The sequence below is a fragment of the Vipera berus genome, assembly GCF_964194415.1.
Source record: "Vipera berus genome assembly, chromosome: 6".
In the NCBI taxonomy this organism is placed as follows: domain Eukaryota; kingdom Metazoa; phylum Chordata; class Lepidosauria; order Squamata; family Viperidae; genus Vipera; species Vipera berus.
Window position 1 is genome coordinate 83,674,497 of NC_138208.1, and position 122,999 is coordinate 83,797,495.

General features: G+C 41.7%; 1 protein-coding gene across 11 annotated transcripts; it reads left to right on the forward strand.

Moving 5' to 3' along the window:
• The first annotated feature begins 26,442 nt into the window (after positions 1 to 26,442).
• On the forward strand, positions 26,443 to 118,714 carry C2CD5 (C2 calcium dependent domain containing 5). 11 transcript variants are annotated; one of them, XM_081330564.1, is made up of 28 exons: positions 26,443 to 26,971; positions 34,561 to 34,647; positions 37,233 to 37,404; positions 39,716 to 39,811; positions 40,699 to 40,854; positions 43,284 to 43,482; positions 45,722 to 45,925; positions 46,852 to 47,003; positions 48,530 to 48,721; positions 52,091 to 52,176; positions 61,680 to 61,788; positions 80,550 to 80,664; positions 82,453 to 82,641; positions 85,803 to 85,994; positions 88,237 to 88,423; positions 89,719 to 89,883; positions 90,810 to 90,950; positions 93,278 to 93,341; positions 93,874 to 93,935; positions 95,297 to 95,395; positions 99,085 to 99,174; positions 101,043 to 101,127; positions 101,249 to 101,335; positions 109,919 to 109,969; positions 112,430 to 112,531; positions 113,479 to 113,669; positions 116,014 to 116,160; positions 118,330 to 118,714. In XM_081330564.1, the coding sequence occupies exons 1-28, from the start codon at positions 26,882 to 26,884 to the stop codon at positions 118,441 to 118,443; spliced, it is 3,624 nt and encodes a 1,207-aa protein (XP_081186690.1). In that variant the 5' UTR covers positions 26,443 to 26,881; the 3' UTR covers positions 118,444 to 118,714. The 11 variants fall into 11 exon arrangements, with proteins under 11 accessions (XP_081186690.1, XP_081186691.1, XP_081186682.1 ...); XM_081330565.1 differs by lacking the exon at positions 45,722 to 45,925; XM_081330556.1 differs by lacking the exon at positions 45,722 to 45,925 and having other exon boundaries at positions 82,453 to 82,548.
• The last annotated feature ends 4,285 nt before the right edge of the window (positions 118,715 to 122,999 follow it).

Consider the following 122,999-nt stretch of genomic DNA (forward strand, 5'->3'; position numbering starts at 1 on the left):
CCTGGACCGGGAGGGGGAGGGGGAGGAGAAAAGGGGAGGGGAGGGTGTCTCCGATATTGGTTCCCGTGCTAAAATGAAGAGGTTTATTTTTTTTCCTCCTGGCATTGGGAATGCGGAGCGAAACGTGCAATTCCGCTGACGGGCAGTGTTTCCCAGCCTTGGCTTCCCAGAATTCTCTAGCCAGCCGTGAATTGTTAAAGCAGCCTGGGAGAGAAGCTGTGGGTGGGTCCGAGTGATGATATAGCGCAGGGGTCTTCAAGCTTGTCCCTTTTATGACTTGTGGACTTCAACTCCCAGAATTCCTCAGCCAGGCACACGTGCCTGGCTGAGGAATTCTGGGAGTTGAAGTCCACAAGTCATAAAAGGGACAAGCTTGAAGACCCGTGATATAGCGCTTTTTTGAGAGAAGGAAAGAGTCCCCCCAAGCCTCAAAGCGGGCGGTGATAGAACTCAATTCTCAATTGTTATCCAGTTTCCTTTCTCAGCTCCTGCAATGCCAGCAAGTTATGGAGCTGCTCAGAAAATAGCTGAAGATGCCCAACTGTCTAGTGATGAGATGAAAATCGGAGCACGTCATAGTATGTCCAAAGAAAGGCAGTGGTTGGAATGGGTTTCTGACCAAAATAGCATTCAAGGCATTATTTTTTTGAACTCCCTTTTGATTGATGAAAGTTTACCTGCTTCTCTGGTTTAAATGTCAGTCAGTATTCATCAAGCAGTGACAAAGTTTTAGGATTTCCAGCATCTTAGTCAGGGGTCTTCAAAGTTGGCCCTTTTATGACTTGTGGACTGGCTGAGGAATTCTGGGAATTGAAGTCCACAAGTCATAAAAGGGCCAAGTTTGAAGACCCCTGAACTTAGGGTTTCAGCTTTTGAGCATTTTAGCCACAGGTGAACAGGTGTATGCTTTCGGAGAGGGCAGGAGAAACCAAATACAGTTGCAAGAAAAAGTATGTGAACCCTTTGGGATTACGTGGAGTTTTGCATGAATTGGCCATAAAATGCGCTCTAAACGTCATGTAAGTCACAACAATAGAAAAACACAGTGCTTAAAATAATACTACACAAACATTAGCTGTTATGTTTTAATTGAACATAAGATGGAAACATTCACAGTGCAGGGTGGAAAAAGTATGTGAACCTTTGGCCTTAATAACTCCCTCCTTTGGCAGCAATAACCTCAACCAAATGTTTCCTGTAGTTGGAGATCAGACCTGCACAACGATCTGGAGTAATTTTGGACCACTCCTCTGCACAAAACTGTTTCAGTGTAGCAATATTCTTGGGATGTCTGGTGTGAATCGCTCTCTTAAGGTCATGCCACAGCATTTCAATCGGGTTGAGGTCAGGACTGACTGGGCCACTCCAGAAGGTGTATTCTGCTCTGTTGAAGCCATTGTTTTGTTGAATTACTTGTATGCTTTGGGTCATTGTCCTGTTGCATCACCCATCCACTGCGGAGCTTCAGTTGGCGGACAGATGGTCGTATGTTTTCCTGCAAAATGTCCTGATAAACTCTGGAATTCATTTTCCCATCAATGACAACAATCCGTCCAGGCCCTGAGGCAGCAAAGCAGCCCCAAACCATGATGCTCCCTCTGCCATGTTTTACAGTGGGGATGAGGTTTTGATGTTGGTGTGCTGTGCCTTTTTTTCTCCACACATAGTGTTGTGTGTTTTTCCCAAACAACTCAATTTTGGTTTCATCTGTCCACAGTATATTTTGCCAGTAGTGCTGTGGAACATCCAGGTGCTCTTTTGCAAACTTCAAACGTACTGCAATATTTTTTTTGGACAGCAATGGATTCCTCCGTGGTGTCCTCCCATGTACTCCATTCTTGTTTAATGTTTTCCTTATTGTAGATGTGTCAACAAAAATGTTAGCATGTGCCAGAGATTTCTGTAGGTCTTTAGCTGACACTCTAGGATTCTTCTTTACCTCATTAAGCATTATGCGCTGTGCTCTTGCAGTCATTTTTACAGGACGACCACGCCTAGGGAGAGTAGCAACAGTGCTAAACTTTCTCCATTTGTAGACAGTCTGTCTTACCATGGACACATGAACATCAAGGCTTTTGGAGATACTTTTGTAACCCTTTCCAGCTTCATGCAAGTCAACAATTCTTGATCGTAGGTCTTCTGAGAGCTCTTTTCTGCGAGGCATGGTTCACATCAGACAGTGCTTCTTGAGACCAGTAAACCCAAAACAGGTGTGTGTTTTTAAAGGGCAGGACAGCTGTCAGCAACACATCCAATATCATCAAACTGATTGGAGTCAAGGTTGGCTCACTCCTGGCTCCAATTAGCTCTTGGAGAAGTCATTAGGCTAGGGGTTCACATACTTTTTCCACCCTGCACTGTGAATGTTTACAGACTACTGCAACGCTCTCTACATGGGGCTTCCCTTGAGGACCACCCAGAGGCTCCAACTGGTACAGAATGCAGCCGCGAGAGTTGTGTTGGGAGTCTCCCGATACTCCCATGTCACACCTCTGCTCCGTGAGCTGCATTGGTTACCAGTTGTCTTCCGGGTGAGATTCAAGGTGCTATTAATGGTGTTTAAAGCCCTACATGGCAGGGGTCCGGAGTACCTTAGGGAACACCTGCTGCCGGCGTCTACTTCCCTCCGCCCTGTGCGTTCCCACAGAGAGGGCCTCCTCAGGGTGCCACCGGTCAGAGAATGTCGACTGGTGCCCCCAGGGGGAGATCCTTCTCTGTGGGCGCCCCGGAGCTATGGAACCAGTTACCGGTTGAGCTCCGGACGGCGCCCGATCTTCGCTCCTTTCGCCGCGATCTGAAAACATACTTGTTCGAGCAAGCCGGCCTGGCCTGAGGGGGGATTGGTGGGGTTTTTTACTATTTGTATTGGGATTTTTTAGTATGTATTAACTGTATTTTTAATTGGGCATGTATTTAATTATCTTTTATCTTTTGTAAATCTCTGTGTTTTATTCTTGCCCTGTACACCGCCCTGAGTCCTTCGGGAGAAGGGCGGTATAGAAATATTAATAAATTAAATTAAATTAAATTACATGTTATGTTCAATTAAAACATGACAACAGCTAATGTTTGTGTAGTATTATTTTAAGCAGACTGTGTTTTTCTATTGTTGTGACTTACATGGCGTTTAGAGCGCATTTTATGGCCAATTCATGCAAAACTCCACGTAATCCCAAAGGGTTCACATACTTTTTCTTGCAAGTGTACACCAGTACTTCAAGATCAGATCTATCTATTTTGGTAGAACTGATACTCTGGCTATTCATTCATTTGAACAATAAAAATGTTAGGAATTGCATGTTCATTAAATGTGCAGCCAGACACAAAATACGTGATTTATTTGTTTATTAAGCAAAATTAGCTGTCTAATTGTCATGACTTGCATAAATGCAGCGGATTGCTGCGCTTTGACCCAAATGGAGCTTCCAGATGCTCCAGTAGTTGCATGTTTGTCTCAGTAACTACTGGAGCATCTGGAAGCTCCATTTGGGGGGGTGGAGAGAGGAGAACCCCACATTCATTCCGCCTAAGCAAAAGTGATGTCCGATATTTGCCCATATCCATTTGCCCCATCCTGATTACAAAATTCAATCCCTACCCTCAGAGTCGGTTGCTATTCTAAAACGAGACTAGAATAAACTTGGTTGTAACCAAAGCCATGACTTAACGGAGGAGGATGGGAGAGAGAGTGCAGCACATCACAAAATGGGTCCAGTTGGGTTTTAGGAAGAAAGGGCGGGGGTCCGAGTTCAGGGATCTGTATATTTTAGCATTTGCACTACAATGTTCATCTTCCCCACTTCAGAATGGTATGAAACCACCTCAGTTTTCAGCAGTTACGGCCAGAGGAATCACCCAGAACTACAAGTTGCTCACAGTTGCTCTACAGAATGCACACTGCGGCCTGAAGTTGAAGGACAGGCTCAGGCTAAAAGCTCCTAAGATATAGTCCTGGCCTCCTAAGGGGCTGAGAAAGGTTGCATATTAAAGTCCCAAAAAGCTGTTGCTTAATAGAGTCAGGACGCAGATAGATTAATGAACAGTCTGGCTGGGTAAAAAAAGTTTCCCACATTTCCATTCTAAAACACTTTTCAGCTAACAAATCATGAGGAATAATCAACTGTATGAAAAAGGTGATATTGTAAGAAAATTTTTAGAATGCTGTGTGATGTTTTCTGTTGTGGGATACGGCATGGAACTATAAACACACACAGAGATACTGGTCTCTACGCTTCACCTGGTAGTAAAAACACCAGTTTTGTGACATGGCAAAAAAAATAAAAGCTTAAGCCAGGAGTCTTCAAACTTGGCCTGTTTATGACTTGTGGACTTCAACTCCCAGAATTCCTCAGCAATTCTGGGAGTTGAAGTCCACAAGCCATAAAAGGGCCAGGTTTGAAGACACCTGTTCTAGGATAACTTAAAGCAAGCTGGAGCAAATGACGAAGGAAAAATATACTAAGAAGCCTTGAGTATTATAGAGTATTCAGACATGGTCTGAACAAACCAGCGTGCCTGGCTGAGGAATTCTGAGAGTTGAAGTCCACAAGTCACAAGTCATAAAAGGGCCAAGCTTGAAGACCCCTGGTTTAAGCCATAACGAACATTTTAGCCGTCTTAAACCACTAGATGTTGCATCTATCTCTGTAACAGGCATTCCTTAATTAATTTAACCTAACTTGAATACATTTTTCTGGGTTAACATGTTAATTAATCAACCTTAGGTTGTTGTTGTTAGCTGCGAAGTCATGTCCGACCCATCGCGACCCCATGGACAACGTTCCTCTAGGCCTTCCTGTCCTCTGGAGTCCATTTAAGCTCACACCTACTGCTTCAGTGACTCCATCCAGCCACCTCATTCTCTGTCATCCCCTTCTTCTATTGCCCTCAATCTTTCCCAGCATTAGGCTCTTCTCCAGTAAGTCCTTCCTTCTCATTAGGTGGCCAAAGTATTTGAGTTTTAGTTTCAGGATCTGGCCTTCTAAAGAGCAGTCAGGGTTGATCTCCTCTAGGACTGACCAGTTTGATCACCTTGCGGTCCAAGGGACTCGCAGGAGTCTTCTCTAGCACCATAGTTCAAAGGCCTCAATTCTTTGGCGCTCGGCCTTTCTTATGGTCCAGCTTTCACTGCCATACATTGCAACTGGGAAGACCACAGCCTTGACTATACGCACTTTTGTTGACAGGGTGACGTCTCTGCTTTTTAGAGTGCTGTCTAGATTTGCCATGGCTTTCCTCCCGAGGAGCAAGCGTCTTTTAATTTCTTGACTACAGTCCCCATCTGCAGTGATCTTGGGTTACAGTATAGCTAGGTTCTGGTTCTTGAGTACCAATGGGTCAAAGTAGATGACTGGGAAGGCCGTTGCCCCCATCTGCTGCCTTGCAGAGAGAGTGATTGCCAGTGGAGGTGGGACACAGGTGTCCCTGAAAGAGCCAATGGGAAACTCCTCACAGGATCTTACCCTTTGGTGACAGAGTTGGCTAATCCTGTTTGGTTAATCGCTATCATTTAGAAACCTCTCCATTTCTGGATTAACATGAAAGCTGCTTCTTTGAAAACAGCTATTGAATAGTTATCTCCTTGTGTACATATAAAAGACCGGCATACATGTTATAAAGTTCCAAAACAACTTTAAAGAATTCAAAACTCTGGGAGTTGCCAAGATTGAGAAACACCACTCTATTCTCTTTTTCAAAGACTTGTGAAAACTTGGCTCTTCAAAGAATTATTCGGGGCTGTTTGAAGATTCGGTCGCCCTTAGCATATTCCACAAATCCTGCACGCATTTTTCACATAATTTTCAAACTACGTAGATGGACTGGCAAAAATGTGAACAACTCATTACTGCTATGAAAATTATTTATCCATTAGTTCAGCAGACATGCTTGCTCCATTTCTGAAGACTCTGAGCAACTTAGAAATAACAACATACAGCAGACATGTCAAACACAAGGCCCGGGGGCCGGATCTGCCCCACAAAGTGGTTTCATGTGGCCCGCGAAGCCATCCTGGAAACAGTGAGGGAACGGCCCCCACTGCCTTGGCCCTGGCCCAGAGACCCTCCTTCTGCCAGAGACCTCCAGATCTGTCCCACTCCTGCCCAGGCCCTCATAGGCACCCTTGATGCGAACAATGTAGAGCTTGCCATGCCCACCCAGTAGACCATACACACTCTAGCCACGCCCACCAAGTAGGCCACGCCCACCCTGGCCATACCCACCCGGCCCCCTGAGGGCAACTGCAATGCTGATGCGGCCCTCAATGAAATTGAGTTTGACACCCCTGAAATACAGTATAAAAAAAAACAGAAATATAAACTACAAAATTCTGATGGTCACCATTTGGGCGAAGGGATTCTGGGAGTTGAAGACTACAGATCTCAGAATAGCTAAAGTAGATAGGTAGATAGATAGATACTTGGATAGAAACCACCCCAAAGTAGGAATTAGACTGGGAACTTGAAAACCACCCTGCAGAAAAAAGCATTTTATATTGCTACCAGCAAAATAAAGTGCCTGTCTATGGAACATGTGACGTTGAGGTTCCTTTATGTTATAGTGAAAATCAGAAAATTTCCTTCTGACTCCTTAGCTTCTTCTAAAGAAGTATTTCTCTCCACTCCCCACCTTCTTCTCAACAGCTACTTTGCCAAAATGATCTCAAATTGTGATTTTGGCTTTTGATATATCATCTCTAGGGACGCGGTGGCTCAGTGGGTTAGGATGCTGAGCTTGTCGATCAGAAGGTCAGCAGTTTGGCGGGTCGAATCCCGAGTGCCACATAACAGAGTGAGCGCCTGTTACTTGTCCCAGCTTCTGCCAACCTAGCAGTTCGAAAGCACGTAAAAAGGCAAGTAGAAAAATAGGGACCACTACGGTGGGAAGGTAACAGCGTTCTGTGTGCCTTTGGCGTCTAGTCATGCCGGCCACATGACCACGGAGACGTCCTTGGACAAGTGCTGGCTCTTCGGCTTTGAAACGGAGATGAGCACCAGCCCCTAGAGTCGGAAACGACTAGCACGCATGTGCGGGGGAACCTATATCATCTCTGACCGTGGGAACAACAGTGACAAATATGACATGGCATGTAATAAGGACTGAAATAGATCATCTTTCCCTATTCAGTTGAGATTCATCATTAGATAGATAGATAGATAGATAGATAGATAGATAGATAGATAGATAGATAGATAGATAGATAACCTTTATTGCCAATTTTTACTGTGAGCACAATGGCACACATTAAAAATGAAATTTAGTTACTTCCTCTAAAAGTGTGCACATACACAACACATATTTAAACATACTGTATACAACATATGTATAGACCTACACCCTTACATATAAGTAACATATAAATATTAATCACTGTCCAACTTGAATACATAACGGAAGGAGGAAGCTAAGCCTAACACTGTAATAAAGAATTGCACAGACCAGCCAGCTTTCCTTTTTCCTAAAAAGGGTACGTAGATTAATCTTAAGCAAATTTATTCTAAACCAGAAGCTAGCACTAATTAAGACAAACATCAAGCAAAGGAGGAAGGTGTGATATGATTGAATGTTTACATTTGACAGACGGATGTTCCACATTGTTTTATTTTGTGTAATTTTGATACTACATATATTTTATTGGGCAGCTATTATTTCTGAGGAGTGTTTTGCTTGGCAATGTTTTGGATGGTTATCTACTCACAGCCTTTAGGAATGGGTGGCATACCAGATAAATAAATATTTTAGTAAAACTTATTTCCAAAGCTTAGAATTTACTTTTCTGCACTGATCATAATATAGAAATCAAATTCAGTTCCTCATATAACAGTATTTTCTACTCTGCAGCTGAACTCAAGCAGTTAAAAATATCATTGGGGTTAGGGAAATGATTAATGAAAGTTGATCATTATCTGGTGGAAAAATATGTGCATTTACATAGAAAAAATTAACCCTAAAGGAATAATTCAAGCAAGCTAGCATCAACTCCTGTTCAGTTATTACTGGTTTCAGAGTAATTTACAACCAACTGACACGTCTTAAGTTATTGGCAGAAGCCATGCACAGTTGTATAATAGTTAGCGCCTTTCATTTTTATTTTAATATGATTATAGATTTTTGAAACCTCTTCCAGTTTAAAGTTCTTTTCTTTTGTTGTGCTGATAAGATTCTTGCAACTGTTCCTGTTGTTATGTATGCAGGCACCTGCATAGCAACAGCCACCAGGGGGCGTTGGCCTGAATGGTTTTGGCAGGAAACCCAGTTTCGGCGGGAAACCTAGGGCCAACCCCATTGGCTGTTCACTTACCTGGCCAGGTATTTAAGGAGGCCAGGTAACCCTCATCCCCCAGTACGCTACCCCCCTTCCAATAAAGAGCTGAACACGTACTCCGGCTGGCGTCTCTTCCTTGCGTCGGACCCACTACACAATAGTGTCAACGAAGGTGGGATCGCTGCCGACAAGGAGCTGAAGTCACTGGGGGAGCGCTCCACGAGCTGAAGGGAAAGGCATTTTCCTTCCTTCGTTCCCCCCCACGACCGCCAGCCGACCAGACCACGCCAGTCATCACATCCGCGACCGAGACCGCACCAGCACCGCGATGGCAAGAGCCGGACAACCCCACGAATTCGACACCCGCCACCCCGAGACATGGGCCAGTTACCTGGCTCACGCCGAACTGTACATGCGGTTCAATCAGATCTCGGAGGATGGCGCAAAGGTGGCCGCTCTGCTCTGCATTGGGGGACCAGCGCTCCTGGAGATCGCCGCGAACCTGTTTGCCCAGGAGGCCATCAACACCGTCGCCTACCGGGACCTCGTGGCCAGGCTCAACACCCACTTCAAGCCCCGACGCTCTAAGGTGGCCGCGTGGTCACAGTTTGAAAAGAGGGACCAGCGCCCCGACGAGTCCGGCGCCGAATTCCTCGCTGCCCTACGTGAAGCCACCGTCGCCTGCAGGTTTTCGAACTTGGAGGAGCGGCTACAGGACTGGCTGATTTGCGGCCTACGAGACAGGCGGCTGCAAGAGCGCCTGTTAGAGAGAGAGGAGGTTTCGCTCCAGGAAGCCGAGGACGCCATCCTGGCCCACGAAGCGGCCTGCGGGACCATCCAAGCAGTCCAGGAAACCCGGACCGGCAGCCAGGCGGCCAGCATCCACCAGCAAATCGCTACAGCCGAGGACGACCAGAGCATCGACCTCCTCCAGCGGAAGTCGACCCCGACCAGCGAGCCAGATGCCCAGACAAGCCCAGGCCTCCCAGCAATGCCACCAACCCTCAGAAGTGCGCAGGGTGTGGTGGGAACCACGTGCGCAGCCTCTGTAAGTTCCGGTCAGCCACGTGTCGGGCCTGCAAGAAAACAGGCCACATAGCCGCGGTCTGCCGTAGCCGCTGTCCCCGAGAGGAGATCCATGAGCTGCAACCGGAGGAAGCGCCGTTCGAAGGTACTGGGGCCCCAACCAAAACGCGAATTGGCTATGTTGAGAGCCGGCTGGCCATTAACCACACGGGTAGCCACCGGCTGCTCAAACCCAAAATTAGACTAACAATCCGCTTGCAAGGTGTCCCTTGCAGCAGGGAGCTTGACTCAGGATCAGCGGTCTCGATCATTTTGGACGAGACCCTTAACTACATAAATAGCCAGAGCAAGCAGCGGATTAAATTATGGCCTACAAATTTAACCCTGACCGATTTCCAGAATTTGCTGGTCAAGGTAAAGGGGGAGGCTACCGTCTCGGTGGGGTTTAAGGGTCGCGAAGAGCACCTGGTGGTTGTAGTGGTAGAGGGCCGGAGAGCCAGCCTGGTCGTCCTAGACTGGTTTGAGGCCCTGGGAATCGCAGTCACCGGGATCCACCGGATCCAGGGGGACTCCGTCGAGGCCGTCTGCAAGGAGTTCGCAGACATCTTTGACGGGACGCTGGGCAGGTACACAGGGCCCCCCATATCGTTCAAGCTTAACTCGAACGTTCCCCCCGTTAGGGTCTGGCCGCGGCGAGTCCCCTTCGCGCTCAAACAAAAAATAGAGCGCGAATTAGATAAGGTGGTGGCCCAGGGAATCTTAGAGCCCGTAGATGGGGTGGAGTGGGAAACCCCCATCGTCACCCCCCTCAAATCCAACGGGGAAATAAGGATCTGCACCGACTACAAGTGCTCGGTGAACCGCGCCCTGAACCCGCATGCTTACCCGGTCCCCACAGTCAGCTACGTTCTCGCTTCCCTCCAAGGTGGCGCCATCTTTGCAAAGCTCGATCTTACGCAGGTGTACCAGCAACTCACGGTTACTAGGGCAACAGCTGACATTCAAACCATAGTAACACACAGGGGAGCGTTCCGGGTGAACAGGCTGCAGTTTGGGGTCAGCGTTGCTCCTGGCATTTTCCAGGAAGTTATGGAGAAGACACTCAAGGGCATCCCAGGAGTCTGCCCCTATTTTGATGACATCCTGATTGCAGGAGCATCAGCAGAAGAACTGGCAGGTAGGCTCAGGGAGGTACTGTCCAGGCTGCGCACAGCTGGCCTCAAATTCAAGAGGGAGAAATGCAGCATAGGTGTTCCCTCCACAGAGTTCTTGAGGTTCAGAGTAGATGCCAGGGGAATCCACCCCACAGAGTCCAAGGTGAGGGCCATCAAACTAGCACCCACACCCAAGAACAAGGCAGAGCTACAGGCATTCCTGGGCCTGTTGAATTTCTACCATGTATTCCTCCCACACAAGGCAGCCATTGCAGAGCCACTCCACAGGCTACTAGACAAGCAGGCAGCATGGGTCTGGACTGCTGCCCACGACCAAAGCTTCAGGGCCTTGAAAGCACTACTGTCGGATAAGTCCACAGTAACCCATTTCATCGAGTCCAAGCCCATTTGCATCGCATGCGATGCATCCCCTTACGGTGTGGGCACAGTACACAGTCACCTGGAGCCCAATGGGGTGCAAATTCCCATAGCCTACTATTCTAGGACGCTGTCTGGAGCAGAAAGAAACTACGCCCAAATCGACAGAGAAGCCCTGGCAATCGTGGCAGGAATCAAAAAATTCCACGATTATCTGTATGGCAGGGAGTTCACTGTCTACACGGACCACAAACCACTCCTGGGCCTGTTCACAACGGACAGGCAGACTCCCCAAATTCTGTCCCCCAGAATGCTCCGGTGGTCCATCTTCCTTGCAGCCTACAATTGCAAGCTGGTGCACAAGCCAGGGAAGGAGATGGGCCACGCAGACGGTCTAAGTAGGCTACCCATAGACACCCCTGATCCAGACCCGGCCCCAGCAACACAGATCCTAGCACTGCAGGAGCTACCAGAGTGCCCAGTTCACACCAAGGACATTGCCAGCCACACAGCCACAGACAACATCATGAGCAGGGTACACTCATGGGTTTGCACAGGGTGGCAGGACAAGTCCCCGGGGCCGGAGTTCCAGGCCTATTTCACCAAGCGCCATGAGATCTCCACGCACAGGGGCTGCCTCCTCTGGGGAAGCAGGGTCATCATTCCCACCGCAGTACAGGGCAGGGTATTGGACACCTTAAACGAGGGACACCTGGGGGTGGTTAGGATGAAGGCCCTGGCCAGAAGCTACCTCTGATGGCCAGGGCTGGTCAAGGACATTGAGGAATGGGTCAAGGCCTGTTACACGTGCCAGAGATCCAGGCCAGAAATGCCACACGCACCCGTGCACAGGTGGGAGGCCACACACACACCCTGGTCCCGCATCCACATTGACTATGCTGGGCCATTTCAGGGCCAACTGTTCTTAGTAGTAGTGGACAGCCACTCCAAGTGGTTGGAGGTAGTCCCTGTTCCTCACATGACCTCGGGGAGGACAATCCAGGTACTCAGAGCTCTCTTTGCCACACACGGCCTCCCTGACGTAATTGTGTCTGATAACGGGCCTCAGTTTACCGCTAATGATTTCCAGGCGTTCTTGAAGGCGAACTGGATTAGGCACACCACCTCTGCGCCCTTCCATCCATCGACCAACGGGCAGGCTGAACGGATGGTAAAGACGACCAAAGACGCACTCCGGCGCATCATTAGCGGGTACTGGCATCACAGACTGGCAAAATTCCTACTCGCCCAACACACCACACCATGCGTTGCTACAGGGAAGAGCCCAGCAGAACTTCGATGGGGACAGCGTCTCATCACCAAGCTGGACCGCTTACACCCAGACCGAGTAGCAGCTGAGACGGTTAGACCAGCATCATCATCATCATCATCACCATCACATTCATCACCATCATCACCAGCACACAGGGTCCTCAACGTGGGGGACCTGGTCTGGGCAAGTAACTATGGGGCTGGGCATCCAGGGGTTCTGGGGACAGTGGTCGACAGAACAGGACCCCTATTGTACATCGTGGGGGTGGAGGGGGACAGACACATAAGGCGACACATCGACCAGCTCAGAGGAAGGGTCCCTGAGCGCACCACACACACCCAACAGGGAAGCCACACCCCAGAAGAGATCAGCCCAAACAGTAATGACACAGAACAGGAACCAGAGGAGGAAGGCCTCCTGAACCCAGCTCTGCTCAACCCAGCACAGGGGCCGCAAGAACCAGCTGTCCAAGCCCAGGGCCAAGCCACACCCAGACGGTCCACCCGGCCCCACAGGACACCTGCCTACCTGGCGGACTATGTGTGCAAGTGACCACCACGCAGTTGCATTGTTTTTGTTGACACACAGTGTATATAGTTATGTAGTTAGTTGCAAGTTGTTATTGTTGTTATGTGGTTCTTCTCTAAGGGGGGAGGGGTGTTATGTATGCAGGCACCTGCATAGCAACAGCCACCAGGGGGCGTTGGCCTGAACGGTTTTGGCGGGAAACCCAGTTTCGGCAGGAAACCTAGGGCCAACCCCATTGGCTGTCCGCTTACCTGGCCAGGTATTTAAGGAGGCCAGGTAACCCTCATCCCCCAGTATGCTACCCCCCTTCCAATAAAGAGCTGAACACGTACTCCGGCTGGCGTCTCTTCCTTGCGTCGGACCCACTACACAATACCTGTCATATTTCTTCTGGTTTCTGTTGGCTTTCTTTCTATGCTATTTAAGGATTTGGCTTGTCTTTTTAAGTTGATGAACTTTTTTTGAGTGAGTCAACTTATATCAAAGTATTATGTTGTTATGCCCAAATCATTATAGCCAAACTCAGGCTTAGGATGAATCTGTCTACTTTCTTTTCTTTCTACTCACACTTAGTGAGTCTGTACCGTGAATTTGTAGGCCACCGTGTATTTTGCAATGCCATTACAAACCAGATTTTTTTTACAAGTTCCACTGGACATCACTTCGAATTCTCTTCAGAGAGACCTTGCTACTCGCTGAGATTGTTTTCTTGCAGACATTTCATTACCAAACTATGTATCAAAATCAATGCTAGAAGCACTGATATTGTCACCAAATCAGACATCTTCAAGAAAACAATTAAGCTCAGAGAGCACAAAGGACCCCACAGTTCAATCCTGAGCTACAAATATTCTCTGGCATGGGATGGAATAGAATACTGTAAATAGACAGAGATCAAATCCCACTCCCTTTTAGCACTGATAATGTTACCTACTTTGGTAATGAAATATCTGCAAGAAAATGTCCAAGCTCAGAGAGCACCAAGGACCCCCCCCCAGTTCAACCCTGAACTGCAGATATTCTGTTCTATCAAAATACTCCTTGTGGGTCTGTACTGAGGCTCTTTAAAGTTCTATTCAATACATTATAGGTGAAGGTAAAGGTTCCCCCGCACATGCGTGCTAGTCGTTTCGAACTCTAGGGGCCGGTGCTCATCTCCGTTTCAAAGCCGAAGAGCCAGCGCTTGTCCGAGGACGTCTCCGTGGTCATGTGGCCGGCATGACTGGACGCCAAAGGTGCACAGAACACTGTTACCTTCCCACCGTAGTGGTCCCTATTTTTCTACTTGCCTTTTTACGTGCTTTCGAACTGCTAGGTTGGCAGAAGCTAGGACGAGTAACAGGCGCTCACTCTGCTACGCGGCACTCGGGATTCGACCTGCCAAACTGCCAACCTTCTGATCGACAAGCTCAGCGTCCTAACCCACTGAGCCACCGTGTCCCTTGTATTCAATACATTAGGACTCTGAATTAAGAGTTTCACTCAATATCTTCTTGGCTTTCCACATTAGCAACCTGAGGCTCTACGTCACCCTACCTCCTCAGGCAACTTTTACAAAATCAGGGATACCTTCACTAACTCTCCTGAATTTCTTTGTTCTGCCTTCCACACTGGGTCAGTGCTTATTTCAGCACGGCTATATCCCATTTATTCATCCAAATCATCCGTCCAAACAATGAATCTTTTTTGTTTTGTTTTGTTTTACAAAGAACGCATACAGAGATTTAAGAAACAAAGCAGCTTTCTTTCAAAATGCTGAAAAAGGCTTATCCAAAGAAAAGCCAGTACTATTTCTGGTTGAAGTTCGACGAATGGTTATGTCTTGGGGTAGCCTAACCTGTAGAAAGGAAGGCAAGAGGCCATAGGGAAGGATGATGAGGGAAAGTGGTAAAAAAAACAATAAGTACTGTATTCTTGAAAAAGTCTCCGGAAGCTCCAGTTGGCTCGAAATGCAACAGCCCCATGGTTTTGTTCAAGTCTAGGTTTGCACATATGTCACCTCTCTTTAGAGGTGCCGATTTGTTTCCGGTTCCAATTCAGGGTGTTTGTTGACACCTTTAAAACTCTACGCGGCTTGAGGCCAGGTTATTTGAAGGACCGTCTTCTCTCAGTTACATTTACCTGATCCATCAGAGCAGGAACTCAGGCATCGTTATGGGTCTATTCTCTTAAGGAGGTCCATCTAGCAGGACCAAGGAGGGCCTTCTTTGTGGTGGGTCCTTTCCTGTGGAACATTATCCCTGCAGAAATGAGATTGGCCCTGACTTTGACACTCTTTCTCAAGACCTGGGGCTTCCACGGCATTATAGAGCCCATCAAGGTCCCTTTCAACTCTATTGCCTCCAGAAGCTGTGAATGCCCCAACACTGGAAGTTTTTAAAAGGTAACTGGACAGCCATTTGTCTGAAATGTTATAGGGTTTCCTGCCTGAGAAGGGGGTTGGACTACATGACCTCCAAGGTCCCTTTCAACTTTTTATTATTATAAAACTTTTATTCATAAAACATGAAACTCAGTCAACTGAACACTCAAATTGACAGGCACTAATGGTTGACACGGCTTGCTGCCAGCATCCTAGGTATCAACCAGGTATCTCCGTAAAATGTAAGATGTTCCGAGTAGCGCAGTTTTTTATAGCTTTGCTGGAGTTATTGCAGGAAGCTGCAATTTCTTGATGTATTTTGCAAAGTTTTTGGACATAGTTCCTAGTGCCCCGATGACAATGGGTATCACTGTTGCACATTTCATCCATAATTGCACAGTTTCGATGGCCAGGTTGCGGTATTTCGTAATTTTTTCCAGTTCTTTTTCTTCGACTCTGGCATCTCCCGGTACAGCGATATCAATCAACTGTACGCTTCGGTTCTCTGCGACTGCGATATCTGGCGTGTTGTGTTCCAAATGGCGATCTGTCTGTATTCGGAAGTCCCACAAGATCTTCACCCTCTCATTCTCGACAACTTTTTCCACCCTATGTTCCCACGGCTTTTCGGACACAGGCAAGTGTGTATTTTTTACACAATGCCCAGTGGATTAGTTTAGTAACTTGGTCATGTCTAGCTTTGTAATCAGTTTGCGCCATTTTGCTGCACTCACATATTAAATGTGAAACAGTTTCAACTTTGTCATGATGATGATGATGATGATGGTTGGTTGGATTGTTGTTGCCGGGGTGTGTGTGTGTGAGTGAGGGGTTATTGGTTTTGCATTGGGGTTTCATTTCTGTAAGCTGCCGAATCAGTACAGCTGGAAAGAAATGTCTCTTGCAGTCTGCAATTCATCTATTCAGATATGGGATTGGATGAGGCAGGAAATAGATTGAAAAGAGAAAAATAGACACCCCCCCCCCTTGGGAGGTGAACTGCCTGGACCTTCTCCTTCTTCCTCTTCACTGCAGCATCTCTCTTTTTAAACCTGACCTTTAATTTCTTGCTTTTCTGACATCTATATGAACCCATAACAAGTCACATTCTCCAAGTCCCTTAACAGATTATTTATCAGTGCTGTTCCAACTTGTTTCTGCTTGATTCTCTCTGATTAGCCATGACCTCTGTAGTTGGGGGTTCAAGCTGCATTGGTTGGGGGGGTGGTAGAAGGAGGAGGAGGGGAGTCTGAGAAAAGGGGTCTTTGAGTTCTTGAAACATTACACTGAAAATAAGCAAAGATTCAAACTCAAGCATGGGTTCGATATGCTTTAACCTTGGCGTTTCTAGCAGATTTCTAGCCTTGCCAAACTTAAAACATTCATGTATTCTTAATATATATATATATATATATATATATATATATATATATATATATATATATATATATATATATATATATATATATATATATATATATATATATATATATATATTGCCCATATTTAGGTGGCGTTATTACTATTGGACTGGTCAACTCTGGGCAGTGAACGTATGCTGAACATACGAGGAGGTTAATGCTTTCCATCTCCTATTTACCCCCACAACAACAACCTTGTGAGGTGGGTTGGGCTGAGAGAAAGTGACTGGCCCAAGGTCACCCAGCTGGCTTTTGTGCCTGTAGGAGGAATGGAACTTACACTTTTGTTGCAAATATGGGTAGAAAAGGATTTGCAAGAAGACGTTAAGATGGAAGAAGTCACAAGAATGTGAGCAAAGAGAAAAAGCTTTTGTCCTTGTCTAATATTAATTGAATTTGGGACTAAATTGAATCTTCATTAGCCCTGCTAGGTAGACCTGTTAAGAAAATTAATTTCATAGGAACACGAGAACTTCATTTCACTGAGAGACGCTACAAAAACAGAATCTGGCAGATCCTTTATTCCTTTCCTTCTAATATCCCAGGCAGGGAATCAGGAAGGCCTGTGGGTAAGCCTCTTCTGAATATTATCTTGCTTCTCACGGCTTAAAGAACATTTTGGCTTTCTTCGCCTAGGTCGGTCTTTCTCAATCTTGACAACTCAGGACATGAACGCCTAGATTTCCCCAGCCAGCATGGGGAATATTGCATATTTCTGTCAAGGTCATCTTCTTTACTCTGTACAATCAATCTTCTGGAGGAAGGCATTCTGGAAATCAAGCCTCACTGCGATACTGTAAGAGCCTCACTGGTTATTGTTGCTCAAATCTTTAATATATCTTAGTTTTGGACCTCCCTCCCTTCTCTATTTCTTTCCTTCCCCCTTTCTCCCTATTTCTCTCCTTCCTTCCTTCCTCCTTCCTTCCTCCTTCCTTCCTTCCTTCCTCCTTCCTTCCTTCCTCCTTCCCTTTCTTTCCTTCCCCCTCCCTGCCCATTTCTCTCCTTCCTTCCTCCCTCCCTCCTTTCTTTCCTTCCCCCTCTCTCCATTTCCCTTACTTCTTCCCTTCTTCCCTCCCTTCTCTATTTCTTTCCTTCTCCCTCCCCATTTCCCTTCTTCCTTCCTTCTTCCCTCCCTTCTTTCTTTCCTTCCCCCTCTCTCCATTTCCCTTACTTCTTCCCTTCTTCCCTCCCTTCTCTATTTCTTTCCTTCTCCCTCCCCATTTCCCTCCTTCCTTCCTTCCTCCCTCCCTTCTTTCTTTCCTTCCCCCCTATTTCCCTTCCTTCCTTCTTCCCTTCCTCCCTCCCTTCTCTATTTCTTTCCTTCTCCCTCCCTCCCTCCCCATTTCCCTCCTTCCTTCCTTTCTCCCTTCTCTTATTTCTTTCCTTCCCCCTCTCTCCATTTCCCTTCCTTCCTTCCTTTCACCCTCCCTCCCTTCTCTATTTCTTTCCTTCCCCCTCTCTCCATTTCCCTTCCTTCCTCCCTCCCTCCCTTCTCTATTTCTTTCCTTTCCCCTCCCTCCCCATTTCTCTCCTTCCTCTCTCCTTCCCTCCCCACCTCCCCACCAATTTTTCTTTCCCTTATAACTCACTTCTGAAATCCCAAAGCATGGTGGGCAATATACAATATCAAAGAGCAAATAAAACAGCTTTAAGTCACTTGCGGAAAAGCGATAAAGTGGAGGTTTGCACAGAGGAGAATTCCACCAGGTGAGGGCTGCTACATGTCAATCCCACACCCTGTGTACCTCATGGAGAGAGGTAATCCTCTGGATGCCCCCCCCCTCAATTAGCTCTATCATTGAAATAACGTTGGATTATATTTTGATCTGAGCATAAAGATCCCAAAGGGATCGTAAATAGGTTAAGTATTTACAGCTTATCTGTCCAGTCAGTCTAGAAACATGGTCTGAATCTAGTCTTCCTGTGCAACATGCTTGTGTGTGCGTGCTGTCAGGGATGATTGAATACGTTCCTTCGAAAATCTAGCAGATCAGCAAGGATTGCTCTGAACTTTATTGCCTTGTGCAAACAAGGATAATCTTCAAAGTGGTCATCTACTACCTCCTGATGACTAGGACAGTGTCCTAAATGTGCCTTAGAAAAGTCAAATGTTTCTCACATTTCTGTTCTCTACAACAGCTGCCCCATCTGTCACCTCTCAAAAGGAGTTAAATGTTTCTCCACCCACCCACCGTATCCAGCAAAAAACAAACACACACAAAAAAACTTGCTGTGTTCTTAAGCACAAAAGTATTATATTATTGAGGTGATTACAAGGCATTTTACTTGAGGAAAGGAAAGAAGTGACCTATATTTAAATGGAAAAACTCTCAGTGATATAATGAACGACGGAGATTTAAAATAGACAAAAGGCCGTACAGTAAATATCTTGACCTGGGCACAGACTTTGGGATTCTTATCCAGATTCTTCCAGAAGAAACAGGATAAAGCCATCACTACAGTAAGCACGAGGTAACCAACAACATGAGTAGTTTTGAAAAGGGGAATAAATTAATTCAAAAAAGGAAGAATTCACCACCGGCTACCTGCCATGTAACTTTTAAGTCCAGCTCCAGGATCATGGACAAAAGATTTCTGCATGCTAGCAAAGAGGATAAGGCCAGTGCCTCTGTTGCATGTTTTACTTCTCTATAGGCTTCTGGCTAGCCCGAATAGGAAACAAGATACAGCTCTAAGAAAATAAAGAGGTGGTACATTATCTAATAATAATAATAAGTTGGAAGGGACCTTGGAGGTCATCTAGTCCAACCCCCTGCTCAGGCAGGAAACCCTATACCAGGGGTCTTCAAACTTGGCTCTTTTCTGACTTGTGGACTTCAACTCCCAGAATTCCTCAGCCAGGCACGCTGGCTGAGGAATTCTGGGAGTTGAAGTCCACAAGTCAGAAAAGAGCCAAGTTTGAAGATCCCTGCCCTATACTATTTCAGGCAAATGGCTGTCCAGTCTCTTCTTAAAAACTTCCAATGTTGGAGCATACACCACCTCTGGAGGCAGGTTGTTCCACTGGTTAATTGTTCTCACTGTCAGGAGGTTTCTCCTTAGTTCTAGGTTGCTTCTCTCCTTGACTAGTTTCCATCCGTTGCTTCTTGTCCTGCTTTTCAGGTGCTTTGGAGAATAGCTTGACTCCCTCTTCTTTGGGGCGGCCCCTGAGATATTTGGGATGCAAACAGTACGAGCAACAGGATTAGGACAATCTCCTTACCTTGTAAGCCACCTGGCAAGATTTGTAAGGTAAAATCAACACGATCATAAATAGATGCACTGAGGCAAGGGAGGGTTTTTCCAGGGCTTTCGACATCCAGGAAAGATGAGCTAAGAGTGGCAGAGGTGAACTCTGTGACTTCTTCAGGGTTGTGCATATGAATAGCTGCTCATAAGGCAGATCGCTTGGCACTTACGTGTGGCTCATTCATGGGAATTTTTTTACTCTGCATTTTACCGGTAGGCCTTTAAGTGGGTCACCACATTCTAGATGGTTCACCGAGATATCATTTGTCATTCCGGCCTGTAGTACTTAACGACCTGTCAAACCCTAACCTGGGACATCAGGAGCTTCCAAAACATCTTGGATTTGGTATCTGCTCAGAGCAGCAAAAACTGGATGTTGATCAAGCACCTGTCAGGGCACAGCACATGCTTACTACACAGCTGCTCTCGGCTCACACTTTACACTTCTATTTGAACTTGTGCTGCGACAGCAAATGGCTGCAAGTTGACTTTTGCTAGCAAATACAGGTAGTCCTTAACTTACAGCAGTTCGTTTTAGAGACCGTTCGAAGTTACACTGGAAAAAAAGGGGACTGATGACCGTTTTTCAGACTGATGACCGTTGCAGCATCTCCATGGTCACGTGATCGAAATTCAGATGCTTGGCAACTGGCATGTCCTTATGGCCATTGCCGTATCCTGGGGTCACGTGATCCCCTTTTGCGACCTTCTGACAAGCAAAGTCAATGGGGGGGGGAAGGAGCCAAATTCACTTAACAGCCGTGTTACTAATTTAACAGCAACTGTATTTTACTTAATATGAGTTTGCTCAGCTTGCTTGTTTCAAATATATTTAGAACATAAGGACTGGAACTGTAAGAAATAGGGAACTGAAAGTAACTGATGGATGCGTGTTCCAATGTACACGAGTACGTGGAAAGTTACATTCAGCAAAGGGCCAGCAGAAAGTGTAAGATTGCTGACCATCTGCCTACGGCAGGGGTCTTCAAACTTGGCCCTTTGACGACTTGTGGACTTCAACTCCCAGAATTCCTCAGCCAGGCACGCTGGCTGAGGAATTCTGGGAGTTGAAGTCTGCAAGTCGTAAAAGGGCCAAGTTTGAAGACCCTTGGTCAACGGTCTAAGGATGAGAAAAGGTATAAAAAGTTGGGACTGGACCTCTCCTTGCTGGACCTGCTCTGTCACTGGACCTCATTGCAATGGGTTTTTAATGTAAGTGATGTTTATGTGTGTGTTCTAAATCAGGGCTTTTCAACCAGTGGTACGGGTACCACCTGTGGTACATTAGCACCTGGCAGGTGGTACGCGACCATCCTAGAAAAGTGGTAGCAGGGGAGGGGAATGAGCTGAACCGGTGGCAGCACCGCACAAGCTTAAGTGAGAGATGGCTGGAGCTGCAGGGCTGTCAGGGCTGAGTGGAAACACCAGGATCGGCTGTGGCTTGGGGGGCACTTTTTTCAGTGCCACTGTAACTTCGAACAATCACTAAGTGAACTGTTGTAAGTCGAGGACTACCTGTACTTCATCACTTTTTTCCTTTTTTTTTTGGTCATCAAGTTTTTGACACCTTGCTAGGCGACTGGTGGTACTCAGATGTTGCTATATACCTAAAACTGGTACAATGGGTGAAAAAGTTGAAAAGCCCTGTTCTAAATTATTGCTGAAATAACTCTGAATCTTAAAAAGTAAGAAGTATTGCTTTGTGTTGCTGTCTCGTTTTTTTTTCTTCTCATTGCTTTTTTCCATCACGGTTACTAGGAGAAGGGCAAAACACAGGTAAAGTATGGGTTTCCACATTTAAACCTGTCCTGCACCGTAGACTAGTTAAAAGATTCTGTGTTTCATGAGCTTGGAGAAGGATTAACATGAGAAGTTTTGTCCTGCTGAAAGACAATCAAGGATGGAATTTAGGTTGCTGAAGAAGGCGGCCTGCACTAGGAAATTCAGCAGAGAGTGGGGGGGGGGGAGACTGGGGAAAAGCTGCTAAAGAATCTTGCTTTTATCCCTTCCAGCAAAAGAACACTTCCAACTTTCTCTTGCCCTTGGGATTGTACTTGGAAAGAAAGTATGTGCTGGCGTGGGGCCAAAGTGAGGCCCAAGAAAAGGTTATTCCCCCCCCCCAAAGAAGGAAGTGGGAGTCTAACTGGTTCTATCAGCCAGAGAAAGGAGCTGCCTTTTTTTCACTGCCTCTTTCTTATCCCCCCGGTTCGTTTCGCATTTTGTTGTGTGAACTCACAGGCAAGGGCTGCTTTATCTTTACACAGTACTTTGAAAACATCAACCACATTATCAGTTGAATTAGCAACAACAATAACTAATGGGGGGGGAAAGCTTTGAGAGAAATTTTACCTACTTAAGAGTAGGAAGCGTCCTACCCAAACTAAATCCAATCGCCAAAAAAAACATCAGGCACGGGTAGAAAGCACGTTGAGATCAACTGGGTGACTTGCAGGTGATCTGCTAGTAACCTGCAGCAATAAAATAACTCTTTTGTGCCCTAAGGTATACTACTGAAATAAAGAACTCTTTAAGATTTGTGTGTGTGTGTGTGTGTGTGTGTGTGAGGAATTCCATTTCTGCAGAAAAGCGGGCTTAGGGAACTTTTGAGTTCAACTCTTCGAATATCTAGGATAGGGTTTTAAGTAGGTTTGATGACTTAAATTTAGCAGTGGTGTGCCACTGCTGCTGTCTTGAGTTGGTCATGTGTTACAACAGCAGTGCATTTCTAATGCTTCCTTTGCACCATGCTGAATCACAAGAAAAGACAAGTCTTTTGTTTCCATCCACTGAATGGGAGGGGCCAATTCTGTGCTTTTCTCTACACTACCACGTGTTTTATTTCTTCTATTTGCTCCCCCCAATCCCAGCCTAGAAATATTGGGAGGAAAACATTTTGCCTCTTATATTTCCCTGCTTCCCCCAATTTATCTTCAAAATAATCCTTTGAATAATATGGTTGTTAGACTACGAGTACCAGAAGAATGTTAGGCTGACTATCAATGTGAAACTATGTCTTAAAGCAGGGGTCTTCAAACTTGGCCCTTTTATGACTTGTGGACTTCAACTCCCAGAATTCCTCAGCCAGCAAAGCTGGCTGAGGAATTCTGGGAGTTGAAGTCCACAAGTCATAAAAGGGCCAAGTTTGAAGACCCCTGTCTTAAAGAGTACAAGGCCTGGTTATTCAACACACATTAGAATTAGCACATTTACATGGTGTGTGTGTGTGTGTGTCTAGGGAGAAAAAGAGGAGAGGGAAAGAGAGAGAGAAACCCATACTGCACAGTACGCACGTTTTAATTCATTCCCCAAAACAGTTACAGTTCTTTAGGCAGTTTTGCAATCTCACAAGCCAGTTACAATATTTAATCTCTGTACTAATAGAATCTTTTTGGCTTCTGCTGTTCCCTTTGGTTATTAAGTTCTGTATTATATTTAATTATTGAAATGGACTATTTATACCAGAATCTAGTCAACTAAAGTTCAATACTAAATTGGCACTAGGAATTCAAGAGGGTTGGATTTAAGACTGTTTGTGGGAATCTTAATAATTCTAGGTCAGACATGTCAAACTTGTGACGTCACGTGACGTTGCGCGACATATCTGACTTTGTCCCTATTGCCGGCAATGGGGTGGGCGCAGTTTCCTCATGACGCGTCCGGCCCGTGGGCCGGCAGTTTGACAACCCTGCTCTAGGTTCTGCCCACCCACCCCCAGCCCATCTCTGCCTGCTCTTCTCCTACATCTTTTTATGGATTTTATAAGCCACCCAGAGTCTATATTAAATAGAATATATTAGAGAATTTGTATAGGTTAAAGCTAAGGCTTTAAGAAACCATGAATGCCCCTGATTGACCTTGCAAGTGTTGAATTAAACAACAAAGCGTATTAACCCCAAACAATTTGACTAATTTGGCAATAGGCAGCATAAGGTGTTACCATATAAAAGTGGCAATTGTTTTATGTTTTCAAACTTGTTATTGTTCTGTCTGTTAGCTAACTCTTTCAGCACACCAAGAAAATACCTTACAGAGTTCTAATAGGTCATTATTTCCTGTCCCTCTACTGCAGATTGTTTCCTGACTTTTTTTAAAAAAAATATGCTACGGATGTGAATGAAAATATTATATTCGCTTGAGAATTTGAGGGCTATTAATCCAAAACTGAAATCCTGCATAATCTTACTTGGAATTAAATCTCACTGAATTTAGTACAACCTATTTTTGAATACACATAAATAGGATTTGGTTGAAAATATTATAGATAATCCAATATACAACTAACAGTGACTAAACACATTGGGCAAAATGGATTTAAATCGGCATAGGCTTGTAATTATGAAGTAATTTTTCATTTTTTAAAATATTTAATAATCCAATTGCTAAACTGCTAAAATAACAGATACACAAACGCACATTAAAATAACTGTAATAAATTAACATTTTCACAAAAAAAGAGTTGATTTTTAAAACCTCTTTATGATAAAAATTTCCAGACCTACATCTTTCTACTCAAATAATTTTCGATTATGTCTTGCCAAAACCTCTATGAACCACTCAACAAAATTCACATGCTGTTATTTATATAATCTGTTTTTTTTTAAAAAAAGTTGCTTAAACCTTTAATTACCCTTTAGTATATACATAAACTGGATGTTGAAATATCAGGATTATAGTCCAAGATGACTGTGTAAACATTAAAGAACGCTTTTATATTATTCTTCTAATTTTGGTTAATTGCTAAATTGTTAGTAGAAAAGAGATATATAACTCAATAGTTAAACAGCAACAAATTTTGGAGACCAGAAAGATCAAAGTACTGAACTGCTGAGAAGCAAGAAAAAACAATTTTGTGATATGCTTCTGTAAGCATCAGCTTTCATGTTGAAGAACCAGTATGCAGTCCACAGATTAGGTACATCTGTAGATCCAGAATGCTTGTAAATGAGGACTATGGATTAATTACCCTGTTTTAAAATCAAAATCTTGTCCTCCTTCATTTGTAGTCTCTTGCTTTTCTACTTCCAAAAAAAATATGTTATGGAAGAAGAGGAACTGAAGAATATTTTAAAGAGTTCTTCATCTGAAACACATACATGGATCAGGGTTATTAGGTATCTAAAGAGTCAAGGAGGAAATGACAGCAACAGACAATTAGAAATGAGGACAAATGGCAAGGAAAGAAGAAAATACTGTTTAACTTTCTTGGCTCCTGCAAAAAAAAAAACTGCAAAAAATATACTTAGGTCTTCATGTATGTGAAATTACTTTTTCTACCCTCCGAAAGACTGGTTTTTCAATTGTAGTGCTTATCCAATAAACCTTTCAAGAACATATGCTAGCTATAATGTAGAATTGACCAGTGCATACTTTGCAAATTTCCCCAAAGCAGCATATAAGTCATGTGATCTGTAGATTAGTGTTCATAGATTTGAGGGGGCTGGGCTACATACAAGGAAAAGAAACAATTTACAAAAGTTTGATATGATTACTGTTGTGAAAACAACCCAAAATAGTAATAATATAAAAACTGGGACAATCAAAAAGGAAGACAATATTTAAGGTTACACCTGCCAGATGAAGGACATGAAAACAAAGGGGAGCACACGTCCTCCTTTTGTCAGTCATCATGTAACCTTAACCACAACTCTTGATATTTTATTTGGAACTATAGGATGTGTAGTTCAATAAAAAATAATAAAGGTGGGGAAAAGTCTCATAAAAAAGTAAAATACACTAGTCTTAACTCATTTATTTTTTTATTTATTTTATTTTTATTACATTTATATCCCGCCCTTCTCCGAAGACTCAGGGCGGCTTACAAGCTTAGCAGTAGCCTTCATTCTATGTATATGTCTGCTTGTTAGGGCTTTCACACACACACCAAGCGGCATTATTACAAAGTCAATTTACTCCTTTGTCTTCAATTATTTACCCTGTCTGATTTTTTTTCCAGTCTTGGACCCAGCCAGCCAACGTGGGTTTGACTGGCTCCTTCCCTGTTAAATTTTACTGAAGTCCCTCAAAACCTGGTTCTGTCTTTGGGACCCCAAGGGATCTGTGAGTTGCTGAGGTGGCTCCATTACTGTTAAGATCTGCCCGTTTAACCTTTTAATTTTTTAAAAAATAATTTTAATTAATAAAAATTAAAAATATAATAAAGGCCTTTTATTAATACGATTTTATTTAACTAAAAAATAATTTTAACCCTTTCAATCCCAATTTTTAATCTGCTGAATCTGTCGTTTATGACTCTTTAGATTTTATAGTATGCCGCCCAGAATCACGCTTTTCCATTTAAATAGAATAGAATCAAATAATAACTTTATTGTCACTTTAAATGTTCGTTAATCAGCATACATTAAAGTGAGATTTCCTTGCATCCAGCTCTCAAAGGGTAACCACCTCCAAATATACACTGCATAAACATAACCATAATAATAATGCACATCATCATAATAATGGCAACAAAAGCATGAGCGAATAAACAAACTTTATCTGGTGGTCGGACCCAAATTGGCAGCGCAAGGCTGAAAACCTCACAATATTTCCGGACTATTTCCCGCAGGAGCCCCGAAATAACAAGGCCCTTGACGTCTGCAGCATGATAATCCGAGACATCGATCATTCTGGGTCTCCTTCCACGCAGCCTGGTAACCTAGGCAACCACAAACAGGTGCCCATCGAGAACCCGGCATTCGATTACCAGGCCTTTCGCTAATCCCTCTCCCCGTTCCCTCTCTTGGTTTGGATAACGGTTTGAGTGGATTAATTCAGTAGATTCTGAACCGTCGCCCGAAGACTATTGACACGGAAGCGAACGTGAAACGCCCGTTAAAATAAATAAATAAATAAATAAATAAATAAATAAATAAATAAATAAATAAATAAATAAATAAATAAATAAATCAGTCAGTCAGCGGAACCTGAGGCCACCGCGCACGCGCACAGGGGGACTCGTCGGGCCGCGAGTCGAGGGGAGAGGGAAAAAAAAAGACGTCATCCTGGAACTGCGCACGCGCAGTCTCGGGGCGAAAGCGCGGAGGAAGCCCCGGCGGGCCGTCGCCGTCCCCTGCCTTCCCCCCTCTCCGCCCCCGCGCGCATGCGCCCCGCACGGCCCTTGACCCGGGTGCCTTTTTTTCTCCTGCCCGCTTCTATGGAAGAAGCGCGTCGCCCGTTTGCTCCGCTGCCGCCGTCGGGGAAGGAGGCGAGAGGCGGAGCGCCAGGAAAATGCCGGGAAAGCTGAAGGTCAAGATCGTGGCGGGGCGGCACCTGCCTGTCATGGACCGAGCCAGTGACCTGACGGACGCCTTCGTGGAGGTCTGGCGGGAAGGGGCTTTTTCTGCACGACGCGCCGCAGCAGCGGGGAGGGGAGGGGGGATCACGTCGTCACTCCTCCTCCTCCCCCCCCCGTGTATTTGCATATTTTTGCATAACGCCCGCGAAACTCGTAGCAAAAGATGCCGCCCGGTCCTGCTTGCCTCCCTGCCGCCTACTTCAAGGCAGGGCTTCGCCGGCAGCAGTTTTCCCCCTCTTTTTTTAGATGCCTCGAAGGAGGCTCGATCCCGAGCAGGGGGGGGGTCTTTCCGGGTGGGGTCCCATCCCTGAAGCTGAGATCCTCAGTTGGTAAATTGTTGCTGGGTTTTTCCCCTCCAGCACGACTTGGTTCTTAGGGCAGGGGTAGGCAACCTCGGCTCTTTTATGACTCATGGACTTCAACTCCCAGAATTCCTGAGCCAGCGTAGCTGACTCAGGAATTCTGGGAGTTGAAGTCCAGGAGTCATAAAAGAGCCGAGGTTGCCTACCCCTGTCTTAGGATGATGATGATGATAGTGATGAGGTAGCATATATTGGAGGTGGTTAACCTTGGAGAGCTGAATGCAAAGGGATTTCATTTTAATGTATGCTGATTAGTGTACGTTTAAAGCAGGGGTCTTCAAACTTGGCCCTTTTATGACTCATGGACTTCAACTCCCAGAATTCCTCAGCCAGGCATGCTGGGTGAGGAATTCTGGGAGTTGAAGTCCATGAGTCATAAAAGAGCCGAGGTTGCCTACCCCTGTCTTAGGAGGATGATGATGATAGTGATGAGGTAGCATATATTGGAGGTGGTTAACCTTGGAGAGCTGAATGCAAAGGGATTTCATTTTAATGTATGCTGATTAGTGTACGTTTAAAGCAGGGGTCTTCAAACTTGGCCCTTTTATGACTCATGGACTTCAACTCCCAGAATTCCTCAGCCAGGCATGCTGGGTGAGGAATTCTGGGAGTTGAAGTCCATGAGTCATAAAAGAGCCGAGGTTGCCTACCCCTGTCTTAGGATGATGATGATGATAGTGATGAGGTAGCATATATTGGAGGTGGTTAACCTTGGAGAGCTGAATGCAAAGGGATTTCATTTTAATGTATGCTGATTAGTGTACGTTTAAAGCAGGGGTCTTCAAACTTGGCCCTTTTATGACTCATGGACTTCAACTCCCAGAATTCCTCAGCCAGGCATGCTGGGTGAGGAATTCTGGGAGTTGAAGTCCATGAGTCATAAAAGAGCCGAGGTTGCCTACCCCTGTCTTAGGAGGATGATGATGATAGTGATGAGGTAGCATATATTGGAGGTGGTTAACCTTGGAGAGCTGAATGCAAAGGGATTTCATTTTAATGTATGCTGATTAGTGTACGTTTAAAGCAGGGGTCTTCAAACTTGGCCCTTTTATGACTCATGGACTTCAACTCCCAGAATTCCTCAGCCAGGCATGCTGGGTGAGGAATTCTGGGAGTTGAAGTCCATGAGTCATAAAAGGGCCGAGTTTGAAGACCCCAGGTTTAAAGTGACAATAAAGTTCTTCCCTTCCCTTCCCTATATATTCTATGCCAGTGATGGCGAACCTTTTAGAGACCGAGTGCCCAAACTGCAACCCAAAATCCACTTATGTATCATCATGTGCCGGGTGGGCATGGCCCATTGGGTGGGCGAGGCTGCGGTGGTAACAGAAGACTGGGGGGGGGGGACTAAAAAGTTCAGTCAGTCAATTCCAACTTTGTGAGATCTGTTTTTTCCCCATGAGAAGTTGAAATTGATTGATTGAACCTTTTTTTTTTATTTTGCACACGGCGGTGGAGGCCTAAAGCAAAAAGGTTTTATAAAACCCAGCTGAAGGCCCAGGACTGGGGCAACGGCCCGTGTGCCCACCGAGTGGGCTCTGCGTGCCACTTGCTGCACGCGTGCCATAGGTTCGCCACCACGGTTTGGTTCTATGCTATGCTATGCTGTTCTATATTCCATTCCATATTCTATTCTATTCTATTCTATTCTATTCTATTCTATTCTATTCTATTCTATTCTATTCTATTCTATTCTATTCTATTATTCTATTCTATTCTATTCTATTCTACTCTATTCTGTTCCATATTTTCTATTCTATTCTATTCTATTCTATTTATTCTATTCTATTCTATTCTATTCTATTCTATTCTATTCTATTCTATTCTATTCTATTCTATTCTATTCTATTCTATTCTATATTCCATTCCATATTCCATTTTATTCCATTCTATTCCATTCTATTCTATTCTATTCTATTCTATTCTATTCTATTCTATTCTATTCTATATTCTATATTCCATTCCGTATTCCATTCCGTATTCCATTCCATATTCCATTCCATTCCATTCCATTCTATTCTATTCCATTCCATTCCATTCCATTCCATTCTATTCTACTCTACTCTACTCTACTCTACTCTACTCTACTCTACTCTACTCTACTCTATTCTGTTCCATATTTTCTATTCTATTCTATTCTATTCTATTCTATTCTATTCTATTCTATTTAATTTATTCTATTCTATTCTATTCTATTCTATTCTATTCCATTCCATTCTATTCTATTCTATTCTATTCTATTCTATTCTATTCTATTCTATTCTATTCTATTCTATTCTATTCTATTCTATTCTATTCTATTCTATTCTATTCTATTCTATTCTATTCTATATTCCATTCCATATTCCATTCCGTATTCCATTCCACATTCCATTCCATTCCATTCCATTCCATTCCATTCCATTCCATTCCATTCCATTCCATTCCATTCTATTCTATTCTATTCTATTCTATTCTATTCTATTCTATTCTATTCTATTCTATTCTATTCTATTCTATTCTATTCTATTCTATTCTATTCTATTCTATTCTATTCTATTCTATTCTATTCTATTATGATGTGATCCATTCAGTCATGTCCGACTTGACAATTCTATGGGTCAGCTCTGTCTACATCTTCTGATCTTGCACTGCTTCTTTGATTTCCCCCCCCCCCCCCATGCTCTGGCTGGTGTCAGCTTTGATGGAGTCCAGCCATCATATTTTTTGGAAGCCTGGTTTCCTTCTACCGCTAACTCTTCCCAACATAATTGCTTTCTTCAGTGAAATCCCCTGCAGGACATGGCCAAAATGTAAGAAGCAGTTTTGTGATTTTGCCTTCCGGTGACATGTCTGGTGTTAAGAGCTTCAGGATTTGTTTGCTAGTCACTTTTGCTGTCCGAGGAAAACGCTGGAGCCTTCCCCAGCACCACACCTCAAACAAGTCGATTTTCTTCCTTCTTGCTTTTTTAAGGTCCAACTTTCACAATCATAGGTATCTACGGGGAATACAACAGAGCAGACTAACCTACATTTGGTTGGCAGGCTCCTCTCTTTGCTTTTCCATATTCATTTCTTATGGAAGATGGCACTATGTCTCTTACACACTATCCTTTTTTTTGGTACCTTATTTCTGCAAATTACATTGTGTACAAGTTGTAAGAGGTAGAAGCTGGAGTGACAAATATTTACAAAGTTGAGATAGATCATGTTATAGATCAGGAGTCCCCAAACCTGTGGTCCACGGCCCAGTGGGCTGCGGAACAGGCTGACTAGGGCGTGCACGTGTGTGCACGTGCTTACACCTAGCGCTGTTGCCATGGTGAAAACGGGGCACTGTGCAGCGAAAACGGGATGCCACATGGCGAAAACAGGGTGGTGCTAGCACCCGCATGGCAAAAACAGGGTGGTGCTAGTGTGTGTCACGCAGACGCTAGCACCGCCCCGTTTGTGCCACGCGTGCTCACGGCCCCATTTGTGTGTGCACACGCACCCATGCATAAAATGCTTTCCCCTCCCTTTCCCTTCCGTCCACTAACGGAGAAAGTTTGGAGACCTCTGTTATATAGATGACTATTCTCAGCCAGGTGGAGATAGACAGGTATTCCTTGATTTACGACCACAGTTGGGACCAGAATTTCCATTGCTAAGCAAGGTGGTTGTTAAATGAGTCATGCCTGATTTTTTTTTATCATTTTGCCAAGGTTTGTTAAGTGAATCATTAACTTTTCAAGCATTGCAAGGCTGCTGCTTCCGTTTCAAATGGTTGAGGTGTTAATGAAAAGGGAAGGAGTCATGCAGGGATTTCACTGATGCTTCTTATATGGAAGTTATTTTGATGCACGTGTTACATAAGAAGCAGGAATTTTGGGAGGAATTAGTGTCTACTGTGCTGCCTTGTAAAATAAAAATGCAAACTCGGTGCTATTACTTGGGGTAGCCAAGAAGCTGTAAGTGGCTGTACTCAGATGTCTGCGTAGGTCTGGCTCAGGAATTCTGGGAGTTGAAGTCCGCAAGTCATAAAAGGGCCAAATTTGAAGACCCCTGGCCTAGGCCCTAGGTTATAACTGTAATTCCCTTCACTGGCTAGGAATCCTGGGAATTGTAGCAGCAATACTTATGAAAAAGTAAAGGTTTTGGCAGGCTGATTTAAATTTATTTGTTTTGGTTTTGGGGATTATGATACCTTGAGATAATGACCTGTGCTGATAATAGAAATATCTATTAGGAATTCACAGATAGAGATAAATCAGAAAGAAATTAGAAAGATTAAAGAGTTTGTGACCGATTGCTAAAGAAGTATTCAGTAGAGATTAAAGAATCGAGTTTTAGTAGGGACAACATTTCTGGCATCAAGAATGTCACTGTTGGGATGGAATGAAGTGAAGCAACTAACTTGGAGAATATTTAAAATATGTTGGGCTGTAGGGTTGAGTTTGGTTTAATTTTCCACACACCCTAGAGATTGGAGGTGCCTTGTGGGCAAGGTAAGGAAAAGGAAAGGTAGAAAAATGTAATTAGAAGCCTCTTTATCCAGCAGTAATTTTTCCTCATTATTGTTTGCGCATGGAAACAAACTCAAAGGTTGCATTTACATGACATGTTGATCTTACTCCTGGAAGGAAGGCTTAATTCATGGATGGCTCATACTTAATTCATGCACATGAATGAAGACAGCAGAGAAATAAGAGCCTTATAAAATGGAGCTGTTCCACTTGAACTGCCTGTAGATTTTTCTGTTATTACTATTTTCACAAATGCATCCACCCACAGGTTGGTGGGAGTGGGGAAGTCGCTGGCAGAAACAGGCTGAGGGAGTGTGCACCCCCATCTCTGGTGCTTTGACTCATTTAGGATGATACCATAACATTTTTCGGGACTGTGTTCAGAATGACTGGATTAGGGTCATATTAGGACAGTGCTGGTATTTCAGCTGACCTATTTGCTCTTTATCTGAGATAACCAAACTGTGCCCTCGCTTTGTCAGTTTTTTGTCACTTTTTTTTTGAGCAAAGACATTTCATAACAGTGTATTTGGGAGAGCCTTTAAGCCAGGAGGAGGGCCCGACCTTGGCGACTTTAGGACTTGTGGACTTCAACTCCCAGAATTCAACCATGTTGGCTAGGGGATTCTGGGAGTTGAAGTCCACAGGTCTTAAAGTGGCCAAGGTTGGACACCTCTGCCTTAAAAAGCCCAACCTCATTAACAAGTTCCTGTGTGTTGTCCATTCCTTATTGCTCTTTAACCAAGTTCAGTTATTCCTATAGTACCATGCATGTCATCTGAGCCAGATCAGCTACCATTTCCAGAATTGGAAATCTTACTTTTGAATGTTGCTTAGCAGACATTCAGAACTGACCGTTATTCTAAAACCAGCCTGCTTAGTTTGATGGAAAATGGTGGTGGTGCTTAGTAAGCTGTGCAAGGACAGGGTTCAAAGGAAGATTTAAGAGAGCCATCTGTTGTGATCGGAGGGTGTCATCTATGTGAACTCAGAGCCCTCTTGGGTCAGTGTGATGTGACCCTCTTAAAAGCTTCCAAATTAAACCTAGTCCAAAATCAGCCAGTGAGCTGCCTCTGAACCCTTCATCCTGCCTGCCTGCCTTTGAACGCTGAAAACCCTCTGACAAATATGTTGATCAGGCTGTAAAAAAACAAAATAAAAGCAAAACAGAAATCATTCACACCTATGATGATCAAGCAGTAATAGGAAATTGTAGGAGCTTGGTGAGACACCGTGTGTTTTCACATAGAAAATAATCGTCTGACTTCAATTTTCCCCGTATTCCACTCTGTAGTATGTATGCAATTACGGGTAGTCCTCGAGTTAAGACCATAACTGAGCCCAACATTTCTGTTGCTAAGTGAGATATTTGTTAAGTCACACACAGCGACTTCAGTTGGAGGTGTTCTCACTACTAGCCTAAGTTAAATCTGAATGGCCCCAAGTTTGCTTGTGATCTTTCTTGCCTCCTCTCTCTTTAGCTTGTCACCTGCTGGTGTCTCTGGGACTTGGGAATGCTCCAATGGAAAACATTATTTGCAGCCTTCTGACTTCCCCTCTTCTGAATATCCCAAAATGTTGCATTTCTTGTTTTGTGAGGCTAAAGATGGCTTAGTGATTTTCCATCTGAACTCTTATAGTAATTTTTGAGATGGCTAAAAGGAGTTGTCTCAGGCCTTAGTGATTTTCCATTTGAACTCTTAACAGTAATTTGTTGACAAGCTCTTTTTTTTAAAACCTTTGTCCTGTGATTTGTGTGGTTCTGAACTTTTCCTGATTTGCTTATTTATATTTGACTAGATCTTAGGAAGGGTTGCTAGTGTGCACAGTTAGCCCTCGACTTATGACCACAATTGAGCCCAACATTTCTGTTGCTAAGCGAGACAGTTGTGAAGTGAGTTTTGCCCCATTTTATGAGCTTTCTTGTCACAGTTGTTAAGTGAACCATTGCAGTTGTTAAGTTGGTAACAAAGCTGTAAAGTGAATTTGGCTTCCCCATTGCTCGTTAGAAAAATCACAAAAAGTGATCACATGACCTTGGGACCCGGCAACTGTCATAAATACGAGCCAGTTGCCAAGCGTCTGAATTTCGATCATGTGACAAGGGGACGCCGCAACAGTCATTACTGTGAAAAACGGTCATAAGTCACTTTTTTCAGTGTTGTTGCAAGTTCGAATGGTCACTAAATGAACTGTTGTAAGGCGAGGACTACCTGTATAGGAATGGCCAATTACTTGAATCAATTGATTGCAGTTCATTTGCTTGAATATTCCCTTTAATTATGTAATCAGGGTCATTTCTCCTTCCCTCAGGTCAGAAAGCTCATAACCACATTTAGAGGGTTCTGCTGTCTAGCTTGAATTATATGGGATTAATTCCCTCTTGAATTACATTTGGAATCTATTTTCCTAAGATGTTCCAAAGGCTTTTTGAAGATATCTTTTTATGGACATTTTAGGAATCAGAAGAAGATTAGCTTTCAATGGCAGTATTTGATTTATTGATTACCTTACAGTTGTGGTAAGATTAGATAATATTTGATACATTTATTATTATGTTGTCTTGTTTTCTATATTGTTCATGCAGAGTTGTGATTTCTAATAATTTGTCCTGAGCTTCAGTATAAGCACAGACCAAATAACAATATTATGGTAGTACTAAATACAACTGAAGTGTTTTAAAATAATGGGTTGATGCCAGCAAGGGTTCTAATAAAACACCAAAAATGATATGAATAATTTTTCATATGTTTTTATATTTTTCAGGTAAAGTTCGGAAATACCACATTTAAGACAGATGTCTATCCCAAATCTCTCAATCCTCAGTGGAACTCAGAGTGGTTTAAATTTGAGGTAAATAGACAAGTGTACGTACACACAAACACAGATACACACACACACACACATGCACACACATCTAATAAATAGAATTTATTGATAGGCTCAAAGGCAGAATTATTATGAGGCTGGCACTCCATTTCTGGTGCTCTTTTCCTGGACCAAAAATGCACATTGCGAAGAGAAGTGTTTTGAGGAATGGGGGAAAATGAGAAAACGGGAGGGACATCTGTCAAAGTGGCTAAGAAAAAATACGAAAAGACAAGACTGGGAAGACTGGGCAGGTAGGCTGGTTGAATAATGTCCTTGACTTCCAAAAAGCCCTGTCTCCCAGTCTCCTCCTATCTGCCTAGGCCAGGGGTAGGCAACCTTGGTTCTTTTATGACTCGTGGACTTCAACTCCCAGAATTCCTGAGCCAGCATGGCTCAGCTTGGAAACCTCTCCCTTTCCCCTCAGCATGGCTGGCTCAGGAATTCTGGGAGTTGAAGTCCACCAGTCATAAAGCGGCCTAGGCCTAGGCCAGGAGTAGGCAACCTTGGCTCTTTTATGACTCCTGGACTTCAACTCCCAGAATCCCTGAGTCAGCATGGCTCAGCATGGAAACCTTTCCCTTTCTCCTCAGCATGGCTGGCTCAGGAATTCTGGGAGTTGAAGTCCACGAGTCATAAAAGAGCCAAGGTTGCCTACCCCTGGCCTAGGCCCTTCTTACTCCCTCTTATCCTGCACTTGAAGTCAAGTGAGGATGAGCATTTGACAGTGGCTATGTGTCTATGACGATTCTCTGTCATCCAGGTCATGGTTGTCCCAAAGGTGCTTTTTCAAAAGGCAACTGGACTTTCTTAGATTTTCCTTGAAGACATTTCGCTTCTCATCTCATCCAAGAAGCTGCTTCAGTTCTGACTGACAGTTCAATTTTGACAGTTCTGAACTGAAGGAGCTTCTTGGATGAGAAACAAAACATCTTTTTTTTAAAAAAAAGCTCTTTTGGGACAGAGGCTAAAGTGAAGTAGGGAGACCCTGGGAAGATTGTGGGGAAAAGTCAATTGCAAACCTGCTGCCTGTCAACAACTCTGTGACAAACTGAACTGAAGCCATTTTTTTTTTCATTTTGTCTTTGTTGCCACATTTTAGGTTAGAGATTTTAGATGAAGGAGGGGGAGGGGGGGATGTTAAGTTTCTCAGACAAAACAATACTTCTGTGTGAGAATCAAGGTCAGTCCTGATAAGAGTCCTGGCGGGCTGAAATGCTGGGAGGAGAGCCCACGTTTTTGAGATAATTGGTGAATGTGATTTATGACAGCAATTTGGGGTGGGAATTGCAACTGGTTACTTTATAACCTGAGGGAGGGGATTTTAGTCTTGGGTTCCCCTTTGTATGTGCCGATATCTTGTTTCCTTTTAAGGAAGAAATCCTTCGGCTACTAGGCCTTGCTTTTCCCTCCTTCCCTCCCCTTAGCTAGCACCATAATGAGAGGTAGAGAGAATGAAAAGCATTGAAAATTCAGAGGACAGGATACCACACAGAGATCATATAGAGACGGGGAGGGGGGAAGAGAGGAGTGAAGTGATGCCACCCTTGGCCTACTCATCTTCTCCACAGGGCTCCTTCAGATGTTGCCTCTGCCAAAATCTGGAAGGACCAGATGTTGTGTGGTTTGGTTTTACCAATTGCCCTGAATTTTTTTATACTTTAATTTGCCTGCCGTGTTGGGAAATATCACAGGCTTTGGTAAAGAAAAACCTTTAGGAAATGTAAGGAAGGTTAAAGAAAAAATACATTTGTGAAGGAAAAAGAAACAGGATGTGGAGGGAATATAAACGAGAGGAAATTTGTACTTCTAGAAGGTTAACTTTTTATCTTTGAAAATCCTACCCAGATGCTTTTTTTTGGTAGAAATTGTTGTCTGAAAGAAAAACAGGCATGAGATAAAGTAGTTTGCAGTGATTTAGTTCATCACTGAGCCTGCCCATTGGGGAGGACTAGTGTTGCTCCCATACCTCAAAGATTGTGACAACATTAATGTAGAGTTTTGTGAAGAAACCTCAGGGTTAATCATATCCTTCCCCTAAACCTCCAGGTTTTCTGACATGATTGTAAGAAGTGATCAGATGCCTTTACTTCTGTTTTCAGCTCGCCAGTAGCTTTTAGAGCTTGGAACAATCTTCTTTAAAAGCGCCTGTTGTGTATACAGCAGTTAGGCTGTGCAACATCAATTAGTGTAGAATGAGCAGGGATTTCAAGACTATTCCAGTTTTATATTTCAGCTGCTTCTAATAGAAGGATCCTGTTTGAACCGAACATCAACCCACCGTTGGAGCTCTGTGCTCAAGTCAAAAGCTATGTCTTTTAAGTGCAAGAAAATAGTTTGCATTAGAATTTACGCATGACCTTGTGACGCAGCCCCATTCAAACATGACTAATGACCAACAAAACTAATCACACTGTGGGTTTTGTGCAGTTCAACTGTGCACTTTATGAAGAAAGCAGAGCTGGATGTTACTAGTTTAGACAAATTATATATTGAACTCAGCACCATTTTCCTTCACAATGGCTCTGTTTGATAAAACGCTGAAGCTTCCTTATTGTTCTGCTTTCTAGGTGGATGACGAAGATCTACAGGATGAGCCTCTGCAAATAACTGTCCTTGATCATGACACTTACAGTGCTAATGATGCTATTGGAAAAGTTTACATTGATATCGATCCCCTTCTCTACAGCGAAGCAGCTACGGTTATTTCTGGCTGGTTTCCAATTTATGACACAATACACGGTGAGACTTTTCAGTGGTTATAAAATACAAGCGGTCCTCCATTTACAACCGTAATGGAGTCTGCCCACTCAGGTCATAAGGTGGGAAGGTTGTAAAGGAGGCCGTCACGCAACCAACGTGATATGATGATTTTTTTGCGGTGTTTATAAGTGAATCACCCTGGGTTGTTAAGCAGATTGGCTGTCATTAAGCAAATGCCACAGCCATTAAGTGAAACGATTGTTTACTATGAGGTGTTTTTGCCAAAAAAAAGAGAAGCAAATGCTGGTTTTCTGCAAAAACATGGTAAATTGCGGTCACATGACTGAGACACTGGAAACAGGCATAAATGCAAGCCAGTTGCCAAGGACCCAAAATGTAATCATGTAACCATGGAGGGGGACAACAGTCTGAATTCAGTACCAGGTTGTAGCATAAATGCAAGCCAGTTGCCAAGGACCCAAAATGTAATCATGTAACCATGGAGGGGGACAACAGTCTGAATTCAGTACCAGGTTGTAAATACCATTTGGGGCTCCATCATAACTTCAAACAGTTGTTAAATGACTGATCATCAATCAAGAACTACCTGTATTTTTATCAGACAAAACCTGCATGAGCGTTGTGGGGAAAATTAGAAATGGGAGTAGGGTAGGGAGAGAAATATTCGCATAGTTCTTTTGTATATAAAAAAACTTTTAGTTCTTTTTTCTACGTGCTGCAGGAATTGTTCTTCTTAAATCTTGATCTTTTTTTAAAAAGATTTTTATTTAATCCTGCATGTTTCTTTTGTAAAGACATCAATAATTTTAGCAGGAAAAAAAAAGTCTGGGTAGCGGGAATGAGAATTCAGACCAAAAATTGACTTCTCTTCATTCTTGGATTCTTAACGTGATCATTCAGACTGTGTTCTTTAAAAAGGCCTCTTTCTTTTTTCCAAAGACTTGCTTTTAAAAATGTATTTATGGCAGCATTGTGTGTCAATTTCTCCATGTAGTATCAGATTTAAGTTACGGTATGAGCTCAAATCCTTTCCAGAATTTGCAGGACAGAACATAAGGTCATTAAAGATGTTGTCTGTCCCCCAGCTGGCTTCCTGATGGATTTATTGATTCCTTCTTATGTTTCATGAGTCTGGAGTTTAAGTTTAAGTTTAAGTGGTGAGCAAACACAATAAAAGAAGAAGGTTTAAATGACATTAGGCTTGCAGTTAGGTCGCATGTTGGAGGGTTCTCCTGTAGCTATAATAAATTTCCTGCTGCACTCCCAGTTCTTCACTTAAGAGTGCCTTATATTTCTGGGATAATTTGTTTCCAAGAAGCTTTAATCCACCAAATGTTGGGTGTTTGTTTGTCTGTTTATTAAATTTATAGGCCACTCATCTCACTATCAAGCACCTCTCGGCAGCTTACAGTGTCATAAAATAACAGCATAAAACAATTGGAACATTGAAAACATGAAGCATTAAAAGTTAAAACGGTAAAATTAATAACAAACTGGAGAAAAAAGACCAAAACGTAAACACAGTGGAGGTGGGATCTTCTCCTAATCTACTAACCTTCAGAATGGGACGTCCCCATCGGTGTCACAAGCCCAGCAGCAAGTTTCCAGGTCCTTTTGGTAGGCCAAGAGGATGGGCAGGACCCCACCACAAGGGACATGATATTCCAGACAGTGGGAGCCATGGACTCTTCTCCTGGACTCTGCCAGGCAAAATTCTTTGACAGGGTCCCGTTTTTGGCAAAAGTGCTGCATAGCAAACAATAGCACTAGCCCTTAGACTTTACAGCCCTCTCTAAGTGGTTTACTGAGTCAGCATATTTCCTCAAACAATCTGGGTTCCTCATTTTACCAACCACGGAAGGATGGAAGGTTGAGTCAACCTTGAGCCGGTCAGAATCGAACTCCAGGCTGTGGGCAGAATTAGCCTGCAATGCTGCGTTCTAGCCACTGCGCCACCATGGCAATAGGTTTGCTTAATGACTGCCACATTCTCTTTAACAACCACCACAAAAAGGATCGTAAAAATCAGTTTAGTTACATAAGTGACCTGCTTTACAACTCTCATGATGGTCACACTCCATTATGGTCGTAAGCCGAGAACTGGCCCCGAGTCCTACGGGAGAAGGGCGGTATATAAATCTAATAAAATAAATAAATAAACTACCTGTCTTATATTTTTAGAAGCTTATTTTCTGTTTGAAACTGTATGAATTGTGTGAGAGTTTTGAATGATAAGGCTTCAAACAGGTAACTTGGGTAAGCCAGGAACTTCAATTTTTTTGTGTTCTGACTTAAATTCTCACCCTGTTGCTTTTATTTTCACATCCAGGTATACGTGGGGAGATCAATGTGATGGTGAAGGTAGACCTTTTTAATGACTTAAACCGTTTTAGACAATCGTCATGTGGAGTAAAATTTTTCTGCAGTAAGTCGAAAACACATTTTTTTTGTATATTTAATTTAATTTAATTTATTAATATTTCTATACCGCCCTTCTCCCGGAGGACTCAGGGCGGTGTACAGGGCAAGAATAAAACACAGAGATTTACAAAAAATAAAAGATAATTAAATACATGCCCGATTAAAGAATAATATATGAAATATATGAAAAACGAAAGAACCGGTGAACCAATTCAGATCATTTAAGATTAAGAGTTGTGGGTGCTCCAACACTGGAAGTTTTTAAGAAGAGACTGGACAGCCATTTGTCTGAAATGGTATAGGGTTTCCTGCCTGAGCAAGGGGTTGGACTAGATGACCTCTAAGGTCCCTTCCAACTCTATTACTACTACTACAACTATTGCTGCTGCTACTGCTATTATCATCATCATCATCATCTTTAGGTTTCTTTAGGCATTCCCCACCAGATTCCTCTGTTGCAGCACCTAATGCATTCTTTGATCATTCTTATTAGTGCTCAATAACTTCCAGAATTGACTGGTTAGTGCAGAGTTTCACAATGTTGGCAATTTTAAAATGTGTGGACAGAATTCTCTAGCTGGCTTTAGGTTACTGGGTCCTCTCATTTGTTACAACTGTCTTTGATGGTAGTGAGATTACTTTTGATTTCTACTTTTGTTCTCTGAAATCATCTTCGGATACTTTGCCTCAACTGCCTTCTGTTCCAAGCATCCTGTTTGGCAGAAGTACACAACTTTGCAACAATGTAACAAAAGTTTTCTGTTTAATATATTTATTCATCATTATTAATATGTACTTATTGGGAACAGGGGGCTCCCTTGAATCAAAATTGCAGCATCTCCATAAGTTATTTTCACTGATTAAATATAAGTCATACCATATCTTCAACAGCTACGTCTATTCCGAAGTGCTATAAAGCCGTAATTATTCATGGATTTGTAGAAGAACTTGTAGTTAATGAAGATCCAGAATATCAGTGGATAGACCGAATCCGTACACCAAGAGCATCAAATGAAGCCAGGCAAAGACTTATTTCATTAATGTCAGGTAATTTTGTTTTTTAAAAAAACAATTGGGCTGCAAGTAATAACCAATTTGCATTATTCTGCATTTTAATGATTTGTTTGTATTATTTAATTTATACCTTGTAAACTAACTTGGCAAGTTATAGCTACTATATCCTAAAAAGAAAGAGACAATATTTTGTTTGCATGCTATATATTGTAGTGGGTATAATGGATGTTGTAAAGGCAATGAAATTGCTTTTACATTTGTAGCTAAGAATCTACCCAAACAGTAATTGGTAAGCATTTTACCTGTTAACATATAACTTAATCCAACAATAATTTACAAACAGATGGTGGTGATTTTGAGCCTGATCTGAAACTGTAGTTAAGGTTATAAAGCAGCCACGTAGTCTCTGGCATGTTGGAATTTCAAAGGTCCCTTTGTATTGTTGAACTATGTAAATGTACATTTCAGGATGATAAATTTAGGCACTGAATGTGTGAACTCAGCCATTAATTTTATGGATTCTTTTTCATCCAGTTGGAAGCTAATCCAGCCCATTGTTCTAAGATAGGAATCATTGAGTTGATCTACTAGTTTATTTTAAAAATTTGTCCCAGAATTTTAGATGGCTAACCGTGAGCTCAAATTTTAGCAATTTTTTTAAAAAATTATGAATAAAAAAAAAATGCATGTATCTGACTACCTACAACTTTTGTATCTTGGTTTTTTAATCACCCTGTAAACCGCCCTGAGTCCTTCGGGAAAGGGCGGTATATAAATGTAATAAAATAAATAAATAAAATAAACTAGTGGCACAAGTAAAAAATATATATATGAAAATACCACAAAGTAAATTACATTGGGTTAAAGCAGTGGATACAAAAACATGTACATAAAGGGGGGAAAATAGTGTTTCCACAGAGAAGACCTGGGTGAACTTAAGATGACAAATAGGTACTTTTAAAAAAATGTAACAGTAAATGCCTCTGAAAAGTAGTGACAACATTCCTGAAAGTAGGTGCTTTCCGCCTGGAAAAACCCCTTGTGTGAGTATCTTGGAGGGGACCTGGTCAAGGCAAAGGGGGAAAAAATTGCCAGTATTCCTAGCCTGAAGTTACCTTGAACCATCTATGACACGGGTCTTCAAACTTGGCCCTTTTGTGACTTGTAGACTTCAACTCCCAGAATTCCTCTGGGAGAATTCAATTCTGGGAGTTGAAGTCCACAAGTCATAAAAGGGCCAAGTTTGAAGACCCCTGTTTTATGACAAAAGTAGAAGCTTGAATCTGGCTAAATAATTACCAGCCATGCCGTGGCTTCATCACTGGTAAAATATGTAAATGGCTGCTGCCCCATTTTGCGGCTTGGCCAGTGCATTCTGCAGCTGCTGCAGTTTCCAAGCTAAAGGAACCTTTGACCTTTGGAAAAAGGAAATGTAGCAAGCTGACAGGCTGAGTAATCCCTATTTTTATCATTCCTTAGAAAAGTGTGAAGAAACTGTTTTTAATTTCCTAGAATCCTAGAGTTGGGAGGGTCCATACCGTAGAGTTAATCTAGACCAGGGGTAGGCAACCTGGGCTCTTTTATGACTTGTGGACTTCAACTCCCAGAATTCCTGAGCCATGCCTACCCCTGATCTAGACCAATCTCCTGCCCAGTGCAGGATTTGTGAAGCATTTTGGCTTCCAAGTGAATAGTAAACATCACTTCACTGGTTGAGACTCCTTATATTCAGGGATTTTTCTTTTTTTGGTATCTTAATTTTTATTTTATTTTATTAGGTTTTTATCCTGCCTTCATTGCTTATAACTAACTCGAGGCATTGGACATACTTAATCCTCTTTTCTGCTCCTATTCTCCCCATAACAACCCTGTGAGATGGGTTGGACTGAGAGAAAAGAACTGGCCCAAAGTCACCCAGCCAGCTTTCATGCCTAAGGCTGGACTAGAACTCCCAGTCTACTGGTGATTGGCTCAAAGTCACCTAGCCAGCTTTCATGCCTAAGGCGGGACTAGAACTCCCAGTCTCCTGGTGTTTGGCCCAAAGTCACCCAGCCAGCTTTCGTGCCTAAGGTGGGACTAGAACTCCCAGTCTACTGGTGATTGGCTCAAAGTCATCTAGCCAGCTTTCATGCCTAAGGCGGGACTAGAACTCCCAGTCTCCTGGTGTTTGGCCCAAAGTCACCCAGCCAGCTTTCATGCCTAAGCCGGGACTAGAACTCCCAGGCTTCTGGGCTTTAGGCTTTAACCACTGCACCAGGGGTAGGCAACCTTGGCTGTTTTATGACTTGGGGAAGTCCACGAGTCATAAAAGAGCCAAGGTTGCCTACCCCTGCACTACACTATACTTGCCTAACTTCTAGCACAATTTAGTACAATACTGCGGAAAATTGAAGTTCGTTTTATCAGTGTTCAAAATTATTTTACATTAATTCTTCATTAAACGATGTGTATTTTTTTGACAGGGGAACTGCAAAGGAAGATTGGCCTGAAGGTCCTTGAAATGAGAGGAAATGCAGTGGTTGGCTACTTGCAGTGTTTTGATCTGGAGGGAGAATCTGGCCTAGTAGTGCGAGCCATTGGGACAGCCTGTACTTTGGACAAATTAAGTAACACACCTGTGTTCTTACCTGCATGCAATTCCCCATCCAAGGAGATAAAGGAGTAAGTATGAATTAAATGTTCCCTGGAAAGTTTCTTTTGTGTATTTGTTTCAAACTCATTGCTTATTTTTGTTGGTCTGCTTTGATTGAATATACACACACCTGTTTCCCTTTTATGTTGACAACCTGTTTTGTGTTGAGAAACCTGAGTAATTAAAGCAAACCCTTTGACCAGAAGTTGTAGGAATAGTGTGTTTTGTCAGATGCCTCAGCTACATGCAATTCCTGTAGTTTTGCACAGCATGATGGAAGATGACATTAACCTGTTCTGCATTCCAGAGTGCTTTCTCTTCTTGGTGAGCAACTGAAATTAAATTGCGTCAGGGGGATGTTCGCATTTTCCCATGTATTTTGCAAAATAAAATCCCACAGGACCTCTGTTTTGAGCTATTTTTATTCTGAATGCCATTGCTTTACGTGGACTCAAGAGGAAGAAGTCTTCCGTGTAATTCTAAGCCAGTATGTCATCACTGAGTGCTATTAGGTTTTTACAACTGTCTGCAATACATCCCTCCCTCTTATTTAGAACAAATTAAGTTTTGCTGCCCTTTCACTTAGTCAGTAGGCAATTGGCTAACTCTTGCGTCCTGCAGAAGTTGATGGAGATCAACTTTTAGAATGAGCCAGAGAAATAGAAATAGCAGTGTGTCAATCTGAAACTACTTTGTTTGGGAAAGCTAAGTGCCAATGAGAATATATTACTTTATGTCTTGCAATTATATGGCCCTTTTTATTGAAATCTAAACAGGAAAAAAATGGCTACAAAGCAAAGTGAGATTATCTCAGTCATGCTTACTGAAATGTTCAAATTATGTAATTTAACGTATTGGCAGATGCCTCTCTTTTATTTATTTTTTTCTTTTGGTCCAAGTGGGCACCCAGATAAGTGTGAGACTTATTTTAAGTTTTATTTAAAGTATACCATGACCTTGTTGCTTTTTATAATAGCACTTTTCACTTTGCATACTTAGACATTTTACACTGATCAGAAATAAAATTAAGTTGGTCCAGTTCATTTCTTTGAATTCAGATTTCAAAATTATTGGGGGCTTATTTTTTAGCTTTCCAGCTAAACATTTAGCAGAATTATAATTATATGTTAACCAAGTAGTGCTTAGCTGTTTTTCTTTGTCTCAATTCTTTAGAGCAGGGGTGTAAAACTCAAAATGAATCAACAAGGGCACTGTATTCCTCTGTGTAGATTCTGGAAAACTTTGTATATCTTCTATTTTAAAAAAAATTCAATTACGTTTCACTTTGTTAAATATCAATCTCCCCAATTCCTCTTCTTGATATAAAGCATTGAGGAGGAAAAGGAAGGTCATGTGTGATTATCTAATAATGTCTTTCTTCATCTTCTCCAAAGGATGATAATTAACTAATTGCATGCTTAAGTGTTAAGCCAGGGGTCTTCAGACTTGGCCCTTTTTTGACTTGTGGACTTCAACTCCCAAAATTCCTCAGCCAGCATGCCTGGCTGAGGAATTCTGGGAGTTGAAGTCCACAAGTCATAAAAGGGCCAGGTTTGAAGATCCCTGTGTTAAGCTAACTAAATTGGCAAGCTGGAGCCATTGCATCAGTGGATTGAATTTTTAGAAAGCTTCCCAATTTCCCATTCAGCCCTTGATTAAAATTGGTGGAATTTGTTTGAAGCCTGGTGGCGCAGTGGTTAGAATGCAGTATTGCGGGCTAACTCTGCTCACAGCCTGGAGTTTGATCTTGATGGGACTCAAGGTTGACTCAGCCTTCCATCCTTCCGAGGTCAGTAAAATGAAGACCCAGATTGTTGGGGGCGATAGGCTGACTCTGTAAACCACTTAGAGAGGGCTACAAAGCACTGTGAAGCGGTATATAAGTCTAAGTGCTCTTGCTCTCGCTAGTAAATCCATGGGCCCCGCAGACCTTACATTTGACAACCCTGCTTTAGAGTTTGCTCCTCAGCCACGAGCAAACCGCAACTGCAACCTTCCAGTAACTAGAACAGGGGTCCCTCCCAACCATGGCAACTTGAAGACCTGTGGACTTCAACTTTCAGCATTTCCCAGCCAGCATGGCTGGCTGGGGGATGCTCAGAGTTGAAGCCCACAGGTCTTCAGGTTGCCAAGGTTGGGAGGGACCCCTGAACTAGAGCACCCTAGAATAATTTTTTTTTTAAAAAAAAAATGTAACTTTGCCGTTTTTTTTTTGTATGTATTTTTTTCCTCCCCCTTTCCTTGGATCTCGGCTGCAAATTCTCTCAGGTCTCTGCTGACTCATCCTCCCAACCATGGATGTCGTTCGACTCACAACAGTCCAATTCACACTGCTACTGGCTCTCGGCTTACTCAGAACTTCTCTGTGTCTGTTCCCACTCTCATCTACACTGGTACGCAGCTGCTCAGATTCAGAAGCTGGGGAGAGACAGGCGGCAGGCCCAATGACAGGCAGGCAGGCAGGCAGGCAGTGTAGGCAGGTACCTACATCCCTCAGCGTTCTTCTCCTCCAGATAAGTCCTTTGTATTCACCTGCTAAGTCAGAGGAAACAGGAGACCTCGAGGATAATCTTCTGATCTCTCTCTCTCTCTGTCTTTTTTTTGGTGCTTTATTGTGCATACCTGTTTTCTTTTTTCCTTTTCCCTCCCCCCCCCCCATTTCCAATAATGACATTTGCATCTCAGGTGTCTCTCTCTGGTAGTAGGGGGAGAAATGTACATTTTGATCAGGCTTCAGGCTTGATCGTGATGTTCTCAAAAGGGGTTCTGTGCGAGATGTCTTAAAACTGGACCGACAGGTAAGGCCTTGCCACAGGTAGCAGCGCTTGTGAGTACCAACGTCTGGCTATGATTCTTCTCTTTCCGCTTTGTTTTTAGCTGTGGTAACCTGCAAATGCTAACGGATAAGGAAACATTGTTTTAAAAAAAATTCTTGGAAATATATACGCGTCTTTATATATATATGTATATATATATATAAAAATATATATGAAAAATATTTGTCTTGCGTGTACGTCAGGGCACAGATATCTATATAATCTGCAACATCGCTTTGTTTTCTTTTGTAACGATCCGGTTCCAAAAAAAAACATACCTTATTCTCGCAGCCATGGATTCTGATGGGTTTTATGTTCTTGTTTACTTTCCCGCTTTTCGATGCTTTATGCTTTAGCTGTAGTTTTTGTTTTGCTGGTCAATAATGCCCATTTGCCTCCGCAAAGTTGTCCGTGTGAACAACCTTGTCCAATGCCCGTGGGCATCGGCGATCTAGCTTCCCACCTTAAGTGAATCATTGGCCCTGTCCCCTCCCCCGTCCCTGTCCACATCCTGGTTTCGGGATCGTCAGCCCGGTCCTTTGATGTAGGATCACTGAATCTGTTTCCACCTTCTTCTGGCAGGATTCCTTTCAATGAAGATCCCAACCCCAATCCTCATTCATCCGGACCCTCCACCCCACTGAAAAACCAAATCTATTCCTTTTCACCTTCCAAGTCCTACAGTCGACAGTCCTCCTCTTCCGACACAGATTTGAGTTTGACACCCAAAACTGGTAAGGTGCTTCCACCCACGTTATTTTAATTTGTTTGTGATTTGTTTTTGCTGAATTTGTGTTGTTTCTATTTTAGCTTTTCACTCACGGCCTTTCTCTGTTTTGGGCATCTAGTAGCTGCTGTTTGCATAAATCTTTGAATCGTCTAATTGAATGAGTTGGCAGCTGGATATCTTCTGCAAACTGACATAGAGCCAATGCACTAAGATTACCCTAAGGCAGGGGTAGGCAACCTCGGCTCTCTTGTGACTCATGGACTTCAACTCCCAGAATTCCTGAGTCAGCTGACTCGGGAATTCTGGGAGTTGAAGTCCATGAGTCACAAAAGAGCCGAGGTTGCCTACCCCTGCCCTAAGGAGTTGTCTTTTCATTTCCTCCACATCATTTGGTAAATTATGAGCACTAAAAGTAGCCGTAATATGTTTGGGAGATAGTCCACCATGTCTTTTGGAAAATGTGCAAATAGGTGTAACAATTTAAAACTTTTCTTGTATCTGCACGTCTTTGCAATCAACTGAATAAGGCCCGGCTGACTGTCTTTTGAGCTGCTTTGAGGACGACAACAAGATATCTGTCACGTTAGAGCAATCTTCAGTTTTCTAAATCTTGATTTAGAAAATGAAATTCCATGTTAACTTTTTACCACTGTCAAAAAAGTAACTTAAGAGAGGACAAACCCAGATAGTCCTCAACGTACGACCACAACTGAACCCAAAATTTCCATTGCTGAGCATGAGAGAGGTTAAGTGAGTTTTGCCCCGTTTTACGACCTTTCTTGCCACACTTGTTAAGTGAAGCATTGCAGTTGATAAGTTAGCAACACGGTTGTTAAGTGAATCTGAATTGCCCCATTGACTTTGCTTGTCAGAAGGTCGCAAATGGCGATTACATGACCCCGGGACATGGCAGCCATGAAAAATGCGAGTTGCCAAGCGTTTTGAACTTTGATCATGTGATCATGGGGATGATTTTATCTCTTTTATTTAAAAATGAAAAGTAAAATGCAAAGTACGGTATCTTTTTAAAACTCAAGGCTTTCAAAGCGAGCTGTTCCCATTTCCATCAGAAAAAGTGCAAAATCGTTCTGAAAAGGGGAAATTTATTTATTTATTTGGTGTTTACCAAATTTCCGCACCATTCATCTCTCCTCTGTAACTTACGTACTTATTTTTTTAAACTCTCAAGGAAAATGGGTATTCCTCTCCTGTAAAACCCATTTGGTGTGGAACAAGCTTTTTTTAAAAAAAAAAATAAAAAAAAATAAAGCAGACTTTCACAACTTTTAAAATGGAGAAATAGTAGATGAAGTTTTCTTGTTGAATGTGCCCCTTCATCGTGCTGTATTTGTCATCCTGTGAATTGTAAATCTGTAACGGTTCATAATGCTGCTCGTTGTTTGTTCATTTTTTTTTTTACAAACCTGGTTTTGCTTGAGTCATTTTGCTTTTTCTTTTCTTTTCTTTTTCTTTTTCTTTTCTTTTGTCATTTTCTGAAATCTACCATCTCTTTACTGCTTTTCTCCGCAGCACTTCCCCTGTGGGGACCCAAGATTTACCTGCTTCCCAGTTCCCCAACCTTATCTTGTCGTTCCCCACCACTCACAAAGCCCCATCTTCTCTGCTCCGAATCTAGCTCTAACCCTCTTCATCCTAGCCCTGTGAACCCAATTCTCAGGAAAAGTATTTCTTTCACTGAAGAGCTACTTCTGGCTGCTTCCGGTAGGATTACTCATCAATCGCCTTGATGGTTTGGGTCAGGGGTAGGCAACCTTGGCCCTTTTATGACTCGTGGACTTCAACTCCCAGAATCCCTGAGCCAGCCACCCTGAAGGGAAAGGTTTCCATGCTGAGCCATGCTGGCTGAGGAATTCTGGGAGTTGAAGTCCACCAGTCATAAAAGAGCCAAGGTTGCCAACCCCTAGTTTGGGTCGTGGCACCAAGCACAGTCTGAAAGCTTCTTATAATTTCTTTTTTTCTTCCCCCTAGACCCGTTTTAAAATCCTAAAACTGCTGGCTACATGACGTTGACGTAATTACTCTCCCAGGATTGGTTTTCCATTCCCTTCCTTCCCCTCCCCCCAAAACTTTATCACACTTGGGTTTTTTTTTAAAAAAAAAATCATTTTTATCATGCCTTTTTAACATTCTTTTCCCCTCCCAAATCTTTATGAGATAGATAATTGGTCTTTATTTCTTAAAAAAGAAAGAAGAAAAAAATTGTGGTACAGGCAGTCCTCGCTGTACGAGCACAGTGGAGGCCAAAATTTCCTTGGCTAAGCAAGACAGTTTTTAAGTTAATTTTTCCCCATTGCACACTCTTTCTCGCCACAGTTGCTAAGTGAATCGCTCCAGTAGGAACAGAATTGTCAAGTGAGTCTGGCTTCCCCATTGGCTTTATTTGTGAGAAGGTCACAAATGGTGAATCATGTGACCGTGAGACGTGTGACATACATGTCCAGGATAAGTGAAGTAAGTGTAAATAGGAACCAGTTGCCAAGCATCAAAATTTTGATCACGTGACCACGGGGATGATGCCGCACCGGTTTTAAGTGTGCAAAGTGGCCAGAAGTCACTTTTTTTTTTACCCAGTGCTGTTGTAACTTTGAACGGTCACTAAACGAATGCTTGTAAGCCCGAGGACTACCTGTATAGCCGTCCATTTCCGGCCATGTTTCCATGCTCCTCAATTTCGAATGGGAAGAACGTTCTTCTTTTTCTTCTTCAAGTCATTCGTGTTACTCTGTGGATCATCATGTGGCCATCAGTCCTGCTTTTTTTTTTTTTTTGTACCTGCAATTTAAACTCCCTCCTAAATGTTCATGGTATAAATGTTAGTTTTGCCTGTCCTTTCACAAGGCTGTTTCAACGAATGTGAACTTGGTTGATGCTGTGGGGCAATACAAGTTTGGGCTGTTTTCTTCCTGCCCGTGAAGTATGTTCCTTTTCTACAACAGCCTTCATTCCATTTCTGTCTCTGCTCTTAGTATCATATAGTCCCCTTGTCAGACAGATTTGACCGCGAAAAGAAAAAGAAAGAACAATGTGATTGACTGCACCATGCAGAATGGGACTATATGGATGCTAATATTTGTTTCCTTATCCAAAAACAGCTAAAAATGGAGGTTTCAATAGGACAGGCCTGACCAGGGATACTGTAAACTTAAATTTAATCGTGCAATTGAGCAGATTTGATTAAGGACCTCTCAAGCAGTCTTAGATGGTGTAAACTAGTGTCCATTTATGTTCACATTGTGTTTGTCCATATTCTTCCTTTTTTCACACAAGCTGCAGGATGAATAATTTTAACGTAATGTCCAATCCTGGAGTTTCTATCCAGAGAAATGAGGATTTTTAAGCCACCTCTCCCCCCACCCCACCCCACCCCAAAATTTAAAAATTAGCTTTCATTCTGAATCGTGTAAGCATATAAAATTGTGCCCCTGGACTTAACCAACATACTAAGGTATCTCCCTATTAAATAGTTTGCTGATGGTTTGTTAAGAGAAATTAGAATTCTCTCCTTATTAGTTGTAATTGTGGGTCTGATAAGGAATCCATTTAGCTCAGTATTATTAAGGCTGATTTATCACTGGGTGATTGGCATTTATGACAATTGGAGATACCCAAGACTGATACTTGGAACTTTGAATTTAAATTATATCTTTATGACTTAGGTGCAACCTTTTCTGAATAAATTTAATGGAATTACTCTGTAAACACTGATGTGACATGCTCACCGTTTCAGCCTTGAAAATACATTATTTTCCTTTATGCCTTTAACTGTGTGTGATTATACTCTTTTTCTAATAGCTGTGTGGGCTCCTTGAATTACCTTAGAGTACCAAGTTTTAGTCCCTTGCTATGTCAAAATGTCTTATCTATACCAGTGATGGCGAACCTTTTAGAGACCGAGTGCCCAAACTGCAACCCAAAACCCACTTATTTACTGCAAAGTGCCAACACGGCAATTTAATCTGAATACTGAGGTTTTAGTTTAGAAAAAAACAATTCATGCATTAACATCTTTTGTCTTAAAAGAAAAACACAATAACAAAGCTTTGAATGATACAAACAACTTTTTACTGAAAGGTAAAACTTTGCATTTGGCATGCTTTTGAACAATTAATGTGATTTTTGCTGTTGTATGCATGCTGATAATTTGTCTAACCTTAGCTTATACTTTGTAAGTTTGAGAGCAACAGATGCAGCACTCAGGGCCTCTGTTAGTTTGTTTCCAGTGTCAGATTTGATATAATTCAAAGCTGAAAACCGTGCACTCACTCCGGAGGCTTGTTTTGGCTAGGAAGGGGCTTGAGAAATGGCTTTTTCCTGTGAAAACTTAGCCAAAGAGCAAGGTGCGTGTGCCCACAGAGAGGGCTCCGAGTGCCCCCCTCTGGCACGCGTGCCATAGGTTCGCCACCACTGATCTATACGGTTGCTAGAAGTCAAAAAAAGACTTGATGGCATATAATCATATGAAATCTATATATCTCAGACTGCAGTCTAGTAATGCCATCTTTAAATACTCTGAAATATTTAACTTTTGAATTCTGTTTGGGTTTTTTAAAGGTTCAAATTGAGCTGAGGGGCATAATCTTTAGCCAGTGGCTTACTAAAGTTTACATCTAGCACGATCATGGTTAATAGTTTCTGCACATAAATCATAGGCTACGTGCACACTAATTAATTATTGCTTTTAAGTAATTTATTTATTGTATTTGGGCACTATGGTTTAATCTGTTTTTAATTTTTGTATTTTGGTATTATTTATTGCCCTGTTCACCGCCCTGAGTCCTTCGGGAGAAGGGCGGTATACAAATTAAATTAAATAAATAAAAAATAAATAAATTACAGTTAAAAATTATAGCCTGTTAAATGAAGCTGAGGCTTACCTTTTTCTTACTACATATATCTTTTCATAAATTAATTGATACACAACTTTGGCTTTTTGACCATCTCAGGTTAGACTTTCGCAGGGTTGTCTACATTTGCTAGTCATCAAACATGTGCCATATTTTTAATATAACTTTGATGTAATGTCTGTTAATTGTTTGATTTCACTTTGACTTACGTGCTGATGTTCTCTAGGAATGGGAAGTGGTAGTGCTGGAAAAGAAGGGGGGCCTTTAAAAGCTCTGTTAAGACAACAAACTCAGTCAGCTCTGGAGCAAAGGGTAAGAAATTCATTAAATCCTGTTATATATTTGATGTGTACCAGCATAGTTCATGTCCAACGATGGGATTAACTTCTCGGAAAATCTGTGTAGGATTTCAGCCTAGAGTTATCACTTTAGAAACACTCCTGTATTTCCCTACTGCTGTATAGGAAAACAGCGCCCTGTTTCCTTTGTTATTAAATGATTATCCTTCTGCTGCAATTGTGAATTATATAGGCTGTCATCTTTATTTGGGCAGAGGAATTAAATGCACATGCCTATAAAGAAGAGATTTACATCATGAAGATTTGCATAAAGGTCATTAAGGTTTTCATTGGTCTTTTTGCTGATGGCATAAAAGGTGTGTAATCAAGCTGACACTCCTGGGGTTATTCGTAACATGGAAAATGAAATGGCTTCGTTGGAAAATTGGTAAATATATATATATGTAGATCTAGAGTCTCGGGTTTCTTCCCGCGTTCCTTTCATCTTCAGAAAGTTGTGGCGACGTTTCGACGAAATCCCATCCGTCATCATCAGGCCGGAGTGTTCCTCCTGCTGCTTCCAGGAGCAATGCGTGGTCTGGCTGTTCCTTTCCTTCCAACTGCCGGTGGGGCTGTGTTCTGACTGGGTGGAGGCGTGGCTGCTTTCTGATTGGGTGGGGGTGTCCTCCGATTGGGTGGAGGCGTGGTTGTCTTCTGATTGAGTGGAGGCGTGGCTGTCTTCTGATTGGGTGGATGCGTGGTTGTCTTCTGATTGGTTGGAGGCGTGGCTGTCTTCTGATTGGGTGGGGTATGTTCCCCACCCATTCAGAACATACCCCACCCAATCAGAAGACAGCCACGCCTCCAACCAATCAGAAGACAACCACGCATCCACCCAATCAGAAGACAGCCACGCCTCCACTCAATCAGAAGACAACCACGCCTCCACCCAATCGGAGGACACCCCCACCCAATCAGAAAGCAGCCACGCCTCCACCCAGTCAGAACACAGCCCCACCGGCAGTTGGAAGGAAAGGAACAGCCAGACCACGCATTGCTCCTGGAAGCAGCAGGAGGAACACTCCGGCCTGATGATGACGGATGGGATTTCGTCGAAACGTCGCCACAACTTTCTGAAGATGAAAGGAACGCGGGAAGAAACCCGAGACTCTAGATCTACACATACAGACACCCGCGAGAATCTACGAAAACAAATATAATATATATATATATATATATATATATATATATATATATATATATATATATATATATATATATATATATATATATATATATATATATATATATATGTATGTATGTATATATATATAGTAACAGCAGTTCAATGTTTCTAAATGTAAGATTGTGCACTTAGAAAAACGGAATCTTCTGGCAGGGGACAAGTACTGGAGGTACAGCGTTAGACAGAACAGCAGAAGAAAAGGATTTATAGCAGATGACTGCAAAATGAGTAAACAATGTGGCCAGGCAGCTACAGAGGCAAACAAAATTCTAGAGGGATCTCCAGCAAGAAAAAGGAGGTCTTAATCCCACTATAATAGGGCTTTAGTCAGACCCTATATAGAGCGTGGTGGCTCAAATGGTTAGGACTCTGGGTTGGTGGGTAGCAAGCCCATGTTCGAGACTTGAGTGCTGCTGCGGGGAAGGGTGAGCTCCTGTCACTCGCTCCAGCTCCTTGACGGAGTCACGAAAGGAGCCCCCACAGATGTAACCCAGGCAACAGTGATATCCGTTCAACCCAGAAGCACCTTAAATGGTTCCTCCGACGTGAACAGGATGAGGTCAGACCCCATTGGGAATACTGTGTCCAGTTCTCACTTTAAAAAAGATATTGATAAGACTCAGCGAGTCCAGAGACGGACAACGAGTGGTGGAAGGGTTAGGGTTAGGGCAGTGATGGCGAACCTTTTAGAGACTGAGTGCCCAAACTGCAACCCAAAAGCCACTTATGTATTGTCGGGTGCTGGGTGGGCATGGCCCATTGGGTGGGTGTAGCCCATTGGGTGTTTGTGGCCCATTGGGTGGTCATGACTGCGGTGGTAACGGCAGACTGGGTGGGACTAAAAAGTTCAATCAATTCCAACTTTGCGAGATCTTTTTTTCCCCCACGAGAAGTTGAAATTGATTGATTGAAACTTTTTTTTCTTTGCACACGGTGGCAGAGGCCTAACGCGAAAAGGTTTTATAAAACCCAGCTGAAGGCCTAGGACTGGGGCGATGGTGCACGTGCTCACAGATAGGGCTTTGCGTGCCACCTGTGGCATGCATGCCATAGGTTCGCCACCATGGGGTTACAAAATGTATCAGGAGAGATTGGAGGCATTGAATATGTACAGCCTGGAGGACAGAAGGGAAAGGAGGGACATGATTGAAACCCTTCAATATATTAAGGGCATGAATAAGGTTCTAGAACGTAGTATTTTCAGTATTAAGCAGAAATCAAGGATCCAGGGGCATAATCTGAAACTGACGGGAGGGAAGTCCAAATGTAATGTTAGAAAGTATTACTTCACAAAACGAGTAGTGGACGCTAGGAACCAGCTTCCTGTGGAGATAGTGGGTCAGTCATCAGTAACTGAGTTTAAACATGCTTAAGATAAACCAATGTCTATCATCTAACCAAAAATAAATAAAAATAAAAATAAAAAAACTCAAAGGGCAGACCAGATGAACCACTAGGTCGTTTTCTGCCATCTGCTTCCTATGTTTCTATAAACTTGAGCGCATAAATATATGCAATTTGTTCACATCAGCCTATCTTTCTCATAATTCCTACTTCAGTCAAGTTTGAGCTTAAACCAAAAAATAATTCACCTTCATGTGAGGAGTGTAATCTAAAGACACAAGCTACCTTCCTCATATCCCACACGCCCGCTTTAATTTTATATCTTTAAATGTTTAATTCTGATTATTAGAGCTGAAAGCCACATTGTGAACAAGGACCTCACTTTCACTCGGTGAATTTCAAGTCGCTTGTAGCAGTGAAATTTTACTTGAATGAAGAGGGCTCTGCCGAACATGTTTTTATGTCACGGCCCATTAAAATGTGGATTAATTCAAAATGAAAAGCAGTAGCATTGTATCAGTGGATAATTTTCTCCCCATTTTTTGTGTTACCTATTGCTAAGGGAGGATCGCCTCATAAATTCTGTAGAAGGCGGGTATGTTCCAAGTGTTGTGTGACACTTCACCTCTTTCTCTTTGTGTTCATATTTATTTTGAGACTCGTTTTTCTACCTCGGAGCTTTTTATTTGAGGAATTTGGAGTCAGTTATTATTTTCTCCACATTCCTTTTTGGAATTGTTCCTAGGCAGAAAAATATCGAGAAAGCTTCTCCGGAACTTTTAAACAATCCAGTTGCTCTTTTCAGTTCGGCATGACTGTACGTTTCATGTAACGTATCATTTTTTTTATTGATTTGATTTTGTAATATTTAATTTGAAAGCTAACAAAGGGGGGGAAAGTGTTGACTTTGTTGACTTTGCTGCTTATCCTAATAATTTATATATTTTCTGGATAATGGGTTTAGTCTTTTGGTTGATACGCAGTAAATGTTTTCATTCTTTACAAATGTTGACTTTGCCGTCTCCGTAGTTAAACGTACATTTTTTGTAAGTCACAGCCATACAATTTAATAAGAGATCTTTAAACGATTTTGCCTTTAAAATGACGTATTAAAAGCTTCTTCACAAATGACATGCATAGAGAATATGCATGATGCATGTTCAGATTAGCTTCATATTGGAAATATGATTTTTTTATTTGCTTCTGCTTTCCCCCCCTATCAAATCAAGTCCCTTTTGGCATTTATAGTGCAGCGTGTCCAATAGTGACTCAATGGTCCTCCATGGGAAATGTTAATAGTATAATAGCTATCCTGAAATATAACGTTATTTAAACACTGTATCCTAAAGAAACTCCACGGGTGCTACTAGGTATTTGTAAACTTTACTACTGCTTATGTGCATAATTTGTACACTGCAATAAAGTGTCACAAACATTGGACGGGAATATCTTGAATTAAGATATTAAAGCACAGAAATAATTCATTTGATGCTTTTCATTAGGTATGTTCTTCACCTAAAAATATTTTTAATCTTCTCGGTCTAATAAGATTTTATGAAAATAGGTCATGGATTTGCATATTAGTTACTCTACGTAAATAGAAATAAATTCAGCAGGGTCAAGGCAGTATAGCCAATTTGGCGATTGGTGTTTACCTAAAATGGTCCACGAACTAAAAGATGCAGATGTCAAATTCAAGAGAGTCCATGTTTATCCAGTGCAAATACAGTGAAACCTTGCTTAAACAGATTCTCAGTTATTCACTAACATCTCTTAAACACAAAAATAAATCGTCTTAGTAATTTGCCATTTGCTTGATAATTTCATCTTGCAAATGACATTAGGTAAAACCTCTGTATAAATCTGGTCTGTCCATTGTATTAAGGTCTGGAAAACTGAGAAAATTTCACTGTATATGCCAAATGATTACCAAGTCTCCATGTTACTTAAATTATTAATACGGGAGAATCTTTGTAGCTCGGGATTGCCATGTGTGGTCCTGGGCTGAGTCTGAGCTTGCTTTTTTTTCTTGCAGACCCAAACTAGGTAACATCCTCAGTGCTAGTAAGGAGTGTAGTTTGCTGTCAGTTTAAACACTCCTTACTAGCACTGGTGGTGTTACCTAGTTTGGGCAATGAAATGTCTGCAAGAAAACAAGCAAGCTCAGAGAGCACCAAGGACCCCTCATACTTAAATTATTTCCTGTAGTGCAGCCTCGTGGATGGGTCCAAAAGATTCCACTCGAGACTTATAATTTAGTGTCACGTTTGAACCACAAAGTGAAGCTAATATTTATATTATCTTGTTAAGAAATGTATCTTGAGATTGTAGTTGGAGAACCTTAGCGGATTTTAAACCCAAAAAGCTTTGCAGGGATTTTTTTTTCTTTTCACCCGCTTTCTGTTTCTCCTTTCTCTAGATTTTTTTTTAAAGAAACATATCTCTACATAAAATTAACTGATCTAAAACAGTCTATACCTGGAGGCACAGAGCAGGGGTCACTAACCCCCAGTCTAATGGAGGAAATGGGAGAGGGGCTGGTTTCGCGGGCCTCGTCCATTACTTCCGAACGGGCCCGTTCGGAACCGAGTGCGGACATAATGGACAAGGCCACGAAACCAGCCCCTCTTCCCACCCCACCCCACTGCCGCTTCCTCCATCACTCCACTGTGCCGGAAAAGTTGGAGACCGCTGGCATAGAGTATTTAAAATGTGAACCTTACGGTTTGTGTTTAGGGGAAACTTGTGATTATGATTTCCCACAAGATGTAATGATTTTTACCCCCTTCTGTCTGGTTATTAAATACTAATTTGTGAAATAAGCCATTCTCTTCATTTCTTCTTCTTCTTCTCCTTCCTTTAATTACTTCTTTCCTCGTTATTTTCTAAAATGGATCGATGGAAATCCATCTTTTCCCTGCAAATGTGCTATACGTTTCTGACGTATTACTTTCTTTGTTATTTTCTAAGATTGATCAATGGAATTCCATCTTTTCCCCGTGAATATTCTATATATTTCTGATTTGCTAGCTAGCTAAATAGTCTATGCCAGACAGACAGACTATACCCTCTTTAAGGTTCTCTTCCACAAGAACCACATAGGCACGCAGATCAGTTATGGTGAAATTCCTTTTATCTGAATTGCATAATTTTTTTTAAAAAACAACAACACAGAATCATTATCTGTGAGCAAATTAGATTAGTGCCAGTAAAACAGAAATTATTGAATTATGGATTAGTGCTTTAAAGCAGCAGTTTTTCTAATGCTACTCCTTTTTTAATGATCCTGTAATCTCTTAATTCGGAGAAGAGTTGGGGTGACTGGATGGAGTTGAGCATTTATTGGCCGGATGTCCTTCCTGATGCCATGCTGAATTCTCAGCAGATAATTTTTTGTTGCGCCCTAGGATTGAACTCTCAACCTTCCGAGTGAGAGGCAAGTGTGTTTATCACTAGGCCACCATGCCACTCACAGTTTTCCTGATATCATCAGAGATTTTTCATTAATCCAGCAATAGCCATTGCCAGAATCAGATGCTTATTCCCCTGCTTCCAAACATTATCCAGTGGATTCTAAAATGATGCTGAAGATCCTCTAGCTGTGTTTCATATTAAAACCTACGTCCAAACATATATTTCCAATTGTTATATAGTTTCCTTTTATATTGTCTCTAGGAAGCAAGTATTTCTAAATCAAAATTAAGTTGCTGTTATTTTTGAATTTGGGTGAGGTCACTCAATTCCACAGCATCCATGTCCAGCTTACAATTTTTTTTTTCCAAAATGTAAAAGATAACAGAAGTATCAAAATAAAAGTATGCAGGTTACTGGAAGTCAAGACCAAAAGACACCATAGGGGCTCAACTGCCATGTACGCCCAAGGACTGGGAGAACAATCACGTCTTTAATCATTTGTAGAAAGTCAATAGGGTAGGAACCATAAAGATCACTGCAAAGGTATCATTCCACAGAGCAGGAGTGATCTCCTTCTGGATCCCGTGAGAGGCACTACAACAGAGGTCCCCAACCTTTTGGGCACCAGGGACTGGTTCCATGGAGAAAGGTTTTTCTGTGGACTGGAGAGTATAAGGTTTTGTGTGCTGCCTGCATCCCACGGATGGGGCTTTGCTTGTTTGTGCGGACTGGCTGCTGGTGTGCCGTGGCCCGGTACCGGTCCACAGACCAGGGGTTGGGGACCCCTGCATTACGAGATCTGTGCCTGCACTGAATGGACAGAAGCAGTCCCTGTAATAGCCAGGCCTATGCCATGAAGAGCTTTATGGGTGATGATGATGATGATAATAATAATGTTGGAAGGGGCCTTGGAGGTCATCTAGTCCAACCCCCTACTCAGGCAGGAAACCCTAAACCATTTCAGGCAAATGGCTGTCCAGTCTCTTAAAAACTTCCAGTATTGGAGCGTTCACCGCTTCTGGAGGCAGGTTGTTCCACTGGTTAATTGTTCTAACTGTCAGGAAGTTTCTCCTTAGGTTGCTTCTCTCCTTGACTAGTTTCCATCCGTTGCTTCTCGTCCCGCCTTCAGGTGCTTTGGAGAACAGCTTGACTCCCTCTTCTTTGGGGCAGCCCCTGAGATATTGGAGCGCTGCTATCATCCTTCTCTTCATTAAACTAAATTGCATCCAGGAGTCAACTGGCAGTCAGTGCCGCTCACAAAGCGGGGACACATATATGTCCCACAACATACCCATCACTGCCTGTGCAGCTGTTGACCAGCTGTATTTTCTGAGCGGTGTGCCAGGACAGCTCCAAGTAGCATTATATGCATTATAATAGTCCAATCGAGAGGTGACCAAACTGTGTGTGACAGTTCAAAGGACCTCCTACTCCAGGAACCACTGCCACACCTTTGTGTACCTGTACAAAGCCTTCAAGCAGGAGCTGTGTATTCAAAAAGACCCTCATGTCAACGTGCACCCCATTAAAGAATAAAGATGGAGTATCACAGAAAAGGGGGAGGGGAGGTCAAACATGGTTCGGATAGATGAAACCATTTAAAAGAACTTCAGGGCAAGGGTTTCTTCCTTAAAGAGCATTTTATTTTAGGGAACAAGATACAAAGGTAAACCCAAGACTAAAATCCCCTCCCTCTGGTTACAGTGTTACAAGTTGCAATCCCCACCCCAATTAGCTGTCATAAATCACATTCACCAATCACATTCACCCAGCTCTCTAACCCGCCAAAATGTTATCAACAATGACCTTGGTTCTCACACATATGAATTGTTTTGGCTAACTGAAAACCGCATCTCCCCCCCCCCCGTCCTCCTCCAGCTAAAACCTCTAAAACTATTAGGCGGCAACGAAGACAAAATGAAAATGGCTTCAGTTCGGTTTGTCACAGCGTTGACAGATTGAGCTAGACCTGCCCAATTGGATCTGATCTTCATCAGCATCTCTGAGTCAGCCCGGGGCCAAGAGATATAATAGGGGATCATTAGCATATTGAGGATATTTGACTCCCAACTGATGGATGATCTCACCTAGTGGATTCATGTGAATCTGAAAAAGGGAGTGAGAGTTGAATCCTGGGACACTCCACAAGTAACAGATCGTGTGACGTGTCAGGATTGAAACTAGGCGCAGAGCCAACACAGAGTAGTGCCTTCCACTTGCAATCCCTGAATCTACCGAAGAGGATGCAGTAGTTGGTGATACCGAAAGCTGCCAAGAGATCAAGGAGCACTAGGCTGATTGTACCGCCCTAGCCTGGCTCCACTGCAGATTTATCAACTAGCAAGACCAGTGTGGTCTCCATAACTGCATATTGGCCTGAAATCCAACAGAAATTGGTCTAGATCAGTTGCCCCCAATCTTTTGAGCACCAGGGGCCGGTTTCATGGGGAAGCATTTTTCCGCGGACCGGAAAGAGGCGTGGTTTCGCTTGCATCCTGTAGATGGGGCTTCACTGGTTTGTACGGACCGGTTTCTGGCCTGCCGCGGCCCGGTGCTGGCCCACGGACTGGGGGTTGGGGACCCCTAGTCTAGATAATCTGTTTCTTCCAGGGTCCTTTACAGTTGAAGCCTAGAATTGAAGCATTAGATTTCAACAGCCACGTTGTATGAATCCTTATTTAAAAATAAATCGCCATAGCAATTTTTGTCCCAAGTAAGTGTACGTAGCATTATAATAAGGAGAAGAAGCAAATGAAATTAGTACATAAAATTTCAAAATAAAAACAGGTGGGATGCCACAGTGCAGAGCTCTTTAAAATGCGTTCCCCTTTTAAGGCACTCGCCATAAAAATCCGACTCCAGCTTTCTATGGTGTCACAGTGTATGGTTAACAGTTTTGTCTAGCAGCCGGATTACGTGGGGGGAAAGTAGCATTTTAGTGGCTTTTGAGATGTCTGCTACCCCAAGCAAACTGGATGGCATACATTTTGCTTGCTTAATGCATAATGTAAACCAGGGAGAGGCAACATCATGATCATGGACACCAGCGTACACACGGCACCTCCTTTTATATCTACGCGATTTCATTTTTTTTGAAGAGCAACATGCTGCAATGTCACCGTTTAACATCGGCATCCTTTGCACATGGAACCCCCCCAGAGACATTTTTAGAAAGTAAAATGGGGTGTGTGTGTGTGTGTGTGTGTGTGTATACAGCCCAGTGTTTTGTTGGATTATGTGAACATCTCCTAAGTGGTAGAATGCACCCTAGGGGGTAATTCAATTTACCTTTGGGGAGTGAGCATTAGTGTCCACGCAGCAATCCTGCAAAAGAGTCCGTGTGACTTTCCCAAAACTCTACCTGTGTCTGTTGACTTGAAGAGGTTGCCTGCTCCTGGTATATATTTGAAGGCAGCCTTTTCCCAGTTGTTTTCTTTCATTTGTATTTCATGAAGTCCATGCATGTTGAGTTGGTGAGCAATAGAACCAAGTTCATGAGGTCAACGGCTGTTTTGTTCTTCTGGTTGGCACAGGAATTTCCTTTTTTCACTTTGACGACGTTTCCACCAGGCTTCCTTCTCCACGTTGGTGGAGTCGTCAGCGCCCGCTCTGTGAAGCTCTTGGATCGTATCCACAATCCAGGTATGTTATAAGCCTAAAATCTGTTTACATTTCGTTCTGACCTTGTTTCGTTGTGTTTATGTTTATCATTTGCTGGAGGTAAGAACTTGGAAAATGTTTAATGTTTAAGCATACAGAGTGTTTAGCAAATATTTCAGACAGCTTCCTTGTAATGTTGGGGGGGAGGGGACTATATACAGTATAACTCACACTCTAGAAATAATTGCTTTCATTTTGTTTCCAGAATCTGAAATTTAAATGCCTAGTAAGACTTTGAATAAATAAGCGCAAACCTATTAAGTCTTCTGTACTATCTCTTTTTTAAAAAATCTGTACGTTTTGGTGCTGAAGAATGCCAACTGACACAAATGATGATGATTTAGATAAGGTTCTTAAAGTTACATAAAGTGTCTTCAAAAGATCCATTTAACTCAGAATTACGTTTTGGAAATAGGAAACGGCTTCCTCCAACTAGTAAGGAAATTATTATAGAAAACTTTCTTAAAGATGTCAGTGGAGATTCTCAATCATCCAAGTCATGGTTGTCCCAAAGGTGCTTTTCCAAAAGGCAACTGGACTTTCTTTGGTTTTTTTCCCCTTAAAAATATTTCGCTTCTCATCGAAGAGAAGCTGCTTCTTTTTTTTTTTTTCAAGGAAAAAAACACAAGAAAGTCCAATTGCCTTTAGGTTTGCTAAAGATGGTTGATTCCTAGTGCCCAATCTGTTCTACTAAGGCTAGAGAATGCATTTCAGACAAAGGTCTTCTTTCTTGTAAGGCTGGTCTTTTCATTTTCATTCTGATTATAACCAGTTTTCCACATGCAACAGAATGCGCATTGGGCTTGGTGGAGTCTTAATGACTCAGGATTAATCTGGGAATTACACAGTTAGTGCAGGAATGACTAGCAAATAATTGTTTAGATTTGTCCCCTTGAAAAAAACATTCTACGTGCTTTGCCTGGCAGGGATTTAAGCTGGGCTCTCCAAACATGGCAATTTCAAGACTTATCGACTTCAACTCCCAGAATTCCCCAGCCATCCAGGAGCTCAAGCAACAACATGACTCTGGAACAGAGACGTTTTTCCTTATATAGATAGCATTAAAGCCCACATCCAGCTTTGCTTATTTTGTTTGATCTTTTAGCCGCTTAGAGCAGCCTAAATGGTAGACACATTGATGAAATTAAAAATAAATAAATAAAGATCTTCAGTCTTTGATCAGAACGAGCTAGTCCAGGGATAGGCAACCTCGGCTCTTTTATGACTCATGGACTTCAACTCCCAGAATTCCTGAGTCAGCATAGCTGACTCGGGAATTCTAGGAGTTGATGTCCATGAGTCATAAAAGCCGAGGTTGCCTACCCCTGAGCTAGTCCAAATGGATTATATCTTTGAGCAATAACTAGAAGCAGCAAATGTGAATGCTGCAAACTTTATTATGAGCACAAAGCTCCCCAAACAATGTTCTACTTATAGGTTTTTATTCTGTAGTTGCTGGTCCAGGGTCTATAAGAGACTGGGTTAGATTCTTGCCCTTCCCCTGCCTATCCAGTCTTTTTAATTAGATGGCCAGATTTCTAAATAAATGAATAAATAATTAATAATTCTATTCATATAACAGGTTCCATCTTGCCAATAAAAATAAACTGTGATAATTGACTAGGATGGAAGTTAGTTGGAATTGCTTGTCTTTTTGTTGTGGTAAGGTAAAGGTAAAGGTTCCCCCACACATGCGTGCTAGTCGTTTCCAACTCTAGGGGCCGGTGCTCATCTCCGTTTCAAAGTTGAAGAGCCAGTGCTTGTCCGAGGACGTCTCTGTGGTCATGTGGCCAGCATGACTAGACGCCAAAGGCGCACGGAACGCTGTTACCTTCCCGCCGTAGTGGTCCCTATTTTTCTACTTGCATTTTTACGTGCTTTCGAACTGCTAGGTTGGCAGAAGCTGGGACAAGTAACAGGCGCTCACTCTGTTACGCAGCACTCGGGATTCGACCCGCCAAACTGCCGACCTTCTGATCGACAAGCTCAGCATCCTAACCCACTGAGCCACCGCGTCCCTACTTTTGTTGTGGTACAGCTGAACAAATAAATGTTTGATAGGAGGCACATTTTTTTCTCCAAGAAGTTTTGAGAAATTTTTCTTAGGAATGTACCAAGTTATCCAGATGATTCCTTGAAGGCTGATTACAGCTTGTAGTCTTGTCTAGTCTTTTCCTATAATTCCCTCCGGTCCCTTCCCAACTTCCTTTGGAGCAGATACTGATGTGAATGGAAATCTCCATTAGGAACAAAAACAGCCAGCAAATTTACCCACAGGTGTGTATTGTCCTTGTCCCCAATCTGTGGACCAGTACAGGGCCACGGCATGCCACCAACTGGTCCACACAAGCAAGGAAAGCCCCATCCACAGGATGTAGGCAGCACACAAAACCACGCCCCCTCCAGTCCACGGAAAAACCTCTCTATGTAACCGATCCCTGGTGCCCAAAAGGTTGGGGACCTCTGTCTTATGATATCTTTGACCATCTGAATTGAATGCTTTTGTAATTACCTTGTCTGCTTTAGTGGAAGATTACATTGAATGCAATGAATTTTTTAAATAAAATGTCAAAACAATGATCTTTAGCAGAGGAACCTCTGCCTTGGATAGCTAATATCAACATCTTGACTGCAGCAACCATGTTTGCCATAACAGATTCGCTCTGGGACAATAAGCTAGCTAACATTTTTTCTATTAATCCTCTCATTAATCTCTGTGGCCATTGCTGTGCTGAATGCTTTTTTACAAACCGTAGCAGCCAAGGTCAATATGGTTACTGCTTAAAATTTTGCAAAGCTCCATTTAATTTGTGCTTAGATTGTAAGCCGCCCTGAGTCTTCGGAGAAGGGCGGGATATAAATGAGATTTTAAAAAAAAATGTGCGGTGGAAGGGAAAAACGGTTTTCTGATGTTACCTATTTTGGGTAATGAAACATCTTGCAAGAAAACAACCAAGCTCAGAGAGCACCAAGGACCCCTCGTTTCAACCCTGAGCTACAAATATTCCCCTTTATTAGTAAAATGTTTTTGTCTTACCTGATAAACCTCTGTTTTGACAAGAATCAAAAAGAGACTTTGGCCTACCCATTTTAATTGTATTTTTTTAAAAAGATAGATCGATTTTTAATTCTCCTCATTCTCTGCTTTCCCCCCACCCCTCAGGTGAAAATACCAAAAATTAAGACTCTCCTTCAGCCAAAGACATGTCTTATCTTCAGTTTGCCAAAGAAACTTTCTCCCTTCCTAATGCCTCTCTGTTTTTGCCGAGAATGGATAATTGCCAGATAAGACAAGATTGGCTCTGTCTGGTAGAAGTCTAGCCATTGTTTTTGTTCTATTTATACCCTATTATCAAAATAATGTTACTTTCAAGCTGACAATGATGGGCGCGTGGCCCTGGTTGCTTTTGGCCTTGGCATGAAATTAGTGGGTCAGTATGCCTAGTTTGTTTGTGCTTGTAGACACAAGTCAACCACCCAATATGTAATCAACTCTGCAAGAATATATATATATGGATCTTTGGTCATTCGGGTTTTTCCCCACGTAGAATTGAAGGTGTAAGAGCAACGTTTCGACGGAAACACCTTCAATTCTACGTGGGGAAAAACCCGAATGACCAAAGATCCACATACAAACACCTGCGAAAACCTCAGAAAACATATATATAAATAAATAGTTAACAAGTATTTGACACACACACACGTACACACACACACACACACAAACATATATATATATATATATATATATATATATATATATATATATATATATATATATATATATATATATATATATATATATATATATATATATATATATATATATACATATATATATATATATAGGAATGGTGGTAAGATAGTATCATGAAACATGATTAAAGGTTATACTGATAAAATGTTAAGGGTGTTTTTATATATGTGCCAAGTCTTCTGCTTTAAAAGGGAGAAGAAAAACCTGTTATGAGCCTTTCTTGCACAAATAGGATAGACTTTAAAATGCATAAACTACTAGCTATGCACGGAGAAACGTAAGCCAAACTTTCAAAAGGTGGTATTATTTTATTTATTTGTTTTACTTAATGCCTACACTTAGATTAACACAGTGTATTCCTTCTGTCTTTCTCTGTTTTCATTCTCTTATTAACTCTGCTGTCTGTGTCTTTCCAGTTCCTTTGGACAACATTCTCAGTTGTGTTCTTGTTGGATGTGTGTGTGTGACTGTGTGTGTGTGTGACTGTTTGTGTGTGTCTGTGTGTGTGTTCTTTTTCTTTCTTTCACTATATTCTGCTGCCATAACTGATCTACTTATTTGCTGTTTTGAACTCAGCCTTTGTCGGAATTATGGGTAACACAAGATCATACAAACTACTAGACTGGAATAGTTGCAATTCAGGTATTTTATTAGTCATTCAGTACTACATAGACTGACAAAAATTATGGCAGCTCAGTGAAGTCTTTTTAGAAATACCTTACCTCATTGCCAAGCTAAATGTTTCAAATTTCATCCTTTTTTAATTGTGAAAATTTAAGATAACATTTACGATAAATATGGTAGGTGATATTGTGAAATTAAATCCCATTAGGTTTGTTGCTAGACTGTATATCCCTCATTATCCCTGTATATCAGTATAATTTAATCATGCTCCAAAATCTTTCCATTTGAAATTTAGCTTTTTCTGAACTAGAAGCAGGATTTTCTGTGTGGGTCTTAATTATGGAGAAATTTCATTTGAAGATTTTAACTGTACTAGAAACAAAATATGTGGTTGTTGAATAAGACTTTCATACTGTTTAGGTTATTTGTGGATTTTAGATATATTTACAGTTTTAATATGGGACATTTAATTTTTAAATCGTCCCATAATATAATAATGGCTAACAGAAGAATACAGCCAAAGCCACATTATCAAGCTACAGTATTAAGGTAGGGCTGGAAACCAGGTGCATGATTGTGTATGATTTGGTCTGTGTATTGCAGGGGTGTCAAACTCACAACGTCACATGATGTATTGTGACTTTTTTTTCCCATTGCCGGCAATGGGGCGGCCGCGGTTTTGCCATGACATATCCAGCCCGTGGGCCGGCAGTTTGACACCCCTGGTGTATTGGATATCAGGTTACTGAATTAAAGAAACGAAAAACTTGTGTCTTACTTTTTCTTTCATTCAAGATCAAATAATTTAAATAGTGCTGAGGACCTGACTGTGCAAAATGAAGCTTTAGACGGAGAGTTATTTTTTTTAAAATTGAAAAAAAAAAGCTGATCAGAATGAGTTGTAGTATACTTTTTCTACAAATGAATATTTAGCTTGCTTGTGTTAATTATGTTACAGTGAGTTTGTATTCATTTGCTTTTCAGTCAGTGAAAAAGCATGACATATATTTATAGCGTTGCGTTGGTACAAACATTTACTTAGCCTTTTAAATTCCACCTTTTCCCCCATTGTACAGTACTTTAATTCAAGGAAACAAACAGGCAAAGAAGTAGCAGTAGCTCAAGTCTCTCAAGCTATTTGTAGTCTTATCTGTGAGTCTGTGAGTCAACAGCATAATTTCATGTGATTGTTTCCTGTCCAAGAAGGGTGATTTGCAGAGTCACATTGAATTCCCCAGTTATACTAGATTGATGATTGGTAAATCTGTCACCTAGATTTTTGTCATTTGTAAAAGCATTCAAAATAAATCAAGGTTATTGTGTGTAATCATTCTGCTGCTGAATTTGCTTTTGCTCTGAATATTGCTTTAAAAGCTTCAAAACCATCCACCGAAAAGGAGATGAGATTTATTTTTTATTTATGGTATTCCTAGTATTTTTGTATCACCAACATTACAGGTCTCTGTGCAGTTTACAAATCAAATCACAAAAACTAATAAGAACCATAAGCATAATAAGTGAAAAAAATCAGTAAAATGTAATACTGTATAGCCTACTATTGATTGGATAGGAAACAGAGAGTAAATATTAGATTCCAAAGTCCTGACAGAAAAATCATTTTTTTTTTACTTTGTTAAGGGCAATTAAAATGGGATTTAGTTGGATTTGGGGGATAGCATATTCTAGAATATAAGTATTTTGGATCCTTTCTCTGTAGGCTTTTAGAGATTAAAAGTAGATCCTTGAATTGTACTTGTACACTTATTAAAACAAAATAGATGAGAGAGAATGATTTATTTCACTTGTAGGTAAGCAGAGCAATTTATAAACAGAAATACAATTCTGCAACACAAAACAAGTTAATCAAAATCATTAAAAGCACATAAAAACATAACACACAAGTAAAAAATCAATGACCCCAGGTAGTCCTCAATTCGATACTCTAATTGTGCCGAAAATTACAGTCGTAGGTCATGCTGATTGCTGGTCATGTGATCACATGACCAACCTGATTTTGCGACTTTCTCTGTGCTGGTTGCTAAGCAAGCCCATTGTCCACAATTAGCACTTTTCTCCAGAATTAAACACTTTTGCCAGAATTAAATGTTAAATGTTTTCTGTCAGAAAACATTGTAAATCATGGTCATGTAACTGCGGGATGCTGCAAGCAGTAGGAATGCAGGCCTGTTGCTAAGCACCCAAAATGCAGTCACATGACCACACGGGATGTGGGGGGGATCGTAATTCCTCATAATATCAGCCTTTTTTATTAATCTCAGTGCAGCATCAGCGTTTTTGAATGTTAAAATTAGTAGTTTTTTTTTTACCTCAGCAATTTCAGTAGAAATACATTAAGCTTTACGATTGCTTACAGTGGCTTGCTTAGTCCAGCTAATACTGGTAATGGTAAACCAGTGATACAGTAACATTAAATACACTGTTTCTGGGTTCCTTGACGGTTGCTAGGATTGATAATTTCGTAGTACAGTAATTCATAGTTGGTTCTCATCTACGTGAGCACCTGTAAAGTCTTTTTTTAGTAATCATTTCTTAGCTTGGACCACATGACTGATGAGTGTCAGATACCAGGGACTTTTTCATTTGATTACTCTTCAGAATTCAACAAGAGTTGCAATTTGAAATGGAAAAAAAAAGCTTGATTAATATCAGCAATAATCATACAGTTGTAGATTAAAACTACCTGAAGTAGGGGTAGGCAACCTTGGCTTTTTTATGACCCGTGGACTTCAACTCCCAGAATTCCTGAGCCAGCCATGGGATATTTTACATTTAATAAAAATAAATAAATCGATTAGAATTTGGTATGATCCATCTTGAAGTAAAGTACTGTACTCTTTAAATCACAAAGCTAGCCGTGGAGTGGCTTTTTATGTTGATGCCACTTTTTTAAATATCTAAAGATCTCTAACCACAATACTTTCTTGCAGTTTCGTGATACCTCAATGATTCACAAGTAAGAAACGCAGGTTTCTAAAGTAAATCCACTTTATCAGATGCACATAGCCTTAAAACACCTCATGCTTGGTTCGGATGTGTGAAGAACGTAACTTTTAAAAAAATTAATAAGGTAAAATTGATAACGTTGTCAAAGACAAAACTTATTTGACTCTGTTCAAGCTGCAAAAAATGGTTGAAACTTGTGAGGAATATGCTTTCATTTGTCTCTGAAGTTCCCCGGTTCAAAAATGGCACCTCCGGAATATTAATCAATGTTGGTTAGAGAGGGAGATATTTCTTCATTTGTTTTCAGCATTGCCATTTCCAGTATATGTGTTTTTTCATTTAGCTCAGTTGATTGATTTTGTATAAACACTGACCTATTTGTACTATGTGGTCTACAAAGGAGTATTGTTAAAAAAAAATAATGGCCTATGTTGCATTGGAAAATCTATGGTTATTTGTGTTCTGGCTAACTTTAGTTCCTGCAGAAGTTCTACTACAATATTTATGTGAGCACATTTGCATTTGGGTTTGGTTTCTGTGTCTCAGAAATGGAGAATCTATAGTCCCTCAGATGTTATAGAAACATAACTCTTATGGATTTTTACCTGTTCACTGGCCATTGTTCTGGTCCTATTGGAAGGCTACAGGTTCTCTAACCATGTAATATCTCTGTTTCTGTGGAATAATGATTGTGTGGAACAGCTGCTTTAGATTGGGTTTGCAACCAGTCGCATGCCTAGTGCCATAAGAGTTTGGCCTGTTGTATTGGAATATTACACTTTTGATAAATTGTTTCAGTTCTTTATTTCTGATTCTCTAGCTTCAGTGAAAATTACAGGTAGTCCTTGACTTACAACCATTCACTTAGTGACTGTTCAAAGTGACAATGGCACTGAAAAAGTAACCATGTCTCACAACCCTGGCAGTATCTCCACGATCAAGTGATCAAAATTGGGATGCTTGGCAAGTGGTTCATATTTATTTATGACGGTTGCAGTCATATGCTCTCCCTTTGTGACTTGACATGCAAAGTCAATAGGGAAGCCAGATTCACTTAACAACTGGCTTGCTAACTTCACAACTGCAGTGATTCGCTTAACAACTGTGGCAAGAAAGCTCGTAAAATGGTGCAAAATTCACTTAACAGCTGTCTCGCTGAGCAACAGAAATTTTGGGCTCAATTTTTGGCCATAAGTCAAGGACTACCTGCGTAGGATTCTCTGAGTAGCAGTTGGAAGACAGTGGCTGGATATCTTTTTACAAAAGAGAGCGAATGTTCTCTGGCGAAGCTTATGTTTCATTCGCTTAGGTCCACACAACTGGATAACTAGATAAATTCTAGTTGTGTGGACTTAGATAATACCCTAGCATAGGCATCAAAGGGAGGTCTAGGAATTGAAGAGCAATACCTTAAGGGTGACAAGGGTTGTATGTATGGATGCATGTGGTTTCCCTTTGCCTTCTTCTTAGGCTCACTGGCCCAAGGTCAGCTGTTTTTGTGCCTAAGGCAGGACTAGAAGTCATTGGTTTCCACCCTTACGGCTTAATCTACACCAAACGAATTCTTGATGATAAAGGCTAGGGGACGCAATTTTAACAGAATAAGAGCGTTGGAAGGGACCTTGGAGGTCTTCTAGTCCAACCCCCTGCTCAAGCAGGAGACCCTACAACATTTCAGACCAATGCCTGTCCAATCTCTTCTTAAAAACCTCCAGTGATGGAACACCCACAACTTCTGGAGGCAAGCCATTCCACTGGTTAATTGTTTATTTTTTATTTTATTTATTTATTTTATTTTATTACATTTATATACCGCCCTTTCCCGAAGGACTCAGGGCGGTTTACAGGGTGATTAAAAAACCAAGATACAAAAGTTAAAAACAAATTTAAAAAAAATATATTTATCCCTGTATAAATAAAACCCCAGTTAAAATAAGATTAATCCTCAGCCTGGGCCAGAGAGCTCGAAGAGCCAGGTCTTCAGGCCCCGGCGGAATGAACGGAGGTCGGGGGCAGTCCTCAGCTCCACTGGCAGCTGGTTCCAAAGGGCAGGCGCCCCCACTGAGAAGGCCCTATCCCTGGGTGTTACCCGCCGGCAATCTCTTACCGGTGGCACCCTGAGAAGACCCTCCCTGTGGGAGCGCACTGGACGAAGGGAACTTGATGCCGGCAGCAGGTGTTCCCTCAGATATCCCGGACCCAAGCCATGTAGGGCTTTATAGGTCATCACCAGCACCTTGAATCTCACCCGGAGGGCAACCGGAAGCCAATGCAGCTCGCGGAGTAGAGGTGTTACATGGGAGTATCGGGAAACCCCCATCACAACTCGCGCAGCCGCATTCTGCACCAGGTGAAGCCTCCGAGTGGTCCTCAAGGGCAGCCCCATGTAGAGAGCATTGCAGTAGTCTAAACGCGAGGTCACGAGCGCATGAGTGACTGTGCGTAGGGCATCTCGGTCCAGATAGGGTCGCAACTGGCGCACCAGGCGAACCTGGGCAAAAGCCCCCCTGGTCACGGCTCCTATATGGTCTTCAAAATTGAGTCGTGAATCCAGGAGGACGCCCAAGTTGCGAGCCCTATCGACGGGGGGTAACACCTCACCCCCCATCGTTAGAGATGGAATAGTCTGGTTGACCCGAGATGCCGATATGCACAGCCACTCAGTCTTGGCGGGATTGAGACGAAGCCTGTTTCTCCCCATCCAGACCTGGACCGCCTCCAGGCACCGGGACATCACGGTGAGGGCATCGCTGGGTTGGTTCGGGGTGGAAAGAAAAAGTTGGGTATCATCAGCGTACTGATGATACCCCACCCCGAAACCACGAATGATCTCACCCAGCGGCTTCATATAGATGTTGAACAGGAGGGGCGAGAGAACCGACCCCTGAGGAACTCCACAAATGAGAGGCCTCGGGGCGGATCTCTGCCCTCCCGTCAACACCGACTGCGAACGGCCCAGGAGATAGGAGGAGAACCACCGTAAAACGGTTTACAGTTGTTATGGTTATTTTTAAGGATTACTAATAATATACACATCATTAGACCTTTGCTTGCTTTTAGTATGTTGTTGTTGTTAGCTGCAAAGTCGTGTCCGACCCATCGCAACCCTATGGACAACGTTCCTCCAGGCCTTCCTGTCCTCTACCATCTTCTGGAGTCCATTTAATCTCACGCCTCCTGCTTCAGTGACTCCATCCAGCCACCTCGTTCTCTGTCTTGCCCTCAACCTTTCCCAGGATTAGGCTCTTCTCCAGTGAGTCCTTCCTTCTCATTAGGTGGCCAAAGTATTTGAGTTTTAGCTTCAGGATCTGGCCTTCTAAAGAGCAGTCAGGGTTGATCTCTAGGACTGACCGGTTTGATCGCCTTGCAGTCCAAGGGATAGTATAATTATACATAATTATGTATTGTTCTCTGTGGGCGCGCCAGACCTGTGGAAACCGCTTGCCAGTTGAGCTCCGGATGGCCCCCGACCTCCGCTCCTTCCGGCGCGATCTAAAAACGTATTTATTTGAGCAATCTGACCAGGTTTGATGGGTTAGGGTTGGGGGTTTTAATATGTTTTTAATTATTGTTTTAAATTTTAAATTTGGGCATTATATTTAATCGTTTTTTAACTTTTGTATTTTGTTTTTATATTTATTGCCCTGTACACCGCCCTGAGTCCTTCGGAAGAAGGGCGGTATAAAAATATAATAAATAAAAAAATATATAATAAATAAAAAATAAAAAAATAAAATAAGTGGCAACTCTTTGTGACTTAGAGTAGACCTAAGTCTTCTCCAGTCTGGCCCTGCTGGTTTTTCAGCAGGGCATCCATTGCCATTATAATTGAATCCATCCACCTTGCTGCTGGTTATTTTCTTTTTCTCTTTCCCTCCCTAATTCTCAGGAAGACATGATGGTTTAAGTCTGGTCACTTGTGCCCTGAGTGACAATTTTGAATTGATTTGTTCAACGATCTCTTTCTTTTCTTGGCTATTTGTAGTATTTGCGTGAGTCTTCTCTCACTTTCTACAATTGTTTCTCAACAGGATAAGCCTGATTTTGTTTTCTTGAAATTAAGACTAAATCATTGATTAATGATCTGATGAATAATTTCATCATTGAAATAAGTTCAGAAGTTTCAATAGTCTTTCTATCCTGCTTCTTCACCCTTTCTTATGTCCCTTGCTAATCCTTACGAAAGCAAAATGCCCATATCTGTGAAATTTATTTATTTATTTATTTATTCATTCATTCATTCATTCGGTTTATATACCGCCCTATTCCCGAAGGACTCAGGGCGGTTTACAAGGCAAAATTTAAAAACAATACAATATAAAATTAAAATAAAATTAAAAATTAATTAAGCATTAATTAATTAATGCTTTTAACAATTGAATGTGAACATTTTCCTTTTTATGACATCTATAATTTATTCAAAATATTAAGTATTGTAGTTTTACCAAGAAAAGATGTGTCACTTTTTAGCTTCTCTGACCTAGTGTTGCGAGTTATCAACACCCTAATTAAAAGAGATACTCAACTGCTTAATGGCATTCAGTACAGTAGCTTCTAATAGTAGAATCATGATGAATGCTCATTATAATTTCTGTACGTTAGTTTTATTAGCAGTCAAGCAAAGCCAGTCAGTATATGGATAGATAGATAGATAGATAGATAGATAGATAGATAGATAGATAGATAGATAGATAGATTAGATGATAGATAGATAGATTGATTCACCTTTTTTGGATGGAACCTTGTAGGGTAGGCAAGGCGGGTGGTATGATGTGTTGTGAGTTCCGGCACTTTTTTTTTTTTTTTTTAGAAAAAAAGCACTGGATAAGATAGATGAGAGAGAGAGAGAGAGATACTGTAGATAGATAGATAGATAGATAGATAGATAGATAGATAGATAGATAGATAGATAGATAGATAGATAGATAGATGATAGATAGATAGATAGATAAACACAGCAGTTTGCTTTTCCCCCGGGTCTCTAAGCAGAGCTTTGCTACTTTCTTTAGATGTGTCCTGCATGGAAAAGACATATTCCTTAATGCTGAAGCAAGTAGAGGAGAGCATCCCATTGGCTTGATATATCTGAGTATTTAAGGTAAAGGTAAAGGTTCCCCCGCACATGCGTGCTAGTCGTTTCCGACTCTAGGGGCCGGTGCTCATCTCCGTTTCAAAGCCGAAGAGCCAGCGCTTGTCCGAGGACGTCTCCGTGGTCATGTGGCCGGCATGACTAGACGCCAAAGGCGCACGGAACGCTGTTACCTTCCCACTGTAGTGGTCCCTATTTTTCTACTTGCATTTTGACGTGCTTTCGAACTGCTAGGTTGGCAGAAGCTGGGGCGAGTAACAGGCGCTCACTCTGTTACGCGGCACTCGGAATTCGACCCGCCAAACTGCCGACCTTCCGATCGACAAGCTCAGCGTCCTAACCCACTGAGCCACCGCGTCCCCCTATCTGAGTATTTACCTAGCTTTAAAGGGGGAAATTACAATGTAAGTTAACAGAAGCTTCTCCCTTTCTTGACCTTCTTGCACAAAAAATGCAAGATGAATGCATGGGGGTTTTGAAAGTGTTTCCCATGCATCTTTGAGGGATTGTTGTGCATTGAATCGGCAGTCCCTTAGTGCTCTCTCAGCTTGGTTGTTTTCTTGCAGACGTTTAATTACCCAATGAGGTAACATCATCAGTGCTAGATTAGCAGAGTGCTACATTAGCACTGATGATGTTGGCTAGTTTGGGTAATGAAATGCTTTACAAGAAAAAAACAGTGCTCAGAGAGCACCAGGGACCCCCTCATTTCAATCCTGAGTTACAAATATTCTCCTTTATTGGAATCAACAATTCGTTCACTCATCGTGAATTCTTTGAAAAGATTTTCAAATTAGATGATGCAGTAATTGACTTCAGCTTCGAACCCAACACTGTGTTTTGACTGGTCACTGCATTCATTGAGTGTAAAGTCTGAACTCAGCTGAGTTTAGATCTGACTTGCTCTTTAGCCTGTGTCCCCCAAAATAAGAGTTTCTGTTCTTCGCTGTTCCACTTTCTATTGTGCCACAATAAATTTCAGTCACAATTGCGATTTTTTTTACAACACGTATCTTACAGTTTTGTATTTATGTGTTTTTCTTTTTTCACACACTTATTTTTAAGGGGGTGCGTAGATGTGGATCTCCCCCTTTTAGTGTCTTTAATTAAACACGGTTCCAAACAGCGTTATTTGACATCATTCCAGTAAAAATTCATCCCTAATCGCCAGGGAGATAAATGTGCCATACTAAAAACAGGAGAGACATGGATGCGTTCACATGGTGTAATAAGATGGAGGGTTTGTTGTCACTGTGAGTTGGGGGGGGTGGGAGCACGAAGGGAGGCTCAGCTAATCTCAATGTATACATGGTTGTACTTTGACAATAAAGGTTCATTCGTTCATTCTTTAAATAATCTTGCAAAAGTTGTGCTTGACATTCAGAAGGAGAACAGAGTTGGAAGCCACCTCAGAGGTCTTCTAGTCCAACCCCCTGCTCGAGCAGGAGAGCCTATCCCAGGGGTAGGCAACCTTGGCTCTTTTATGACTCGTGGACTTCAACTCCCAGAATCCCTGAGCCAGCATGGCTAAGCATGGAAACCTCTCCCTTTCCCCTCAGCATGGCTGGCTCAGGAATTCTGGGAGTTGAAGTCCACGAGTCATGAAGGGGCCAAGGCTGCCTACCCCTGCCCTGTACCATTTCAGACAAAATGGCTGTCCAGTCTCCTTTTAAAAGCCTCCAGTGATGGAGCACCCACAGCTTCTGAAGGCAAGCTGTTCCACTGGTTTATTGTTCTCACTTGCTGCCGGCTGATTTTAGGAGTTTCTCAAGTTACCCCGGTTTTGTAGAGTTCTAGTACCCGTGTCTTCCCCTGCTATTCCAAGCAGTAAGATTAAACACACCAATTGACCCTCGGATTTAAAAACCCAAACAAAAAAACCCACTTTCGTTTGCAGGCAGTTTAAATAAATCTTCCCCAACCCCTGCCAGGCTTACTCTAGTGGGCTAGATTTTTGCTAGAAAAGCTTGTTCAGTGGGTGCCATGTTTGCTTGCCTTCTGCTTTCACCTAGAGTTCAGGGCCATTTCTTTTCTGTGACCATTTCAGTGAGCTGCCATATTTTTTAAGTCTGTAACCGTCATCGACCCAAGCATGCGCCAAACGATCCACTGTATTCTGGCTCCCGTCTGCTGACTCTGCTTTGCGAGCTGTTCTTTAAGCTTCCGCCGTAGCCTGGAACACAACAGGTGACGATGCCCTTGTGGAACTGTGCTGGACACATGGCATCCTGCTCCCTCCCCCCCCTCCGCCCCCAATTTCTGGACTGTCTTAATGTAAATTGCATAGCTTTACTTCGATGTGTAAATGCTCTGATAGTGTTGCCCTGTGAATCTGTGTGGCTCATGCGTCAAAATCCCAAAGGAAGAAAAGCTGCTTGCCAATCACTTGTGTCCGAAAACCAAAGAGAATGCTTTAACATTGCATTGCGTTCCCATGTTTGGTATGAACGACGCCTGCCATGTTGTGGTGTCTTGGTTTTTATTAAGTCGTTATTTATCTTTTGACACGCAAAGGTAAGTTTGTGTCTATCGTGTGTAAATATGCATTGCATTCTATATAGAGATATGATTTCCCCCCCTATTAATTAGCAGGGGGTGGAGCTAAAATCCATTAAAGTTTACAACGTGCAGAAGAAAAGTTCATTTCCAAGGAAGTATATTTAAATCTCAAAGGTATTTTATTATTTTCAGATGTTGCCCTCTTTACGTGTTATTTTCAGCACAGAGTGAAGGTGACCCAGTTTCCTAATAACCACCTGGGTCTTTCAACTTTTTCAATTTTAATAATTTAACTGGATCTTGAATATAACATTCAAGGTTTTGGGAGCCCTGCATGCCACTTGGCATAAACACAAAACCATACTGTCCTTAGGTTTTCAGGTTTGTGGCTTTGAGCCGTTGGGTCTTATAGTAACTTTTCAGAATTCACTAATATTTTTGTGAAATAACACATGAAAAGTTTCATATTTGAATGGCATTCATAAGGAATTACCACCGTAAAATCACAGGAGTAGGAGACCTCTTGTTCAGTAATTTTACCACATTGCTTTTTATTAAAGGGAATTCTTTGATTGGGAATTCTTTAAAATATTCTTTTGAACATTTGTTTTATCTTTTTGCGTATACACTAATAGCTGGTCTTCGAGGCAACTCTCCTGAACATTTATTCACACATCTCTGTTTAAAACTTTTAGACAATCCTTTTACAAATTAAGTATGTGCCATATAAAGACAAAGCAAGAGAGAGTTTGCAAAAAAAGAAATAGCTACAGATACAAAGATAGCTATAGCTATAAATAAATGTATATATACACCTATATACACCTATGTACAAATAATATATACTTCACATAGTTTTTCACCATTTTCTCACTATTTTTAATGGAAACATGTTAAACTAATTCAGTTTTCTGTGGTAATATATTATGTAAGTTATATTTAGTTTCTTATATTTCCTTGTATAAGCTGGTAGTGAGACACCTAATCATCTGCATCCAGAGAGGTTTGTGTGCAGTAATACAATTACACATATAAGCTTTGCATTCAAAAATTGAGTAACTAGCCATTCCTACCAATTCTTTACAGATTTAAAAATCAAATAAATTTACAGATTTAAAAATCAAATAAATTCAGTGAAGAAACATTAAAATATGGGGTTCAGGGTGTTGCAGTAAACTATCGTAATTTAAATTTAAGCTGACTGAGTTGTAAATTGATATGCCATAATTTTCAATTAATGCACATGTGAATTTGTTGAAATAATGCTGAAGAAATCAAAAACATCAAACCCTCCAAAAATCTGATTCACTGCTGAGTAAACAGCATATTCCCTCAGTTTAGGAGTAAGCAATGCCAGGAATCAAATTTCACTTATCTATTATGATGTAATTACAGTAATTACACTAATTATTATCATTTATGATTGAGTATATACCTAATTCAGAAACTAATATTAAAATCTCCAATTCTGATGATAAAGATCATAACAAATATTAAAACAGTAAAGACAATCATATTGCTAAAGATAACAGGGAGTTTGTTAGATAAACATTGATCAAAACCATATTTTATCAACTAAAATGATCAGTTACAACTTGTTAAACCTGGAGAGAGAAAAATGGTTATGAGTCAGGTCAGCTACCTGCCTCACCTTGCTTTGAAGCATTAAGCAAATGCACTATAAAAACCTTTTATCTTGTTCTGTCAGATGTGTCCTTTATAAAATTGACATCAGTTTTAATAATCTGAAGTAGGTGAAAACTACATATCATTTTCTAAAATCTCTAAAAACCTTTCACATTAACACTAAGTACATTTAAGTATATTCTGACTTGACACACAAATATATGCCCTCAAATACCTGTCTCTTATAAGATCTAAAGTACTGCTTTGTATTTTAAAAATATTCTTCTAAAAGAAAAAAAAAGATTATTCTCAAGACGGTTAAAATAAATTTGGGCGTATGATGTAATTGTGGAGTGAGTGAAACAATGAATTTTCATTTAGAAATTTTGTGCAATCTGGTGATCTCTTTAGAAATGTGTTTTGAGAAGAGAAACACGAAAGTCCCATCTAAATCATATTGTGCAATTTAGATTTGGCTGCAAAAATTTTTCTAGGCTAGGAAGTCCTCTATTAAACTACTGATTTTTCTTAATAATTTAAAAACAGGTTTCGGTCGTGTAATCTCCAGAAATTACAAGCAGTTTCCTCCAATATCACTGCAAGTTCATACATAAGATATTTAAACAACCAAAAGTTCTTCTGAAGCCCCCCCTACTTGGTATATCTTTGCAAATATTGAAAAAGTGCTTCCATGTACGTTTTTGAAAATGTTAAAGAGGTCAGGTTTGAAATTTTAATATGAAGCTAATTCAACATGGTTCACCTTTAATGTTGGAACTTACAATTGAGTTATTGTTATAACATTATTAGTTTTTAAAAATATTTTGAATGCATCTTTTAAGGTATCTATTAAATGTATTTACTTTATTGACAAGACATTTTCCAAGAATAAGCAGTAGAGCTATTCAGCATTAACCTAACAGCTCAGTACTTTTTTCCTTCGTGAGGTTAAAAGTATAAACAGAATATCTCATAAGTCTTTTGGTGAGGGTGGGTGTTGGTATTTGTCAAATCAGTTGAAAATACAAAAACAAGGACTTTTTTAAATTAATTAATTATTTAGGCCCATGCAAGAATGTTAGTTTGCCCAGAGACTTTTTTCCATCAAGTGGGCAATATGGTTCAGTTGTTTTTAAATCTCTGAATTTCACTCTGCTTTTAATCTTGACAAAGTTAAATTGTTATTCAAAATATCCAAACTCTTAATTTCTGTTGCAATCTTATCTCCTCAAGTTGCTTTTTTTAAAAAGATGATTCCAAGGGACACATGTTGTGACCTGTGAATCTTTAATATTGAGATTTGCTGACTGCAAATGTTGGAGATGCTGTCATTCCACCCCCACCCCCCCATAGTCAGAGATCCCTTTGGTGTGTTGCTTCGAAGGTTTAGCTTAATACAGGTAGTCCTTGACTACAACAATTCATTTAGTGACTGTTCAGGGTTCCCACACCATTGAAAAAAGTGACTTATAACTATTTTTCATACAACCGTTGCAGCTTCCCCATGGTCATGTGATCAAAATTCAGAGGGCAGCTGACTCTTATTTTAGTGTCCTGGGGTCACGTGATCACTTTTGCAACCTCCTGACAAGCAAAATCAATGGGGAAGCTGGATTCACTCGACCATCGTGTTCCTAATTCCACAACTGCAGTGATTCACTTAACGACTGTGGCAAGGAAGGTCGTACAATGGGGCAAAACTCACTTAACAAGTGTCTCACTTAGCAGTGGAAACTTTGGGCTCAGTTGGGTTTGTAAGTCAAGGCTTACCTACAATGGTATTTTGAGCAAAACGAGTAAGTATAGAAATCACATTCTTGTATTCTCTGAGAATTAAAGAGAAATGGACTGGCTGTGTGAAACCGCCATTCCACCGAAGTAGCCACAGTTGCCTTAATTGGCTGGAAGGAGAAACAAGAGGTTGCTGAGGTCTTACACTAGCTTAAACCCGTGAACCAGTGATTAGTTAACGTCGTTGCTTTAGCCCAGGGGTGGGCAACCTTGGCTCTTTGACGACTCGTGGACTTCAACTCCCAGAATTCCTGAGCCAGCCATGCTGGCTCAGGAATTCTGGGAGTTGAAGGCCACGAGTCATCAAAGAGCCAAGGTTGCCTACCCCTGCTTTAGCCGAATATTTTGCATCTCTGCTGAATAATAAAACGGGATGTGCTCTGTCTCTTTCAGATGACCCGGAAACACGAGATGCCTGGTGGGCGGAAGTTCGTCAAGAAATCAAATCCCATGCAAAGGCGTTGGGCTGTCATGCTGTAGTGGGCTACAGTGAATCAACTAGCATTTGGTAACTCGCTGGCTCCGTTTCTCTGACAATTAAACCGCTTTATCTCTGCAAGGAGCAGAAGGAAAGGGTGAAAAGGGACGCTCGGAGACTTGTCGCATCAAGTTGTGCCCGTTACTCGGAAGTAGGGAGGCTCGGGACGATGGGGCGTATAGTAACCTAGCCACTTAGCTGCTGGGACATGCCCACATTGTAGGAAGGATGCTGTTCCTGTATTGTTGCTGTTTGGTGAGCAAAGGAATGGCAAATTATTCTGAACAGCAGGACCTTCATTTTTATTATCTGTGGCGTGAGGGGTCTTCACTGGTAGCTATCGAGAGGAGATACGGTTTGGGGATGTGAAGACAGAAGGTAGGGGGACAACACTGACTAGAGGACACACAAAAAAAAGAGATGGGGAATGATCCAGTACATCAGAGGTGGGGAACGATGGCCCTTTTATGACTGGTGGACTTCAACTCCCAGAATTCCCGAGCCAGCCATGCTGAGGGGAAAGAGGTTTCCATGCCGAGCCATGCCGGCTCAGGAATTCTGGGAGTTGAAGTCCACGAGTCATAAAAGAGCCATCGTTCCCCACCCCTGCACTACATAATGGGGAATTCATTACATTAGCAAGTAGAGATGGTCCTTGATTTATAACCATAGTGACTGTTCAGAATTACAGTGGATCCCCCCCAGGGGTAATTGCCCACCCAGTTTCAAACTTTCAACGGCTACCCCTCCAACCCAGTCACGTGACTACATTTCAGGTGCTCAGCAATCAGCCTGCTTTTATAGCCGTTTGCAGCTGCATTTGCCCCCTTTGCGTCTAGTGGGTTTTTTTGTGTTGTTTTTTTTTTGCAAAACAGTCCCATAGTGAACCATTGCTTCACTTAACAATCACACCATTTGTGACAGCCACAAAAAAAGGTGGTAAAATCTAGTCAGGTCCAAGGACAATCTGCGTTAGAGCTAGGTCTGTCATGGGCAGACTCCATTGTAGTCCTAAGCCAGAGACTACCTGTGTTTGATTTATGTGTAAAGGTTAATATAAAATTCTTCCTGGCTCTTCCATTTTTGGAATGCAGGCCGGGCATCCGCACCCATCGACTAAAATTCTTAGCCTGGAAAAAGTCCTGCCTCTCGGCTGTTGTTTTTGTTTTGATGCAGAGCATCCGGCACACCACACATGTGTCCCTCGACCCTTTACTATTCTACTTCTGAAAAGGGGTTGTCCTTACCACAGTCAAAATAAACACCTCATGGCAGGCAGCTTATTATTCAAAACTCCCCCACCCTAAATGCTCACTTTCAACATGGATTTGGGTTGTGGCTTTTTCATTTGTGGGAAGAGATTTTGCAAAGCATATGACTGAACTGATGACTTTTCTTTCTTTCTTTCTTTCTTTCTTTCTTTCTTTCTTTCTTTCTTTCTTTCTTTCTTTCTTTCTCTCTCCTATTTTTCTTTCTTTTTCTTCCTTTTTCTTTCCTTCTTTCTTTCTTTCTTTTTCCCTTTCTCCCTCTTTCTCTTTTCCCTTTTCCTTTGTACCTTTCTTTTCTTTCATTCTCTCTTTTTTCTATTTTTTTCTTTCTTTCTCTTCTTCACTCCCTCTATCTTTTCTTTCTTTTTCTTGCTCCCTCACTCCCTCTCTCTCTCTCTCTCTTTGTCTTTCTTCCTCCCTCCCTCCCTCTCTCTTCTTTCTTTCTTTCTATCTCTTTCTTTCTTTCTTTCTTTCTTTCTTTCTTTCTTTCTTTCTTTCTTTCTTTCTTTCTTTCTTTCTTTCTTTCTTTCTTTCTTTCTTTCTTTCACAGTGAGGAGGTCTGTATTTTGTCTGCCTCGGGCACAGCCGCTGTGCTGAATCCCAAGTTTCTCCAGGATGGAAACATGGAAGTCTGTTTGGAACCAAGGTTGTCATGGCAGCCTGGCTACTTTTCCATAGGGTCAGAGAAGGGAGAGGTTGATTTTTTTCCTCAAAACCAAGATAGTTCTTCTCTATTAGGGTAGGTTACCAGTGGTACAGCACAGAATGCGGGGGCCGACTACTTTACTGATTTTTCACTAACAACCACAGACGTTGTGGGACTGCCCCAGTCACTAGTCTTACTGCTTTAAAATTTCTAACAGCCTGAATAAGGTAACCATTTGGCTACTAACAACAGAATGCAAATCCTTTCCCGTTTGGAACTGTCCCTCTCCTAACACTGAGTGTGCAAGTGACTCTTTGTTTCACACCATTGTCAAGATTTTATGGCACACTAAAGCAGGGTTTTCCAACTTTGGCAACTTTAAGACACGTAGACTTCAACTCCCAGAATTCTCCAGCCAACCATAGAGATTGGCCTCTCCTTTTCAAGTTAGAGTGAAACTTCAATTGAAGGATCCCCATTTCGAGGTTCAGATTTCTATCTCAACAAAAACCCCAAACAACTTGTACAGGTCTGGATGAGGGAGCTGAATTTACATTATGCTTGGGTCAGCTATGACAATTTATATTAGAGCATCAAGCCGATATGATTTGTCTCATGGCATCAATACACAAATCACTAAAAGTGCAACAAAGGACATCCTGTGCGATTTGACAGGCCTTTGAGTGTAACAGGCCCCTCCTCCCGGTGTGTCTGTCAAATCAAAGTTTCACCAAATATAATTTTTCAGTAGAAAATAACCAAGTTGAGCTCTTCAGAAAAAAACCCCTACTGAAATGTATTAAATGCTTAACACTGAGATTGCTGAGTCATTCTTTAGTAAGATGACCGTCATGTTCAACATTTTGTGATCCCCCGGAAGGCAGATTTTTATTCATTCATTTATTTATTTTGAAGAACAAAGTTAGGCATGGACAACTTGAGGTGTTGTCCTTTTTGCTTCCTCTTCAAAACATCATATTCCCTCTGCCTCCAGCATGGATGAGTGGAGCTTCTGTCATTTTCAATTATTTGCTTCACCTCCGTACCTATTCTGGGCTTCTCTATTCTTGTATTTACAGGAGTTAATAAAGTCAGCTTAATTTAAATAAGCTCCATCCTGATTTACTTGGTAGCTAAAGGGTCAGCAGCATTAGATCACGTTTGTTGTCTTTTAATCCGCTTGCGCCTTTAGATGCTTGTTATATAATCAAACTGCCCTGCAGGTCCACGAAAGACTTTTTACCTTAATGCAATATTAAAAGCTCACGTTTGAGTTCAAAATACATCTACATTACTTTTGTTTAGAGAACGATTACAGGTAGATGGCAGACTAAAGTGGCTGATGTTATCCGTACCTCTTGCATTCATAGTTTGTTACATTGAGTTAGTTGTATCCCAGCTTGTCCGTTTCTCTGACGCGATCTTTTCAGCAATTCAGTGGAAGGTTGTGCTCAACAGATCAAAGAAAAAGTCAATTATTATCAGTTCCTCTGTTGTCAGGTTGATTTCTCCACCGTCTGTTCCAGATGGTTGGGAGATCCTTCAGAAGGCTGTCAGGTTATACAGAGGGGGCTAAAAAAGATAAATATTACACAGAGACATGTCTTGATCAACAAAAAGGTGGAGAAAAACCAGACCCCCTACTTTTTGCTTCTAATAAAAACATTCTATACTATAGCTTCTAGGTCCAATCAATGGTGTATGTTGAAAAGGAAGCTAAGTACCGGTAATCCACATGTTGGTGAGGGTACCCTTGGATCGACCAGACATGCAATCTGATTATTCAGCTTGAAAATAAAAATGTTTTAGTACAGGACAAAAAAAATGTACAGTTCAGTTTTTTATTCATATTAAATATATTGTGGCAAACCTCAGTGGGCTTGAAGTATATATAGTTGTCAAATCAAGAGAAATTAAATATGATAAGATAGTCTTAAAAACCCCACTCCCTTCTAGCACTGATGACGTTACCTAGTTGGGCAATGAAACGTCTGCAAGAAAACAACCAAGCTCAAAGAAGCACCCAGGATCCCCCCCCCCACCCAGAGTTGTCGGTGATGAACAGTCTGCAAATTTGATGGATAAATAATGAAATAAGATAAATGTTTCTGTAAAAGTAGATTTCTCTAGCAGGCGACACTTTGTCTCTGATTTGCATTCATAGCCAAATTTATTACAAAACCTGGTTGTAGTTGCCCTTCCGACCCGTTAAAATTGTTCTTTCCTTCATGACACGTTTTTCCATTCCTATCCAAATAATCGCTTCATCGCACCGTAAACCTAATAGAAATGAGCATTTGTGTTGTGTTGTGTCTTACAGAACTACTGAAACCATATTCACAAAAAGCTATGCAGTTTCTACTAATCTGCCCATTGCATGTGTGTGTGTGTGTGTGTGTGTGTGTGTGTGTGGTTTAAAAAGGGGAGGGGGAGTTAAATTAATTATCTGTTTGATCACTTGGGGGAGACAGGATGGTCTGTGGATTCACTTGTTCAAATGCATAAAGCATGATAAACAAAAGCAGACTGGCCAGCAATATGCCCGTAGTCCTCAATTTATGACCACTTGTGACTGGAATTTCTGTTGCTCAGCAAGGCCCTTGATAAGTGAGTCAGACCCACTTTTATCATCTTTTTTTTGTCACGGTTGTTCAGTGAATCACTGCAGTTGTTAAGTGGATCGTGCTGTTTTAAGCCAATCTGGCTTCCCCCTTTGACTTGGTTGTCACAGGCCGTCTGGGAAGGCCGCAAATGGCAGTCACGTGACGCTGGGGTGCCGCAACTTTAAGTACGTGCCGATTCCCAACCGCTCAAATTTTGATCACATTACCTCGAGGATGCTATCATGGCTTTAAGTGTGAGGACCAGGTCAAAGGCCACTTCTTTCAGTTCCGTTGTAACTTTGAACCGTCACCAAACAAGTGGTCATAAGTTGAGGACTACCTGTATGGGATAGCTCTATAAGCCAGGGGTAGGCAACCTTGGCTCTTTTATGACTCGTGGACTTCAACTCCCAGAATTCCTGAGCCAGCCACGCTGAGGGGAAAGGGAGAGGTTTCCAAGCTGAGCCATGCTGGCTCAGGAATTCTGGGAGTTGAAGTCCACCAGTCATAAAAGAGCCAAGGTTGACTACCCCTGGTATAAGCCACGTATAGGCTGATATGTGTGTGAACCACCATTTCAAGTGACCAACCTTGTTTAGAAAGTCGGTGTCTGAATGGTAATTTTAGACTGCTCGCCATTTTATCTCCTAGGCTAGAAGAATCCTTACCTCTTGGTTGTGGCTTCTGCCACATCCCCTATGATGAGCTCAACATGCCATTCCCGGCCCGCCTTGCTTTCTGCTGCAGCTGCAGGAAGCAGAAAGTGCCCGACGTTCTTTTCACGACGATAGACTTGCCTATGGACGCAGTAGTATTTGGAAAAGGATGCCTCATCCAAGCCAGGTACTCCACAGGAAGGAATACAGGAAGAAGAGACATATTTTCATAGTAGATATATTAGTACTTATATTCTGCCTTTTAATTATTTCTACAAGTAACTCCAGGTGACAAACATCCACCTTCCTCCTCCTCCTCCTCCACAACAACAACCCTGTGAGGTGAATTGGGCTGAGAGAGAGTGACTGGTCCAAGGTCGCCCAGCTGGCTTTAATTCCTAAGGCAAGACTAGAACTCACAGTCTTCTGGTGATTGGCCCAAGGTTTCATGCCTAAAACGGGATTAGAATTCAGTCTCCTGGGATTGGCCCAAGATCACCCAGCCGGCTTTCATGCCTAAGGTGGGACTAGAACTCACAGTCTCCTGGTGATTGGTTCAAAGTCAGCCAGCCAGCCTGCCTGCCTTCATGGCCAAGAGGATCAGAACTCACAGTCTCTGGTGAATTCTGCAAAGTCAGCCAGCCAGCTTTCATGGCTAAGGAAGGACTAGAATTCACAATCACCCTGGTTCTAGCCTGGTGCCTTAACCACAAGACCAGGGGTCTTCAAACTTGGCCCTTTTATGACTTGTGGACTTCAACTCCCAGAATTCCTCAACTAGCGTGCCTGGCTGAAGAATTCTGGGAGTCGAAGTCCACAAGTCATAAAAGGGCCACGTTTGAAGACCCCTGCACTAGACCAAACTGGCTCTACTTCAGGGAAGATGTTTTGTGCACAGATAAGCAATCTGCTCTTCCTGGCCCACTCTTTAGTAGCGAAGTAGATTTGGAGGAAAGCGATCCCACTGAATATGGCAGTGCTTCTTAGTAGAAGAGCCTTGGCCAAGGTTCACACTCTTCTGCCAACTAACAATTCAGTTCATTGTGGTTTTTCTATTTAAAATGCCATTTGCTCTGAAAAGGATGTGCAAAGCTACTCTTAAAAAAAACCAAGAGTTTGCATGGAGAAACAGGATTGTGAGAGTAATGAATTGTGCACAGCAACCACACAGATACACCGAGTTGTGTAAAGAGTTTACTTGTAGGATAAAGTAATAGCACAGTCCAGGTCATACACAGATACTTAAATTCAGGGCTTTTTTGTCATAGAACGCTCAGAACAGAGTTCCGGCACCTTTTTTGGATGGAACCTTGTAGGGTAGGCAAGGCAGGTTGTATGACATGTGTCAGTTCCGGCACCTTTTTCTTTTACAAAAAAAGCACTGCTTAAATTATAGCCGATAGCAACAGTCCAAGGATTATCCACTACAGAGTCGTCTTACCAGGCAGTAAGTCAAAACACGTTAATCACAGTTCTTCAGGTTCTGCATACAGTAGCAAAACAAACCACAAACCATGACAAACAGTAATCAATAGCAGAGTGACATGAATTGTAACAGAGAGAGAAGCCGTGTCTCTAGCTCCCTCTTATGGCCATTAGGGACATTGCTGACCAATCAGCAGAAAATATAGCGCAGTGCATTCACTATTAAAGGTATACATTACAGCTTTAACTGCAACCATACAGTCTTGGTTTATATATTGCCAACCAAAGCAGTTAGGCAATAGACATATTCCTAACACGCTGTGTAAATGCTACAAAAAGCCTAGGGCAGGGGTGCTGGCCCGCGGGCTGGACGCATCATCCAGAAGACAATAAGGGGTCTGGATGCTAAATCATACAATGAATATCTAAGGCAATGAGGTATATTTAGCCTAATGAAGAGAAGGTTTTGGGGAGACAGGATCGCAGCCTTCCAATACTTGAAGGTCTGTCACAGGGAAGAAGGGGGTCAATTTATTCTCCAAAGCACCTGAGGGCAGAACAAGAAACAATGGGTGGAAGTTCATCAGAGGGAGATCGTGCCTGAAACTTAAGAAGGAATTTTCTGACAGCGAACAGCCTAATATTCCAATATTTGAGGAGCTGCCCCAGAGACGAAGTGGTCAACTGATTCTCCAAAGCATTTCAGGGCAGAGCAAGAAGCAATTGATGGAAGGAGAGAGCCAACCTAGAAATCAGAAATTTTCTGACAGAACAATCAGTGGAATGTCTTGCCCAGTTAACCAATGGAACAGCTTGCCTCTTGCAGTTGTGGATGCTCCATCACTGGAGGTCTTCAAGAAAAGACTGAACAACCAGGATAGTATAAAGACTCCCACCTTGGGCATGGGGTTTGGACTAGAAGACCTCCAAGGTTCCGTCTAGCCCTATGAATCTGATTCCTTAAGGCCACGTGCCTTGAAATTTATGGTTTCACTCCCCAACAGGCTGTGCCGGCTGAAAAAGAAAGCCCAAGCCGAAGCCAACGCAACCTGCATCAGTAATCTGCTGCCATTTATGGAGTACGAAGTGCACACTCAGTTGATGAATAAGCTGAAGCTGAGAGGGATGAACGCCCTCTTTGGCCTACGAATACAGATCACGGTGGGAGAAACGATGTTGATGGGTCTGGCAGTAAGTTTTCCATTTGTGTTTTAAAGATTTTGATTGTTTTCCACTCCTCCAGCGCAGGGATCTTCAAACTTGGTGCTTTTATGACTTGTGGACTTCAATTCCCAGAATTTCTCAGCCAGGCACGCTGGCTGAGGAATTCTGGGAGTTGAAGTCCACAAGTCATAAAAGCGCCAAGTTTGAAGACCCCTGCTCTAGCGTCATTTCCCTCCAATTTTGCATCCCGGAAAAATACTTAAGCATTGAATAAAATAGGATGGTTTTACATGTCTTAAAAACCCAGAATGTCAAGATTTGTCGGTTTAGTCATTTAAAAAAAGTTGTAAGAAAGAAACAGGCCTTATGCTTTTTAAAATAAACCATGAAGATTTCAAAATGGAAAGTCTTACAATAGTACCTATTCTAAAGTTAATGAACAGCAGCTGGAATCCACTTTCTCGTGTTTCAGTCCACTTTAAAGTTTTCTAACACAATAAAGGCTACTAATGAAGATCTCTTTAGAGGTCAGATGTTATCCCTCATCACTGATTTTTGTAGGGTTATATCTGCAGCATCTAATGGTGCCTTTTGTGTTTGACGTAAAATACACAAAGGTAATCCTTGAGCTGCAATTCCCAAGATTTCTGCATGTTCAGGTTTATAACTCTTTGAAAAAGCTTCATTGTCACACTGACATATCCCTCGATGCTTCTTAACTCTTCTTTTAATCTGCATTTTGACCTGCAATTTCCCACTTGTTTATTTTCTGAAGAAAAATCTGACTTGCTTACACAATCCCATCCACACATATTTATTAGGCTGCATAATCTAGATCAGGGTTCTCCAAACCCTTGACAACTTTAAGACCTGTGGGACTTCAACTCCCAGAATTCCCCAGCCAGCACAGCACAGTTAGCTGAGGAATTCTGGGAGCTTGAAGTCCACAAGTCTTAAAATTGCCAAGTTTGGAGCTGGCTGAGGAATTCTGGGAGTTGAAGTCCGCGAGTCTTAAAGTTGTCAAGTTTGAAGACCCCCCTGGTCTAAATCAATGTTTCTCAATCTCAAGAGTTTTTAAAATGTGCAGACATCATTATAGAAAAAGAAATTGTATCTAGTTTTGTTTTTACTTGGAAATTTCTAAATATGTTGAAGACCACACGTCTTCAGGTTGCTAAGTTTGAGAAATTCTGATCCAGATATACAGTCAACAGCACATTTTAAACCCTTACATTTTTATACCTACGTATATGAGGAAGGTGTAATACTTAGACCGTGTTCCCACAATGCCCTATTTTCTTACCGGTATACTTTTTTAAAAGTCTGCTACAGGGGTTTATCTGGCTGCTTTACCTACTCCTGGTGGTATTCAGATTGCCGGAAAAACTCCCAGTGACGCCACTTATGAACAGCATATATCTCATGTGCAGAAGAAAATCAATGACACAATCGCCAGGAATAAAGAGCTGTATGAGATTAACCCTCCGGTAAGCAATGTTGTATAAGTACTGTCACAATCTAAGTCAAATGCTTCTCATAAGGCAGAAACATCTATGCCAAGAGACTTCAAACTTGGCAACGTTAAGACTTGTGGACTTCAACTCCCAGAATTCCTCAGCCAGCTGGCTGAGGAATTCTGGGAGTTGAAGTCCACAAGTCTTAACGTTGCCAAGTTTGAAGACCGCTGACCTATCCCTTTAAATACAGGTAGTCCTTGATTTACGATCACAATTGAGCCCAGAATCTATGTTGCTAAGTGGGACATTTGTTAAGTGAGTTTTGCCCTGCTTTACAACCTTTCTTGCAACATTTGTTAGATGAATGGCTGCAGTTGTTAAATTAGCAACCCGGTTGTTAAGTGGATCTGGCTTCCCCCATGGACTTTGCTTGTCAAAAAGTCCCAAAAGGGGATCACATGACCCCGGGACACTGGGACCATTGTAAATATGAACCAGTTGTCAAGCATCCGAACGTAAATCACAAGACCACGGGGATGCTGCAACGGTCATAGGTGTGGAAAAATGCTCGTAAGTCACTTAATTTTCAGTGCTGTGGTATCTTCGGTCACTAAATGAACTGTTGTAAGTCGAGGACTGCCTGTATGACGAATGAAATACATTTTGTGTTAAACGTAGTTGACTTGAAAATATAAAATTAATGTTTAAGGGACAGAACCCTATGAAAATAAGGAGAGAGCAAGGGGTTGCAAAAGCTAAACAGGTTGAGGACTAAAGGTGGGGGGGAGTTACTCACTTTGGTCAGCACAGAAGCAGCTAAGAGCCCTCATTCTCTTTTTTTTTTTTAATTCATGTTGGAAGAAAACTGTGGTGGTAGCAGTTTAAATGTTTAAAGCTCTTTTGTGAGACTTAACTCAATGTGAGATGCCTACATAATGCCCTATTGTTCTGCGTAGGAGACATCTGAAGAAATTATAGGTTCTCCCATTCCAGAACCGAGACACCGGACCAGGTTGCTAAGATCTCAGTCTGAAAGCTCTGATGACATTGCAGAATTGGATCTCTCTCATGGCAAGAAAGACGCCTTTGTGTTGGAGGTATGTTCTCCTTCGGAAGAGTTCGTCTTCTGCCTGACTGATAAGGCAAGGACAAAATTCTGTCATTTTTGTTGGTTACAGAACCATGTCATTCATAATTAAGAAAATATTCTTGCGTTGTACAGATAGCATGTCTGAATTCGTGTATGTGACTGTGAGACAGAGAGAGAGAGAGAGAGAGAGAGAGAGAGAGAGAGAGAGAGAAGAGAAAAAGAAGAGAAAGAGGGAGAGAAAGGAAAGAAGAGAAAGAAGAGAAAACAGGGATAGAAGGAAAAGAAAGGGAGAGAAAGAGAGGAGAGAGAGAAAGAGAGAGAGAGAGAGATGAAAAAAAGTACAGGAATCCAAAATTCTATACTCCGCATGCTGAATTCTAGGCAATCTACGACAGATTTATTCAACCAAAATATTAAATGCACCAGTCTGCCACTTTGGGAGTTCATCAGGTATATGGTTGTCCTATCTACTGGCATTGGTGGAGCAGTGGGCTAATGCCTCCTTAAGTAACACCAGCTGCCTGCAATTAGTGCAGGTTCGAGTCCCACCAGGCTCAAGGTTGACTCAGCCTTCCATCCTTCCGAGGTAGGTAAAATGAGGACCCAGATTGTTGGGGGCAATTAAGCTGACTTTGTAATATTTTTTTTATTTTTTTTTATTTATTTATTTTAATCCCATTTATATCCCGCCCTTCTCCGAAGACTCAGGGTGGCTTACAATTTAAGCACAAACCAATGTGCTTAGCAATAATAATGCCGCTTGGGGGTGTGTGTGTGAAAGCCCTAATAAGCAGGCATATACATAGAATGAAGGCTATTGCTAAGCACATTGGTTTGTGCTTAAATTGTAAGCCGCCCTGAGTCTTCGGAGAAGGGCGGGATATAAATGGGATTAAAATAAAAAAATAAATAAAAATAAAATTTAATAATAATAAAAATAATTATTGTAAGCCACTTCGCATTTTTGAAAATAAGCGGCACGTGTGGAGGAATCTTGCCACTAGGGTAGGGGTAAGTTAAGAGGCTGGCTAGTTTGGTATCCCTGCACTTGGAGTACTATATCCATTTCTGGTCATCATGATTCAAAAATAATGCTGAGACCCTCGAAAGAGTGCAGAGAAATGCGGCAAAGACGATAAAGGGCCTGGAGGCTAAATCATGTGACGGCTAAGGGAGCTAGGAATGTCTAGCCCAGGGGTGTCAAACTCAATTTCATTGAGGGCCGCATCAGCATTGTGGTTGCCCTCAGGGGGCCGGGTGGGTATGGCCTGGGTGGGCGTGGCCTACTGGGTGGGCATGGCTAGAGTGCGTATGGCCTACTGGGTGGGCGTGGCCAGCTCTACATCATTCACATCAAGGGTGCCTATGGGGGCCTGGGCAGGAGTGGGACAGATCTGAGGGTCTCTGGCAGAAGGAGGGTATCAGGGCCAAGGCAGTGGGGGCCGTTCCCTCACTGTTTCCAGGATGGCTTCGCGGGCCGCATGAAACCACTTCGCGGGCCGGATCCAGCCCCCGGGCCTTGTGTTTGACATGTCTGGTCTAGCCTATCAACAGAAGAATTAGTGGGGGGGCGGGCTGGGGCATGATAGCTGTCTTCTACCTGGGGCTGTCACAGAGAAGAGGACTTATTCGCCAAAAGGCAGGACAAAAAATAATGGGTGGAAGCTTGTTAAAGAGAGATACAACCTAGAGGTTGTTTCCAAAGTGAGAACAATTAATCAGTGGAATAGCTTGGCTTGCCGGAGTTGTGGATGTGCCATCAGTGGGGGTTTTCAAAAATAGACTGGACAACCATTTGGCCGAGATAGTATAAGACACCTGCTTTGAGCAGGGGGTTGAACTAGGAAGACCTCCATGGTCCTTCCAACCGCTATGATTCTATGGGAAGGAAGCAACGGAGATTTGACCTTTTCTGAAATCCTTGGAGCCCCCGCCTGGTTGTTTGGAAGACAGTGAGGTTAGTCTGGTGAGATTCTTGTAAATAGGTGAGAAGCAATAAAGTATCATCTCTGAGAGGCTCGTGGTGTCGTTCCTGGTTCCTTGCGCCTGACAGTAATTTTAAGTTTGAAAAAGGTTTTAAAAATAAATGACAACTAACTCGCCAATACTGAAGATTTAATTTTCATATAGTAAGATGTTTAAAACTGTTAGCAAGTCCCCGGGTGTTTAATTTTAAAACTCTGGATATATGGGTTAGACTCCTCGTGTTGCCTGATAATGTCTTTATACGGTATGTGTATTAAATATGCTTTCTGCACAGAATATCTTTTGATAAAGAACATTTCAGAGACCAGATTATTATATATATGTAGTTAATTTTTTTCCCCCTGTCAGATTGATGATACAGACGCAATGGAAGACGTTCACTCTTTGTTGACCGATATTCCTCCACCCTCAGGTACAGTTGATTTTTTTTAAAAAATTCTGATAATGTTTTAAAATACTCCCAAAGGTTTGACAATAGCCAATACTCTTTTCACAGTATGTAATTATTTTTCTATTAGAAGAGGTCATACTTTTAGGTTTCTTGGATTTGATTTTATTAAAAAAATGTCAATTTATTGCTAGATCACTAGAAAAGCTACATAATTTGCAAGCTCGAGGCACAAAATCATGGAAGGTTCTTTGCTTGTATGTAATGAATGTCACTTTACTGTAGATTTGTGCATTTAATAAACACTTTTGATGCCTTGGTATACTAGAATATGTTATATTCAAACTAAATTGAACTGATTCATTCATTCCTAAGTATATATGCATATTTCTTTAGAATATTACTAGATTGTATCTTTCTCAAATAAAAAAATACGATGCAAATAGAAAACCTAGTGGCTTCGTAAATCAGCTATGCTGGAAACCTGAGCAAATGAAAGAACACCATTATGTCTTCTTTTTTTAATACTTAAAAAACCGAATTTCTTCTTTGTCAGGCTTTTACAGCTGCAACACAGAAATTATGCCTGGAATAAACAACTGGACTTCCGATATACAGGTAAAAGAGTATTAATATGCACAGATCAATTTTTTCAGAGTAATAAATAAAGTATGCAAAACTGCTTTTCTTTCACTTCATATTAATTCGTTTGGATTTTGGTTTTCGGCATTATCAAAAATGTTGGGTTGGTTTTTTCCCCCCACATAAACAATGTAGTGTAGGTCCACTCAGGTTTCTCTGAGAAGATAGTCTCAAATGAGGCCCTACAATTAAGAATGTTTTCTCTGTGTGTGCCAGTTCCATATCCACAGCTGGTAAAGGAACAACTGTTCCTTTAGGGACCATTCAAAGTTACAACAACACTGAAAAAAGTGACTTATGATTGGTTTTCACACTTACGACCGTTGCAGCATCCCCATGGTCACGTGATCAAAATGTGGATGTTTTGGCAACTGACTTGTGTCTATGACGGTTGCAGTGTCCTGGGATCATGTGAACCCCTTTTGCCGACCTTCTGACAAGCAAAGTCAATGGGGAAGCCAGATTGCCTTAACAACCGTGTTAGTAATTTAATAACTGCAGTGTGTTTCACTTAACTGTGACAAGAAAAGTCGTAAAATGGGACAAAACTCCCTGAACAAATGTCTCTCTTAGCAACAAAAATTTGGGGCTTAATTGTGGTCCTTAGTCAAGAACTACTTCTATAGATTATTAGCGCAGTGGGTTAGGACGCTGAGCTTGTTGATCAGAAGGTCGGCAGTTTGGCGGGTCGAATCCCGAGTGCCGCGTAACAGAGTGAGCGCCTGTTACTCATCCCAGCTTCTGCCAACCTAGCAGTTCGAAAGCACTGCTAGGTTGGCAGTAGAAAAATAGGGACCACTCCGGTGGGAAGGTAACAGCGTTCCGTGCACCTTTGGCGTCTAGTCATGCCGGCCACATGACCACGGAGACATCCTCGGACAAACGCTGGCTCTTTGGCTTGGAAATGGAGATGAGCACCGGCCCCTAGAGTCAGAAACGACTAGCACGCATGTGCGGGGGAACCTTTACCTTTACCTTTTAAAGCTTGCGATAAGGCTTTGTTATAACAGATGTCCAATCTTAACATTTGATCCACAGGTTATGCTCCCAGTTCTGTTTTCTCTTCTCTTATATGAATGTAAATCTACAACACTCCATTTATTTTCATTTATTTTGGCAAAAATTATTCATTCCATTCTGCATAGGATTGTAATCATTAGCATGAAATGTATTCCATCTCATCTACATAGTTGGCATTAAATGATCCTAGAATATTATTTTATTAATATTGTATTTTGTCTCATACCTTTTTCAATCTCAGTTGTAATTCAGCCAGTAATAAAGAGTCTTATTTATACTTACAAATGGCAATTCATGATCTTGTTTTCCTGCTTTAGATGTTTACGTCTGTAAGAGTCTCCAGACTTAGCAATGTTACCCTCACAAACCAAACTCTCAACAAGACCTTTAATGACCTCTGTGAGAATCTACTAAAAGTAAGAGAATTAATCTAGTTATTTGAACTATGTGTTTAATCAGTCCTTTGCTTTAGGTGTGTTTGCTTGCTTTTCTGGTGTAAGTTATAAATTACTGTTAAACAGATGACTGTTAAATAAATTACTGTTACATAGATGACATCAAATATCCTGTGTAAAATAATAATCAAATGATTTTTTTATTATTACTGCATTATCTTCCCAAAGAACATGAGCTAACCTTTGCAGTCTATCCATGGTCAATGGCCACATATTTATTAGATTTACTATTTTTGGCAATCCTTTACATGCTGCAAGACTTGTGGCTATTCATAGTAATTTTTACGCTGCAAATCCTTTAACTTACAATTTTACTCATACTGTTGTATGATTTTATAGTTAGCTTTATTCTAATCAATTGTGACTCTTTCATTTGGGTTTGGGTTTTTTTTTTGTTTTTTTGGTCAGTGACCAAAATAAAACCAAAACATTAAAAATATTCATGGTAAAAAATTAAAACCACAGTTATAGAACTGTAGAATCCAAACTATATTACAGTCACCCATCCTAGGTTTTGTGTATCACAAAGACCCTATGGAATAGCATTTTTCAAGAATCTTGGGAAAACCAAAATTTTAGGACTAATATATCAAGTGAAAATCTATTCTAAAACATTGTATTGTTCTGGATAGTTTCTTTCAATTTACATCCCTAAAACAAACCCCAGAACATTTGTAAATTACTTTCTAATCTGAAGTAAATCCAAATCAAAAGAATGTATTCAACAGATACAGTGTTCATAGTACTGATTAGTGCTCTGATTGAAAGCCAGATAAGATCAGATAAGATAAAATCATGTGGATTTCCTTTCTGAAATTAGTTATTGTACAGCTGTATAAAAAACAAGTAAGTATCATACTTCTCAAGCAGACACCAGGGACCTTTTATTTGCATACATTTGGAGTTGAAGCATATTCAAGTTCCATTTGCTTAGCTGTGAATTTTTCCAGCTGCATAATCAATGTCATCAATTGGGTCATTTTTTTCATGGGGACAGCATTTTCTCTCTAACCTCTTTGTTTAGAGTATGTATTATGAAAGATCTATACATGTTCAACCAATCAACTACGTATAACAAATCTGGGTTCATGTGTTGGGAGCAGGTTTTTTTTTTTTTTAAAAAAAAGCACTTTAGGAGTGGGTTATAAGGAAATGAAAGCAATATTTTCCACTTTTCATAGTGTATTGAGCATTGGTATAAACACTGGGGGTCAACAATGTGGTAACCATACAGGTATCATCAAATTATCCTTCATACTTCAACTACTCAACTACCCACTTGCATTTTTTTATTTTAATCCACACACAGATAGATGATAGATAGATAGATAGATAGATAGATATAGATAGATAGATAGATAGATAGATAGATAGATAGATAGATAGATAGATAGATAGATAGATAGATAGATAGATACATAGATGCATAGATAGATAGATAGATGGATAGATGGATGCATGAATTGATGGGTAGATGGATAGATAGATAGATAGATAGATAGATAGATAGATAGATAGATAGATAGATAGATAGATAGATAGATAGATAGATAGATAGATAGATAGATAGATAGATAGACAGATAGATAGATGCATGGATAGGTAGGTAGATGAATCAGCTCCAAACTCTGGTTGACATCTTTCCACTCATAAAATGATTTGAAAGTTTATTATGAAGAACATTCTTCAGAAGTTATAAGAAGGGACTGTGCAACTAGAACTGTCGTTCCTGGCAACCGGAACATTTTTTAAGAGAATGTTGTTATTTAATAATAAGAGCCTTGGTGGAGCAGTGGGCTAATGCCTCCTTAAGTAACACCAGCTGCTTGCAATTAGTGCAGGTTCGAGTCCCACCAGGCTCAAGGTTGACTCAGCCTTCCATCCTTCCGAGGTAGGTAAAATGAGGACCCAGATTGTTGGGGGCAATTAAGCTGACTTTGTAATAATGCCGCTGGGGGGGGCGAAAGCCCTAATAAGCAGGCATATACATAGAATGAAGGCTATTGCTAAGCTTGTAAGCCACCCTGAGTCTTCGGAGAAGGGCGGGATATAAATGGAATTAAAATAAATAATAATAATAATAATAAACCTGGAAGTTTGGGGAGATGATGAAATGAACAGAGAGCCAGCTTGATGTAGAGGGGTTAAGGCTCCAAGCTAGAAAAGGTTGCAAATGGTGATCACATGCTCCCAGAACATTGCAAACTATTGTAACTACATGCCAAGTGCCCAAATTTATATCCTGTGACTTTTATAACTTTGAAGGTTGCTAAATCAACGGTTGTAAAGGAAGGACTATCTGTAAGTCCAGGCAGTTTCCAGGAAAGCAGCAATGACTCAAAGCCACCCACAAAGGCAAAAGGTGACATGGGCAGCTGGGCAGAAGGAATGCTTGTGTTGACTGGGCAACTTGCTCACATCCAGAGGATACATTTCTAAAAAGGAACAGTTGGATGGCCCTGAAAGCCATGTGGGTTGCGGTGAGGTCCCTGAACGGCAAAGCCAGCAGTGGATTTTCATCCAATTTTTTAGCAAGTGAATTGAAGCAGTGAAATTAGTGCCTGACATTTTAGCGGTTGTTAAGGGGTAAAATAACCTTTATTGTCACTTTTTTCTCTGAATGCACTGGCACATTTTAAAAAAATATATCTGATGCTCTCTCAAAAGGTGTGTGTGTGTGTATACATATAATTTTATGGTACTACTCCAAAGACGCAGTGGCTCAGTGGGTTAGGATGCTGAGCTTGTCGATCAGAAGGTCGGCAGTTTGGCAGGTCAAATCCCGAGTGCCGCGTAACAGAGTGAGCGCCTGTTACTCGTCCCAGCTTCTGCCAACCTAGCCGTTCGAAAGCACGTAAAAATGCAAGTAGAAAAATAGGGACCACTACGGTGGGAAGGTAACAGCGTTCCGTGCGCCTTTGGCGTCCAGTCATGCCGGCCACATGACCACGGAGACGTCCTCGGACAAGCGCTGGCTCTTCGGCTTTGAAACGGAGATGAGCACCGGCCCCTAGAGTCGGAAACGACTAGCACACATGTGCGGGGGAACCTTTACCTTTACCTTACTCCAAAAAAAGTGGCGTTGTTAGCCATCAAACCTCAAATGTACACTTTTCTCAAAAGGTTTCCACAGTTTTGGCCACTACTGTATATACATACATGCACATACATACACACACACACACACACACATACATGTAAATATACACACACGTATATTTTACACATGAGCAAATTTGCATTTTAGATCCAAGACACCAATTTTAGCTACTTCCATTTATCTTTTTTTGTAAAAGGCTTTATTGAGCAGAAATCTGAAGGTTCAAAGAAATGGGTTTGTATTGGTTTTTTATGCATTTGCTCTGTAGTCATCCATCTCATTCTCATCATTCTGGGCAGCTAACCGCGCATTTAGAAACTTCAAAGAAAACAGCAAAACAATGTATGCAGAATACAGTTTGGAGGCTTCTAACTTTGCTAACTTGCCATTCTCACTAGTCTATGGCTGACCAAGTCATCCTGATGCCCGTTGATTGAATAGAATTTTCTGACCGAGAGTCATCTCGCTTCTATGGCTTCTTAAATTTGTAAATGTTGCCAGTGGCCTCAAAAGAAGACGGAAGTTATTAGTCATTTCTTATATTTCACAGAGCCTTTATTTTAAGCTCCGCTCGATGATCCCTTGTTGCCTGTGCCACGTCAATTTTACTGTTGCTCTTCCAGAAGATGAATTAATTCAGGTAAGCCAGTTCTTATCTCTCTTTGCATTCTGTAGTGTTTATTTATTTATTTATTTATTTTATTAGATTTATATATCGCCCTTTCCCGAAGGACTCAGAGCGGTTTACAGGGTATTTAAAACAGCCAGTACAAAAGTTAAAAACAAATTTAAAAAGATTAAATTATCCCTAAAATTAAAAAACCCCAGTTAAAAATTCTCAGCCTGGGCCGGAGAGCTCAAAGAGCCAGGTCTTCAGGTCCCGGCGAAATGTGCGAAGGTCGGGGGCAGTCCTAAGCTCCACGGGCAGCTGGTTCCAGAGGGCAGGTGCACCCACAGAGAAGGCCCTTCCCCTGGGGGTTATCCGCCAACAGTCTTTTATCGGCGGCACCCTGAGAAGACCCTCCCTGTGGGAGCGCACTGGACGAAGGGAACTTGATGCCGGCAGGAGGTGTTCCCTCAGATATCCCGGACCCAAGCCATTCAGGGCTTTATAGGTCATCACCAGCACCTTGAATCTCACCCGGAGGGCAACCGGAAGCCAATGCAGCTTGCAGAGTAGAGGTGTTACATGGGAGTATCGGGAAACCCCCATCACAACTCGCGCGGCCGCATTCTGCACCAGCTGAAGCCTCCGAGTGGTCCTCAAGGTGGCAAACTTATGGCACATCCATGGTGGCAAACTTATGGCACGCGTGCCACAGGTGACACGCAGAACCCTTTCTGTGGCCATGCAGGCCGTCGCCCCAGTACTAGATTTTCAGCTGGGTTTTAGAAAACCTTTTCGCTTTAGGCCTCTACCGCCCTTTGCAAAAAAAAAAAAAAAAGGTTCAATCAATCAATCAATTTCAACTTCTCGCGGGGGGGGGGGGAAAGATCTTGCAAAGTTGGAATTGATGGATTGAACGTTTTAGTCCCACCCAGTCTGCCGTTCCCACCGCAGCCACACCCACCCAATGGGCCACGCCCACTCGGCACCCGATGATACATAAGTGGGGTTTGGGTTGCCGTTTGGGCACTCAGTCTCTAAAAGGTTCGCCATCACTGGTTTACATTATCCTGAATCAGGGCAGGACTGTGTGAAAGTAACATTGGTCAACGTGGATCTGTATTGGGGAAACCTTGGTGGAGCCTTGGTGGAGCAGTGGGCTTGGTGGAGCAGTGAGCAGTGAGCCTTGGTGGAGCAGTGGGCTAATGCCTCCTTAAGTAACACCAGCTGCCTGCAATTAGTGCAGGTTCGCATCCCACCAGGCTCAAGGTTGACTCAGCCTTCCATCCTTCCGAGGTAGGTAAAATGAGGACCCAGATTGTTGGGGGCAATAAGCTGACTTTGTAATAATGCCTCTGGGGTGTGTGTGAAAGCCCTAATAAGCAGGCATATACATAGAATGAAGGCTACTGCTAAGCTTGTAAGCCGCCCTGAGTCTTCGGAGAAGGGCGGGATATAAATGTAATAAAAAATAAAAAAATAAAATAAAAACCTACCTAGCCTCATAGTGATTTCTGATTTAAATCTGAAGAAACGATCAGAGACAAGAGTATGAGTGTCCCAGAGGTGCTTTTTCCAAAAGGCAGCTAGACTTTCTTGGTTTTGATTTCCTTTTTGAAAACGTTTTAGTTGCCTTTTTTGAAAAAGCACCTTTATGGCAACCATGACCTGGATTATTGAGAATCTTCATAGACAAATTATGAACGTTAACTTTTTCATTGTAAAATTGTGACACTGCATGGGATATAGCTCACGTATGCAAAAATGTTGTATGTGTGTGCATGTATATATATCCCAGGTGAGTGTGTGTTGGTGTATGCACATGTATATTTTTAAGTTAAAATGAAAGTGGAATATATAAATAAAAGAAACAACTGACGGTCAAATATTTGTAATTGCAGGTCACTGTTACGGCTGTTGCAATAACCTTTGACAAATACCAGGCTTTGCAAACAGCTAAAACTGTAGAAAAAAACCTACAAAGAGGTAAAAAAAAAACATTTGAGATTGTACACATTAATTCTTTGCCATTGTGGATGCCATGATTTCAGGACATCTGCATTTTAATGGAAAAACCAATATTTATCTACCACTTTATTATTTCAAGCTTCCACAGACAATGAAGAACAGCTGCAATTTCCATTGGAGCTTTGTTCCGATCCTCATATGCCTCAGCAATTCTCACCGGCAAAAGGTTGGATTTTATTTAATTATCCTTTAAAAAAAGCATATGCTTATCTTTTATAAGTTTCATTTACTTGCTCCTTTGCTGCTTGCCCACAGACTCAGCTTGGATTTCGCACCATTACCCAGTATAAATTGAATATTGGTATTTTCCTTCTGTACGAGAGCTAAGCAAGCTGTATCTAAAGTGTGTTGAGGACAATTGCTTTAATTACAACAGCTACTAACATATTAGGAAGGTGCAAATGAAAAGGAATGATTTTTTTTGCTTGTTTTTTTAATTGCAATTCTGTAACTGCTTTGAGGCAGCCTAGGAGCCAGTTAATTTTGACTTTTGAGATAACTGCATTTTGGGAATAAACAATTTCTCAGTGATCTGAAAATTATCTCTGCTAAATTGAATCAACAATGTCTGGAAACATGAAAAAGTAATTGTTTAGACCAAGACAATTGTAGCTAAAGATTTTTATTTCTTTAAAGAGAATTAAGTGTTCTTCTTCCTTCAGTCCATTCTTCATTCTAATTCAGATGGTAGAATCTTCAGAGTAGAGAGCTCCAAAAGAATTCTTTTAAATCTCCCAAAATGGATTTAGTATGAATTAATGCAGATGAAGATCGGAATAAATATTCCATAGTTTGAATGTTTGCTGATTGGATGGAAAGAGATCAAGGGAAGTTAGATTTTCATTGCAGGAGAAAGGAGAAAGGTCATTTAAAACATTAGCTCACTTCTGAAAGACTTGGAAAAGAATAAAAAGGAAAAGAAAAAGTACCATTATTTCTAGTTGAGTATCCCCTTTTTCTGAATGTTGTGTGCACATTTTATTGTTCTATATTACAAAACAACCTAGGAGGAATAAATGTATGGAAAAAGGCAGCTAAAAGTAATCAGGCATTTATTTATGTTATTAATTTACATTGTTCCCATGCTTTTCCAAAGCCATTATGACACCAATTAAAACTACGGTAACTAAAACTTAACGTGTTCAATTGCAATAAATACTGAAACCCAAGCAATAAAAATATAGCAACAGCTGCCTCCAGTAAGTTAAGATCCGTGGATGGAAACTAACCAAAGAGAGGAGCAACTAGAACTAAGGAGAAACTTCCTGACAGTTAGAACAGTTAATCAGTGGAACAACCTGCCTCCAGAAACTGTGAATGCTCCAGTACTGGAAGTCTTTAAGAAAAGATTGGACAGCCATTTGTCTGAAATGGTATAGGCCAGGGGTCTTCAAACTTGGCCCTTTTATGATTTGTGGACTTCAACTCCCAAAATTCTTTTGCCAGTGTGCCTGGCTGAGGAATTCTGGGAGTTGAAGTTCTCAAGTTATAAAAGGGCCAAGATTGAAGACCCCTGGTATTGGGTTTTCTGCCTGAGCAGGGGGTTGGACTAGATGACCTTCAAGGTCCCTTTCAACTTTATGATGATGATGATGATGATCATCATCATCATCCAAAAGCCAAATAAATGAGAATTGAGTTCTCTCCTGAACAGAGATGGATTCATTCTTACCTGAAAGGGCAAATGATTTAAGATGGTGGTTGATTACGTGCCATCGAGTCAGTGTCAACTCTTACCGACCTCATGGATAGATTTTCTCCAAGACCATCTGTCCCTCGCCTCCTCTTTCAGGTCTCCCAACCGTGGGTTTATTATTACTGTAACTCGAGCCATCCACCTTGCTGCTGGTGGTCCTGTTCTCTTTACTTCATCTTTCCCAGCATTAGAGGTTTCTCCAGAGACCTTGGTCTTTGCATAATGTGTCCAAAGTAGGGTGGTTGTTGTTTTTGTTGTTGTTGGTTGCGAAGTCGTGTCCGACCAATCGCGACCCCATGGACAACGTTCCTCCAGGCCTTCCTGTCCTCTACCATCTTCTCGAGTCCATTTAAGCTCACGCCTACTGCTTCAGTGACTCCATCCAGCCACCTCATTCTCTGTCGTCCCCTTCTTCTATTAAAGTAGCTCAAATAGGCATGTTTTCTATAGTTCACCGCTTTAGTTTCAGGAAGGTGGAAGTATAGAAAACGTATTGATCCAGATGTGGAGAAGGGCAGATTATATCTGGAGTTGACAGGTAACTAGAATAGAAGTCACAAAAGGCTTTACAGGTATTGCTCAACTTACAACCATTCATTTGGTGACTGTTCGAAATTACAACGGCACTGAAAGAAGTAACTTACGACCATTTTTCACACTTAGTACCATTGCAGAATCCCCGTGGTCACATGATCAAAATTCAGACACTTGGCAACTGACTCATATTTACAACCGTTGCAGTGTCCCGGGGTCATGTGATCACCTTTTGCGACCTTCTGACAAGCAAAGTCCATGGGGAAGCCAGATTCACTTAACAACCGTGTCACTCACTTAACACCTGCAAAGATTCACTTAACAACTGTGGCAAGAAAGGTCATAGAATGGGGCAAAGCTCACTTAACAAATGTCTCACTTAGCAAAATAAATTTTGGGCTCAATTGTGGTCATAAGTCAAGGACTTCCTATACTGCTATTGTATATAGACTCGGATATGCTGATCAAGAATGACAAATGTATTATCTTCTTCTCACTTTTCCTCACCTTTGATGTTTATGCATTGCATAATTTCATGTGGATTTTTGAAAGATGGTTAAATTGATTTGTTTTAACCATCCTTCAAAAATCCACATGAAACTAAGCAATCTTTTATAGCTGAATTGCTAGGCAAATAGAATCATTCTTATAGGGTTACCTTGAACTAAGTCCTAAATCCTCATTAGATCATTGGGTATGCTTTATTTTGAGATCTGAGTAACATCTAATCATTTGAAAGCATAAGCTTAGATTAGACAAGCTTAAGATTAGAGTCTATCAGCTACAGAAGTGCCATTCTGATAAATCCAGTACTCTGAACAGAAGAACTTTAATTGAATGTGAAGTTGTTGAATTACAGCTTGGCAATTAGCTTAATCAACAGACCCAGATCATTTCTGACTGCTCTTGAGTTGTCATTTGAGTTGTCTTTTCCAAATATTTAAATAATTAAGCTGTCACTGACGGTTTTTGTTTTTATTTCTACTTATCTCCCAAAGGAGAATAATTAAACCCTGTCCATGAATGTGTATACCATGATAAATTCATTAGCTTTTAAGATGATAGATTAGGTGAAGGAATGGCAGAGCATGGAGGTGGAGCGAAAAGGGGGATTAGCCTAGAATCCCTAGATGGACACAAGAGAACTATGTCCAACCCTCCTTGTATGCTGTTGGCCCTTATCTAAGTCTTAAGAAGGTGCCCACATTAGTTGAGGAGATTCCTGTGTTTAGGCTTTTAGCAATAAATGAGTTTAATTGAATCTTCATGTGTGGACCTGGTCTTTTGCGCCTGACAATAGAGCATTGCACATTTTTTTCTGCAACAGACTAACACAGCTTAATAACATAGGAAGTTATCATTAAGATGGCTGACAATGCATGATTTTAACAAAATAAAGTAGGCCATTATTATTATTATTATTATTATTATTTATTGAATTTCTATACCGCCCTTCTCCCAAAGGACTCAGGGCGGTGTACAGGGCAATAAAATACAATGTACAAAAGTTAAAAGTAAAATTAAATTAATTTAGCCCTAACAATAAATAGTTAAAAATAAACCCAAACCCTTAGTCCAGGCCGTCCTGTTCAAACAACCAGGTCTTCAGATCACGGCGGAAAGAGCGAAGGTCGGGAGTCATCCGGAGCTCAACAGGCAATTGATTCCAAAGGGCTGGCGCGCCCACAGAGAATGCTCTCCTCCTGGGGGCCGCCAGCCGGCAGTCCCTGACCAACGGCACCCTGAGGAGGCCCTCTCTGTGGGAGTGCACAGGACGAAGGGAAGTTGACGCTGGCAGCAGGTGCTCCCGTAAGTAATCCGGACCCATGCCATTTAGGGCTTTATAGGTCATCACCAGCACCTTGAATCTCACCCGGAGGGCAACTGGAAACCAATGCAGCTCGCGGAGAAGAGGTGTTACATGGGAGTATCGGGAAAACCCCATCACAACTCGCGCAGCCGCATTCTGCACCAGTTGAAGCCTCCGAGTGGTCCTGAAGGGCAGCCTCATGTAGAGAGCATTGCAGTAAGTCTATCCGAGAGGTCACGAGCACATGGGTGACTGTACGCAGGGCATGCCGGTCCAGATAGGGCCACAACTGGCGCACCAGGTGAACCTGGGCAAAAGCCCCCCTGGCCACAGCTCCTACATGGTCTTCCAGACTGAGCTGTGAGTCAAGGAGGATACCCAAGTTGCAAGCCCTATCTACGTAGTGTAGCTAATCCCAATAACTGTAAGGACACTTTTATAATCTTGCACTATCCATGGTTTCCCAATTCTGTCTGCTTTGATACTTGGACACTGTTTTTGTTGTTAGGTTGGTGGGTTTTCTTTCCCCAGCATCCTCACTAAATTTCCATTTTTTAATTATTGTTTTAATCCTTGACCTCTCTTTTTGTTTCATTCTTTCTGAAGACATGATAGAGTTAACTACATTTCTGAATTGTGTAAAACTGTACTTGTAAAAAAAAACCCACCTGTTGGCCAGTAGATGGACATCTGGCGTCATGTCAGCAAATAGTGCCTTTAAAATCAGTGGGAAATACAGCAAATTTTTGTTCAGACAGTTCATCAAGTGAATCTCTCAGCTTGCAAGAACTTCTCCCCAAGACAATGTCTAAAGGTAATTTTGACACCACGGCAATGTGCAATTGATTTGCAACTGATATTTACAGTTTTAGAAAAACACTGGATTTTATTGATTTTAGTCCAGCATTAGGCACAAACTGGATTACTGATTTTAGTGCAGCATTAGGCACAAACATTATTCATACGTATATTCTTATAAACGCCAACAAGGTTAAGTACAGCTGTAGAAAACAGGGTCCCCAGTGTTAATTTTCTCTTTCAAGTCTGAAACCTCAAGTGTACTGATGATGAAGAACCTGTGATGGGCAGCAGAAAAGTAAAACATAGGTGCATAATGCACTGACTAGCACTGATGATGTTACTTAGCTGGGTAATGAAATGTCTGCAAGAAAACAACCCAGCTCAAAGAGCGCCAAGGACCCCACATTCATAATTACTAAATGTGGAGTTAAATTGATTTTCAGCTGGGATGGTAATCTTTTGTTGACCCTTGAAAACAAATAGTTGTTAATCGGGTATTGTAATGACTATATATGGTAACTCTAGGTTATCTCTTGAAAACGAGTATCCAGTATGTTTATGGATGTTATTCTGCCTAAATCTATCTATCTATCTATCTATCTATCTATCTATCTATCTATCTATCTATCTATCTATCAATACAGGGTTTTACTTTCAGATAGAGAAATCTCTTGAATCATTTGAAATATACTGGATAAAAATAGTTAGTGGTGCTTAATACTTCTAAATGGTAGAATACCTATACAGGTAGTCCTCACACCCATTTGTTTAGTGACCATAATTCGTTCGTTTGTTCATTCATTCATTCATTCATTCATTCATTCATTCATTCATTCATTCATTCATTCAAACATCAGTTCTAAATATACTGTTTATTCTTCTTTTCTGCTTATTATATTATCTTGTTTGTACTGCTATGGGTTATTTTGGAGAGGAGGGTTAATATGTGAAAGATCTTGGATTAGAGACCGGCATTCGAACGTGACAATCTTGCCTATTTTATGGATATCATTTACAGTAGATTATAAATTACAAATGTCCTTGATGTCACCGAAGGTTTTGGAAAAACTATTCAAAACAGAGAAAAAGCAAGCAGTAGAGCTCTCTCAAAGTTACCAAGAAAGCAAGCTGATTGCATATTAAGAGAAAAGTTATTTGTTTGAAGGGCGCGCAGACATAATGTCCACGGGTCTTAGAACGAAAGGAAAGAAAGTGGTTAAGAAATTAGCAACACCAAATTGGATCCGCGACATCTTTCTTTCCCTTTAGCAAAATGAGCTCTTCACCATCAAAACTGCAGTTGAAATGACCTTTTAAACATATTTATGCATTCTGCTGTTAGCTTTTAGTGATTATTTCATAAAGATTTGAATACAGGGCATCCTCTACTTACGACAGTTCATTTACTGACTGTTTGAAGTTACAACGGCACTGAAAAAAGTGATTTATGACCATTTTTCCACACGTACGACCATTGCAGCATCCCCGTGATCCAGGTGATGAAAATTCAGACGCCGACTCATATTTATGACGGTTGCAGTGTCCCAGGGTCACGTGGATCCTCTTTTGCGAGCTTCTGACAACGGGGAAGCCAGATTCACTTAACCACCGTGTTACTAACTTAACAGCTGCAGTGATTTGTTTAGCAACTGTGGCCAGAAAGGTCGCAAAATGAGGCAAAACTCACTTAGCAACTGTCCTCCTTAGCCACAGAAATGTTGTGCTGAGTTGTGGTAAGTCAAGGACCAGCTGTACCCTAGTGAGAAAATTGCTGCTTAGCTGAAATGGTGCTCAGGGTTTGGCTTACTACTTGGTCTCTTCAGGATCAGCACCTTGGACAGCAGAATATAATTACACGTTAAGGACAGCAGAATGATTAACTGTTAAGCAGCAATCTCCGGCTGAAGACAGATTATTTGCTTGAAGGTTGAACATCACCGCGGAGCCTCTGTCTCACGTCATACATAACCATTAGTTGTACAAATGGGGCTTTCATAAACCTGAAAATCCCATTTGCCCGGAGGCAATGCTGATTCTAAGCCATAGGTAAAAATGCCCTTTTAATAAAAACAAAACCTGGCATTTCCCATGGTTCGTTTTGTTTTCCTTGCTTTAAGACTTCAGGCTGGACAATCTTTCATCCTTGCTTTAACATTTAAGGCATTTGTAGAAAAACCCTCGGTTAATGGCTGGAACATAAGATGTTTGCGGGGGGGGGACGGGGGCGGGGGGGGAAATGAGATAAAGGGACAGTCAGCAGGGTAATTCTCCCACAAACCAGAACACAATGGGACCCAGTGTGCTACCTTAGAAGAAGCCAGAAAAAGAAATTTTGAGTTTGAAAAGGGAGGAGGATTTGGAAGAAAGGAAATTCCCCCCCCCGACCCAGTACATCCCAAAGGAGGGGCAGTTGGAAAATAACTCAGATCTTAGATCGTTATTCCATTCGTGGGTCCCTCTCTCCCAGTCTCTGATCCAGAGGGGGATGTTTCCTGCCCACATTGTGTTTCTTCATGCATCCATACATCCAAAGAGTAGAATGGAAACACATATACCTACATACCTACATACACACACACACACACACACACACACACACACACACACACAGCCTATTGCTTCATTGCATAGGAGAACATACGTGATGGACAGACAATGCTGGTCAAGGAGAAGAAAAGAATTCCTGAAACCTTAAATCTGCAGACTTCCCTACCTTGTTCATGCTAAAATATGTTTTCATACTGAATTTTTTTTAATCACATGTAGGCCTTTTTTGGCAATTCCCCCCTTTTTAACATATTGAGAAGCTCCCCTAAGAATGATTTATTCAAGCATCAATTCTAAATACACTGTCTATTCTTCTTTTCTGCTGATCATACGTTCTCGTTTGTACTGTCGTCGCTTATTTTGGAGGGGAGGTTTAATATGTGAAAGATCTTGGATTAAAGACGGGCATTCCAATGTGACAATCTTGCCTATGTTACGGATATCATCTACGGTAGATTATAAATTACAAATGTCCTTGATGTCGCCGAAGGTTTTGGAAAAATTATTCAGCACAAAGGAAAAGCAAGCACTGGAGCTTTCTCAAAGTTACCAAGAAAGCAAGCTTTATTGCATAATTAAGAGAAAAGTTATTTGGTTGAAGGGTGCACAGACCTAATGTCCAAGGGTCTTAGAGCGGAATATCCTGGGGTCCTGCCATCCCCTTCTGCAATCTTCTGACAAGCAAAGTCAGTGGACAAGCCAGATTCAGTTAACAACCGTGTCACTAACTTTAACAAGTGCAGTGATTCACTTAAGTGTGGCAAGAACAGTCGCAAAACGGGACAGAACTCACTTAACAACTGTTTCGCTTAGCAACAGAAATTGTGGGCTCAATTGTGGTCGAAAGTTGAGAATTACCTGTAATCCTGTCACATACACATATGAGCTGAGCTTTACTTTGAAGGAAAATGTTTAGTATTTTCATCATTTGTCTAACCATTTTTTTTTATTCTGATGTACCTTTTTTTACAACGTGTGCTTCAGTTTTCCCCTTCAAAAAATACGTTGGGTTTTTGTTTTTTTTTGCAAATAAAAATGGCAGGAAACTGCAATGTAATCAGGGTTGGGATCATGGATGGCTTCTAACCTGACATAAAAAAAAATCCCGTTTTTCTCCATAAAAATAGTGTGCAGATGAATCTACAATCATGGTCGTTGCCAAATTGATCTTGAGTATAATAGAGCATTCCCGTATCGTGTTGTGATTAATAGATCCTGAACATTGATATTCTGTTACTCCAAAGTTGATTAGAGGGGTATTTTGAGCAGATTGCCGCTGAAAACTGGAATGAAAAGAAACCTGAATTAATAGAGTTGTCACTGCCTATATCATATTGGTGGACTTCATTTTGTCTTATTAGAGGACCTGGAGAATGCAAGTTCCCACGCAGGTATACCAGCTGGTCAAAGAGGTGAGTTTACTTGATTTAGCTATAAGCCAGAACAGGAAATGCATTCCTGGGTTTGTTGGGAATGCATTTGAGATATAACACTAAATCTTCCAAAGGTATTCACCGGTAACCTTGGAAAGCATGCTCTGATATGGCTTATTGGTACCCAAAATATCTATTGAAAACAACGACGGGTTTCAAGTGATCATATTGTTGTCCAGAACAATTTTCTGAAATGATGTTGGTTATTGACTTTCATTGTACCTTAAAATAATTTTGAATTCCCCTGGATATTTTTTTTTAGCAAAGGAAGGGATGGGTATAGTAAAAGAGCTGTGAATGTATCAATTTGAGTACCCATCATGGAGTCGTCATTAGCAGTTTTAATACCCGTCTACAAATAGTTATCTAGACAGTTTTTATTTGAAAATAAAACATAGCGGCAGAAAATGAGGTGCTCCAGTTCCATGAAAACAATATTATATACAGAGTTTATGAACCAGCCTTTTTCAAGGTAATCCAAGGATTTTAAATACAAAATTTTAAATGGATTTCACAAAATGCTCTGATCTGATGAATTGGCTGAGTGAGTAAACTCATAAATTTAAATTACGGATTTGCAAGAAGTATTTATCTATCTTGTTTGGGCCCCCACTTCATGCCTTAGTTGGCGAGGCATTGTTGGGAGAAGGTGCCATTAATATTCCAAGATCAATAATTTTAAATAAGAATGTTATCAGGAATGTTATGAATGAATCCTAAGAATTGTCAGAGCAGTGTCTGACTTTCTCCATTGGTCCAACTGGTGCCAATTACTTTACATTTTGCTTTAGATTTTCACAAAGTAATAAAGATTAAGCTGAATGTCTTTTCCATGTGCCAAATTACATTGAACACTACTACATCTAACTTAACTTCCTTGGATATTTCATAGCACATATTTTAAATTAGCTTAGCCCAACTCATTACATATTTACTAAACGTATTTACTAAATCCGAATTGATTCAGGGTATTTTAACATTTATTCAGAAATTCAACAATTTCTCCCACCCGCCTATAATCTTTCCTAAGTAAGGGTGCCTTAAATCACTTCTTCAATATATTTAATGTATGTATATGAAAATAAACTCTCCTCCAGCCCTCTTGGCACTGACCTACGGCAGACCATTAAAATAAAACTGGTTTCAGAAGCCCCCGTGCTGATCCTTAAGTGATACAAATCTATGGAAATATTGGGCCAAATTTGGAAACACTTAATTGGCCTTAGGCTCCCAGGAAAATACGAAGCTCTGAATTATCGCAAATAATTTCAAAACAGTTTCATAATGGGCGAAAGTACTCCTGCGAATTTGGCCATGCTTATAGGAGATAAGGGACGTGGTGGCTCAGTGGGTTAGGACGCTGAGCTTGTCGATCAGAAGATCAGCAGTTTGGCGGGTCGAATCCCGAGTGCCGCGTAGCAGAGTGAGCGCCTGTTACTCATCCCAGCTTCTGCCAACCTAGCAGTTCGAAAGCACGTAAAAATGCAAGTAGAAAAATAGGGACCACTACGGTGGGAAGGTAACAGTGTTCTGTGCGCCTTTGGCGTCTAGTCATGCCGGCCACATGACCACGGAGACGTCTTCGGACAAGCGCTGGCTCTTCGGCTTTGAAACGGAGATGAGCACCGGCCCCTAGAGTTGGAAACGACTAGCACGCATGTGCGGGGGATCCTTTACCTTTATAGGAGATACACACGCGTGCACACCCATGTGCAATTCCCTATAAGCATGACCAAATTGTAGGTAAATATAAAGGTTTCCCTGTCCGTTCACGTCTGACTCTAGGACGAGGTGCTCATTTCCGCTGGCCAAGGGAGCCAGCTTTGTCTGAAGACGCATTCCACGGTCACGTGGCCAGCAGGACCGTACACCAGAGTTACCATCCCACCAAAGTGGTACCTATTAATCTACTCGCATTCGCATCCTTTTGAACTGCTAGGTGGGCAGGAGCTGGGGAGAGAGAGCTCGCCCCGTTGCGTGGCACTCGAGTCTCGAACCCGGGCCATCAGCTTTCTGGCTGACTAGCTCAGCGTCTTTAGCCACTGAGCCATAACACCCTGTGAGCTAATTTTATACATGTATAAATCCCACCAGACCAATAACATGCTATCTTAGCTCCATTCAGATTTCGTTGAAAGACTTGGGGGGGGGGAAACAATAACTGTTTGATACACCGAGTTCTAGTCCCACCTTAGGCATGAAAGCCAGCTGGGTGACTTTGGGACAATCACTCTCTCTTAGCCCAACTCACTCGAGAAAAGAGGAGGAGAAAGATGTGCTGGGCGCGTTCACCGCCTTCAGTTAGTTGTAAAAATAATAAAAGGCGGGATACAAATTGAGATAACACGCTCATCAGAAGGAACACTTCAACGGGCAAAGGGGCATCATCCATATTTTCCTCTTTTTTTCCCTTTTTTGTTTCTCTGTCTGTGTTTCCAGCCACTTCAGTTGATTACAGTTCCTTTGCAGACAGATGCAACAGCTGGATAGAATTCATTAAACTGAAAGCTCAAACCATAAGGCGTGGATCAATTAAGACAAGTAGGCAGCCGTTTCTACCCCATTCTGATCATTGGGAGCCTAGATTCTGATCTCTCAGTGGCAAAGGGCAGAGCTTCGTATTCGATAGTGGCGTTGCAAAAATCAGTGTCCCGAGTGTGAAAGCTGCAGACGCACGAGGTCTGTCCAAAAAAACCCCGGTTAATTTTGGAGCACGCGGCTCCCCAAATAATTGCCAGTATATTATGTACAGGTGGCCAAATAGGCTTGTGAATTGTATCCCACCCACCCCACCCCGAAGATATGCATACTCTGCCTGGCAGAATATGTATGTATACCTTAGTGAAATTACTCGTAACATGCAGGGATTCCCTGTGTGACCTGCATGGCTGTAATTACTGAATTAATCCTTGGTGAGCTTTTTTTTTTTTAATTCTTATTTAAGTCCTTCCCTAGGTTTGGCTTTATTTGCTTAAGATGACAGTTTTGATGGAAGCCGGAAGAGCTTAGACCAAAATTGCAAAAACAGCACAAAAAAAAAAAAGTAGAACGGAGAAACACGTCAACTTTCACACTCTTTCCTGTAGACTCTTGTCGTTCCTTCTTGCAGAAAATGTTCATCAAATTTTGACTTCCTTTTCAAATCCTTCCACACTCTCCTCTCCTCTTCCTCCCCCTTCCCCCCACACTTTTCTGTAGATCCACTTTATAACCAAATCATCTGTCTGTGCAGCTGCTGGCCTCCGTGTTTCCTTTTGCAGGAATGATCCTTTTCTCCCAAAATAAATCCCAACCAAGCTTCTGGCCTCTCACTTGCATGTGCTGCATGATGATTTGCTTTCTTTGGCTGAGCATCACAGGCAGCTGAATGTGGTCACCCAGCTCTCTCACACCCATGTGGAAAGGGTCACTGTGTTGGCACTACCTCCATCCGGTTCGCCCGGAGTTTGAGTTGAGCTTCTCTCCTTCTCTCCCTTTGCTCCATGTAGCCATCTCCCTTGACAAGCCAAGTCCACTGACCGAAGGACTGGGCCGTAACCATCTGGGGCCCCCAGGAATGAACTCCACTGTGCCCGTTGTGAAGATGACACCGCTTTCTTTCATCCCCGGGGCAAAAATAACAAAATACCTTGGAATCATCAACATGTTCTTCATTCGAGAAACCACTTCTCTGCGAGAGGTGAGCTGACAAGTGCATTTCTCCCGTGTGGAATTGCGGGCAGGATTGAGTTTAGGTTTGAAGTGTGGCATGGACTTAGGCCTGAAATGTGGCATGGCTCCAGAGTATCTGAGGAGCCGTTTCACCCCATTGGGACTACCCTACCCCACTTGCTCCAGTAGAAGGGGTTGTTGTAGATCTCATCTGCTAGTTCTCCTCTAGGGAACTACATAAATTGAATACTCCTCAAGTTCCAGTTTCTTGTCCCCCTCTTGACACGATATCCTTATAGACGTTATCTAAATTCTACATTAGCAAAGTAACACTGGAAAAGAAGTACTTGCCGCAGGCTGGCATGAAGATCATGTAAAGATCTGAAGGCTCTCAACTAGGAGAGAACATGAACTATCAGTACAGATTCAATTTAAGACCAATAAAAGAAAATATTGGAAGTTCTGGGTTGAACTGTGGTGTCCTTGGTGCTCTCTCAGCTCGGTGGTTTTCTTTCAGACATTTAATTGCCCTTCATTATTAACCTGCAAGAAAACAACAAGCTCGGAGAGCACCAAGGAGCCCACCATTTAAGATCAGTTGTTGTCAGGTGCAAAAGACCAGGACCACACGCCAAGTTCCAGTTAAATTGATTTATTACTATACATGCTAATGCATAGAAATAAATTAATGGTTACCACTAAAGGTCAGTGGAATTCAAGAGGGGTTGGACCTGGTCAATTTGTGGCTACATAGTGACTCTAGGCTGATGACTCTCTTGACTCCGCCCCCAGGCTCTGCCACCCATTCTCCCATGGCTATGGTTTTCAATGGTAGGAGAGCCTGTAGCTTGCTTGCTATTGTGGGACTCCACCTCCCCGAGTACTTTTTCATATTTATTGTTCTCTGGGCAATCTTTTTTTTACCTTCAGGCTGACCCTAAATTGTTCTGCATGTTTCACATTCCATCACATTTTAGTCCATCTCTTGGGTTTGACTTTCCAATTCTGTAGCAGAGCTATACACATGTACCTGTCTTTCCTATAACAGGTTCAAAATAGACAGTGGGGTATTTTTTTTTAAAAAAGTGCTAGATCCATCTCTTTATTGTGATTTTAACCTGTTTATCTGGATAATAAATCAGGCTTTTCTCACTGGGGAAGCTGAAGTGTAAATATCCCAACCATTTTTGTGAGTTCAGCATGAGAATGTTATTTCTTCTGAGACAGTGGACACAGCTCTCAATTAATTAGAACAATTTCAAAACCCTACGTGTTTACGCCACTTATTTTTCACTTCAGCTGAGAGTCTAGAACACGGGTAGGCAACCTTGGCTCTTTTATGACTCGTGGACTTCAACTCCCAGAATTCCTGAGCCAGCATGTTTCAGTATGGAAACCTCTCCATTTCTCCTCAGCATGGCTGGCTCAGGAATTCTGGGAGTTGAAGTCCACGAGTCATAAAAGAGCCCAGGTTGCCCAACCCCTGGTCTAGAAAGAATGCAGATAAGAGCAACAAAGATGATTGGGGGAGGGCTGGAGGCTAAAAGATACAATGAAATATTGCGGGAACTGGGTATGTCTAGTAGTCTAATGAATAGCAGGACTAAGAGTGACATGATAGCAGTTTTCCAATACAGATAGTCCTCAACTTACAACAGTTCATTTACTGACTGCTCAAAGTTACAACGGATGGCACTGAAAAAAAAGTGACTTATGACCGTTTTTCACTGTTATGACCTTTGCAGCATCCCCAGATCATGTGATCAAAATTCAGACGCTTGGCAACTGGTTTGCATTTATGACGGTTGCAGTGTCCTGGGGTCATGTGATCCCCTTTTGCGAACTTCTGACAACCGAAGTCAAGGGGGAAGCCAGATTCACCGAACGGCAGGGTTACTAACTTACCAATTGCAGTGATTCACTTAACAACAAGTGACGAGAAAGGTCATAAAAATGGGGCAAAGCTCACTTAACAAATGTCTCACTTGACAATAGAAATTTTGGGCTCAATTATGGTCGTAAGTCAAGGACTACCTGTATTTGAGGAGCTGTCACGCACAGGAGGTCGACCTATTCTCCAAAGCTCCTGAGGGCAGAACAAGAATTAACAGGTGGAAGATAGTTAAAGAAAGGTCCAACCTGGAACTAAGGAGAAGTTTCCTCACAGTGAGAACAATTAATCAGTGGAACGACTGGCCTCCAGAAGCTGTGGCTGCTCCATCACTGGAGGCTTTTAAGAAGAGACTGGACATAAATTTGTCTGAAATGGTATTGGATCTCCTGCTTGAGCAGAGGGTTGGACTAGAAGACCTAAGGTCCCTGCCAACTCTGCTATTCTGTATTCAAACAACTTGTCTGTGTTCGTTTTATAGGAAGGTGGAGTGAGTGGTTTCCTGCATGCCTTTGTGGCTGAAGTTTTTGCGATGGTCCGAGCTCACGTGGCAGCACTTGGGGGAAATGCTGTGGTCTCCTACATCATGAGGCAATGTGTGTTTATGGAGAACCCAAACAAAAACCAGGTAAATAATGCTACCCTTACTAAATCCTCTTGAGGTGCATCTGGAGGCTCTTTGTGATAGCCCCAAAGCCCATAGCTTTTGGATGAGAAGATGATGGCCTAATTAAACCATTCATAACTTGTTTCTGGAATTTTCAGAACCGAAAGGAAGAGGCCTTTGGACCGATGAGTTTGCAAAACGGTGTCCAATGCTTCAGAAATAATTTGCAAAAGGTGCTGCTTCGTAGCATGTAGCCTCATGGACATAGCCATTTGCTACACTTAAAACAGCAGTATCTTTTTCTAGGATTGTACGGCTGCTGTCCACAAGTTGTACATGATCTTGGGAAAGGCTGCAGCTGCTTCTTCATGCTCCAAAAACATTTTTGGAATTAAATCCAAACCATTAGATAACCCCAGCCTATAAGCACATAGCTTTTGAATTAAAATTAAGGATTAATCCATTCTTCAGTGGTGTTCTGTACCAGCCTACTACCGGCCCTGCAGATAAGGCAGGGACAACCCCTTTACAAGAAGGCAAGAGGCTGGAACTAAGCCTGCCAAATTTATGGACACAAAAGCAAACAGAGCAAAACAAGACACGAACCATGAAACAGGAGCTATTCAAACGGTTGCCTTCAGCAAACCAGCCCTCCCACGCATTCCCCTTTTAAACAGTTCAGGGCGTGGCTTCTCTCTGCCTCCTTCCGAGGTGCCCCATTGCCTTCCTCTGTTTACTCCTGATTGACTGCCTCCTGCGTCGGGCGTCCTTGAACAGGGCCAGCTGTGGGTCATCTTCATCCACGCTGTCAGGCTCACACAGCTGGGTCTGCGTCGTAACCAGATGGGAGGGGCCTGGCTGAGGGCTCTCATCAGCAACCTCTCCAACACCCTCAGCAACCTCTCCAACACCCCCATCCTCCTCCTCTGAATCGTCCGACCCAACTGCCGAACCCACAGGCTGACCCTGAATCACAACAAGTGGGCTGGCATGTCATCTGAGGCATGCCAGGGCTGTTCTTTACCCCAAAACTGATAGGATTTGCTTAAATTAGAAACCAGGACTTGCATTTCGCCTGGATTAAGTATGAACAAGTTTTATTGACAGTTTAAATAATTCTTGCAGCTCTAGAAGTTATGTGGGTTTGAATAGATAAAAGCAAAGAGACTCCAAAAATAATCCTTTCTTTCCACCTACAGACCTACTCTTAATTTGGGTCAAATGTGGTATACTGTACGTTCCATCTTCTGTGATCCAACTCCTTAAAGCAGACATGGAAATCTGTTGATTGCATGGCATTCACTGTTTACCCCAGTGTTTCTCAACCATGGCAACTTTTAAGATGTGTGGAATTCAACTTCCAGAGTTCCCCAGCCAGCTATGCTGTCGGGGGAATGCTGGGAGTTGAAGTCCATCCATCTTAAAAGTTGCCAAGTTGAGGAACGTTGACATACCCCTTTGAGACTTTGCAAGCATAGCCAATCCTTCCTCCTTGCAACCAGGCTGGCCATGAATTCCAGACCTCGGTCAGCAAAAAGCCTCTTAGCTGATGGAGGCAACTTATAAATTGTTTTAAAATAATTAAAACTGTAGAGACTAGAAAGTACACAACGCCACCCCAAAATCTGTTTATCCTGATAGCTGCTCTTAACATCTGCAGAATCCCATGTAGGGCTATTGCTATCATCTATATTTTTCCCCCAGTTCTATGTATATCTAGAACTTGTGAAGCTGCCGAAATCACACCACGTTTTATAAGCCTCTGTAAGTTATCAGAAGGGACGTGGTGGCTCAGTGGGTTAGGACACTGAGCTTCTCGATCAGAAGGTCGACAGTTTGGCGGGTCGAATCCCGAGTGCCGCGTAACAGAGTGAGCGCCTGTTACTCGTCCCAGCTTCTGCCAACCTAGCAGTTCGAAAGCACGTAAAAATGCAAGTAGAAAAATAGGGACCACTACGGTGGGAAGGTAACAGCGTTCCGTGCTAGTCATGCCGGCCACATGACCACGGAGACGTCCTCGGACAAGCGCTGGCTCTTCAGCTTTGAAACGGAGATGAGCACCGGCCCCTAGAGTTGGAAACGACTAGCACGCATGTGCAGGGGAACTTTTACCTTTAAGTTATCAGAAACTGCCAGTTTTAAAGTCCCATCAGACAACTAATTGAATTCCCCTTCTTTGTTGCTTTGCAGGCCCAGTGTCTAATAAATGTCAGTGGAGATGCAGTGGTTTTTATTCGTGAATCTGAACTCGACGGGGTGCCTGCCCAGTTTTCCGCTATTGGCTCCACAAAAGAAACGACATGAAGAGCGGAGATGTCTTCATTCATGTGACTATATTTCCAAAGGCTCCAATGGCCAGGTTTTGTTTCTTATGCTCCGTATATGAAGGACAGCTCCATTTTGAACCAGCTTAAAACATCTTTCCCATTTCACAAGTTCCACCTCATCGCTCTCTGGGCAGATGAAAGAACATCTGACAGAAGAAAGAACGAACCATCTATTGTTCTTCAGGCTCTTGCCCTGCATTTTATAATACAGCCTTAGAAGCACTCTGAGATGCTAATTCTTTGATAAGGCGGGGGGGAGGGAGGGAGGGGAATATTTATACTGAAACTGGAATAACTGGGAAAGCTAAATCTACATTTTCCATAAAGGAAGAACTGGCATTACCATCGCCAGATGTGCACCATGCAACCAGAGAACGTACCTGTTGGAATAAGCGAGACTAATCAGCATCCTCAACTGGATTCTGTGGCATGTTTGTTTCTTTGTTTTCACATTAGTGAGCTATGAACTATTTTTCTATTATGATTTTTTAAATAAATAAATAAATAAATTGCAGTATTGATGATGATGAACTAGCCAACGCACAAATGATTGCTATAGCCTCCTCTTTGGAACAGCGGGACACGGGAACAATTGTTTCTCAAGGCACTGAAACCCCAGCTGCGTTGGAAGAGAAGATCAGGATTTCTGATCTTGTCGGGTTGTAAATGCTACCGAAATGGAGAAAGCCACCGGTGCCACCACCAAACGCCACCACCCTTCCCTAAGCAGCACTCAGCTTTGGTACTCAAGACGGGTTGCGGTTTCAGATAACCCTGGATGGATGAAAAAAGAAAATGGAAAAAAGAAAAAAATAATAATAAGAAATTGCTGACGGTGATTTCATCTCTAAAGAGGCACTTTGAAAAATAGGGGAGAAATTTGCATCCAGCCATAGATGTTTTGAGTGGTGATAGAACAACAGTCACCTAACAGAGAAAGAAGTCACTTAAAAATGGTTTCCTTGGTTCAGTTTCAACTGATATTCTGTTGACAGAATATCCATCAGATCTTCTCCAGATGTTCATCCTCTCTCACCAAACATATTCTTGAGTTAAGAAGAGTCAAGCTGAAATGTTCTGGCGGCTTCCAATATGGGACTTGAAGTACATATGTAAACTTGAATGTAAATACATGAGAATTTATTGGGTTAAATTGCAGAAACTTCTAGATTGTTTGTCCAATTCAGAGATTTCTTTGTAAGGAGAGTGTGAACATCACATTCCTATGTACATAATAAAGCTTCTTTATATAAATGTCTGCTTTGATGCTGTGGACAGGTATTGTGGGGAAAAAAAATCACATAATGGGGTTAGGTTTGATTTTCTTTTGGACCTGGAATCCTGGCCCCAATTATTTCAAGAACATTTTAATGTGATAATTTGGGAAGTGAAGACATACAGGATGTATAGATAGATAGATAGATAGATAAATATTTTTAACTCACCTCGTACATGGTGCTTGGGGAAATTGGGGTTCCTGCTTTCTTGTACTATAGTGGTCCTTTTTCTTACATTATTCTAATATATCCAACATCAAGAAAATAATTGATCTTATACCAATATTATTGTGCTTTCTTTCATTATTTTTACACATCTAACATTGAGAACTTTGTCTCCCTTCTTGCACCAACCTCATTGTATTTTCTTACATTATTCTAATATATCTAACAGCACACTCTTAACTCCTGTCCACCTCAGCATAGCCAGGTGACGGAGATATATATGTCTCTATGTTGTGTTGAAAAATCCTGAAACTTTCTCGAATAAGGCAGGAAGCCTAACACTCACCAAGGCAGCTCTTCATGAACTCCAATATTGGGACAGTTGGCATGTATAGTATTATTAATATCCATTATGACAGTATGTGTTTTTAGGGCCCAATCTGGGTTGGTCACCAGGACCAGAGGTTTTGTCTTCCAAGTTTTCAGACCCGTGCTGGACCCCATCCTCAGGGAACATTTTCTAGCAGAGTGTGTGCTGTTCTGTGTGTAGTATTTATAGTGCCTGTTGTAAGTGGCTTTTTAGATGTTGATTTAAGTCATTAGCTGTCATTTGCTTATGGTGCCCAACCCTCTTCTTTCTAAGTACCTGATAGGCTGGTGATAAATCAACACTCCTGTTGACTGATTAGGGGCCTGTTTCCCAGGCTTCAATCACTTCCCTGGCTGTTTTTGTGTCTGCTCGTCCAACAATCTTGGTAGCTGCAAAATTGAATGTGTGTCCTTGTTCGTGGTTGGTCTTGTACCTTGATTCTTCCTTTCTCTCCCCACCGTGTTGCACAGACATCTTGTGACAAATGATTGTGGGTACCCATTCTGCTTGAATTGTTCATGTAGGTATCTGCTCTCCAGATGTTTGGCTAGAGTGGGTCCTTTTTTCCCCTTAAAGGTCTTTTGTTGAAATCTATTCAGATTTCCAGGACAATTCTGGGTATTTTGTTCAATCTCTTGGACAGCCTCTCAAAACACAAATAAGATCTCTCAAACTTGCCTTAATTCCACAAAATCCTACTGCCCTCTTCAAGACCTCGTGCAATCATGTGGGGTTTGTATTCAGAGGTAGGATTTTGTGAAATGTTACCACTAGTAAAATATTCAACTTGGGTTAAGACTATGGCAGCTGTCTCAAGGAAATTAAGGATTTGCTGATGCCACGGCTCCTCTGCTGATTTAAACAGAGCTTTTGGAAATTAATTATGCCAATATTTTCACACAACCTCTGATACAAAGATGCTTGAAATAGCCCCAAGGGAGCAACAGAGAAAAAACAAACTCGGTCCATTTCTGACTAGCAGAACTGTAGTTCTTTATTATAAGTATTTCAGAGCTGTATGCTGGAAACATCCCTCTTAATACTACTTTGAGGCTGGAAAATCCTGAACTAGCAGGCTCATGTTTCAGTTTGACTTGTCTTGCTTGACTGCAGTTTGTTTGGAAAACATGTAATTGCAGGGCATTGCTATGCATTGTCTAAAGCGATGAGAACCTGAACTGAAGAAAGGTTAGCGTTTGCTAACCTGTACTCAAGTTAACAAGAAATTGGATTTCTTCTGCGAGGATGGGCTGATCCCCTCCCACCCTCCCTGGCCCCATCCTGCCCCAATCCCAAACCAAAGGCAATCAATCTAGTTAAGTCATCATGATTTGTCACTGTTACAAATATTTCTTGAAGCTTACCATTTTTTCAGCGGGTCATGTAAGACCTGCTCCTTAGGCACAGAGCTTAATTATTGGCGTTTTTATGGCATGGATATTTTTTATGAGCAAAATTAATGACCAGTTGTGCTAACTGTTGCGACCCACACAGTGTTAATGCCACAGTAATCTGGATGGAAGAATGAGCTCCGAGAATTTGTTTGACCTTTGCTGAACTCTCTCTGCCTCAACCTGGCCAGGTTCAAATAATGTAGGAAGCTAAACTGTTGAAAGCCCTGCCTTGTTGCACAAACCGTAACCTCCTAATTTCTCATCCAACACTAAACCATGTACTAAACCTTTTAATGTGATAATTTGGGAAGTGAAGAAATACAGGATGGATAGATAGATAGATAGATAGATAGATAGATAGATAGATAGATAGATAGATAATTTTTAACTCACCTCGTACATGGTGCTTGGGGAAATTGGGGTTCCTGCTTTCTTGTACTATAGTGGTCCCCCGTTACTTAATTTTATATATGCAATAAATAAAGCCACTGCATCTGCATCAACCTACCTTTTTCCTGTAGCCTTTCATATCTAAAGTAGAAATAATGAGGCCATTTCAAAGCTGAAACATTCTGACCCCCAAATGCCTTATTCTCATTTCAAGGTCAAATCATTTCCCATAAAATCAGGAGAAGAGTTTGTGATACTTTGGGGAAAGTCAGAATTGGACGTTTGGAGACAAAACATTTCTGTCATAATATTCTGCACAATTCTAATTTAAGCTGTCACATTTGATGTTTTTATAACCATAGGAAGAAGAGGGAGAAATGTTTGATTGGGTCAAATCATGCTCAGCTTTGTACTTGGGCAGCCCCTGTAAATCATAATTTCTGCAAATTAGTAGAATACAGGTAGTCCTCGGCTTACAACAGTTTGGTGACCGTTCGTAGTTACCAACAACACTGAAAAATGGGACTTGGGTCCCAGGTTCATGGGATTCATTTTTGCAACCTTCTGACAAGCAAAGTCAATGGGGAAACCAGATTCACTTCACCACCAGGTTGCTAACTTATCAACTGCAGTGATTCACTTAACAACTGTGGCAAGAAAAGTCATAAAATGGGGCAAAACTGACACAAATGTCTCACTTAACAACAGAAATTTGGGGCTCGGTTGTGGTTGTAAGTCGAGGATTACCTGTATAAAATAAACCACCGAGCCAGGTGTGACAGTAGATCTTTTAAAAATGTATTTTAAAAAAAATCAAGGAAATCATTTAGCCCAGGGGTCGGTAACCTTAAACACTCAAAGAGCCATTTTCTTCAACCATGATCGCCCCCTGGCCAGCCACCATCGCTGATCTACTCCTCACCTGGCCAGCCGGCCT

Excerpts from the sequence above, each read along its gene's own strand:
- C2CD5 (XM_081330564.1), top strand. The coding sequence starts at position 26,882 with ATGCCGGGAAAGCTGAAGGTCAAGATCGTGGCGGGGCGGCACCTGCCT. Across the intron at positions 47,004-48,529 it reads GAGTTTGACACCCAAAACTG|CACTTCCCCTGTGGGGACCC; the intron begins GTAAGGTGCTTC and ends TTTTCTCCGCAG. Across the intron at positions 88,424-89,718 it reads CGATGTTGATGGGTCTGGCA|TCTGCTACAGGGGTTTATCT; the intron begins GTAAGTTTTCCA and ends CTTTTTTAAAAG.